The sequence below is a fragment of the Diospyros lotus genome, chromosome 4, assembly GCF_014633365.1.
Source record: "Diospyros lotus cultivar Yz01 chromosome 4, ASM1463336v1, whole genome shotgun sequence".
Lineage (NCBI taxonomy): Eukaryota > Viridiplantae > Streptophyta > Magnoliopsida > Ericales > Ebenaceae > Diospyros > Diospyros lotus.
Genome location: NC_068341.1, coordinates 2,089,957 through 2,213,167, shown reverse-complemented (window position 1 = coordinate 2,213,167; position 123,211 = coordinate 2,089,957). Strand labels below are relative to the sequence as shown.

The following is a 123,211-nucleotide window of genomic DNA, read 5'->3' as shown; positions in this document are numbered from 1 at the left end:
TAAACTCAAATTTTTTGGCTTAATAATTTAAAGTAAAACTTCTGAAACAATTAAAACATCATCAAATTTTTCCTCATTTTTAACCACATTAATTAATAACTTTAGCTGATTAATTTAATTGATAACTCTTAGGGCCTGTTTGATTAGCCAGATTTTCTATGAAAAATTATCATTTTCCATGTAAATTTTAATTTTAGTGGTGTTTGATTAGCTATATTTTGTAGGTAAAATTAATTCTCACTTTGGTCATATGATGCCCATTTTCTCACTTTTGATGAAAAACAAATTCTTAGGGGGGATGAGAAAACATTTTCCAGACAAGATGGTAGATCATTCTTGACCATTCCTTTCTCGAGTTTCTTTTCTATTCGATGCCTAATCCTCAAGTTCCTCTTGTTCGTCGCCATTTTTGCCGAATACAAGCTTTGAGGGTTCATCATCTTCATTCAAGGTAAGATTTCCCCTTCCCCTAAAAACAAATCTATAGCAAGAAAGGGATAGAGGCAGTGATGAAATGAGTGAGTGAGAGAGAGGGTGAATGAGCGAGCGAGAGAGAGTGACAGTGGCAGCGATGGGGGGAGGCATGGAGAAGGAGCTGGTTTGGGAGGGAGAGAAAGAGAGAAAGATGGGCAGCGGGAGCTATGAGGGAGGCTAGGAGGAGAAATGGGTTTGGGAGAGAGGAAGAAGAAAGAGACAGATAGCTGCGGCGATGGCCGTTGCAACCTACGATGGCGGTGGGGATGGTCGTTGTAACCTACGATAGCAGTGGCAATAGTCACTGCCACCGGTGATGAGGGGATACAGGGAGGAGAAGTGAGTTTGGAAGGGAGAGAGAGATAGGCAACGAAGATGGCAGCGGTGATGAGCGCTGTAACCGGCGATGGTTGTTGCAATCGGCGATGGCGGCGATGGGCCCTGCAACTTGTTGGGTGTGTGTATGTGTGGCAGTGATGAGATCCGCAACCAACTGGATGCATGTATGTATATTTATGTATATATATTTGGTTTTTTGAATATTTTATATAATATATTTGATTTATTTTTAGATAATTTTTAGATAAAAAATTAAATCAATCAAACACATTCAATTAATATTTTTTTAAAAATTTAATTATTTAAAATTTATTTTTTCACTCAAATTTCAACCTTACAATCAAAGAAATCATTAGTATTTGTAGATTCCTTTACAGAAATAAAAATATCATCATCATTATTATTATAATAATGGATATATAATATATTTCCTTTTTACCAGCGAAGTGTCCTCAATTTGACGAAAAGTCTTCTGCTTTCGACAGCGCCGCCGCAAGAAAGTGTGCCGTTACCGTAATTAGCGCAGCAAACCTCTGACCCATTTTTTATTTTTTAAATTTTCATTGAAAGTGTATTTTTTAATCATCTATTCAAATTTAGTAATCATTAATTCGCAACTTAAGATATCAAGTTTATTAGTCTTATTATCTATCACTAAGTTATTACTTTGATAATAATAAATAATATCTAAAATATTAATTAAGACTTAGAAAGTTACGATTTAAGTTTACAAATAAGTTGAGTTGATTTAGAATTTAAATATTTTAATTAAATATTTAATAAATTAAAAAAAGAGAGTTAAAGTGAATTAAGTTATGCGAGTTGTGTTAGATTAAACATGCTTTTACCGCTTTTACTAAATTTTTATGGTTGAGAAAAATTTTTAAAGTGTAATTTTGTTCTTATAAAATAGTCTATGCAAATTTTTAAAGTTAGATGTCGAAATAACTAAAATTTATAAATTTTAAAATCGAATCAAACAGAACCTTATCTGAAATAAATTATTTTAACTAAATCAAAATTTTACCATTCCTATCTTACAAGCAGATGGGGCTGAGCCATATCGTTTGCTTTTGATAATTTTTTTTTTTTTATGTTTTGGGGTTAAAATGATATTAAAGTAGAGGCGAGGGGGAAAAGTGTAATTAAGCCCGAAACGAACATATTTTTCACAGCGGCCTCTCCTTCTCTGGACGGGATTCCAAGGAGTGAGAACAATCAACTCCCTCGAGCCTCACCAGCATATTTTTCACTGCGGCCTCTCTCTCTCTCTCTCGCTCTCTGGTCGGGAATCCAAGGAGCGAGAACAATCAACTCTCTCTTTCTCTCTCTCTCTCTCTCTCTCTCTTCCTCTTGCTCCGCCATTAAAGCACCTCTTGCTTTAAACCTCTCAAATGTGCAGCCAATAAAGAACATCTTTTTAGTGCTTTTTTGGTTCCATCCTAGACTCTGCAACTTTTCCGGCTGAGTTTTGGGCTTACTTTCCAGAACCAAAACCGTCTTCTCATCAATCGAATGACTCGAAGCGTTTCAACAGATTCGGTTAATATTTCTTCATTTTTGTTTGTGCTTAATATGGTCGTTTGATCTTCCTGCTAGATCCAAAAGCCCTAGTGTAGTGTTGAATGTGAAGCATACTGAAAGGCTGCTTAGCATCCGATCGTGGATTTGCTCAGCCATGAAGTTAAATACTCGCCTCGACTCTGCCTTTTTCCAGCTTACGCCTACTCGAACAAGGTAATGTCTTCTTTCTGTGAATTTGACCTTTGCAGCTACTTTCATGTTACTGGTTAATTTTGCCGTTGTTTTTCCCCCCTTTTAATTTGGCCAAGCGATCTGGGGTTCCTTCTGTTTCATTCTGAATTATGTCGCTCTTCTTTGCGGTTTCGCTTTTGGTCTTATTTAGTTGAATGTTTTTATAGATTGTGTTGACTATATTATTTAGAATGATTGGAGGCTTGTTTACTAATACGAAACACTTTGGTATTACATTAGATTTTTGCAGTTTTTTCCATATAGAGTTTTTTTTTTTTTTTTTTTCTTTTTCCGTTTCATCATTTTAGTTAGACATATTTTATCTGCAAACTTTCTGTGGATAAGGATTTTTGATCAATGGGAAATACTATATCCTCTAGATTTGACTACTTGGTTGAAATTGATGAATTTGTCGGAATATGTAGTGTGATAGCCTTGTGTGCTTGGATAGGTTTTTAAGATAACGAGGCTTTGTGTTCTTTTGCCGTGTTTTTTTACGTGAATTGTAGAATATATTTTCACGTATTTTCTTATAACTAAGACAATAGAAGGATTTTCTAACAAAAAAAGAAAAATTAAAGCTTACTGGTGAACTGTGTCATTTATTTTTAACTGGGATTCACTTGCTGTTCGGTAATTGGATATATATAGAATCATGTTCCTGGAAAGTACTTTTAACATTTAAAATTTTGAGCAGCTAAAAAGAAAGAAATCCCAATAAGTGACTACTGCATTTCAGTTGAATTCTTTTGGCTGGATTGTTTTTCTAGACGAACATTTGTTTTGTCTGTTATACATAATTTTTAATAATTTTGATTTATCTGTTTTTCAGCCTTTTCTTCTAGATATTCACCTTTTTGATATGTGATTGTAAGAACAAAAAGCTCCTCATGCTTGTGGTTTTGCATTCTCACGTCTCTCTTAATGTGCTATCAAGGTAACAGTAGCTTTTGTTAGTGAAATATTATTAGATATTAGAGTTTTGTTGCTGTTTTCTGTTTTATATTTTTGTAATTTTGTATCTTTTGTATGTTGTAGTTTTAGTTGCTGTTGTATTTCCTTTTTGGACATTGAACGGTGACGTTTTGTGTTTAGCTTATTGTATTAGTTCTAGGCATATTTAAAGATGAGCTGAGGCCCCACAGTAGGCCAAGGAGGCATTTACCAAATTTCTCTCTTCTCTGTTTTCGTTCCAATATTAGAAGACAATTACAATTTGGTTTGAGCATGAAATTTTTAAGGGAAAGGAAACTAAAATCGAGACAAACATTTGGGATGGATGATGACAAGCTAATAATTAAAAAAATTGACGAATATCCACCCAGTTCCTTAATTCCAACCACAGAATAGTAATTCTAGATTCAATTCTTCTATTTTCTCTTCCCATTTTTCTATGTTACTTTACCCTCAATGACTCCCAACTTTTAAATATAACAGTAAGGATTTTGGGTTTTACCTGGGTTATTTTAAATGCCAAGGCCTCACTGGCTTTCTATTATCAGGTGCGATTTGGTTATCACTGCAAATGGAAAAACAGAGAAAATTGCTTCAGGTTTGCTGAATCCTTTTCTTGCCCATTTGAAGACTGCTCAAGATCAGATTGCCAAGGGTGGTTATTCAATTTTGCTTGAACCTGAATCAGGCAGTGACACAAGTTGGTTCACCAAGGGCACATTGGAGAGGTTTGTATGACTATCATGCGCTTATCAGAACTTAGGGTTGGCATTTTCATCAGTTGAGATTTATAATTTAAATTGTCAGTTGTGATCAGCAAAATTAATTGACGTCTCCATTTTAATTCTGACAAAATTGAAAGTAAAAGTCTAGGCTTTCCTTCCAGCTATTGAAAGATCATTGTAGAAATTAGGCGTGCTATTCTTCTTTATGTCTTGTGTTTGTCATTGTAACACCATGGGTCCTCACACAAAACTGCTAGCTGAAGTTGATTATTGGGTTCATGGGACCGAGTAATATACTCAAGACCTCCGTAGACTACCATTGTGGGATTGAGTTGTGACAAACTCCCTTCCTTTAATTATTGACGTCCTTGCCAGACCAAAAATTCCATATCTCAATTTGATCCAAGTCAGTCTCAAAATAGTACTTTCCTGGCCCACACACCTTCAGTAGTTGTTTTGGCTTAGCTTTGGTACCACTTGTAACACCATGGGTCCTCACCCAAAAGTGCTAGGTGAAGGTGGCTATTGGGTTCTTAAGATCAACTAATATACCCAAGAGCACAGTATATGTTTTAAGTTCTGAAGGCATATGCTTTTCTGAATTGGTTGATGCTGTTGGGCGACAGAATATCATTTGACTCTGAGATAAAGATACTTGATGGGTTTTTTTGGGTAAGTGATATTGGATGGTTTTACCCCATTAGATGGACACATTCTAGAATGATAGGGTGATGTCAAAATTATTAGAGGACCCAACAAGTTTCTAATGTTGCAAATTTGTCATTGTTTGGAAGCTGCAGTTAGCATTAAACAATATCTTTTATTTATTTTTTAATGCTATGTTGCCCTTAAATTTGAGACTTGAAGGGAAGTAGGATATGGATTATGGCTTGATGTGTTTCTGCCAAACAGAAATTGAAAATAAGAACTTAATATGTTTTTGGCAGGTTTGTTCGTTTTGTGAGTACTCCAGAGATCTTGGAACGAGTGTACACCATAGAATCTGAGATCTTACAGATTGAGGAAGCAATTGCCATTCAAGGCAATAATGATACGGGTTTGAGCATTGTAAGCATTGCGCATTTTTCATGTCCTATGTTTCTTGAAAGTGCATTTCAGTTTTAATACTCCCCTTTCGTTTGGCAGGTAGAAGCCCATCAAGCAAAACCCATGGGAAGCAGTGAAGGTATGCCTACAATGAAAATAAAAGTAAATATGTCGCTAAAATTTGCAGAGATTCTTTGGCATATTTCTTAATTTAATAATCTTCTACAATTTTTGATGTCATTTTCTTTCTCCATTCACTTTGGTCCACGGAAATGTGATGGCAGCATGGTTTGGTTTAATTTCTTTTATAGTTTTCTTCTCTTTTCTGAACTGGGATCCCAGGAATGATTAAAAAAAGATTTCCTACTTGTGACAGTAAAATGTTTTATTGGCTAACCTTACTTGATTCCACTCACAATTTTGGACAGGCAGCAAACATGTGACTAGTGGTAATGAGGAAAAGGCAATTGTTCTTTACAAGGTAACTGGACATCATGTATCTCCTTCATATAATGGCTATCTTATTCTTATGACAATATAATTTCTTTTATTGCCAGCCGGAAGTGAATCCAACTGAGGCAGATGGTTCCATCCTACAAGAAGGAAACTCAAAGTACGTTCTATTTCCATCATGAGCCATGAACCATGTGTGCAATTTCTTTTCTTGACAGTTTGATTTTAAGGGTGACTGTAATTTTTCTCCATGGATGACCTAATCTAATTTGCATTGGTAGAGTAGGTCAGCTTTGATGAGTGCTCTGGCAAGTAAGAACTAAAATGGATGTAAACAAGATTAAACAAAATTATTGCAACTTGCCACTTTTGTTGCAGTGGTGGGAAACCTGTAATACATTGATATGCTTGTCTTGATGTGTGGGTTTTTTGAAAACTCACTGGGCAATACAAACATATTCCTGTGGCCAGGTTCAAAAGTATTGCTATCCCTGTCTGTTTCCATGTGCAATAACTGTGTATGGCTTCTAAGCTATTTTCTTGAACTACACTGTAAATAGAGCAAGAACATCCTATGGATGCATCTATTCCACGGCACTTATTAGTGCTAACCTAAAGGATGTCTTTGATGGTTGGTTATTATCTTACTCCTATTGATGTTATAGTGGGCCAGCCTAATTATGTCAGGAGTAAACATGTAGATTTGTTGTAAACGCATTGCACAGTCCATGTTTCTGTTGTACAGGAAACCCACATAATTCATTCCCCTTGTTTGTACATTAACTGCTTTTACAGTTTCTTGTCTATTATATAAATTTATGAAATAGCCAAATTTTCTGAAAGAACAGAGTATGTCATCTTTTAATCTTTTGTGAATCACGACACATGTCATTAAGCTTTTGTGAATTGCAGAATATTTTCTCATTGTATTTGATGTACTTATGTGACCAGAGTCCAGCTTCTAAAAGTTCTTGAAACACGGAAAAGTGTGCTGCAAAAAGAACAAGGCATGGCCTTTGCACGTGCTGTAGCTGCAGGTTTTGATATTGATCACGTGGCACCATTGGTGTCCTTTGCTGAATGCTTCGGAGCCTCACGGTTAATGTGAGCAGTATATTTACTTGCAGATGTTTCTTGCCCCTCCCCATTGGTTTCCTTGATTCATTTTGTTCCCCCCACCCCCCCCACCCCCCCCTTTTTGGGAAAACATTTTCCTATAATGTTAGTGTCATCCATGCAACAGGGATGCTTGCTTAAGGTTCCTAGATCTGTGGAAGAGGAAGCATGAAATGGGACAGTGGGTTGAAATTGAAGCAGCAGAAGCAATGTCCAATCGATCAGACTTCTCTGCCATGAATTCATCAGGCATTATGCTATCTAGTGTGGCCAACAAACAGAATCAATTGCATGGTGACTTACCTTCAGAAAATAATGGGAAAGAAGGCCTTGATGCACGAACAGGTACACTCCTAGTTATAATGAATGACTGTACCAACAGAAGATGTCATCTAATTCACTTATTCCAATGTTGTCAAGGAACTCATTGATTCCCACCATTGTCATCGTGTCTTTTAATTTGATTGTTCCATTGTTTCACCCACTGTTCATATATACACATGCAAAAGAAGTCCATTTGTTCGAGTTGACTTCCACTCTGGTTCAGTAAATTTTCAGGCTTCGAGGGAGTGAAAGATCTAATATTCTTCACACTTAATCATGAAAAGGGGGCTCAAAACCATATTAAGTAGTCTGTTACCTTGTAGACAGAGTGGTCAATACTAGTGCATAGAATCAATGGTGTTAGGATCTTTTATGTCCACATGTACAAAGAACTACACTTCTTATTGATCTTATTTTAACAAAAGGATGCCAGACCATCAGTTTTGTTTCTGGATTTCTTGGCCATACCACATTTGTAAACTGAGTTGACAACTGTAGTGGCCCACTACCGGATAGTCCCGCTAACATAGGATATCCGAAAGGAGGTCATCACAAGTGTGATATAGAACAATAACATACAACACCATAATACTATCCTTAGATAAATTCAGCGGAAGCTAACATAAAAGTTTACAACATCTTAGACCATAGTCTAAACCAAAATGAAATACAAGGGCACTAACAAATTTTACAACATAAAATTTCCTCACACTTGCCCTCATCACAAATGCTAACATAGACCATCTAGTTTGGAAGGTCTCTGTACACCTCTAACCTGGGCTTTAGCCCTACTGGGCTCGCCCTCAACCACTGCCCTACTTGTACCTGGAATGACATGAGAGTAAACAAGGTGAGCCACAAGGCTCAGCAAGTGTATTTATAAAGCATGGAGATATAGAATCAAAGGCAGGGGTAATCAAGATAGAATAAACAACTCTATGAGAAGATATTAGTATAACGCGACTCATAAGTTTTTCATTTACATTAATTTCCCATGCCGTGATTATTACATATATTATGTACTCGTTCCCATGCTCATGCATATGCACCAATAGTAAGGAATTTTTTCGCATAATTCTCAAGGCTCTCACGGCCAATATATATATATATCCATACATGAATATATATATGCATCATGAAAATACATCAACAAATAATATCAATTTGAGCCACGCCTATTGGGTTGATGGCCACCTCACCCACGTCAAGCGCTCATAGGATATCCTTTCTCACCCACGGACTTAGCCGTCGCACAAAATAATAGGTGCGCAAATCAGTATAATCATGCATCACATATGCATATCCCAATTTCATGTCAATCCTCAATGATTAAGAAAAATCTCAAATCATGCTTAACATGCACAATTACATAAATTAAAGTGTACACTATCTTATGATCACATGGTAAATTTTAATACATTTATTTACTCATGCTTATAGAAATGCCCAACCAATATTTACGGTATATTTTTACCCCAATAATAATCGCAAGGAATCAAAATTTATACATGCAAGAAACATTAAATCTTGCATGACACTAGACCCTAATGAATAAATGTCATTCCTTAAGAAATGTAGGGTGACACAAAACCCTATTTAGATTTTAGCAATGTTCATCAAGAAAACGAATTAATATTGCAAGATTTATCGAAATAAGAAAAATAAAACCCTTTTATCCAAAAATGAGGGTTATCAAGAATAATTCAAAAAATGGAAGAACTATACAAAAATCATAATTTTAAACGTAGGAATGATAGACTACATAGGAAGAGTTGAATAACAACATATTTCAGAAATTTTCAGATTTAAAGCATATTTTCAAAAATCCATTCCAGGCTCAATATTTGGTCAAATACCACAAACGATATACCAAATCAAAGCCTAATGAGTCTAGTTTCTAGAACATCAACTGAATTTGAAATCGGAAATAACCACAAGGAGATATTTCACAAAAATCGAAACAAGGCAGAATTTGTAACAGTAATTTACAGAATTCTACATAGAATTCAACAAGGTTGTTATGGGTACAAATCATAACAAAAAATTTCAAATCTTATACCGAATCGAAGCCCATGATGTCTATTTTATAGAAAAATAAATGGATCACAATTTGGATATAACCACAGAGCATTATACCCCAAAAACCGAAGCAAGAACAGATTATTCAAAAACAGAGCAGAAAATTTCCAGATTCTGGGCAAGAATTTACAAGGATACTGTAGGCTCAAAACGCAGCCAAAAATTGTAAAAAATTTACCAAATGAATATTATCAAGTCTAGTTTACACAGAAACAAACGGATCTTGAATCGGATATAACCACAGAGAGTTATACCCTAAAGAGTACAACAAGGTCAGTTTACTCGAAAGCAGTAAAATTTCCAGATCTTAGCAGGGATTTACAAGGCTATAACATGATCAAATCTTAGTCAAAAAATTCGATTCTTGTGTCTAAAAAGAAGCTTAAGATGTCTAGTTTATAACCCAACAAACGGATCTCAATTTGGATATAAACACAAGGAGTTATAGACCAAAGAACATAACATGGTCAATGAATCCGAGAATAAGAATTTAAGAGCAACAACTTAAAAATGAAGGAAACAAGCCTTCTAAGATGGAAACAAGGTTGAAGAACTTGCATTAAAAGATAAATAAGAGAAAAAGAACTTACACAATCATAAGGAGAAGAAGAAGAAGAAGAAGATCTTGCGTATGAAACAAGAAGGAAGGGAACTTGCCTTAGATGGTTGCAAAATCCAAAGAGATGAAGACACCCTTCAAATTGGAAATTCTCCACTTGAAGCTCTAATGAAGAAGAACAATGGAGGAAGAAGAGACAATCGGGAGAGGAAGAAGAAGAAGGGAACAAGAAAGTAAGAAGAAGAAAAGGAGGGAAAAAATGTGGGAGACTTGTCTCCCAACTCCTTTCAATCCATCTCCCTTTTAATTTTCTCTAATTTGCCCCTCATACTAACACACACAATTCACATATCTCTTACCCATTTTGGTCATTTTACCATTCTCTTAATTTTTTTTTTTTTAATTAAGATACCATTCTCTATGCCCATAGCCCAAGCCTAAGTCAAAATATATAGCCCAAGCCCAAGTCAAAATATATATATAGCCCAATCCAACTAAGGCCCAATGGACTTTTCTTGAGATTTGGGTTCAACCCAATTCATTTACACTTAAGATTTAATTATTTATCAATGGTCTAATTCAAATAAGGCCCAAACCCATTTATCCCACAACTTTGAGACTTTTTCACACCAAATATTATTTTCATTAATTTACCCCCATTACCAACTCATATAATATTTTTAACAATTAATTAATAAAGGCAACAACTCTAATGTGCAAACTAAAATACCCATAACACCTAGACCCACTAACGGGTCGTTACAGTTTCTCCCCCCCTTAAGGGAATTTGGTCCCCCAAATTCATACCTAGTCAGTCAAATAGCCGGGAAAAGAGACGTATCATCTCATTCTCGAGCTCCTAAGTAGCCTCATCTGGAGAATGACGTTGCCACTAGACTTTAACAAACGGAATTGACCGATTTCGCAACACTTTTTCTTTTCGCTCCAAAATGCTAACAGGCATTTCTTCATATGAAGCATCCTCTCTAACCTCTAAAGCTCGATAATCTATCACGTGTTGGGGGTTTGACACATATTTCCTCAATATAGATACATGAAAAACATTGTGCACCCCCAACAACTGAGGAAGTAACGTTAACTTGTAAATCAAGGATCCACTCTCTCCAAAATCTCAAACGGCCCGATATAGTGAGGATTGAGTTTCCCCAAGACTCCAAATCAGCACACACCTATCATGGCATTACCCTAGTCCATACCTCGAGCTTAACGAAGTATTCACCACACCACTCTCCTAACTAGGAATTATTTCATGTTCAACAAAGATAATGAGACTTTTCTTACTACCCGATGTCACTTGCCAACTGGGGTCATTTCCCCTACCTAAGAATTTTCATTAGGCAACCCCTCTGGAATAGGTTGCACCTGGTCCTCAATTCTACCTTGCTTGGCTTTCTCTTGGTTGCCAAACCCTATAATGAGTGAGTGGTCCTACCATTTCACCTTCTGGTTGTGGAACCTTTAACCACAATCCTCACCACGCCTACCATGCTTACCATAGGTCTTCGTTCCCTGCCCATTTGCACAGTCACTTTGTTGTCCTTATGCACCCGGTGGGTCGACATCTAGTCTCACAATTGGGCTGCTCCCACAAGGACACACTCGGTCCCAACACGAGTTCTCAACAGCATAGCTCGGGTCCGTCACTGCTTACATCACATCCACAACATGACTTCTAGCCTTTGGTCCCACATCCACCACCTCAAGCTATCATGGTTACACCAACATCCTTGTAACGACTTTTTAGCCAAGATTACCAACCTAGCCTCAATCATCTTCGCTTAAGCTACAATCTCCATATTCTCCCATTTATCGGGATTACCGCGATATTCGCGTTTTATCTTGAAATAAGTGCATCGTCTCAATTTGCGTGCCAACTTCAAAATTTGTACAAGTCACTTCATCTCAACCCTCAAAGCACCATTGACTTAGTCTCTCAGACTTTCTTGATATGCGTGCTCTAAGCATCGAAATGTGTACAAATCCTTGATTCTCGGGCATTACCTCAATCCTTGCGCACCATCTCGATTTTCGTGCACTACCTCAAAACATGTGCCAATATATATATATATTTTGCCAAAATCTCCAGAATATTAGAAAATCTCCATTTCCTATATATATATATATTTAAGGTTCTCCCACATTTTTCGGGATTTTTTTGGGTTTTTTTTTTTTTACATAAATATAATTATAATTTTAAATATATATATTTAATAATTATTATTTTTTTTTCCTTTCCCATTTCTTCCTTCCTTCTCTTCTTCTCTCGAACCTTATTCTTCCTCTTCTTTCCTTTTCGTTCCTTCTCTGCAACGTGCGGATCGGGCAATAGCCACCGGCCACAAGCATCGCCATCGCCTCCGACGGTCGCCACCGCCCTCACGACAACCGCCTCCAGCGTTTGCGTCGCTATTGGCTGCAAGCCACCGCGTGGCTTCCTCGCGCCCTAGCCGCCGATCACTATCTCCTTCCAGCCATCACTGCCGGTGTAATCGGCCGACGCCTCGGCCAAATCCGGTCACGCAGTCACCGGTGCTTGCTCCCTCGCATAGCTGCCGGCCCTCGCTCGGCTTCCTTCGGCCGCCACAGCGACCTCCGTCGCCTCTGCAACTGCTGCAAGATCCGGCCCGACCCGACTCGATCGGTCTGACTCGACCCTACTCGGTCCAGCCCGACCCGACCCGATCCGTCTAACCCGACCCTACTCGTCCCGGCCCGACCGGACTTGATCCGCTTCAGGTTTGACCCATTAGATCTGACCCCTATCTAATTTGACTTATCTGATTAGATCTAACCCAAATCTGATTTGTCTAGATCTAAGCCAGATCCAGATCCATCATGCGAAGGCGCAACATACCCAGACCCCGACCTCGGTGTGGTGCCTACATAGTCTTACATGCCCAATGCCCTCCACGGTGCTTCTTTGCCCCGTACTTCAGTCATGAGGAAGGAGCTATTGACTTTTCTGCTATCCACAGAATTTTTGGCGTCGGTAATGCTTCATTTCTTCTGTACCAGGTTCCGACAAGGGATCGGTCAAAGGCAGCCATTTCACTTACCATTAAAGCTTTAGCTCGGCTTCAAGATCCCGTCTATGGCTGTGTATCTCACATTCTAGCCCTTCAACAGCAGGTTAGTGAGTTGCAAACTTATCGAGCTTATTTGCAAGATTCACTATTCGCATATTATTCTTCACATCCCCAACTTGTTCCTCCATTTGATCCAAGGGTACTGGACCAGTGACCATGTATTAGCCACAGGCTGGGGGTACTGGACCGGGGACACTGGACGGGGGATTATTGGTAGGTTATAAGAGCAAAAGTTGGGATGAGAGGAGTCTTTGTACACATAGGAATGACAAGTAGAGTTAAGGGTGTGTTTAGTGGTTTGAATGAAGTTAAGCTAAGATAACGTTCAAAAGGTAATTTGATTGTGTTTGAAAATGAGGGGTTAAGTCCTTTATAGCAATGAAGAGGTGATGAAATGGTTCGCCGAATATTGAGACCATGTATTGTCTCAAGATGTCCATAGAGAGTGAAACCCACGGAATGAGGAATGGCTCTAGCATGGAATAATACTACAGGTGATGCCTATCAGTGACGGGTTTAATGCTAGGGACCACTGAATGCAGGTGGGAGGTGGCCACTAGGTTAGCTCATGTTGAGGGACCGTGACCCTCTATATGGGGTAACCAGTCTGTTGTAGAGACGATTAAACGCCGAAGACCTAGAGTGAACTGTAGGTTATGTCTGGACTAAGCCTAATTTTCGTGGGGATTGTAGTGTCATGGTAGTGCCACTAGCATGGCGCAGCGGTTCAGAAGTTTGTGTAGCCTGACTTAGGATGTAAATTTTCAATGTTCGAATGAGATGACAATTAAGATTCGATATCATTTACCTCGATGTGATTAATTATTAAAAATTGCAAGAGGTTGAGATAATTTGTTTGTAATTGATATGCTATCGAGGGAAGGACAAGGAAATGAAATGTTAAAGTACTCAAAACATAACATTCATTCCATATGTTCAAATATAATACAAGAGATCAAGCCGTACAGTCAAAAAAAAAAAAAGAGGGGGCAAACCATAAAAAACTGATAATGTGCCAATGCTCAAGGACGTCGGCGGTGGCCAAAGATGACTGGACCTAGCTCATCAAGGTCATCCGAGAGTGGCATCTGGCTGCTGCTCGTTTCGCCAGGGTGAGGTAGAGTAGCCTCTGGGATGGTGGGAGGACTAGAGCTCCAGTTAGGATTTGGATCAAATGGAGGAACAAGTTAGGGATGCGAAGAATAATATGCGAATAGTGAATCTTGCAAATAAGCTCGATAAGCTTGCAACTCACTAACCTGCTGTTGAAGGGCTAGAATGTGAGATACACAGCCATAGACGAGATCTTGAAGCCGAGCTAAAGCTTCAATGGTAAGTGAAATGGCTGCCTCTGACCGATCCCTTGTCGGAACTTGGTACAGAAGAAATGAAGCATTACCGACGCCAAAAATTCTGTGGATAGTAGAAAAGTCAATAGCTCATTCCTCATGACTGAAGTACGGGGCAAAGAAGCACCGTGGAGGGCATTGGGCATGTAAGACTATGCAGGCACCACACCGAGGTCGGGGTCTGGGTATGTTGCGCCTTCGCATGATGGATCTGGCTTAGATCTGGACAAATCAAATTTGGGTTAGATCTAATCAGATAAGTCAAATTAGATAGGGGTCAGATCTAATGGGTCAAACCTGAAGCGGATCAAGTTCGGTCGGGCCGGGCCGAGTAGGGTCGGGTCGGGCCGGATCTTGCAGCAGTTGCAGAGGCGACGGGGGTCGCTATGGCGGCCGAAGGAAGCCGAGCGAGGGCCGGCAACTGTGCGAGGGAGTAAGCACCGGTGACTGCGTGACCGGATCTGGCCGAGGCGTCGGCCGATTGCACCGGCAGTGATGGCTGGAAGGAGATAGTGATCGGCGGCTAGGGCGCGAGGAAGCCACGCGGTGGCTTGCAGCCGATAGCGACGCAAACGTTGGAGGCGGTTGTCGTGAGGGCGGTGGCGACCGTCGGAGGCGATGGCGATGCTTGTGGCTGTTGCCCGATCCGCACGTTGCAGAGAAGGAAAGAAGAGGAAGAAGAAGGTTCGGGAGAAGAAGAGAAGGAAGGAAGAAATGGGAAAGGAAAAAAAATAAATAAATAATTATTAAATATATATATTTAAAATTATAATTATATATATATTTATGTAAAAAAAAAAAAACCCAAAAAAATCCCGAAAAATGTGGAAGAACCTTAAATATATATATATATAGGAAATGGAGATTTTCTAATATTTTGGCAAAATATATATATATATATATATATTGGCACGTGTTTTGAGGTAGTGCACGAAAATCGAGATGGTGCGCAGGGATTGAGGTAATGCCCGAGAATCAAGGATTTGTACACATTTCGATGCTTAGAGCACGCATATCAAGAAAGTCTGAGAGGCTAAGTCAATGGTGCTTTGAGGGTTGAGATGAAGTGACTTGTACAAATTTTGAAGTTGGCACGCAAATTGAGACGATGCACTTATTTCAAGATAAGACGCGAATATCGCGGTAATCCCGATAAATGGGAGAATATGGAGATTGTAGCTTAAGCGAAGATGATTGAGGCTAGGTTGGTAATCTTGGCTAAAAAGTCGTTACAAGGATGTTGGTGTAACCATGATAGCTTGAGGTGGTGGATGTGGGACCAAAGGCTAGAAGTCATGTTGTGGATGTGATGTAAGCAGTGACGGACCCGAGCTATGCTGTTGAGAACTCGTGTTGGGATCGAGTGTGTCCTTGTGGGAGCAGCCCAATTGTGAGACTAGATGTCGACCCACCGGGTGCATAAGGACAACAAAGTGACTGTGCAAATGGGCAGGGAACGAAGACCTATGGTAAGCATGGTAGGCGTGGTGAGGATTGTGGTTAAAGGTTCCACAACTAGAAGGTGAAATGGTAGGACCACTCACTCATTATAGGGTTTGGCAACCAAGAGAAAGCCAAGCAAGGTAGAATTGAGGACCAGGTGCAACCTATTCCAGAGGGGTTGCCTAATGAAAATTCTTAGGTAGGGGAAATGACCCCAGTTGGCAAGTGACATCGGGTAGTAAGAAAAGTCTCATTATCTTTGTTGAACATGAAATAATTCCTAGTTAGGAGAGTGGTGTGGTGAATACTTCGTTAAGCTCGAGGTATGGACTAGGGTAATGCCATGATAGGTGTGTGCTGATTTGGAGTCTTGGGGAAACTCAATCCTCACTATATCGGGCCGTTTGAGATTTTGGAGAGAGTGGATCCTTGGTTTACAAGTTAACGTTACTTCCTCAGTTGTTAGGGGTGCACAATGTTTTTCATGTATCTATATTGAGGAAATATGTGTCAAACCCCCAACACCTGATAGATTATCGAGCTTTAGAGGTTAGAGAGGATGCTTCATATGAAGAAATGCCTGTTAGCATTTTGGAGCGAAAAGAAAAAGTGTTGCGAAATCGGTCAATTCCGTTTGTTAAAGTCTAGTGGCAACGTCATTCTCCAGATGAGGCTACTTAGGGGCTCGAGAATGAGATGATACGTCTCTTTCCCCGGCTATTTGACTGACTAGGTATGAATTTGGGGGACCAAATTCCCTTAAGGGGGGGAGAAACTGTAACGACCCGTTAGTAGGTGTAGGTGTTATGGGTATTTTAGTTTGCACATTAGAGTTGTTGCCTTTATTAATTAATTGTTAAAAATATTATATGAGTTGGTAATGGGGGTAAATTAATGAAAATAATATTTGGTGTGAAAAAGTCTCAAAGTTGTGGGGTAAATGGGTTTGGGCCTTATTTGAATTAGACCATTGATAAATAATTAAATCTTAAGTGTAAATGAATTGGGTTGAACCCAAATTTCAAGAAAAGTCCATTGGGCCTTAGTTGGATTGGGCTATATATATATTTTGAGTTGGGCTTGGGCTATATATTTTGACTTGGGCTATGGGCATAGAGAATGGTATCTTAATTAAAAAAAAAAAAATTAAGAGAATGGTAAAATGACCAAAATGGGTAAAAGATATGTGAATTGTGTGTGTTAGTATGAGGGGCAAATTAGAGAAAATTAAAAGGGAGATGGATTGAAAGGAGTTGGGAGACAAGTCTCCCACATTTTTTCTCTCCTTTTCTTCTTCTTACTTTCTTGTTCCCTTCTTCTTCTCCCTCTCCCGATTGTCTCTTCTTCCTCTATTGTTCTTTTTCATTAGAGTTTCAAGTGGAGAATTTCCAATTTGAAGGGTGTCTTCATCTCTTTGGATTTTGCAACCATCTAAGGCAAGTTCCATTCCTTCTTGTTTCATACGCAAGATCTTCTTCTTCTTCTTCTCCTTATGATTGTGTAAGTTCTTTTTCTCTTATTTATCTTTTAATGCAAGTTCTTCAACCTTGTTTCCTTCATTTTTAAGTTGTTGCTCTTAAATTCTTATTCTCAGATTCACTGACCATGTTATGTTCTTTGGTCTATAACTCCTTGTGTTTATATCCAAATTGAGATCCGTTTGTTGGGTTGTAAACTAGACATCTTAAGCTTCATTTTAGACACAAGAATCGAATTTTTTGACTAAGATTTGATCATGTTATAGCCTTGTAAATCCCTGCTAAGATCTGGAAATTTTACTGCTTTCGAGTAAACTGACCTTGTTGTACTCTTTAGGGTATAACTCTCTGTGGTTATATCTGATTCAAGATCCGTTTGTTTCTGTGTAAACTAGACTTGATAATATTCATTTGGTAAATTTTTTATAATTTTTGACTGCATTTTGAGCCTACAGTATCCTTGTAAATTCTTGCCCAGAATCTGGAAATTTTCTGCTCTGTTTTTGAATAATCTGTCCTTGCTTCGGTTTTTGGAGTATAATGCTCTGTGGTTATATCCAAATTGTGATCCATTTATTTTTCTATAAAATAGACATCATGGGCTTCGATTCGGTATAAGATTTGAAATTTTTGGTTATGATTTGTACCCATAACAACCTTGTTGAATTCTATGTAGAATTCTGTAAATTACTGTTACAAATTCTGCCTTGTTTCGGTTTTTGTGGAATATCTCCTTGTGGTTATTTCCGATTTCAAATCCAGTTGATGTTCTAGAAACTAGACTCATTAGGCTTTGATTTGGTATATCGTTTGTGGTATTTGACCAAATATTGAGCCTGGAATGGATTTTTGAAAATATGCTTGAAATCTGGAAATTTCTGAAATATGTTGTTATTCAACTCTTCCTATGTAGTCTATCATTCCTACGTTTAAAATTATGATTTTTGTATAGTTCTTCCATTTTTTGAATTATTCTTGATAACCCTCATTTTTGGATAAAAGGGTTTTATTTTCCTTATTTCGATAAATCTTGCAATATTAATTCGTTTTCTTGATGAACATTGCTAAAATCTAAATAGAGTTTTGTGTCACCCTACATTTCTTAAGGAATGACATTTATTCATTAGGGTCTAGTGTCATGCAAGATTTAGTGTTTCTTGCATGTATAAATTTTGATTCCTTGCGATTATTATTGGGGTAAAAATATACCGTAAATATTGGTTGGCCATTTCTATAAGTATGAGTAAATAAATGTATTAAAATTTAACATGTGATCATAAGATAGTGCACACTTTAATTTATGTAATTGTGTATGTTAAGCATGATTTGAGATTTTTTTTAATCATTGAGGATTGACATGAAATTAGGATATGCATATGTGATGCATGATTATACTGATTTGCGCACCTATTATTTTGCGCGACGGCTAAGTCCGTGGGTGAGAAAGGATATCCTATGAGCGCTTGACGTGGGTGAGGTGGCCATCAACCCAGTAGGCATGGCTCAAATTGATATTATTTGTTGATGTATATTCATGATGCATATATATATTCATGTATGGATATATATATATATATATATATTGGCCGTGAGAGCCTTGAGAATTATGCGAAAAAATTCCTTACTATTGGTGCATATGCATGAGCATGGGAACGAGTACATAATATATGTAATAATCACGGCATGGGAAATTAATGTAAATGGAAAACTTATGAGTCGCGTTATACTAATATCTTCTCATAGAGTTGTTTATTCTATCTTGATTACCCCTGCCTTTGATTCTATATCTCCATGTTTTATAAATACACTTGCTGAGCCTTGTGGCTCACCTTGTTTACTCTCATGTCATTCCAGGTACAAGTAGAGCAGTGGTTGAGGGCGAGCCCAGTGGGGCTAAAGCCCAGGGTTAGAGGTGTACAGAGACCTTCCAAACTAGATGGTCTATGTTAGCATTTGTGATGAGGGCAAGTGTGAGGAAATTTTATGTTGTAAAATTTGTTAGTGCCCTTGTATTTCATTTTGTTTAGACTATGGTCTAAGATGTTGTAAACCTTTATGTTAGCTTCTGCTGAATTTATCTAAGGATAGTATTATGGTGTTGTATGTTATTGTTCTATATCACACTTGTGATGACCTCCTTTCGGATATCCTATGCTAGCGGGACTATCCGGTAGTGGGCCACTACAGTTTTGGTATAAGTTGGTTTTTCTTGCTTTGCATTCTAATTTTGATATTTTAGAAGCTACTCATTTATCTTATGGGCAAAGCATAGCTTAGGTCAATTCCTTCAAATTTGTCCCCATGTGATTATGTTTAGGATCGTAATACATTGCTTCAAACTTGAATTAAATTTTCAAGAGCAAGTCAGACTAGACCAAGGTCAAATTCCTTATGGATCAAAGACTTGATCCCCTTACATTTGATACCTTATACAATTGTCTTGAAAGACTATGGCATAATTTGAAGTGATCAATACGGCAGATTATATCTGTCATATTCATATTTGGTATTATTTGTAAGTAATCCTCTTGCATATAATGGAGACAAACAGTTTGAAAGATTCTTAGATTTGTCATGCTGTTATTGTTCCTCTTTAAATGCCACACCATGTCTCTAATATGAACTAATATTATGTCCATTTGGCTCATGGAAGTGTTCTGCCGCCAACCCCCCCCCCCCCCCCCCCCCCCCCCTTTTTTTCCTTTTAAAGTGGTCCTTTTGAACTTTGAAAATTATGTCCACGTTGATTTTCGGTTGACCAGATCCACTTGTTCCCCAGATGAAAGGCTTCCCATTGATCAACAAGAATATTTTCAAGGCCAGTTTTCACATCCAATGTATGCTCCCTGGTCTGCACATACAGGTGCTCTACCAGTCTTTCAACCATATCCTATGCAAGGAGTGCCCTATTATCAGAACTACCCAGGGAATGTCCCATTTTATCAGCCACCTTATCCACCTGTAGAGGATTCTCGGTACAATGCTGTTCACAGAACAGGACACAAAAGGCATTCTGTGGATAGTAGAGATAGCAATACTGAATCGGAAGCATGGGAAATGGACGCCACCAAAACAAGGTCACATGGTGATATGGAGTTGGAGAAAGAAGTGTCACGAAATCAGGATCCACAAAAGAAGCCTGGAAGATCAGGTAAAAAACAATCAAGTGTGGTTGTAATTCGTAACATCAACTATATTTCTTCAAAAGGACAGAAAGCTTCTGGCAGTGAATCCGAATCAGCTTCTGACTCTGAAATTGATGAGGGAGCTGTAGATTTTCAAACCAGTTCTCCAAAAAGAAAAGGAAGACATGAGAATTCTAAGGATGAACCGAATTCATATGGCAAGAAAGAAACCATACACGAAAAGGAGACAGATGGAGGGCACTGGCAAGCATTTCAAAGTTTTTTACTGAGAGACACTGATGAACATAACCGCAGTGCTGATCGAGATATGTTTACATCAGAAGAAAATGTTCGTATCAAGAGACAACAAGATATAGTTGGTAATGATCCTTTAGCCGTTGTTGGTCATGATCCAGATGAAATGCAAGATAGGAGGATGACAGAATTGCAAGTTACTGGGAAAGTGGCTCCATTGTTGAGGGAATCAAATGACGAAGATCTGATGTCTAGAGGCAAGGGTCATTATAGGAATAATGTTAGAGGATCCAAAGATAACCAAATGGACACACAATTTGCAGAAATACATGGAAGGAAGGTTGTATATAGGAGGAATGGTAGTGATGATTTTATTATTTCTGGACAAGAAAATCAATCGCATTTTGTGAGCTCATCAGATCCACTGGTTATAACTGGATACATGCATGCGACAAATAATATTGGTCAGAGTTCTCCACCAGATGCAACTGATGAATCTTTCATGGTTCCATTCCGTTCAATGTCACTGGATCAAGTTGGAATTAATCACAGGGCTGCTGTTGACATGGATTCTGAGCTCCCTTCGACAGTTCAGAAGCCAGAAAATAGTTATAATAAAACTGGGAACCAAGTTAACTATGAACCTAATGATTTGAGTGTGATCCCTGAACATGGAACTGAAAAACGCACTATTGGCTATGATCCTACCGTAGAGTATGAAACACAGGTTCATATTGGAGATTCTTCTTCGGTGAAAGACATAAATAAGAAGGCTGTGGCAGATAGCAAGCAAGGTTCGAAGAGATCAGACAGGGATCAAAGGTCAAAAGTTACTCCAGGTGCTCTGGATAAGAAGAAGACTGTGGGACCAATAAGGAAAGGAAAGCCATCAAAAATGAGTCCTTTAGAGGATGCACGGGCTCGTGCTGAACGACTCAGATCATTCAAAGCTGATCTCCAGAAAATGAAGAAAGAGAAGGTACTTCTGCTTACCTCAAAACTCTATGGCACAGTGATATGGTTAGGATACTTGCAGCAAAATAGCCTGTGATCCTTGCAAGATAGTATCTTGGACTGCTTCCTTTTGCTGCATGGTTTTACAGAAATTTAATGCTTCTTTTACCAGTTAACATATTTGGCATTTGCAGTGGACTATATCTAGTTATTTCTTTTACAGGAAGAGGAAGAACAAAAACGGCTTGAAGCTTTGAAGTTAGAGAGGCAAAAAAGAATTGCAGCAAGAGGCAGTTCCACTGCTGGTCAATCACTATCCTCGCAGCAAACCAGAAAACAATTGCCGACAAAAGTCTCACTAACCTCTCACAAAGGATCAAAGTTCAGTGACTCTGAGCCCGGATCATCATCTCCTCTGCAGAGATCTAAGTTAAGAACGGCTTCCCTTGGATCCAACGAATCCCAGAAAACCTCTAAAACAAGCAAGTCAAGTAATGGTAGCCACTTTCCTGGAAATAGGTTGACCAAATCAGTTTCATCATTGCCAGAGCCAAGGAAAGAAAGCAGCGGTGTTACTCCTGATTCAAAGGCCTCCATGGCACATATCAGAAGATTATCAGAACCTAAAATAAGCAGCAGTCCTGGTGTAGTTCCTGTGAAAACGCGAAATGCTCAGTTGGTATCAAAGTCAAAGGGGTCTAATGAGCCTGATAGCAAAAAAATATCTGCTATTATGAGCCTTGATAAAAGCAAGGCTGCAACTCTTCCTGAACTGAGGATCAGAACATCAAAAGGGCCTTCTGATGTAGGCCGGAATAAATCAGCAGCCAAAGAGATAACAAACAAAACAAATGGGAACAAGTTTTCTGTAACAGGAAGTAACAGTGACAAAAACACACATCAAAATGAAGAGGACGAAAACCCAGTAATTGAAAAGACTGTTGTGATGCTTGAGTGTGAGAAACCATCTATTCCTGTTGTACATGAATCAGAAGAAAGTAAGGGGGTGCAACAAGAACATTATGAGAGTAATGACAAGGTGGAGAAAACTGAAATGATTTCAGGGTATGCAGCTATTCGTGCACCACCTTCTCCTGTGGATGTAGTTGATACAAAACCAATCCAAGGCCAATTACAAGAACAACCTTCTGAGGTATGATTTACTATTTTTTCGTTTTAAATGGTTTAGAAATACTACAAGGATTGTGGTCTGGATCTATTATTCACTGTCACCTGAAACTTACTGGTAATACTTTTTATGTTTTTGGTAGGAGTGTTTATAAATGAAATACCAAAACATATGCAAATATTGAAAATGTACCAATAACCTTAATATTAAGATGTCATTCATTTTATAATACATAAACAATTAAGGAAAAACTATTAATCCCATCAATCCATCGTAAAGATGTCACCAAATTCAAAATAGTGATAATATAAAGACTGTTCAATGCACAAGAAAAAAAGTAGTTATATTTGTCAGAGTTGTGATTAGGCTCAAATATATGCGTTATTCTTTACTCAAAAACTTATAATAGTTAATTAGCAATAATATATATGTATATAATAATGGTATATTTATTCAAAAAAAAATTCATAAAACTCTATTAAAAATTGCATCATGTGCCCAACCCATGGACATCTTTGTGGCATGGCCTAGATGCTTCTAAAAACAATAGTAAAAAAAAGGGCAGTAGGACATGCCTTTTGGTATGTTCAACATCTATCCTGGAGAGTTTTTGTGTCTGACATGTAATGGACACGGGCATGGCTCCCAATACAAAGCATCCATACTTCTAGATGATACAAGGAGACATAAATGTAAAATAATTAAAAATTAATAATTCATGAGGAAAACTTGAGGCTATTTTAGCTACAACTCCCATGAATAATTAAACTGAATATATAAGTGAAACTAGAGTATGCATGATAGAATACCCGGAGGTCTGCTATGGTGGGTTCTGAAAAATAAAGATGTAGTGAGAAGATATATTGAACTGATGCAAGACATTTGCTAGGGAGTGATAACCATATTAAGGGCAATAGTTTGAGATACTAGTGGTGTTCCTATTATTCTTATTATAGATCAAGGCATAGTTGTCAAAGGGTTCAAGGCTCGCTGAGGCGCGCATTAGTGCTTGGGGCCTAGGTGTGAGGTGCAAGATGAAGCGCTAGCCTCAAGCACATGAGGCACACATTTATTAAATATACTTATACACTATTCTTTTGAATACACTATTCTTTTCAATACGTGCTTATAAGGAAATAGATGCAAACTCATAAAATAATAAACAACAAATAACCAATCCTATAATAACAACTAATATTATTGTAGGAAAACAGTAGTTTCTTTTGCAATTAGTTTCTTCTAACTGCAAAAGAGATTAGATGAAAGAAAGAATTATAGTAGAACGCACTGCAAAAAATAATTAGTTTCTTCTAATTTCTTTTGCAGTTAGAAGAAAGAAAAAAAAAATGCAGTAGAACACAGTGAAAACAGTTGGGAAAAAAAAATTAGTTTCTTTAAATTACAAAAAGAAATTAGAGAAGAGAGAAAAAAAATCACTAGAGCACATAATGAAAACATTTGTTTCTTAGCAATTAGTTTCTTCTAAATTGCAACAGAAATTGGAAGAAAGAAAAAATAACTAGAGTAGAATACACAGCGAAAAACAATTACAGCAAAGATTAGTTTCTTTTGAATTGCAAAAGAAATTAGAAGAAAGAAAGAAAAATGAAGCAAAATGCATACAAGAGTAGTTCTCTAGCGACTGAACATTATTGCCAAAGGATCTTGGCGAGTGAGAGATTCGACAGACTTTCGACTTACACTGCTATGATCGCAACTCACTGATATACAACAATATGCAATCAAATCAATAAGAAATAAGATCTAAGATAACAAATAGACAAAAAATAGGGTTTTAATACACATATATACAAGGCATGCACCTTGTTCCTTGCATGAGGTGCGCGCCTTGGTGCTGCCTCTGGTGATGAGTCACACAAAGTTGTGCCTTGCACGTAGGCATGCCTGTGACAACCATGGATCAAGGATATGCTTTAAGTCTAATTCTTGTGTGTTAGTTATGGATGAACTATTGAGACATTTTCAATATTAGCTGCTTATATCTTTAGATTTGATTTCTTTTTCTCCATCTGCATTAATAGCCCTATTTAAGAGCTTGCTCTATTGTGTTCTGAGCAACTTAGCTTGATAATGGTGAATACCTACAAATAGATGCAGTATTTAAAATCCTAATGATTGTGCCCTTGGCATTCCCAAAAATCAGTTTTAATATCTTCTGGACTTGTTCCCTTCAACAAATTAACATTGTCTGAACCCGACTTTAACTGGAAAGTCATATTCAATTACTGTTTAGCTGCCTATTTTCAGCTGCAGATTGATGTGACCCTTTTTTCAAAAAAAAAGGAAAAAAGAAGGAAAACTTCATTGTTTGTTGACTAAAAGAGAACTTGGATTTTATGCTTGATCAGTTCTGTGATACGATTCCATTCATTGATTAGGTATTGACATGTCAGGCAGAGAAGGAACTGGCGGAATCTTCAAGCCTGAGTGTAGCCAGAAAACCATACCAAGCGCCTTATGCCCGGGTCTCTTCTTTGGAAGACCCTTGTACTGAAAACACAGATTATGTGAAAGCACCTTCAACTAGCATAGAGGCAGTCACAAAGGGTGTTGAAATGGCTAGAGCACAAGTATCTGGTTTTCAAAACCTGAATTTGGAAAGTATTCCAGAAGCTCTGGAGAAGCCTCAGGTGAAGGACTCAACAAAAGGGTTCAGGCGGCTTTTGAAGTTTGGAAGGAAGAACCATAATTCATCTGGAGAGCAGAGCATCGAATCAGATAATGCTGTTGGTAATGGTTCTGAGGTAGATGATCCTGCAACAAATGTAGCTTCTTCAAATGAAGGTAATATGCATTTCATTGCCTCTCATTAACATACATGATGTGTGATTTTGTGCTAAAATTTTGGGCCTTGTATACAAGATAAAAGAAAGAAATGTCTAGTATATCATAAATTACTAAGATATGTTTTTTCCCCCCGTAAATTTGAACTCTTACAAGGATGAGTATTGGTAACAATAGAAGGGTTGCTCATTTGGGAGGGGAAAAATGTCTGTAGTATATCACTTCTACTATTTTTAATGCTTCAAAAGCTTAACAAAAATATAGTCATCCTTACAAGTTTGCCGTATAGATGACTAGTTACTCATCTTTGCATAGGCCAAGTTTTCAAGATATTTATCGTGCTTTGTGACAAGTTTCAATGCTACATATTTTCCCATTCTTTCATGTTTTTTATTTGCTTAGATATATTTTTTCCCATTCAATTGTACTTAATGGCAAGCTGACCTTTATATTGATGGTTCTCATTGTCAGTCCACACACTAAAGAACCTAATCTCACAAGATGAGACCCCAACTACTGGAAAGACTTCCAAGAAGTGTAAGTCACTGTTGTGCTCATGCTACCTATATTCTTGCAGACTTTCTCTCTTGTCCTTGAATGAAATAATGAAGCACCAACCTAATGTATGTGCTGATTTTATGCAGCTTCCCGCCACTTCTCTCTTTTGTCACCTTTCCGCAGCAAGACAAGCGAAAAGAAGTTGACGACATGACGACATGTTCTGGAAGGATTCAGTTTCAGATTGGTTTTGTTCCTTGGGCCTTTGTGGCTGTTGAAGAGTAAGAAACATATCGTCCACTTGGTGTTTCTATTATTGCTATACTGTTGTAAAAATTGGTTACTGTACATTCAGATCCATTTCCGAATGCCAAAACGCTCAAATAGTTTTAGCAATAGACTCTTGAAGCTTGTTCTAGCACACCATACTCATTATTAATAGAGGTTTATCCAGCACTTCACAAAGAGTGGACATTGTGATGGAAATAAAGCCATTTTAACTGAAAAAGTGCTTCATTTCCTTAGAAATAAGCCATTTGTTGGATGGCATTTAAGCTGTTTCAAAACCTACTCTTTTGGGTCATTTTTCAATACCCAACTAGTGAAAGCAACCAAACAGTTTTCAGTCAAAACGAATGACCAAGCAGGCAATGCTGCTTTTGCTCATCCTATTCGCAGCCTCCATAGCCAAGCACTCTGCAGCATCTTGGGGATCCTCCTTGTGCTTGATGAGATTCACAGCCTCTTGATTCTCCATCACCTGCATGCATCACCGGAAAATTAATTGGAGTGACAAAAGAAAGCTGAATCAAACACTACGGAAACTGCAAGTTGGTAAGATGAAGCTGATTGATCGTAAGTTGCCTTCCAGATGCCAGCGCTTGCCAAGATGACAAACTCTGTATCAGAATCTATTCTTTCATCTCCAACAACAATTTCCAAGCTCTTCCATGGCTTCTTGGCCGCTGCACTTCCCGGCTCCGATGCCAGCCTACACACTTTAGGAATGCGCACGAGTCCTAAAGTTGCGTTATAATAAAAAAATGTGAATTAGTAGTATAACACTATACGTCTTTATTCAAAAACACTAATTGAAGGTGATCTTTAGTAAATTATTGATGTAGAATCAGATTTTATAATAAAAAAACGTGAATCAGTAATATAATTGCATATGTTTTTACTCAAAAATGTTAATTAAATATGACCTTTAGTAGATTATTGAAGTGAAATTGGATTGTGACATATAATAGGTGAAGAGAGATTGCTGATAAAGAGTTTGCTTGCCTGGAAAGAGTTTCCTGGACCAGTGCCTCTTGGTGCCTTGCCAGTTCCTTCTACTGATGGGATAAGCCTCACCATCCCTACACACAACAGCTCTGTAATCACCAATATAAGCCATTACAAGCCTTTCACCATTGATGACGAGGGCAGATGCTGAGCCCCCTGGCTTCCATTTCTCCTCTACTTTCGCTGCCTCTCTCATCCTCCCTCTTGCACCTGCGTATGCCTTTCTCATTGTCTCCATGCTCTTCCTCCTTAGCTCATACTGTAAAAACAATAGAATATCAAAGATAATGACTTTTGGCCCTCTCAAGTGGTCTGAAGGGATAAAATCCCCCATTACCCCCTGATTTATAACTATTACAACACGAGGGGTGAAAGGGAGATTTCATACCCTTGAACCACCAAGTCGGACCATTTGGGAGGATAAAATATATATATATATGCCATTGTCTGACCCCAAATCATTATTCTTTTCTTGTACCTGTTTGGGCTTCTTGTCGAACAAATTTGATTGCATGTACTTGGCAACTCCATCTCCAATTTGGGGATCAAAAACACCAAAATACCAGAGCTCAAGCCCTTCAATCTCCTCTCTCTGCACCACAACCCCCGAGTCGGAGTCTCGCCGATCATCATCATCATCTAACTCATCTCGGAATGGTCGATAATCTGCAACGTAGTAGCCATGTGATACCGGCGCCATCCATGAAGGCTTGCTCCCAAGCTCGGACCCTCTCTTCTTCTTGCTCTCTCCGTCTCCTATCAGAAACCTTCTCAGCCTTGATGCCTGGTCCAATTCAACATCAAAATCACCCATCATGCAGGCACGGCACTTAACGAACAATCAACATTCATGAAAATAACTTCTTTGATGAATGATCATGAATAACACAACAGTATTGCCCCCTTTGTTTACCATCTGCAAAGAGTATTCTTTTCGTGTTATGATCCTAAATATCTACTGATCAGATCTTTTCCTTTTCCAATAACCCATGAAGACGACATGGTTACACAGATATATACATGTATATGCACAAATATATGTTATATTTAGAGAGAGAGCTTGAACGATCCAACGGCGACACAATTGTCTCCTAAACCATCTCATAGTCCAAGAACCCATGTAGATGATGAATGTGTATGCACAGAGAGAGAGAGAGAGAGAGAGAGACCTTGAGCTTGAGATGAAGATCCTTGAATCCCATGTTGTTGTTGAAGTATGAGATCGATGTTTCTTCTCAGAATTGTGGTTTATGAGGACGACAATGGGATAAAACTGTTACATTTTCAAAAATGAAATCTTGAGGGGAGCGCGAGAGAATTATCCGGGCAAGAAGAGAGGGAGAGATAGTTTTTTTTTTTTTTAATCTTTCCCGTTGCTTCAAAGCTTTGGAGTTTCAGAGAGATGTTTAAACTTCAAAGTCAATGAGGAGTCTAACGCCGGTAGGACTGTTCGAGGAGTCAACGCTGGTAGGATTGTTCAACCGTCCCCCCATTAACGGTCCCATTAATCTGCTAATTATTGACTCATTGCCATGAATTTTGGGCGGTTTTTGATTTTTGATTGATAACGAAAGCTGTTTATATTTTGAAATACCATTCAAATAATTAATATTACACATAATATTAATATAAAATATTTTGTGCTACGAGATTGTGCATCGTGTCTGTTTGAAGGATTAGGTCTTGAGTTTCGACTCACAGCTAATCTATCCATTCACCCAAGTCAAGTAGCAGACAAACAGCTAATCTATCCGTTCACCTAGTTCAAGTAACAAGCAAACTATGAGTTTATAGAGAAGGTGAAATGCTCATAACCGAATGCTAATTGTGATATGGACCCTATGATTGATATTACCTACAGTGCCATATTGGATTTTTATTTTTTATTTTTTTGCATTTGAACTAATCATTTACAATTTTATCTAATATGTAAAATCAATTTAGAATGAATGTATTCATAATAAACATATCATTTTAAGTGTTATATAATAATAATATTTATTTAACTTCCAGGTAAACATTTTTTTTTACTTATCTATATACGTAAATTACATAAATATTATTATTATATGACCTTTGACATATCAAGTCAGCATAAACACATGCCCCTCTAGAATGGATAAACAAAATTATTTTCAATTGAGTCAATTTGAATCTATTTAACAAAATTAAAAAGATTGAATAAAATTACAGGTTCAAAAAAATGATTGAATTATTTTGATGATTAGCGGTTTAAATTTTGTTCTTTCGATTCTTCAACAAAGGGGAGATGTAAACAATGGAATGTTCCGTATCGCGGCGGAACGCAAAACCCGCGGAATTCAGTACTTCATAAACCGTTAATTCAGTTTCTCCCATTATATATTTAATTCTAATCTCATTTTAGTTTACTTCCTTCCTGTCTGCAGAGCCATAAATGAAATTTATATTTTTGTAATCATTTAGAAATCCAATTCTCTCTCTCTTTCTCTCCACAAATCTCTCAGGTTCTGATCTCATTTTCTGTGATTAATATTCGATTTCTTGTTATTATATCAGTATTTGTTGATTAATGGAAGCAGTTTTAATGATCTGATCTACGTTAGTTTGCATGCATAAGTACAATTCACTTGTTGTTCGTTTCTCTTATCAGCTACGCGTATGCTTGAATTTGTGTTTGTTCTGCTGTTGGAAGTATATCTGTATTTGTCAATGCTCCAGACTGCTTCCTCCTTGCATTCTATCGATTCTAGAACGAATTTGTATCGTCATGCATATGTAAATCTTCATTTCGTGTGTAAACTATTGTGATCTTTCTGAATTTGGGCTTTAATTTACAACGACAGGGATCCCTTTTAATTTGTTCGCCAAACCCTAGTTTTCTGTTCTTTCTTTGAATTATGTGTTGTTCTATGTATTAATCCTATGTTGGATTGTGTTTACGGGTACGAGAGGTTTTCCCCCCCTCCCTTCGGTGGCAGAAATATTCAATTCTTACTGTGCATTTATTTTTTTAGGGTTCTACAGAGAATGTAATTATTCTTTATCAGTTCATAGCTTTTCATCTAATTTTAAAGCACCCCATTAATAAAAGAAATCAAGGGTTCATGATCTAATTATGTGCTGTGATCTTCAAGACTTGATAAAACATTGATGATGTCTGAAATGTCTCTGGATTGTGCAGTAAGTAAACCTTGAAAATGGAGGGCACTGCGTTTGCTCCTTCTCTGGAGGGAATGAAGCATATCAAAACTGGCCAAGGAGAACTGTTGACGAAGCCTTTCTTGGATGTTTGTAAACACATACTGCCTATTCTAGGTGGATTTTCTTCTTAATTTTAGCCAGACATAAACAGTCTCAAGAGGAAGAGTTACCTGTGTTTGATTAGAATTGTTTTTCATGGAAAATATCACATCAATAGAAATTTTTTTATGTTTGCATGTTTTATTGCTTAACATTTTTCATGGAAAATTTTTATGGTATAATACATTAAAGTATGTTTTGACCCATTTTTCATAAAAAAATTGCAACTAGGGGAGGTGGGAATTGTTTTTCATGGAATTAGAAAATGTTTGATTGGAAAAGGATGGAATTGGAAAATGCTTGATTGGAAAAAAAATGGAAAAAGATGGAATTGGAAAATGCTTGATTGGAAAAAGATGGAAAAGGATGGAATTGGAAAATGCTTGATTGGAAAAAGATGGAAAAGGATGGAAAATTCCCACCTCCCTTAGTTGTAATTTTCTACGAAAAATGGGCCAAAATATACTTTAATGTATTATATCATGAAAAATTTTCATGTAAAATGTTAAGCAATAAAAAAACACGCAAGTATGAAAAATTTTCTGTTGATATGACACTTTTCATGGAAAATAATTTCAATCAAAAACACTCTAAGGAAAATGGTTTCCGGTATTTTATATCTAATTTTTTCAAATGGAGGGAAAGAGAGGCTTTTCTTTTGAGTAAGTGTAACTTGTGTTATAGAGAAGAAGATAGAGATGGTTTTTAGAAAAGAAAAAAATTGCAGAAAACCCCATTTTTCAAATTTCCAAATTAGTGAAGAAAATTTTTTAATTTTGGAAAACCACGTTTTCCAAATCTTTATTTTTTGTTTATAAAATTTTTATAATTTAAACAAGTTCTCTAATTTTTTACTATGTGTGAAGTAATTTCAATTAAACATTCCTACTTCTTTTTGAGTATTTAGAAGTTATTTTCATATATTGTAGGAGCATCTTATTCTTATGACCTTTTTTCGCCCTCGTTTCATGGTTCAATCAGCTAGCCATTTTCTAGATGCAACTTTCCTAGTGTATGTTTTGCCTATCGTTCATGCCACCAACCTAGGACCCTTGTCCCAGCACAAGCTAAAATGTGGCCATTTAGTGTTTAGCTGCTTAATGAGGCATGCTATATAATTCATTAGCTGCTTGGGCTTGAAAATGCACTGTAACTCTTGAAATTTCTGATGCCAGATAAATTTGGGGCTGCTATGACTGTGGTGAAATCTGATATAGGTGGTAATATATCGGTAAGATACTGTTTCCATAACTTGAGATTAACTATTCTCACTTGAATATTTAACATGACAGTCAAATCAACAAGTTTCTGAGGTGCTCGTGTTATAGGTCTGATATAGACTTTTTGATGACCATCCAAAATGTTTTATTTGTAGAGGTTGGAATCTAGATATTCATCCAATACATCCAGATTCAACTATTTGTTCGGTTTTGTACAAGCAGAAGTTGAAACAAAATCAGCAAAATCATCATCGAGTTGTACGAATGGTCTTCTTTGGTTGACAAGGTACACATGATAATTTGATAACATGAACATACATGTTACATTTTTCTTTAGAGTTCAGTATTGCTCCTTATCAGATCTCCTTGTAGACAAGTTCTCACTGTCATGTTCCTTAATCGATCAGAATTAGAGTGCCATCACGTACATTGATCTTTGACGAATTCTTCTTCTCATAGTAAGGGGCCAATATGAATGTATTTTACAGAGCAATGGATTTTTTGGTGGAGCTATTCCAAAACCTGCATGACCATCAAGACTGGACATTGGCGCAAGCTTGTACTGATTCCTACGGCAAGACTTTGAAGAAATGGCATGGCTGGCTTGCTAACTCAAGTTTCTCTGTAATGTTCTTGTTGCCTGCTCGATCATATTTCATATGCTCTTAGATGATTAGTAGTAGTACAATTACAATATGTGCTTCTACTTTGTAAAGCTTCTGGCTTACATTGAAATGGAATCACAGGTTGCTATTAAGCTTGCTCCAGACAGGAAGAAGTTCATGGAGGTGATTGGTGGTGGCAAAGGGGATATCCAGGCTGACATGGAACAATTCTGCTCGACCTTTTCGCCAATTCTTCAAGAGATCCACAAGTTTCTGGTGAGATCCAAAACTTCAGTTCTAACCAAGTTTGGGTGGATTACAAAACCTAGTTCTTGTTGGTTAACACAGTGTATTATTGGTATTGATGCAGGCTAGAATGGGCTTGGATAACATGAAAGCTTCATGAAGCCAGACATTCCCAAAGAGTAGCTCTTGCTTTTGTTAAGCCTTCAGATCCCCAGTTAACTTTATCATTCTTTCTTGTTACTAATTAAATACAGCTCTGTGGAAATCATTCATTCATTGTCCATCCTTTTGATGGGTACTGTTGTGAAGTCTCTCTTATAAAGTGTTTTTTATTTTATTTTATTTTATATATTTGGTTTAAAAAATAAAAATTAATTATATTAATAAAATTTGATCTCATGATCTCTAAATAATAACTAATTTCTTAAACAACTTTATTACTACATCAAGACTCATTTTGTCTAAAAATTTGCTTAAAGAAATGTTCATGGTAAATTGTAATTATTAAATATCACTTATTGAACTTTAATTTACTTTTTTTTATTTTTTGTATACGTACATAACATGAGTTACCTTTCTATACATATATATGAAAATTATAATTCTGTCCCATTTAAGAAAATCACAAATTATAAATCAAATTAGAATCTAGAATTAAGAGAGCAAGAACAAGAATAATTAATGGGCAAAAATGTGTTCACATTTGTATTTTGAGAACTATCCCGTTTATATAGTTCGATTTCTCAATAGATAAGATATCGACATTTGGAATTGGTTGATCGTGATTCGTAGGCCCGCAATGAGAAACATGAGCACAAATGCAAAGAGGAGAAACAAATGAAAACAAATAATAAGTCACACACATGGAAGTTTTTACGTGGGTTCGGCCAGAATAATGCCTAATCCACGACTATTCTTTGGTTATTCTGGCAGAGTAACAGTATATTATTATTGTCAATCCCCTTACAATGGTGTTTTTAACCTCTATTTATAGTGTGAGGTGTTTATAATTTTCACAACATCCATAAATGGAAGGATAATGTCACGGAGGACAAAGTGTCCTTATCAATTCTATAAAATTGGGAGTGGATTCCGTATTATCAAGGATTTGGTTTGTCTCGGGTAAAGTAGATTGGTCTCGCCTCCATTTATTCAACGACTTTGTTGTTATGAGAGCTATACAATTAGACTAGCGAGTTGGAAGCATCGCTGAGAGCTCGCTTGGTTCTGCGATCTGAGTTCGGGTCTTAACGACGTGTAACCTTATTTTGATAAACTCGACCTTGAGCCTATTGGGATTCTGGAGATTGAGCCAACTTGCTGGGTTAAGTCCAACCCATAAGAAGTGGTTCGAGAAATACTGATAACACAAACAAAATTATTGACGAAGTTATATTTCATGAATCCTAAGCTTGATTTCTGACAGTGATTGCCTCAAGAATCTCGAATCGAGTTGAAAAGTATTCACAATATGAGTAACTTTTCTAATAAAAAAAAAAGGAGTGTGAAACATATATTTATCGATTAAAAAACATATGTCAAGTCACAATTAACTCATACTAAAAAATATATAATATTATCTTCATAAATATCGACCACTCATAAAAAGCAAAGAGAGGATTTGAATATCAACCACTCATAAATAGATAAGAATGGAAGCATACTCTTGTTTTTTATTTCTTTCAAAAGGTCATGTGCAATGAGTCACTTGAAGATTTTAGAGAATCGTATGGATCAGTTTTAACATTCTTGTTTTTCTTCAAATTTTAGTCTTTTATATAGTGTTCATGTCTTTAATGCATATTTTGGAATATCCTAAATAAAAAAAGGGCAAATAACAAAAAAACCCAAATATTTTCATGAATTTACAACTTTATTCAATTATTTTAATTTTGACAATTATATTTTAATTAGGTATAATTTTATCTAACACTTGAAATCAATTTGTGAGGCATATGTCATTACTAATGTGGCACTCCACGTGTCATAAAAACAAAAATATGAATAAGTTTTACATGTATACATAAGAAAAAAATAAAATTGCTAACTTGAGTTAATGTTAGAAAAGATCCAAATAGCCCATTAACTCGAGTTAACCATTTTATTTTTCATATTTTTTTTATTTTTTTATGTATATATTTGGGTCCTACTCATTTTGATTTTTATAACACATGATATGCTATGTTAGTAATGACACACGTCTTGCAAATCGATTTTAAATGTTAGATAAATTTGCACCCAATTAAACCAATTATGATATAGTTACTTAAATTGAAATGATTAAATAAAGTTGCAAATTTGTGAAAATATTTGATTTTTTTTTTTGTGATTTGCCCTTCTTTTATGCCAGATATTCGAAAAGATACATTAAAAGCAAGAACACTATATAAATGGCTAGAGTTTGAAGAAAAATGAGGATGCTAAAACTGATCCATGTGATTCTTTAAAGCCTTCAAATACCTCATTGCATGTGATCTTTTGAAAGAAAAAGAAAATGAGAGTGTTTACATTCTTATTTATTTATCTCTTGGACACCCAAGAAAAATGTTCAACTTTCTTATATATTCTAAAACTTTCTCTTGTATCTTTTACCATCACTTTATTGTGAAGTTGTAAAGATTAAGTCTTAACCTTTTTCAAAATGTATTGGTTGTGGCTTATTCAATCATAAAAGTCGTTTGTTGTAAATGTTAGTAATTGAACATGTTGTAAAAGCTATCCAAAAGTGAGTTTGTATTGACTAAATCTTTGATTGAGAGCCAAGGTAGTAGAGTAAGCAAGCAGTCCAACCATTCTAAAATTCTAGTGTGTTGCAATCTTTTATTTTTTGTTCATTTTTAGCTTTAACTTGTTTGAAATTTTTATAATGGTGAAAGCTTAATTCACTATTCTTAAAAGTGACAGATTTAGAAATTTTAAGCAGGGTGGGCAAAAATTAAATCCTAAACTCTGAACTCTGTCTAAAATTAAAATAATATAAAATAAAAAAATATATATCAATAAATTATATAATCGACGTATTTTTATATTTTAATAACATTACATAATAACATCATTATTAATTTTATTAAATAACTATTTTTCAATATACATAATTAAATTGTCATTCAATCATTAGTTTTCAATTCGATTGCGCAGTCAAGTCTTGATAAGTTTAATGACAAACTATCGTTTAATCATTAATCTCCAATTCAATTACGTAGCCAAGTCTTGACAAATTTCATGACATAAAATATATTTTCTGTCATAGTTTCAAATATGTAATTGATAAATTTATGACAAAAAATGAAAAAAATTAATCCATTTAATTAAAACATAGTTAAAGAACAGTCAAGAAAAGTTAACAATACACAAAAGAAAAAGTGAGACAAATTTTTATATATGTTATTTTTAATTTTCTACTAATACAGAAAAATCATTAGTAATCGCCACCAACCACCATGGCTGGTGGTTTTTGCCGATCAGAAGCAACCACTCAATACCCTTATTTCCATCGACTAACATATCAAAAGATCAGTAAAATCTAATGCCAAATTTCGTAGATCTAAACTTAAACTTCTTTCCAAACCCAATGTGGCCAGTGATTTTCTGCAATCAAAGACGATCACTCGACACCCTTATTCTCGTTGACTAATATACTCAAAATCCATAATTTTTTAAATATTTATGGTGGGTATTTAGAAAAAAAAAATTAAAAACTTAACAAAAATTCAATTATTATATAAAATAATTTTTTTTTAAATCCAAGGTGGGCAATTGCCCACCCTTGGCTGTACGTGGCTCCGCTACTGCTTCTTAAGTTAATTGTGTTTTACAATAAATGGGTGTTTGTTAAAATGAGCAAGATAAGAGGCATCAAAATAAGTTTGGAATACTTTTCGAATCAAAATATAGAATGATCAAGATAAGATTGGAAAGTATTCTAAGATTTCTATCAGACTATTTGTTAAATTTTTTGGAATCCACTGATAATTGTACTTTTCCTTTATATGTGTTTATTAATACATATGATAAGCATCAATATAAGAGTTTTTTTAAGTAAAATATCTCTATTATCAAATTCATTCAAAATTATTTGTTAATATCAATAACAAATTTACGATTAAAATAGTATTTTATGATTAATATGAATTGTCAAAAATAAAAAAAATAATATTTTATTTTCTAAATTCATATTCAAAAATAGATTTAAAAAGAGTTGAAAAGTATAAATAATTATTGTTGGAATTACAATAATTCCACCTAGATAATTAAAAATAGCCAAAACATATTTTAGATAATAAAATATAAAATTTAATAAAATAATTTAAAAATTGGTGAAAAGAATTATATTAGTTAATAAAATATAGAGAGAGGGAGAAATTTAAAATTTAAAAATTGGTGAAATGAATAATGTCATTTAAATTTTAAAAATTGTCAAAATATATGATAACTTAAAAATATATTAAATAACATTAATTATAAAACTTAAATAAATAATTTTTTTTAATAAATTTAAAATTTTAAAATGTATTAAATGACATTAACTATCCTACAAGGGGTTAGGTAATTGAGATTTATTTGTATAATGTCAAATAAATTTATCTGAGGGATGAGGTAAAATAAATTTATCTTGAAAGAGGGAGATAAGAGGTCACGTGAAGGGTTTTTTAAAAATGATCAAATACGTTGAAAATGTCAAATATCTAGAATGTTTTCCATATGTAACTTTTTCTCCCTTTTATCTTGGTTAACAAATACCCCTTAAGCAAATAAATAAACAAATATATCAACCATTGTATGTGAAGAGGGTCGATTGTTCCTTAAGTTAAATGATAAAAAAGAGAAACCTCAATAACTGAATTACCACTTGAATGGTCTAAGAAAAATAAAACTAAGATTGCAATTGAATCGAACTAAGACAAGTCAAATTTTACTAAACTCAAGCTTGGCGAGCCAATTTCTAGGCTAGAGCTCTACAAGAGTTCAAGCGCCTGTTAACAAATCTAAACTTGAGCCCGAACTCGACAAGTTTCTAGCAAGCCAAGTCTGAATTTGTTAAAATTATTTTTTAAAAACTCGATAATCTAATTAAATTAATATATATATAATAGTTTTAAATATATTATATTATTATTCTTATAATTTAAGTTTGATAATTTTATATTAAATAATATTTATAAAATTATAAATAAATATATTAATATATTTATAAACGAATTTATTTACGAATTATTCATAAATTTCTAATTAAATATTTTTACGAACCTCTAGTCAAACCTATTAGTATTTACGAAGTTTTAATCATAGATACTTACAATATCAAAACATTATGATAACAATCTTTACATGTAGATCGAATCATCTATATGTATACATATGCACAAAACTAACTAATGTTGTGTAATTGTCTTTAATTTTCTTGAAAAATGGCCTATCCAAGCAAGAGATACACATCGAACATTATGATTATTAAGAAGATGAAATCAAAAAATATATTTTAGGAGTTACACTTTGACATAAAAAGAAAAAGAAAAAAAGAAAGAAAGAATAATTTACAAAGCCTGAATGAAAGAATAACACTCATTCCCTTCTTCATATGTATGCTTTCAGAACCAGAACTGCATTTGGGCGCACTTCTCATTGTTCGGGTCCCGGATCCGAATAAGGAAAACTTTCGGACAACGGATCGACGGCCTTGGGCCTAGATGATTTGCCCGACCCGCCACCAGTAGATGTGTCTTTGGACTTCTTTCTCCGGGACTTTGGGATGCCGGATGGGTCTTGAGATGCCGAGTCCGAGGAGAGAGTTGAACCGCTGGCATGTCTTGCCGACCGGGTCGACGGGTCTCGGGCTGGTGAATCCAATTCGCCTGAATTCTTAGCCCGCCTAGGCTTGCTAGATTGCTTTGTTTTGGGCGGAGAATCCAGTGGGTCTCGGGTCGGGGAACCAATTGACCCACTTGAAGAGTGGCGCCTTCTGGATGGCCTTGTTTTGTTGGACACACGCCGGGTCGGAGAGTCCGCTGGAGCATCCGATAAATTATGCGCTTGGGTCCGGTCTCGAGGCATTGGGGCTTGAATTCCCCAAAAAATTGTCATTATAATTACATTTAAATTAAAAATAATAATTTCATAGACTATTATCCAAATTAAATTAATTCCCAAATTACTAATCTCACTCCCTATAAATAAGAATTTCATTGAAAACAATAAAAAAAAACATATACACTTTCAAGTTAAGACATAACCTAAAGTTTCAAGACAAAATTATTATAAAATATAAACAACTAATAAAAATATTTAATCATTTTAACATTAAAATAAACTATAATTTCTTTAAAGATCACCTTATCTTTCATCATCCAAAGTTAATAATTGTCCTATCAATCTCAAAATACTCATTAAAATAATCACTTAATAGACTTATAGCTCGCAACTCAAGTCACTCTTCTACGTGATGTAAACCCCTAACTAATAAGTAACTCAAATTAGGAGAGTAGACAACAAACACTAGAATCATTAATTCATGAATTTTTTAAGGATTATGACTTTGGTCAATTAAAAGCCGCCAAAAATAATACAGAACCTAGCTTTATAAAGTAGAAGGGAATTACTAATCTAACTTAATATTTCTACATACATATATATCCAACATTTAATTAACTTGAGTTTTTCTAAACTAATAACATATTATTTATTTTTTAATTTATAATATATATTATATCTCTAATCACTCAATTTTTTTTATTTTTACTTAAATTCTTAAGAAAATATATGAAACAAAAAAGCAAATAGAAATTAAGGCAATGGTACCTTGGGCAGAGGAGGAGTTGGGTGTAGGCTTATCCTTGGCTTCATTATTTGATGGCATGGGTGAGCCATCTGGGTTACCTTTAAACTGGGTCATCTGAACATGTTTTGAAATGTTAAATATTCATGAAATAAGCAAGAGAAAATCAATTATTGGATATGTATTGTCACAAAATCTTATATGGGTTTTTCAGATAAAAGCTTTGTTCAAATACCAATTTTCTTTCCTTGCTCATCAGGAGTGTTGATCTATCATATATATATCGAGTAAGAATATTAAGACCCGACAAAGAAAATAACATGAACAACGTACCCAACTAGGTGTATTTGCGGAAGGGCCATCCATTCCAATGTGTGCGACATGCTTTACATCTGTAGGGAACCCAATCTCCATTTCTTCTTTTTCATTCTCTGCAATTAATGGTTTCACATATTATGTTCTTCATTTCTTCAATTCAATGGGAGAGCATGGCATTTGAAGAAAGCTGGCAATCCAAACAAGAGGAGTGGGGAAATGGAAAGACCACGCCATATTGCATGCCCATTCAATCTTATGTTTCATTACTTCTTCTCTAGTGGAATGGACCCGAAACAAACTTTTAACAAAAACTTACGGTGAATTTTCACAGTCGAAGCATAATGAGAGAGAGAGAGAGAGAGAGAGAATAGTGATATTTACCAAATATTTGAGATATGTATCGCAATCCTTTCAACAGGCCTTTCATACTGGACATTTTGCCAGAAAGAGTCAACTATACAAGCAAGAAACCGTCTTCCAACTCGAAGTAGATCTTGGTCAATTTTGTTTTGCTCTTGATCTTCAAATAATATACAAGAAAACGTGAATTTGGGTATTCGAATACATACATAAACCTAATGCTTAATTATAGGCCTTCAAAAGAATTAAAGCACATACATACCTTCAAAAGAAAACTTGAAAGCAAGCCATGGAGAAACTGAGTTTGGCAACGGGAAAATCAGGTCAAAGTCTCCCACTAGCCCCATGTAATTGGGTGGAACCAACATGGTATCATCTCTTCGGATTATGGCAAATGACGACAAAATTCTGAGGCCCAGAAAGAACAAAACTGGAAACTAAAGATTTTCTCTCTCTCTCTCTTTTTTTTCTCTGGAAAATTCTTGGTTGTAGGATGGGACTGGGGAGAGAACAATTTGTGGGTCTCAAATTTTATTTGAACAAAGAGGTTTAGGATCGATGCTTAGGGTTTGTGGATCAATTAGGACCAGTAAATGGGCATATTTTTAGGGGAGGACCCAAAAGTGGTAGGGCTAGTAAAACCCCACATACTGAATTGCTAATTTTGGGTTGAATTCATTGTAGGTCCATATTCCTTATAGCTACCACCACCAAGGTTCTCATCCTATCTTATCCTCTGGACTGTAAGATTAATTGTTCAGTTAACGATTTCTTTATTTAGAATGTAAATTGTATTATAACATCTTCTAGCTGGTATCTGTAGCACTTCTTTATATATTTTTTTTAATACCTTATCTTTAGTAACCCAATTTCACTTGGCTAGCATATAAAAGCCCAAGGTCATGAAGATGGACAATATGAAAGGTTGTTACAAGTGTTGACATTGAGCTACCAAGAATTGCCATATCAATTGAAAACATGTTTTCTGTATTTAGGTCAGTATCCAAAGGATTTTGACATAGAAGTAGAGCAGTTATATCAGTTGTGGATAGCTGAAGGTATTATATCTGTGTCGAGAGAGGACCAAAGAAGTAGAGAAGAAACTGTGATGGGCGTGGCAGATCGTCATTCAGCTGAACTTGCACAAAGATACATGGTTCAAGTGAAGCTAGCGAAGGATCATCCAATGAACATAAAAGGTAGAAGGTTTAATTCTTGTCAACTCCATGACCTTGTGCGAGAGTGGTGTTGGACAAAGGCAGAACTAGCAGTTGTAGTACAATACGTAGACCCTCCATCCATTTGAATGATATTGATGATTTTATAAGGATCCAGCTTCTTAGGCAAGAAAAGAGGACTCGGGACATAAGAACAGTTCTGATAGAAAAATAAATCATGTTCGAGTAGCCGAGTAGCACAAAACGAGATAGTTGAATAACACAAGTGAATAGTCGAATAATAAAAATAGAGCAGTCGAGTAAGAGGGAAAATAAGAAATGAGCAATTCGTCACTAAATGATAATGCAAGACAACCACACTTAGATAAGAGTTAAAAATTTCATCATATTTAAACAAGAAGTGATAAAAAAAAAGATTGATATAGATTAATAATTTGGATTCTTCAAAAATTCAAAAGCTGTAAATGAGTGTCTTCCTTGTATAGAAGAGAAGCTCACGATTACATTGATAACTGACACCTAAGGACATTAGGTAGCTTAAATACCTACTGTTCCGGTGAGTTTATGGGAAATATAGGTCAATAACTCCTTAGTAGCATGGGAAGATGAGAGATGGATTAATGAGAGAGGTTGGAAAATTGGATTCCTGACTTCCTGCTCTTTACTGAAAATGAGCTGGCACCCATTGGAGGAGAACTTTGGCAGCTGCTGGAGGAGTGTTTATAGGTCTTGGGCCAGCAGCAGTTGGGTCGAAAGGCCTACCTTTATCCAAGACCAAATTTGGGCAGACTGTTTTGGAGATAGCCCAAGTTATTGGGCCTTGATATGTATCAAGTTCAATTCTTCTAGGAAGCAGGGGTTGACTTGGAATTGATTTATTTCTGTAAAGATTTCAAATTGTTGAGAGTTCTAAATTTTCAGAGAACACTGGGTTCTGTAAGACTTAGCAACATTTGTCAAAAGAAATAGGGAATCTAATATTTTTGAGATATGTGAGTTTAAAAAATACTAAGGTCAGAGAATTGCCATCAATAATAGGCAACCTAAGATGTTTGCATACCCTTGACTTGTTTCTGTAAGGATTTCAAGCTGTTGAGAGTTCTAAATTTTCAAAGAACACTAGGTTCGTGTAAGATTTGACAACATCTGCCAAAAAAATAAAAAATAGGGAATCTAATCCTTTTGAGATATGTGAGTTTAAAAAATACTAAGTTCAGAGAGTTTCCATCAACAATAGACAACCTAAGTAAGATGTTTGCAGACCCTCACTTGACTTGCGAACAGATGCTGGGATTAGCGTGCCAAACGTGCTATGGAAAATGGAAGAATTGACGCATCTTTATCTCCCTTTGCCTTGTAATTTGCATACGAAAGGTAAGTTACGAATAGATACTTGAGCAAATTGCAGACACTAGAAAACTTTAGTTCATATAACATTGTGTTGTACTTTGATGAAGCTTCAATATCGCTGCGTTTGGCATAGGGGCTGGAGGGTCTTTTCAGCAACCCTCAGAGTCGCCCAAAACGGTAGCGTTTTGGGCCTCTGAGTGGATGGCTGAAACGGAAATCAGCTGTGCCGTTTTGCTTGACGTACTTCATTGTCGCATTGCCTGCTGTGTGCCCGATCGTTGATGCTCTGTTGTGCCTTTATTCATCCCGATCGCCACCGTTGCATCCTTCTATATATCTTCTACAGTGGCCTCGAGATCAGCAGCGCGCACAGCCTCCGATTACCTTCCTCTTGCTTGGTTTGATCTGTTTATTCTCTGTATTTTCTTCTCTCTCTCTGTATAGTTTATGTATGTTTTCTCTCTAGGGTTTGGCCTCTGACCTTTAATTTCTGTGTTTATGGGGCCGATTTAAAAGGTGATAATCGTTTTTGTACAGTGAGGGTGAGAGTTAATCTGTGTAAATCGAGGTTGTAATCGTTTTGATTTGATAGTGGAGTGAGCTTTCTTTGCCGGAGCTCAACGTGGATGTAGCCCTCATTAACGGGTGAACCACGGTAAATCTTTGATATTTGTGTGTTTAATTTATTCTTGATTATCTGCATGCTTTCAGTATTGAATATTATGTGTCTTTCGCTTTGAGTGTTTGGTCGAGGGTTATCCTTTTGTAACAGTGGTATCAGAGCCATTTCTCTGGTATTCGCCGTTAGGGTTTTCGGAGCCTGTGCTATTTCATCTTCCGAGTCATATTTCTCTTTTACTTGTTTTGGTCTAAGGCTCTAGGGTTTGCTGTGAGTCTCTGTCAGTCAAGGGTTTGCTGTGTGAGTCTCTGTCAGCGTCTAGGGTTTTAGGGTTCCTTCGTGCAAAGCGAAGATGACATCAACCCGATATGATATCAGTACATTTGACGGAAAAAATGACTTCGGTAGTTGGAAAAAGAAGATGAGAGTCCTGCTCTCTCATCACAAAGTGCTTATTGCACTTGAGCCTGACGACAGAAAGTGGTCAGCAGATCAGTTGGCTAGAACTAATGAGGTAAGAGAAGAAGCTTTTAATCTTATTTTCTTACACCTTGGTGATAGTGTTATTCGTAAAGTTGATGGCATAAATTCCCCTATTGAACTGTGGAACAAATTGGAATCATTATATTCTGTTTTATCTGCTCCTAATTTAGTTTATTTAAAAGGAATGTTATTCAATTTTAAAATGAATTTTTCTAAATCTATGGATGAAAACATAGATGAGTTCACCAAGCTTACTCTATTACTAAGAGGAACAGATCAAGCCCTGGGTGATACCAGTGAGGCTATGATTCTTTTAAACTCATTGTCAGAAGAATATAATGTAGTCAAGCATGCTCTTCAATATACTGGAATTGTACCTAGTCTAGATTTAGTCATATCTGGAATTAAAGTTAGGGAACTTGAATTGAATACATCCAAGAAGCTTGCTAATAACTTATTTGTAAAAGGCAAATTAGAAAAGAAAATCAACTCGAGTAATGGAGATCAATCTGGGGGTTCTGGGAATAGGGGTAAAAATAAAGAAAAGAAGGGCAAACAAAAACCTAAGTGGAAATGCTATCATTGTGGGAAAGAGGGACATATTAAAAAATATTGCTATGACCTTTTACGAAAACAGAAACAAGGAGGTAATGCAACCATAGCTGCAAGTAATTTAAATACCTTAGCTGAAGTTTTGACTGTCTCTGATGAAACTGTAGCTAATGAATGGATTATGGACTCTGGGTGTTCTTTCCACATGTGTCCTAATATTACATGGTTTCAAAACTTTAGTGACAAAGAATCTAGCACTGTTTATATGGGCAATGACCAATCTTGTAGTATAAAAGGAATAGGAGACATAACCCTTAAAATGCATGATAACAAAGTCAGAATGCTCACTAAGGTCAGATATGTGCCTGGTCTAAAACGAAATTTAATTTCTCTTGGTACTCTGGATGAATTAGGCTATTCTTATACTGCTAAAAATGGTTTCATGCATGTGTTTAAAAATAATAACCTAATCTTAACTGGTACCAAAAGGCATGGCTTGTATGTGTTAAATGGTTGTTCTTTTTATCGTGTTTCATCTGCATGTACTGTTCAAACTGATAAAACAGATCTCTGGCATTTGAGACTTAGTCACATGAGTCAGAAAAGTCTGCAGGCACTGTCTTCTCAAGGTTATCTTGATTTAGTGTCTGCAGAGTCCCTAAACTTTTGCGAGCCTTGTACCCTTGGCAAGCAACACAGGCAGAGTTTCCATAAAGGAACTCACCTGGCGAAGGTATGCCTAGAGTACTTGCATGCAGACCTGTGGGGTCCCTCTCAAACACCAACTCTTGGTGGCAACAGGTATTTCTTATCCATTGTTGATGATTATGCTAGAAAAGTTTGGGTATTTCCTCTTAGGACTAAAGACCAAACCTTAGAAAAATTTAAGGTATGGAAGACCTTAGTAGAAAATCAGATAGATAAGAGGGTTAAATTTTTAAGAACAGACAATGGATTAGAATTCTGTAATAGAGATTTCGATGAATTCTGTAATTCTCAAGGCATCACCAGACACAAGACTGTTAGGAACACACCCCAGCAAAATGGGGTAGCTGAAAGGATGAATAGGACTCTCCTAGAGAAGGTCAGGTGTCTAATGTTTACTGTTGGTATGCCTAAAACCCTTTAGGGAGAAGCCCTGTCCATTGCCGCCTATCTGATCAATAGGAGCCCTTCAACTGTTTTAAATTTCATATGCCCTGAAGAAAAATGGCTAGGCAGAAAATTGAATTTGAATCATTTAAAGGTCTTTGGGTGTCAAGCTTACGTCCATCAATCAATAGGAAAGCTAGATCCTCGGTCCTCAAAGTATGTCTTTGTAGGATATCAAGAAGGAACTAAAGGCTATAGGCTATGGGACAAGAGTTCTGGAGGAATTAAAATAATCATAAGCAGGGATGTTATATTTAATGAAAATGTTTTCCCTTGCAAATTAGAGAATACAGAAACTGAACCTAAACTCAGTATCACAGAAGACTTTGTGATAGGATCTAATACCCACTTTCAGGTGGAGCTGCCATCAGAAATGCCTGAGGTGCCAGCTGTCTCAACCCCTGTTAATCCCAACCCCAGTAGTGACTCATCATCTGATCATGAAAGTGATCAGGAGGAACCCACTGAAGTCCCTGAGGCTGAGGTGGAGCATCATGACTCCCCCCAGCAAAACTTGAGGGACTATCAGTTGGCTCGAGATAGGAGTAGGAGGTCAGTCAGACCCCCTTCTAGGTATGCCTATTCAGACTTTGTTTATTGTGCCTTGGTGGCAGGCATGGATTTGAGAGGCAATGAGCCTACCTCTGATGAGGAGGCTATCAGCTCTCAAGATAGCTTTAAGTGGCAGTGTGCTATGGATGAAGAAATGGCATCCTTAATAACCAACAACACTTGGGAACTGGTCCCAAGACCTCAGAAACAAAAGCTAGTGAAGTGTAAGTGGCTGTTCAAAATCAAAGAAGGGATGTTACCCTCTGATCCCCTTAGATTTAAAGCTAGATTAGTTGCGAAAGGTTTTACTCAGAGGGAAGGCATTGATTATACTGAAATTTTTTCACATGTTGTCAAGTTTAAAACCATTCGTTTAATGCTTGCTATAGTAGTTCAATATGATCTAGAATTAGAACAGCTTGATGTTAAAACTGCCTTCTTACATGGAGATTTAGAAGAGATCATCTATATGGAATAGCCAGTTGGTTATGTTAATAAAAACCATCCAGATTTTGTTTGTTTGCTAAAAAAGTCTTTGTATGGTTTAAAACAATCCCCACGCCAATGGTATAAGAAATTTGATAATTTCGTAATTGGGATTGGTTTTGTGAGAAGTGAATATGATAATTGCCTTTACTACATTCACTCTGATATACCCGTATATTTGCTACTGTATGTTGATGACATTTTATTGATTAGCAAATCTAAATCTAAGATTAATGAACTTAAATCAATGTTGAACACAAACTTTGATATGAAAAATTTAGGACCTGTCAGGAAAGTTTTATGGATGGTAATTGAGAGAAATAGAAGTAAAAGTTGTCTAAAGATTCACCAACATGATTATTTATTAAAGGCTGTACAGAAATTTGGAATGTCAAATTGCAAACCAGTTAATACACCCTTAGGACATCACTTCATTTTGTCTAAAGCCCAGTGTCCAACATCAGATTCTGAAAGGTTAAAAATGGAATCCATTCCTTATGCAAATGTAATTGGAACCATCATGTATTCCATGATCAGTACTAGGCCAGACCTTGCTTTTTCAATCTCTTTACTTAGTAGATATATGTCTAACCCTGGGAAGCCTCATTGGGAAGCCCTAAAATTTTTACTGAGGTATATTAATGGTTCCTTAAATGTTGGCTTGAATTACATGAAAAGAACTGATACTCTTGATTTGGTAGGTTTTGTAGACTCTGATTTTGCAGGTGACCGAGACTCTAGGAAGTCTACTACAGCCCATTACTTTACCCTAAGTGGTAACTGTATAAGTTGGAAGTCTCAATTACAGCCGCTGGTGGCCCTGTCCTTTACTGAGGCTGAGTATGTTGTTGTAACTGACGCCTTCAAGGAAGCCATTTGGCTTCAAGGTATCCTTACAAAAATCCAGATGTTACAAGGTAAGGTGACCGTTTTTTCAGATAGCCAAAGTGCTATACATTTATGTAAGAATCCTGTTTACCATGAAAGGACAAAACATGTAGATGTAAAATACCATTATGTAAGGGACCAAGTCGCCAAGAGAAAGGTATTTATCCAAAAGGTCCCTACAGAAAATAACCCAGCTAATATGGGTACAAAAATTGTAACTGCAGCCAAGTTCAGACACTGTCTAAGTTTGCTGCATGTCACGGTTGGTTGAAGGAATAACCAACAAGAGCTATGATGGCAAAGGTTCTAGCATGCTCCATTGTTGTATCCCTTACATACTGAAGCTTCAAGGTGGAGATTGTTGTACTTTGATGAAGCTTCAATATCGCTGCGTTTGGCATAGGGGCTGGAGGGTCTTTTCAGCAACCCTCAGAGCCGCCCAAAACGGTAGCGTTTTGGGCCTCTGAGTGGATGGCTGAAACGGCAACCAGCTGTGCCATTTTGCTTGACGTACTTCATTGTCGCATTGCCTGCTGTGTGCCCGATCGTTGATGCTCTGCTGTGCTTTTATTCATCCCGATCGCCACCGTTGCATCCTTCTATATATCTTCTACAGTGGTCTCGAGATCAGCAGCGCGCACAGCCTTCGATTACCTTCCTCTTACTTGGTTTGATCTGTTTATTCTCTGTATTTTCTTCTCTCTCTCTGTATAGTTTATGTATGTTTTCTCTCTAGGGTTTGGCCTCTGACCTTTAGTTTCTGTGGTTATGGGGCCGATTTAAAAGGTGAGAATCGTTTTTGTACAGTGAGGGTTGAGAGTTAATCTGTGTAAACCGAGGTTGTAATCGTTTTGATCCGATAGTGGAGTGAGCTTTTTTTGCCGGAGCTCAACGTGGATGTAGCCTTCATTAACGGGTGAACCATGGTAAATCTTTAGTGTTTGTGTGTTTGATTTATTCTTGATTATCTGCATGCTTTCAGTATTGAATATTATGTGTCTTTCGCTTTCAGTGTTTGGTCGAGAGTTATCCTTCTGTAACACATTGATATTGAGGGTAAGATGAAATTATAAGCTACCTGAAAAAGCTGGTCACATGTGGTCGCCATGACAACACTAAAGATACTGCCCAACTTGAGTTCTCTTACTCGGTCTCGTGGTTTTGTGGGACAAAATAAAATTGTTTGCTCTGTTGGTGGGTTTCCTCAGCTTAAAGAACTTTCCCACTTGAGTATCTACAATTAAGAGGAATGCAAGGTGGCCGAGGGAGCCATGCCTAAACTTGCTGTTTTGGATATTACTCATTGTGTGAGGTTGAAGATGATTCCAGATGGATTAGAATTCATTTGGTGATTGTGAAAATGCCTAAAGTATTCACAGAGAGGATTCAAGGGCCACATGGCAATGTCACTCAAGGAGAAGATTGAAATCAGAGTCCGTCACATTCCAACCATAGCCTGTATGTAATGATTGAAAAATGGTCGAGTAATCTTTATTTGTCTTCAAACATCAGACTTCACATCATTTGAAATTCCTTACTCCAATCTGCAAACGAAAGAATATACACTTTCCCAGAAAACTCAACCAGCAGTTTATACAACAGCTCTCCCTTCCCCTTCTTCTCTAATGCAGCAGGCCACTCTGTACAAGACTACACAGAGTAACAAAAATGAAGAAGAAAGGACAAGACAAGAAGGCGGCTGAGTTATGGCTGTGTCCAATGCTTACCAGATCACAAAAACTCTAAGCTCGCCCCTATCGCCCCTAGTGATGCGGGTATCAGAGTCCATATAAGTGACTTCAAAATCGCCGCTTCTTGTATTTGATGGCGGCCGCAGTGCGTCTGGAAGCCGAGGTATCTCCAGTGGAGGTAGTTGTGATAAGTTTCCGAGTGTCTTCACAGTTGTCTTCTCGAATACTATTTTGACCTTGGAAGACCCTGGTTGATTTCAGGACAGTTATCGTGCTTTTAAAATGATGTGCCGGGTAAAGTTTAGAAATTTATAGAAGATAAAAGAGAATAAATTTTCGGTGCAAAAGTAAGAATGAAAATAACCAACCTATGAGCTCAAATTTGTGGGCTAACGTGGCGGTCACCTCCACGGGAGGAAAAGGCCATGGAACACCTAATTCAAGCTCCACTATGTTATCGAAATCTTTGCTTAAAATGTCAATCCTTTGAAATACCTGATCCAAACAAAACTAACTATTAGGTTATAGTACAAACAAAGGATCTAATGGCCAACAAGCAGGTTAAAATCAGTAGCCGTTCATTTTGTGTATGGAAAGAAATGATTGGCGTGCTAGAATCTGTGTACTTGGCCCCACCTAGTGGGATTAAGGCCTGATGTAGAAGCTTAAAAACTGACATATTTAATGATCCTAGGCATTGAACAAAGTTATTGTTGGACAACTTATTGATTCTAAGTAAAAGATGGGAAGAGTTCCCATAGCAATTTTTAAACCAACGATAAAACATCTGAAAATTTCAACTGTAGGCACATCCTAGGAGGAATCCATCTTTTGTGGTTCTCCGTCAATAAGAAAGTTCACACTATGATGCTGAAAAGTCCATGTATGATTTGTCCAGGGGTCAATATACAACTCAGTGTTCCATTTCATTGCCTTAAGGCAAAAGGTCAGAGTAGCATATGATGATAATAATAGCAAACCAGGAAGTAACAGAATGCAGAGTTTGTGAGCACCTGGCCGAGGGTTATGGGGAGTAGCCTTCCAGTCGGGGGCCCAGGTCGGCTCCCACCTAGAGTTTTAGATGAGAATGCGCTACTATATATCAATTTCCATCTTCCCTGAAGTTTATCAAGATCAACTGAGAGATCTACAGGTCCTCCAATAGCTTCAAGCTCCTTAGCAGCTGCATCTGCCTTTTGTAGATCATCTCCACTTGCAGCAAGACCTCTATTTAGCCCAGAAACAACACTCTGCAATTGACCGACACATGAGTCCCTTAGAACCAGTCAAATTGGCATAATAGACACAAATATTAAGATCCCTCATGCCCTTGTATTACAGCAAATATCATGTAGATATATGTACACCTTGAGAACTCAGCATTGTTTAGACTTCAAAAATCAATCCAAGTAAAAGAAAGATGACTGCTGAAGAAATCACTGTTAATCTGAGGTCCAGTAGTCAGGAATGGAACCTATATCCATTTCGTCATCCTAACTCAGGGTATGTGTTGATTATCATTATCAAAATACTTCTAGACCTCACAACAGTTGAAGAAAGAGAAGGGGAACAGCCCCCACAGGCATAGCACGGATGGTTCATAGGGTAGAAGATTGCACGCAAGAGAAAGGGAACAGTATGAAAGGACAGGTGAAAAAGGGAAATAGTTGTACTAGAATAACATAACTACTTGTATAGTAGCATTTTCCACAATATTTGGCTATTTAGAGTGCCAATGATTGGTTACAATAAGGGATGTGGTATAGATATAGATTCAGATTAGGCATAGCTTGGAAATGCCCATTCATCATAAGTAGAAAACTGCAAGATCGAAAGATAGAATAATAACCTTCAACTCTTCTACAATATATCCTATTAACCTGTTGGACATGAATTGATATGAATATATGGTGCTGTTGCTTTGGTCCACAAATTGTTGAGACAGTGATCAGTGCAATCTTGCAACCCAGGGAGCCATTGGCGCCTCCAAAGGTTGTAAAAGGATGATCAAATGCCATCCAGTTAGGGTAAAATTATGGGGAAAACGAGTCTTCTGATTTTGGGTGCCTCTCAATCTTTATTAATGACTAGCTAAGGTGAAAACCCTGCCCTAAACCCTACTGTCAAAGCAGGGGGCTAAGTGTCTTAGCTAAACAGCCTAAACTCTTGATTCCAACCTCCCATCGACAGGTTCCTGCTGGGTGTCCCCAAGAAAATTTTGGGTTTCATCGACAAAATTCAACGATCAACTTCAACAGGTGAAAACAAATAACTCAAAAGAAATTTAACACAGACGACAACCAAATCACCAGTAATAAGTCATCCAACGAATCACTAACCTAACCGTGAGAACATGAGAGCTGAAAGGAAAAAGCGAACAATTCCGGGAAAATCTATGTAAGAACCAATCAAAATCAACAGAACCCATCTCCGTAATCTGAACTTGTACCAGTAATTTGAGTTTGAGCGACGCAGTCTGCTCGGCCTTCGATTCTCCCCCGAACCCAAAAGCTGGGGGCGGCGGGGGGCCGACGGTGGAGACTTCACCGACGACCGATAGTCGGCGAACGACTCGCTGGGTTTTTGGTACACGAAATTGGAGAGCTTGCAAATTGTGAGTTATTGTGAGGGTGCGATTGTTTCTGGGTTGAAAACAGGTGATGGGCAAAGTAGATGAAGCCATGGCAAATAGATGTTCTCTGCAATTGCTGGTTCACAGTTGTTTGGTAGGTGAAGGACGAAGATAACAGATTTTCTTTCTTTCTTCTTCTTCTTCCTTTTCTGTCTCATCAGTTGGGATGGTAATTTGGATGGTTAGGATTTCCTCTGGAAGCGTTTCTTCCTGATTCTGTAATTTTGCTGCGAAAATGGGCCCGCGGTAGGACATTAGTCAACCGATTGAAATATGAAAGTCTTATATTGATTGGGTTGTCAATTTGGTCTTCGTAACATCAAAGACTTAAAGGTACGATTTGCTTCTCTTAACATAAACGTCAAAAGCATAAATATCGAGAGCAGCCATCCTTCCAAGATTGCAATGGATTCAGCCCATAACTGCAATATAAATATACTTATATTTTGCTCATTGTCACCCCCCTAAGTTAACTGGTCATGATAAAAGATTCCCTTATAATATAAGAAATTATATTATTCTCTACTAGCAGTTAGGTTATGGTTTTATTCTGGCCCACGACAAAAGAATTAACTTTTGGTGGGGGGGGGGGGGGGGGGGGGGGGGTTGGATCCATTTTTTCTTTTAATAATACTGTATTAATGGGCAGATCCAACATTCAACATGACTTGGAAAACTAACTAGGTAAACACCCGTCATTTACATAATATAGATTAAGTGATTGAATCATAATAAATTAGAATTCATATTAATAGGTAATGAGTTCGATCCTTTACTCTGTGTAGTGAGACAAAATCTCTACCTATAATTTACTTATTCTATCGAAATTGAGAACACGAGCGACGAGAGATTACGTAAGGATAATAATTCCAAATAAGTAAACCCTTATGAATCCTTAATTAGTTGGAGCATATCAAAACAAATATCTATGAGATGATATTATAATATGGATCAACCAAAATAGGTATACAAAATAGTCTTGTATCTGGGCATCAATCATGTTGCCATCTAGTTTGGCAATCCAAACGAACAACCCTCTCGAGTTTTTTACTGTCTTCTTAAATTGAAATACTCTTTTGTTGTTTTTTTAGTTTTCAAACAACTCATCCTACCAAAATATCAAACATTAATGCTTTTTGTTTTTTCTTTTTAAGTGAGATATAAGAAGTTTTTGTTTGAGTGTGATTTTATTTTTGCTTATATTTTATCTTTTTAAGTTGGATATTAAGATAAATAATAATTTATGAAATTCACAAACTTATTGTATATAAAGTCGAGGGGTATAAAATTCTTTTTATTTTACACTTAATATCTTTCTACCGATAATACTGACATTCACTCATATGGCTGCATTCTATTTTTATTTGGAAGAATAAAATAAAAATTATTTTTTAAAGAGATAACTAAGTGGTTAATAACCACAGTTTTAAAAATTGGTATAATTTTAAACAAAGAACTTATGGAGGGTTCGAATCCCTCTCTCTCATTTTGTTTGCTGAATCAAGTTTATTCATCATTTTGAATTAATATAAATATATTAAATTTAAACTAAAAATAAGTACATAAATATTAAATTTAAACAACTGCCTACATTATTGTCAAAAGAAAACAAGAAAGTGACTGGGCTACGCACTCTAATGACGAAATTACCCTCGGGATGAGAGGCGGCCACTCCAAAATTTCAAAACCGAAATCCGAATTTATTTCCCGCCCAAGCTGCCTTCTTCTTCTACTCCTCTCCTCTCCTCTCCTCTCTTTCTGTCACATTCTCAGTCTCAATCTCCAAACGAAACCCCAAAATCCTGCAAATCCCAAACTCCAATCTTCATCAAGACCCTAACCTTGTTCACTTGTCATACACAGTACAGATGTCCGCTTCATCAGCTCGCCGGATAAAGGAACGCGGCGGCGGCGGAGGGAGGGTGGCTGCATCGATGGCGGCGAAGCCCTCCAAAACCCTTACCCCGGTCTCCGCAAAACTCGCCGCCCAAAAGTCCGCTGGTAAGGAAAACCATAACTCTAGAGCCATCTCCACGGGCCGGGCGGCGGTGGCAGCGCAGAAGCCTGCGATTCGGCCGATACCGCGGACCGACAGGCTCTCGGTTTGTTCGGGCGACGTCGGGGAGTCCCGTGTTCGGCAGTCGACCTCGTCGGTGACGAAAGGTAGGAGTTCTAGCCCGTTTGAATTCAATCGGATTTTGTCTGATATGCGTAAGGGTACTGGAGGTGCAGTGGAGCGGTCTTTGTCGCGTGGAAGGAAATCTACGAGTGGGGTTAGGGTTCTTGAGAGGTCTCAGCAAAATAAGGATGCGGAATCTAGTGAAAATAACACAAGGTTTCTGAAGGACACCAAGGTTTCAGTGTATGCCAAGGTCAGTTTGGAGAAAAGTAGTCAAATTTCTAAGATATGTAAATTAACAGAAGAGAGTAAAAAATCTAGGCCTAATTTGTGCCCAGTGGTGACAAACTCGTGCTTAGATGGTCGTACCTTGGAGCCCGATTCAGATTTCAAGGTGAAAGTGTCGGATAATTTTAAAGTTCACGAGGAATCAAAGGGGATATCTTCCACTGATTTGAGATCGGTTAGAGATGAGAAGCGTGTGAATTGTATTGACACGGGTGTGAAAGAATTGGGCCAACAAACTCAGAATGGTTCAAGAGGTTTAGAGAGCTTGAAACAGAACGATTTAGAGGAAGGTATGGGTGATCGGAGCATCAACAAGTACCCAAGCAAACTTCACGAGAAGCTTGCCTTTCTGGAAGGCAGGGTTAAGAGGATTGCATCTGATATTAAGAGAACAAAAGAGATGTTAGATATGAATAACCCAGATACATCAAAAGCAATACTTTCAGACATTCAGGAAAAGATTTCAGGAATTGAGAAGGCAATTGGAAATGTTGTTAATGGTCCTAGTGAGAAGATAGATGCACCTTGTTCTGCTGAAAAGGGCGATATACAACATAAAACTTTGGAAAACAGTCAAATCAAGGCAGTGGGTTGTTTGAAAAGTTCTTATAAGGGCTTGAATGCTGAGGAGCTGGAGGCAAGACATTTTCCTCATCATAAGTTGCTCAGAAGTCGGACATCATTAAAGGCGTCTTCAGAAAGCTCTCAAAATCATCAGTCTAATATAGAGTCTTGCACTGAATTAAAACCTCAAGAGAAGTTATTGAGCCCCATTCATGAGAATCTCATTGCATTGGAGTTCTTGGCCTCCCTTAACAAGGATCAGTCTAAGGTGACAAGGAGGGGTGAGAATGTTGGTCTTGATGTCTCTGAAGTTCAAGAAACTGATGGTTATGTGACGTCAACAGCACAAGGTTCTGTCAGTATGGCCAACAGAATATGTGATCTTGAGCTCATGCTAAGGACAAATGAAACACTTGATGAGTTTGATGATCAGGAGAATAGACCAGGAATAATCATTGAAGAGGAGGCTGAAGATAGTGGCATTTATCAGTTAAATGAGATTGGCCGTAAGAGCTCAACTGGAGGATGGTTTGTACTAGAAGGAGAAGCTGTTCTTCTTGCTCATGATGACGGCTCCTGTTCCTTCTATGATATTGCTAATTGTGAGGTAGGCCACTTTGTTTCCTATTAAACCTCAATTTCTAATATTCTAATCTGCAGTTCTGCCTTGACTTTTACCAAAAACTGCCTTTCTGGCAATTAGAACAGAAAATTATGTATTGAAATGTTTTCAGATGAAGTCTATATGAGCTAGTTCTGCTGTATGTGTCATTCTTGTAACAATGATTAATTTTCCCTGAAAATCCATAAAGATCACTGAGTATATTGTTCTCTTTCTTTGATGTTTAGTTTGGCTGCGTACTTCTTTGATCTATTCTGCTTGCTTCGATAATATTTTTTGAAATGGAGAAATGTATGGCTTAAATGCCTTTAAGGAGAGTAGCATGCAAGTACGTTGTATTGAAAGAATGGTTCTTTACTCTTGGTAAATTATCATTTCAGGAGAAAGCTGAATACAGGCCCCCTGTTGGGACATCACCAAATGTGTGGAGAGATTGTTGGATAATTCGTGCCCCTGGTGTTGATGGTTGGTCTGGAAGATATGTTGTTGCTGCATCTGCTGGAAATACATTGGATTCAGGATTTTGTTCATGGGATTTCTACACTAAAGATGTGCGAGCTTTCCACATGGAGGATGAGACTACTAGTTCAAGAACAGCGCTTGCTCCCATATCCAACACCACCTTATATAGAAGAAATACGCTATCCGCATGTATGGCTCCACAGAACCAACAATGGTGGTATAAACCTTGTGGACCACTGATCGTCTCAACAGCCAGCTCTCAAAAGGCTGTTAGAATATATGATATCCGTGATGGGGAGCAGGTCATGAAATGGGAAGTGCAGAAGCCCGTCCTAGAAATGGATTATTCAAGTCCTTTGCAATGGAGGAACAGAGGAAAAGTCGTTGTGGCAGAGACAGAAAGTATTTCTTTATGGGATGTGAGCTCTCTCAATTCTCAAGCTCTGTTGTCTGTCTCTTCTTTTGGTAGAAAGGTGTCAGCTCTTCACGTGAATAACACTGATGCTGAACTGGGTGGAGGAGTAAGGCAAAGGTGATCTTTGCATTTCTTGGTGTTCCTGTAGTATTATTCTTCTCTTCTATGCATCACTTGCTTTTTCATCCAATAGAGCATATTTTTGTTCAATTTTTTTCTTCAAATGGGAAATTATTAAAGTACTTTTTTTTGTGTGACCATTGAAAATTCTTTTGAGACAGGATCAGTTTGTCTGGTCAATTTTTAGTGCTGGTAATTGGTCCTTTGCCGGTCCTTCTTGTACATAAATATTAGTTTCACATAACAAACACCAAGTATCCAAGCTTAATTATTATGCTGATTGTCACAAGGCATTATGTTTGAGGTAGGTCAGTAAAATGCTCTCCTGCCAATTCTTATCTTTTTTTTTTTTTTTTTTTTGAAATGCAGAGTAAGTTCTGTTGAAGTAGAAGGAAATGATGGTGTATTCTGCACTGCTGATTCCATTAATGTATTAGATTTCCGCCAGCCATCTGGTGTAGGTCTCAAGATACCCATACTTGGTGTGAATGTGCAGTCTGTTTTTTCTCATGGAGATTCCATTTTTATTGGTTGTACAAATGCAAGGTTAGCTGGAATAAAGCAGCCTTGCTCACAGGTGCAGCAGTTTTCATTGCGGAAACAACGGCTTTTCAGCACTTATTCATTCCCAGAAGCAAACGCTCATGCTCATTGCATGGACATAACACAAGTTTGGGGGAACTCAGATTTTGTCATGGGAGCTTGTGGACTGGGGCTATTTGTTTTTGATGCCTTGAAGGATGATGGATTGCAGTCTTCAACCATTGAGTTCGATAACTTGCAGAAGGTTAGAGAAACAATTGGACCAGATGACCTGTATTCCCCTTCGTTTGATTACTTGTCATCCCGGGTTCTCCTTATATCAAGGGATCGCCCGGCTCTCTGGAGGTACTTGACATGACCTTGCTGAATCTTGAAGGCTTGATTTAATCTTCCTGTTAAAAATACAGAAGGTTCAGCATGGTAGACTTTTGTCTTAGGTTTGCTATATATTTCATGCTCTATGAAATATTAAAACAATTTTTTATATTTATTCTATTTGAGCATTTTCATATGTACAATGAGGGTGTGCATTATGTTTACAGTAATGTTTAAGTTGCATTTTTTTTTTATCACCTGGGTGTTCGGACTTTGCCCGAGACATGATTTTATAAAATGGAATTTGCTTGAGAACACGTCTTGTTGACACTTGATTTTCCTGAGTGCCAGTTGTTTTTACTACCACTTGATGTTATGTACACTGTTAGCTCTGAATTATGCTTAAGCAAGTAAAACCTATTATTGCAAATTTGTCATTGTATGAATCCAAATGGCCTTTCTTATGCTTAATACCAGTTCAAGTTTTATTCACCACTCACTGTATGAAGATTTTTATTTTGTTGCGTTTCTGCCTGCTTCTCCCCCAGTAAAGAACTTAAAGAAACAATTGTTGGCTGACTTGGTTCATAGAGCATCGGTGACTGGAAAAGGTGTGGATAAACTAGAAAAAAATTATTTAATTATATAATTTTTTTAAATACTCATCGAATACTGGTAAGATGGTAAGGACAAAGTCTTCTATTCATACTTTAATTCTTACATAATTATTTATTATAATTCGTATATTAAAAAAACTAAATTAGACATGAGTTCAAATTCAAAATTTAACTTAGGTATGAATCATGATCTTTCTTATCTTTCACCTTTAATATTAACAAGTTAAAGTGATATTTTTTCCCTTAATGTATTGGAACAATTTAAAATATTGTAATTGTTACTTTTTAGCTTTTTAATTGTACTAACATCAGATTTCTTTTTGCTATTAAATTATTGTAAATTTATATTAATTATGAATATGAATTTGTTGACATATGGGCATTCATTATATGGGAATGGGATGAGAGTTCAACAAAATATTCTAAACGTATGAGTACAAATACAAGAGCAAAAATAGAAATTTGATTACAAAAGCAAATAAAGAGATTACCTATCCATACCCTTTCATTGGTATCCTTATATATACAATGATACTCATTAATCAATTACTAAACCTACCATTCTTTTAAGCACAAAATCCAAATAACTCAGTAGTTGACCCACTAAGTTAACGAGTATTGTTATTTACATATTTAAATTGACATTTATTAATCAATTATCAACACATCTCTTATTAAATCATTGAAGTGAGGGATATTTTGGTATTTGATTAGGGAACATTTGTTAAAATGAGTAAGATAAGAAGCAGCAAGATAAAGTTGAAATGCTTTACGAACCAAGGTTGGAATGATCAAAATAAGGCTGAAAAGTATTTTAAGATTTCTATTAGATTGTTTATTAAATTTTTTAAAATTCACTATAATTATATATTTTTTTTCTATATGTTTGTTAATATATATAATAAGTACTAAGGTAAGAGTTTTCTTATCAAAATATCCCTATTATCAAATTTATTTAAAATTATTTGTTAACATTGATTACAAATTTATAATTAAAATAGTATTTTATGATTAAAATAATATTTTATTTTCTAAATCCATATTCAAAAATAAATTTAAAAAGAGTTGAAAAGTAAAAATAATTATTATTAAAATTACAATAATTTTACCTAGATAATTAAAAATGGCCAAAATATATTTTCATAATAGATAATAAAATATAAAATTAAATAAAATAATTGAAAAATTGGTGAAATGAATTGTATTAGTTAATAAAATATATATATATATAGAGAGAGAGAAATTTAAATTTTAAAAATCAATAAAAGAAATAATGTCATTTAAATTTTAAAAATTATCAAAATATATGGCAATTTAAAAATGTATTAAATAATATTAATTATATGACTTAAATGAATAATTTCTTTTAATAAATTTAAATTTGAATCATGCTACATGTACACTATTTTTGTACATCTTGGGCTACACAAGAGGTATTATGACCAAAATACCCTGCACATCTCCATGCGCCTCACATGTCTCTATGCGGCTCATAAGGGATATTTTTGTCATTGGTATATTTTTGTGTAGGCCAAGGTGTACACAAAGGTATACCAATAGCATTATTCTTTAAATTTTTTAAAATACATTAAATAACATTAGCTATCCTATAAAAGCATATATGTAATTGAGACTTATTTATAAAATATTAGATAAATTTATCTGAGGGGGAGATCAGATAAATTTATCTTAAAAAAGAAAAATAAGAGGTCACGTGAAAATTCTTTTGAAAATAATAAGATAAATTTAACAAATATGCTAAAAAAATCAAACATCTAATATATTTTTTATATTTAATATTTTCTTCCTTTTATCTTAATTAACAAACACATCTTTAATGGGAGTGTCAACGTAGATGTGCTAACATTACTCTTAACTTTAGAGCAGAACTAATATGCAGTGATAGCTGGCAACCACACTTCTGATGATTACTTTACAAATATAGATATTCCGATCTGAATACATTTTGTTTCTCTTTTATAGAAAACTGGTTTTTTTTTAGCAGTTGTTGTAATTTATGTTAGTTGGAAGTTAGGCCACACAATAAAAATGGGGCCTGTGCACAGCTGCAATCATCAATATTTTCATTTTTCTGCGAAGCTTACAGTAAGGATAATGACTTGTGTATGACATGCACATCTTGTGAATACTTTTTGGGTATATAATTTTGGTCCAAGTCACGTCAAGATCATTTACAAATTGCCCTAATGCTTCTAACTGCTCCTACAATGACAGCCGCGCGAGCCGTGCCGTGCTTGCACCTTATTAATGCAGAAAGTTGACATTTATCTACTGAGCAACTGTCTTGACATATTATTCATATATCTCAATTAAGTGTGCATAATTGATTGACAATCCATGCACATGATGCACTGGCCGGCTTGTCTCTTTTTATCTTAATTTGTTTTTCATGAGCTTTTACTGGCTCTATGTTTTTGCCTACTATTAATTATATATATATAGTCGACAGTGACCTATGCAGTGGCCAAAACCTAATCCAATTGCAATATTTTCAACATGCATACATCATTCTCCTGCTGATTATGGATAGAATGAAAGATTGATCTGAACTAACAACATGTTGGGTTAATTTACTCCATATTCCTTGTCAATGGGTATAATAAATAATTAAGTAACACAGCATATAATGCAGAGGTATCTCCGCTCCGCTGTCCTTTGCTTTCATCACTTATTATTGCCTTTATGGGAGTTGAAAGGCAAATAGAGATGCTGTATATATATGCTAGATTTTTGTAGCAATGAGGGCCAATTTGCTTCAACTGTCATACATTATTAATTAAGATGTATGTTCATCAGCTTTGCTTTGGTTGACCTTGAAAGTGACTTGTAATATATTTCAAGTAGAATCATAGTCTAATGACATATTATTTTTTTAATTAATGGATTGGGTACATGCACAGACGGATCCAATGATGGATTTGGAGGAGGACTGACCCCTAGATTCGAAAGCCATTTCAGCCTCCAATAGTCTAAATTCCATGACAAATTTGAGGGAGGGCTGGAGCGGGCACGGACTGCAGCCCATGCCTACCCCTAGATTTGCCCTGGGTATATCAACAATTTGCATAAACCTTTTCATAATAATCTGAATTAGAATAAGAATTTATACAATCCCAATTAATGTGGATTATCAGACCCAATTACTAAAACAAAGTCAAAATGCGACAAATTGCAAGAGCCACCAGCTGTGGCTGATGGAAGCAACTCAAACTCAGTCATATGATTTGGATCAAAGGTTTCAGAGTTTGATTGGCATAAAATAATTTTGGTAATATTATTATTTCTACATTAGTTTTTAGTATTTATAAAGTTACAAATATTTTTTAACTAATTACAAAAGCCTAAGTGGGTCATCCTGAAAGCTTCAGAGGAGGAATATGGAAGAACTTGAAGAAGCCCTTCAATGGAGGGAATTCAAAAGCCTAACCAAACCCCACTCCAAGGTGGTAACAACCAAAGAGAGAAGAAGCTCAGAGGTCATCACAATCCCACCTAAACCTTAACCCACCTAGAAAATGAGATGGAATTGCCTCCATGTTAGCTGATCATGTGTACAAGAAGGAACTTTCCAGAATTTCAAGGAAATGTTATTCCAACAATTACGATATCTTCTATATTAATGTATTGTCACGTTAATATAGATATATAATATATTAATATAAAAATATTATTAAAATTATGAGAAAAGAAAGTAAGGTGTTGAAATCCAGAAAATAGGGGAATCTTCCTTGTCAAATCAAATGGGGCAATCCAGAGCTTGGTTTCGTGATGGAAATGGATGCATGCAATATTAAAATGGGGCCTTTGTGCAAAAACATAAATAATAATTGGAACCTATATTTTTGTCTTTGTATTTTTATAATTTTTTTGTGTGATTAATTAATTTTTTCATTTTTTAATTATATCACTAGATCTACATTTTCAAATGAATTTAATTTTTTTATGTGATAATTTAAACATTTTATTATTTTAATTACATTTATGTACTTGTATTTTTTAGTTAATTTAATCTTTATACTTTGATGAGTACAGAGTATGACACGTATATTTTTATTTCATTTTATTTTTTTTACACATAAAAGTACATGGATTAAATTGACTCAAAAATATAATTTAAATAATGAAAATTTTGAATTATCACATAAAAAATATCAAAATATATGGATTAAAGTAATCGAAATAACAAAAAATTTAAGTGATTATACAAAAAAACACATCAAAGGATAATAACAAATATATGAATTTTGCTTAAATAATATAATAGTACTATTTTAATAATAATTTAATAAGCATGTTTTTGTCTAACTAGTTGCATGTTTATTATATATATAAATTCTTAGGTAAATTTCAACCATCTCCCTATAGTTCAAGATCATTTATGTTTGTTGGGACTAAGTGGCGGGCCATAAGGAAGGGCATCCCAAGATCATTTATAGTTATTCTCTTGGCATAGCTTGATGATAAAGGATAAATCATGATATGTCAATGTCATCATGATAGATTATGAGTTTAAATTCTACTCTTTTTAAGGCACATCTCATAATTTATCTTCATCAACGAAAAGATGAGTCATCCCAAGATCATTTATAGTTAATGTTTAAAATGATTGGAGACAGACAGACCTTCAAGCCTATAAATATCCCCTATTGGTTGTTTCCGTTGCCAAAGAGTATACAGGCAAGAGAGAGAAATGGAGAGAAAGTGCCATCCTTTGTTGAGAGGTGGGAGGAGAGAAACCAGGTACAGCCATGGCTTCTCTGCAGCCGAGATGGAGTCATTGGCCAGTGTCTGTGAAGCCATCTTGCCACCCATGGAAGGCCAAGCCAACAACAAAGCAGTCCCTGAAGAGGTGACATTTCTCCCTGTCTGTCTGTCTCACTCTCTCTCTCTCTGTTTTGCTTCTATGGGTATGAACAGCTGCTGTTCGGAATGGGGATATTACAGGTTGCTGAGATCATAACGGAGAGGGGATTCTTTGAGTCTGTGATCTTGCTCAGAGTGGTTTTAGCAATTCTCTCAACGAGGCTCGGAACACTGATTCTTTGTGGGACTCCCTGTTTTGCTGACAAATGGCCATTCATCAACAAGTTCTCTGAGATGTCTCTAGAGAGCAGAGAGAAGGTCATCCAGAAATGGCTAAGGCACTGCTTCTTCACGCCCATTAGACTTGCTTTCGTCTTCGTCAAATTCTTGGCTCTCTACGTCTTCTTCTCCCAGGTAAGACACACACACACGCACATATATATATTCAATTTGCATATTTCTTTTCTCTTTCCTGAGAATTTCTAAATTTTGGCAGCAATTATTAGCCATTTTCTGGGTGCTATCTATGATTCATTGAACAATAAATTACATATAATTCTGTATAAAATACCCGCTAAAATGTCTATCTGTATGTCATTACTCTTCCCAATATAGATAACCATCCTCTCGTGTAGAACTCTGGAAAAAGATCTGAAACAAAATGCCAAAACAGAGCCAATTTCTTGTGAAGTGGGTGAAACGAACCCATTTTTCATCAGATTTTTTGAGGAACTGACAGAAATTCAGTTGTTTTCTAGCTCTAGTCTGCGACTGCGAGCTAAAATGATTAGCAGTTGAGATGGAATCCTCTAGAAACGGATGCATAGGCGAAATTACTATAATTGTTGGTCATTTCCTCTTGAGAAATAATATATAGATGAATTTGTATTCAAGCCAGTAAGATCAGTCATCTTGAACAATGAAAATGAAACTTCTCAAGCTCAGAAACTGGTTCTTATTACTGATTACTGCTACATCATGATCCCTAAATTTACGGTACAGGTTGGTGAAAATTTGGATAATCCAACATGGGAAGCAATGGGGTATCAAGTAGACAGTGCAGAGAACTTGCCCAAGGACCAAAAGGAGAGGCCTCTTCAGAAAGGACTGGTGGAAACTATACATGAGAATGAATCGACCCTAGTCCATTTCCTGAAGCAGAAGGGCCTCGTCGTTACGGAAAATCCTGAAGAGAACATCTACAAAATCAAGTGTGATGTGGTCATAGTTGGCTCGGGCAGTGGTGGAGCTGTTGCAGCAGGAGTTCTTGCCAAGTCCGGGAAGAAAGTGGTCGTTCTTGAGAAGGGAAACTACTTCCACAGCACGGATTATTCTTCGTTGGAAGGCCCCTCCATGAATCAGCTCTATGAACAAGGAGGGATTCTCACTACCCTTGATGGGAAGATAATGATGCTGGCAGGCTCAACCGTGGGAGGTGGCTCTGCTGTAAACTGGTCAGCCTGCATCAAAACACCCAAATTGGTGCTGCAGGAGTGGGCAGAGGATCACAAAATCCCACTCTTCTCGAGCCCTCAGTACCTGTCCGCGATGGATGTGGTGTGCCAGAGAATCGGAGTGACTGACAAATGCGTAAAAGAGGGGTTTCAGAATCAGATTCTCCGTAAAGGGTGTGAAAAGCTTGGTCTAAATGTGGAGGTGGTGGGGCGAAATTCGTCTGAGGATCACTTCTGTGGTTCCTGCTGTTTTGGCTGTAGAACAGGGAACAAACAAGGGGCCGATTCCACTTGGCTGGTCGATGCTGTGAATAGCGGTGCAGTGATCATAACAGGATGCAGAGCCGAGAGGTTCATACTGGAAAAGGACATATATGGAGGAAGAAGAGGAAGGAAATGCTTGGGAGTGATGGCAAAGAGCCTAAACAGAAGCATCAGAAAGGCATTGCATATTGAAGCCGAAGTAACAATCTCAGCTTGTGGCTCCTTATTGACACCTCCCCTAATGATTGCGAGCGGGCTAAAGAACCAACACATCGGTAAAAACCTTCATCTCCACCCGGTTCTAATGGCTTGGGGGCACTTCCCCGAGTCTGATTCAGAGCTCAAGGGCAGAATCTATGAAGGTGGAATCATCACCTCCATAAATAAGGTGGTGTCAGAAGACTTCAACGTGAGAGCCATCATAGAAACTCCTGCAATAGGGCCAGGACAATTTGCTGCGCTTTGTCCTTGGCAGTCTAGGCTTGACATCAAGAACAGGACTCTCAAATATGCTAGGACTGCTCATTTGTTTGCCATGATCAGGGACCGTGGCTCGGGAGAGGTTAAGCGCGAGGGCAGAATAAGCTACAAGTTTGATGAACTGGACAAAGAGAATATGAAGGCGGGGCTGAGGCAAGCACTGAAGATCTTGGTGGCAGCAGGGGCCGTGGAGGTGGGAACTCATCGGAGCGATGGGCAGAGGATTAAGTGCGGAGGGAATAGTGATGAGGCATTGGATGAGTTTCTGGGGACGCTTTCTGTAGCCGATGGGCCGAAATCGATGGTGGAGAAGTGGACAACCTACTGCTCTGCCCATCAAATGGGGAGTTGCAGGATGGGGAGGACTGAGAAGGAAGGAGCAGTGGATGAGAATGGGGAGAGTTGGGAAGCTGAGGGGCTGTTTGTTTGTGATGCCAGTCTTCTTCCCGGCGCAGTCGGCGTCAATCCCATGATCACCATCCAGTCCACTGCTTATTGCATCTCGAAGAAGATTGCAGAATCTATGGCAAAGGGACTCGAGCTTCAGAGATAAAGTCATGAAAAGTGACCAGCCAAGCCCTGAATGGCAAAGGGACTCCAGCTCGAGACCTCCTGGGCGTGTCAGCACAGCTTTCTTCGTAAATCTATATATGATAATGCTATTGCTGGATTATACTTGCAATTAACATATAATTGTTGCAGAGTAGAACTTGTTATTCACGAGGAAAGAAAGAGTTGAGAAGAACAACATTAATCCGAACTTCACATCAAACAAAACAAATACATATTTCTTCGGTGTGCGTGCTCTGAATCTTTGAGATCCATGAAAATGGAGCCTTACGGCTTGGCTTTACTTTCTCCTCTCCTTCTCAACTTGATCTTCTTCATCAGTTGGCTTCTCGTTGCTGCAGCAAACATTGGGATGATCCGTCATCCCCCTCAGTTGTTGGCATGGAAATCAAGCCTGCTGGGCTATAATCTAATAATGATCTGTACAAAGAGGTAACCAGCTGAGCGAAGAAATTGATTTCATCAGTCTGAATCAGTCTCGCGGAATGGCAAAGGCACGGCCTTCACTGCCCGGAATTTGCCGGCGTTGTTCAGATGCTCGTTCTCCAACCTGTTTGCAATTTTCATGATGCATCTGTGAGCAAGAAATCTGTACTTTCTTGGAAACAAAATAACAATTTTCCACAGTTCAAGAGATCAAATTCTATGAAACGATAGTTGTGGTGGAGGAGTGTGTGTGTGTGTGTGTATATACACACATATACCTGTAGAAATTCCAGTGGCCACGGCGTATGACCTCGAGGGAGGCGAGAAGAAACTCGAGCAATCTGGATTCAAACATGCCCACATTCAATCGCAGCACTGTCTCCACCCATGCAACTCTTAGCACAAAGTTCAGGGCCTACAATTAATCATCTATGTTAGTAAGTTCCTCAGAGGATTAATTAATTACATTCCTAATTATCACAAGACAACACACTCTAATTAATTAAAATAATTAAGTGAGAGATTATAAGAATAAAGATAAGTGGAGAACCCACTATGGAGACGTAGTAGATGCCTTTGTTCTTGAGGATGAGATCGTCTCTGAGCCAGGGGTTCTTGGATTTAGGGTTGAAGAATCCCCAGTCCTGGACGAAATCCCAGTACAACTGGTAAACCGTCGCCACCAGAGACGTGATCAGCACGATCACCAGCCACAAGTCCGTGCTCTGCCTGGCGTACGTTAGCCTGGCCCCCGCCGCCACCATGGCCGACACGTACTTCCCCAGGTTCGCCAGGTTTTTCACGTCGCATTCGTCGAACCATCTTCTTGCACACTGCATGCCCGTTAATTGCACAGAAAAACCATTTATTTGAAACCCCAAAAGAAAGCATCTCAAGATGATCATCAGTCTAAATGGAATTCCACGGCAATAATATATATATTATACACACCTGCATGGCACGCCAATAGTAAGGGGCGAAGGAGATAACATAAGCAAGTTCTCTGTAGAACTTGCCGGACTTGCAGGTCTCGTACCGGTGAGTCTTGAAACTTCCGGCCATAAAATAGCAGGCTGTGGATTCCATGTGCCTCAACAATGGAATCTAGTTACACACACACACAATTGATGATGAGAAGGAAGTGACCGATGATAACCTAAAAGCACTAGCTAGAAGATTTTAATATTATCAAGACTTGAGCTTTGACAATTCACCTGGCTAGTAAGCTGGTCAGCCATGAAAAAATCTACCATCAAAACCTGCAGTTTTTTCAGTCCAAATCAAAGTTATATGTATATATATATATATATATATCCCAGGGAGCCTATGCTCATGGACGGTCCTTCATTCATACTCGGCAATTATAAATCAAGAAAAGTGAGCTAACCTTGTAAAATGGAGAGCAGACAATGTTGCGAATCACCCGGAGGAAACAGTAACGTGTGGGTCGGTAGAAGATGTTCAATGGGCAGATAAGTAGTGCAATGAAGAGCTACAAAATCGCAAGAAAATTCGGACAAATTAAGTCAAGAAAACAAATTAGAAAACCAAGCTCTTGAACTAATTAAGTGGAGTAAGCAAGTAACCAGGAGGAGGATTCCAGGAATGGCGTCGACTTGGCGCGGGGAGAAGCCATTGGAGAGCAAGATGAGGTGAACAACCATCGCGGCCACGACGGCTGTCATCAAGGAGGTGCAGATGAGGAAGGCATCCCTGAACTTGAGAGCGGTGCTGGGCTGAAACTCGAAGATGAAGCGGTAGTTGATCCTGGTGCTCTTCCACATGAACAGATTGCATCCGTACATGAACAGGTGCAAGTTTAGCAAAGCGAACATGCTGTACTTAAACATTAATGGAGGATTTAACATAATTAATACAACTAAACCAAAATCTTGAGAAAGAAGACAAAAGGCAGCTTAATAGAGACCTGAAGACAGGGTAGACAGTTTCCATATAAGCAGCATCCGTTGGTTGTGATGGGGAGAACATGCCACAGAGATGGGCTAAGATTGCATACACAGTGAACAGTGTTACAAAACAACCCGTAAACAAACCTGCAACCACAATGGGCCAATGGCCCCACATAAGAACCAAATTTTGATGGCGATTGCATGAGATATTGGTGACAATTTCACGTCACCACCTCAACTGAAATGCTATGTAGAAACTCAATTTTGATTCTTTTGTTATATTTATATTAATATGAGTTAACTATCGGTGTTGAGCAATGTGTCCTTATTTGGTGAGAAAGCAAGTGAATAATAAGTAAACACATTGTTAGCGACGAGGAAATATGCTATTGGGAGGGAAGTTATCTTATTGGCTCTACAAGTCTATTAATTATCATGTGTTATGTGTATTATTATAAATACTAGTTTGTATCCAGTAAATCTCCAAGATTGGCCTCCAAAGAGACCTGTCGATTCCACTCAACCCAGATCCATCCCAATCATGAAAAACTTGTTCTACTCCTATAAATTTAATCAATCGAGAATCTCTCTAACATCTAAAAAGTCTCTCAACCACTTGAGAATTCTGGTCGAACGGCTAAATTACACCTTTGAGGATAACAGAAGTTTACTTTATATTAGTCCATGTTCTCTTTATTAACTCTAGAGTCTTTCTAAAAGACGAAAACCTTGTCTTTACATATACTCAATTTGAGATAAATTTCAATTATTAGTTTAACGTCATGAGTTAGTGTTTTTGGTTAAGTGGCATCGATAGTGATTTTGTTTTATATATATTAATATATAATATAATATACATGATGTACGTGGCACAATGAATGGATCGTGGTTCCAGCTAGAAAGATAATTTAATTCATATTAGTGTGATCTTAGAGCCAATTAACCACTAATTAGAAATCCAGAGAGAGAGAGAGAGTTACCGACGAAAAAGGTGACCATGTGAGAATCTTTAAGCTGCTGTGGCCTTAAGAATTTCATGGCCTTCTTCCTGTCATTGTTGGCAAATTGCTTTGTGAACAGGCACTCCACTTCGTCCATTAGTCTCACCACCTTTTATCACATCAAAATAGCATTAATATATAGAATTAATGCTTAATGAGCCTAATTAATTAATTAATTAAAAACTATACATATACATAGACCCCATTAATTAATATGTCAAATATTTATGAATTAGATGACATATAACCAACCACATTATTAATTATATAAACCTTCAACTCTCTAAGCTATCTTCATTAATGTGTTTAATGTAACAATGATCCATATAAATGGTGAGGGTATTGATATAATTAGAGATTAAAAATCTAAATTTTTCATAATTTGAAGTGTTACTAAACTATATATAATACTGTGCAATGAATTCATTATAATATATTAATCACTAGATTATATCAATATTAAAATTATTACGTGTTTCTAATATATACATTTAGGGGTGATCAAACCAACTAAAATGTTAAAACCGAACAGACCGAAGTTGTGTAAAAAATCAAATCGAAAAAACCAAATAAATATGAAAAAATCGAACCGAACAAATAAAAAAAACCAAAAAAAATTAAAACTTTCATACGCTTTGGTTATTTCGATTTTTTTTTATACAAAAATCGAATCAAAATTGTCAAATTTAATAATTGAACCGAACTGAACTGAACTTTTACACACCCTATACACATTTATAAAAACATAAACTTTAATTCACATGCAACGTTATAAGGTCCTTCTTGTGAGGAGAGTTTTTTTTTTTTAAAAAAAAAAAGAAGCATACCAGAGAAATAATTTAATTAATAGAGCTCAAGAGGGCCTTCACGTCAAGTAAACAGAGATTAGTTGTTTGGTAACTCGGAAAAGATTTATCCATGACTTGCAAGGGATCACACTTCTCCTTATGAACATGGAATTTCTACACGTGACGATATTATTATTATTATTTTAGAGTGACAAATGACATAGACAAATTTATTTGTGTAATTAAATTAAATGGCTAAATTTAATCATTTGAGTACTTTGTCTTCTCAATATAAACCCTCGTATTGTATTGTATAAAAGGAGAAAAATATACATTAAAATTATATATATATGATGTCGAAACTTACCTTATCGGAGCTAATAAAATGGGATCTTTTTACTATTTTGAGGTAATTATTAGATGCTTGTTGGCTCGATACCTGCAAATGTTTAATGAAAACAGAAGATGAAAAAGTTTAGCTCGATGCATAATTATTTAAAATCATTAATCATCATAAAATTTATTCGTTTGTTTCAACTTTATAGCCCGTACTTATAACCTTTTCAATTAGAATAATGATAAGAGTTCATCAACAAAGAACCGAATCAGTTGGCCGAGAGTGCAAAATTACCTTCCCATTAAAAAACAAATCATTCTATAAACGATAGCAATGTGTTTGATTAGGGCTAAAGAATACAAATGGCGTGTACTCTTTGTAACACCATTTTGGGTTGGTGAAGGCTCAGACAGTGACCTTATGAAGGGCCAAATGGTGAAAAGGGCCTTCGTTTTTAACCAAATAGGGATTAGATAGACTTGATTAATGTGCCCAAAAAAGTGCAGCTCAATTGGAGCTCTGCTTTAACTTTCTTATTTCTGGTGAGATATCATTCTCTGATGAATTAATTAATTACCTTGTCGAATTTCTTAAGTATCTTGGTAAAAGCAACCATGTTGAGTGAGCTGCCAAAGAGAAAAATAAGCAATGATTAGAACATTAATGACGCTGGCTTGCATATATTCAGCACCAGAAATAGCTAGCTAGGGGGGTCTATATATACAAACGTATATACATAGGCTACTGCTTAATTATTATATATATATATAATTTAAGCAAAAAATTAATCAATGTAACACTCGTACGCAGTAGCTGCCTGCAATATCTTTTCTGTACAAAATTGATAGCCCGAGGACATAATGGTCATTTCAAAAGTCAAATGACAAATTAACCCATGTACTGAATTCATGCTAGTAATCTCAGACGTGAATTGCCATGCAGCAGCATGGGTTGACTCTTTTGCCCTTCTTGTTCACTACACTAGCTACCTAGCCCCGATATTAGCTTCCCTTCATCTAGTCTAGGGCTAACAGTAGTCGTAAGACAAAATAATTCACTGAATAATTCTTAGGAATTTCCATACCCTGTACGTAATTTTTTAAGACACGCGTGGTCAATATGTGCTACTCATCATCATGTATATATATATATGTGTGTGTGTGTAACCGAAAAGTCATGAAATTGAATTATTACGAGAACAATCTCGTCGTGCTCTTTCGTAAATGTAATGTCGACGCCGGCCCCGTATCCAAGGAGGATGGAGCACAAATCGACTCTGTTTCGATCCTTGTAAGATAAAGAGCTCGTTACTAACTAATATATATAAAAGCAAAAGGAGAATGAAAATTGCACCTGTATGTCTTGAGGAGACCAAGGCCTCTGTAAAGCTCCACAAAGGCGCCTCTGATCATCTTCTCGGCGCACTGGATCTTCTTCCTGTTTATGGAATCTCCCGGAGAATGGCTGCCGTCTTTCTTGGGGGTGTTCACTACATCTTCCCACAGCATCGACGTGACCGCCGATATCGTCCTAGTCGGCGTGGTAGCCGGGATGTCTATCCGCATCGCCATCTTCGGCTTTCCATTCTTCGTCTTCGATCGTGTTGCTGAACCAATGAAGTTTACGCCATTTTTCTCCAAAGCGGCAATTACTTCGTCTTCCTGTGACGTTTCTGTGGGGCTTTCACTGTACTCCGTTGCTGGTTCTGCATATTTCATCAACACAAAAGACTGCATATAACAAACGCAAAGAAGGCTGTACTTCGTCTGCTTGCGAAGTTGGTTAATCCATCTTCCTAGCTAGTCATGGATGTGACAGAGAAAATTAGTGGATTTAATTATGCAAAACTGCCTCATTACCAGCCATTAGAAGCTACAAAAAAAGTGCACGCGTGATTCGCCCATATATATACTTGTCAAATTAAATCATGGTATTAACAAGGAAATATTATATTGTATATAATAGTAGTACTGTACGTTTCAAGTTTCAGCCATTTCGGGAAACATAGAACTTTAATATATGGTGTCTGTGCTGGACCACACTATCACATTCTGGGATACGTTTGACAGCCACCAAGTCTATTTTCAAACCCCCTACAAGAAATCTGTTGCAAAAATTACAGTTTTGTTCGCCATGACGATGATGTTTTTAAACAAAAGACATCACTGAACATAAATATATGTACATGTCTAGTAATGGACATGATGATCGGGTACTATATATATGTGCTCACCGGAAAAATCAGAGTTCCGGGCGGACGGGGGGTAGGACCGGGGAAGAAATCCGGGGGTTGAGAGGGTTTTCCGGCGGCGGTCGCTCAGGACTTTCTTGAGGTCCAGCAGGATCTGCAGCTGCTTATTCAGTTTCTCTCCCCTCTCAAGAAACTCACTCTCCTTTGTTGTGTAGAACTGGTTCACCTTATTAAGCTCCTCATCCAATTTCTCAAAGAATGCCTTAACCTGGATTTAAAAAGAAATTTGCTAAGATAACCCTGTTTTTTAATTAATTTATAGAATTACCCCTAAAGAAATATAATTAACAGTTGTTGTTATTCAATTAGAGCTAGCTAATAGCTACGCTATACATGTATGGCACCTCATCTTCTTCGGAGAAGAGCTGAACGTGCTCAGTTTCATATAATTCTTCCTCTTCTTCTTCAACGTTGTCGTTGTGGTCGTCATCTCCACCTCCGATTTTGCTCCTTACCTGCAACAAAAAGCCGTAATTCATCAATAAAAAAATTTCCAGCTTTTTAGTGTCTCTTTCGCTGATTGAATTCCTTTCTGTTTCTCACGATGGTTGCGTGATATCATTGACACTAAACCACCTTATATTGCTTTCGTGCAAAAGCCGAAGACGTGTAACAGCGAAACTGTGTAAAGATCGGAACTCGCCGGAATATGACGGCATTCTGACATTCCGGCGGCAATAAATAAAGTTTGCCAAAAGCATTAAGTTCGTATTTCCTGTTATTTTGACACGTAAAGTGAAGTTGAAAAAGAAAAAAAGGGGAAAATTTGAAACGGACAAGAAGAAGTAATGGAGAAGACGATAACAAGAAGCTGCAAGGGAAATCCCTTAATTTAGACAAAATTTTGCCTGAAAAAGAAGTCAGTTTCGTTTTCAAAGGACCGATTTGTATGGAAAACGACGAAGCGGCCGGAAAAGAAATATCAACCGATCGATCGTCCAATTGGTGGAATATTTAAAATCGGAAACTGACCGGAAACTGCCTGAAACTTAAACAGATAGAAAATTATATATATATACATATATATATTAACCTGAATGATCTCTGCTTCTTTATCTCCGGCATTATTCTGAAAGCGGCCGGAGATTTTACCGGCGAGGAGCCGAATGGGATCGAAAATGGAGAGCCCAAAATCGCGGTTGGCCTCTGAGATTTGCTTAGGCTTTCTGGAGAGCTTGATCTTCTTGACGTGTTTCTTCAGCTGCCAGTAGTTGACAAACGCGTCCTTCCATTCGGGGATGAGCTGAGCTTCCAGCTCTTTAGAGAACTTCACCATTTTTGATATTAAAATGAACAAAAATGGTGAGGAGAGAAGAGAGGGGAGGAAGAAGAGCTGAGAGGCAGGAGAGAGTGCTGGATGTGGTTCATATATATATATATATGGATGTACAGAGAGGGTGGGGGGTTGGGTTTTTTTGTAGCTATAGAGAGAAAGAACATAGAATTGCGCATGTGGCTTGGCGGTTTGATTGCTTGTAAGTTGTTTCTTCGGCTTAAAAGCCATATAGTTTATGTAAAGTTATATATTTGTTAAAATTAAAGAATTTAAATATTATTTTAACAGTATTTTAAAAAAACTCTCTTCCAAACTTTTTTTAAAATGTTATTACCAACTTATTTCATTGATCAAATATTTTACAATTTTTCCCTTCAAACACTTTAGGTGCCTTTGATTGCTTATATTTTTCATGAAAAATGATAATTTTTCACTCAAATTCTAATTTTTATAGTGTTTAATTAGTCAATTTTTCTAGACAACTTGATTTTTAGTTTTCGGGTCACATGATGCCAATTTCTAGCTTTTGATGGAAATAATTTTCCCAATGAGGGGTAGGAATCCATTTTCCATAGAAATGGAAATCAACCCGTCTAGCAACGAAGAAGAAAAGCAGACAATGATCGCGAGGAAGAGGAAAAGTACGACTGGCGATTGCAAGGAAAAGAAGAAGCCAGGCCAACGATCGCAAGGATGAGAAGTAGTGCTGCGACCGGCGATAGAAGAAGACAAGGAGAAAAAGTGGGTTTGGGAGAGAGAAAAATGGACAGCAAAGATGGCAGCGGCAGTTATAGCGATAACAGCAAAGATGGGCAGTGGCACAAAGCTTCATCACTATGAAGGTAAACAAAATCCCAAGCATGAAGCTTATCGCGAAGGCTCTGAAAATGAGTTGGTCTTTCCATGGCGGCACCTCTTTGGAGTCGAAAATCCGCTCAATAGACGCCTCATCGACCTCCTTTCCTTCCTCTGGCACCTTATTCTTCTTCAAGTCCCGATCCGAGGGAATAACGACGTTGCTCTCGTCGGCACTTTGCGCTTGCCTGGCAGTGCTGTCGAATTTCTCCATTCTTCGACGATGGGGGGAGACAGAGAGGAGACGGGGTAGGTTTGGGGAGGAAATTCCATAAAAAAATAAAATTGTAATCAAACACCCTTAATTAATAATTTTCATGCAAATAATTTCTAGGCAATTGAATTGCCTAGAACTTAGGATGCGTTTGATTACAAGGATCATCAGTTGCAATGTGGCCATCACCGGCCGCATTGCTTCTCATCCTCACGACCACTGTCCTGGCTTTTCCTCTTCCTCGCGATTGCCGACTGCTCTTCTCTCCTTTACGTACCAAATTGTGGGCTGATTTCCATTTCCATGGAAATTGGATTCCTACCCCCCTTCCCAAGAAAAACATTTCCATCAAAAGCTAGAAATTGACATCAAGTGATCGAAAACTAGAAATCAAGTTGCCTAGAAAAATTGGCTAATCAAACACTATAAAAATTAGAATTTGAGTGAAAAAATACCATTTTTCATAAAAAAAATATAAGCAATCACATGCGCCTTTCTTTCCATACAAGTTCTATTCTTGCAATCAAACAAACCTTAATATTTTCAATCTCTGCCCTTAAACATTCTTCAGCCTATTGTCGTCATCTCCATCTCATTTTTCGTCGTCTCCATTGCCAATCCCAACCCATCGTCATCACCTTAGCCCGTCACCTCCATTTCCTCTGTCTGTCACCTTCTCATTATATATACATATATAATTAACATATATATTTTAATGTTTATTATATTAATATATTTAATATATATTGTATATAATTTATCAACATTTAATAGTAAAAATTTTATTAGTTGGATATCAATTTATAATTTATTTTTATTAAAAATAATATTTTTATAAATTTTATTTGTATTATTCAACAACTATTTTAGTTTTTTTGTTAAGTTTTTATAACTTATCAACTTTTTTAAACCAAATATATAACTATATAAATAATAGCTTAAAGTACATTTATACAAACACATTATCAACTTAAATGCTAGACAATTTTAAAACTTTACACAATTTTAAAGTAAAAAAGCTTAAAAGTCATCTTAAAAAACAGTAAGCCGTGACACCCACTTATACCTTTTTTTTTTTTTTTTTTGTGTTCTTTAAATTTTTTGTTATTTCAATTACACTTTTGAATGTTTATTTTTAAATCAATTTAACTCCTGCACTTTAATATATTTTTTATATGACAACTCTAATATTTTGTTATTTCAATTATATCCATGTTTCTATATTTTTGAGTTAATTTAATATTTGTAACTTAATATGTAACAAAAAATAAAATAAAATAAGTCAATTTAATATTTTTTTATATATTAAAATATAAAAATTAAATTGACTCAAAAGTACAAAGGTGAAACCATAACAGTAAAAAAATTTAAGTGATTATACGAAAAAAAAAATATAATGATAAAAATATAAATTTAGCCAAAAAAAGAAAATAGCAGTTGAATTTCCATGAGTCGAAAATTCAACTTCTAACAAATGTAGCTTTTGCCATTAGATTTATTTACAACGTACCCAGACTGGCCTGTTCACTCGTTTAATAAAGGTTTATTAATAAGTTATTATTATTATAAATTTTAATGTTGAAAATTAATGAAAATTTTTAATCAAAAATACTATTTAAACACTTAAGAGTCATACTTTACATTAATATATTATATATTTGCATTAAGATAACACACGAGGGAATATATTAAATGTACAAGTTTCACATCAAGTGTCAAGATTAAGTGCACAAGTTATATTTTTTTACGTATTTATTATATTTTATTTTAGCATCTAAAATTAATTTTTTTAAGAAAAATATAAGTGAGACAAGTTATATATATATATTTATATTATTATATAAGCAAATTGGGTATTTTGATGTTATAAAGTTATGCTAATAAAACAAATTTTTAAAATATTTGTATATTCTTGTTTAAAAATAAAAATAAAATAAAACTTAATTATTAAAATTTGATCTTGTGACATTATAAGTATAAAATATTTAATTTTATCATTATATATATATATATGTATAAAATATGAATGGGAATCTTAATTAGTTGCAATATGGGATCACTGCTGCTGAGCCCTGGGCTGGGACCCGAGTGTGTACCACTTTGGGTGAAGGCTGCACCAAGTGGGATCCCTATCCCAAATCCTGTTGCCCTAATTAATTTCTTTTTCAATTGGACTCTTTTGACTTCATGATTGTTCTCAAAATGGGAACTCCATCCCACACCGTTACCAGTCCAATTGCCTCCATGCTAGTGGAGTCAATGAGCCATTTGGTACCGTTCAATATGGTCAATGACGTATTCTATACATACATACATAAATTTAACAAATAATTCAATTAATTCTTCTTATTAGTTTGTTTCTTAGAGAACCTATTTATCTGTTCTCCGAAAAGCATATATATCATTTAATTAATTAAATAAATTATAAATTATATGTGACATAAACAAGTTAAGCAGTGTCAGGTTTTAGTTTTGTTCAACCTCAACTTGTTTACTTATCAAAGTATTCAAGTTCGAATCGTTACTTATTAAGATATTTAAATTCAATTTATTTATGAGTCAAGTTCTATAAAAGTGTTCAAACTCGATTCATGAATAAGTTTTTATATTTGGACATAACTTGTTTAAGTTAAATAAACTAAATTTAAATTTATAAATAAACTTGTTCATGAATAAAAAGTATCGAATTCATTCATGAATAAACAAACTTAAACCGAACTCGTTAACAAACTATACATCTCTATTAGTTTATTTAGTGCATATGTGCCACATGCTACTAGTAATTTGTAAGTATCTAATTAATATAAGGTTTAAATAAAGGATAAGGTTGGGAAAGTACGCCCCCCCAACACACAGACAGACAGACAGAGAGATACATCCCCACTAAGATAATGTTTATATTCATCGATCTATTGTTCAAATTAAAATGTCTTTCACATGATGATCAAATATGCTGAAAAAGAAAAAAATATAATCAAATGTACTATATGTATTTATGTATATATATCCACCAAGTCCACTATATATAACAACAATAGACTATCAGTTTACGCATGGAAATGCCCATTTAAGTATGATACAAGTGAGTTTCAAACAGATTGAAATAGTGGGATTATAGACCCTTCAATCCTGGCGTTTCAAGTTGGTCACAAAGTTACTGATCTTCCATGATTTAACGAAACATCTCTAAGCATCAATCAGCAATCAACATTAAGTTAATGTCAAAGTTATTAGAGATTGCAACATGGCAAAGTGCTATCCATGATCCATCCCAGTATATATCTATTATATATATATATATATATAACACATCAGATTTGTTCTCTGCCCGACCCATGCGGGCATGCAAGGGGGGAGGGAGTGGGGCCCACGCCCCCCGCCCCTCTCATTTTGCCCGGACAACATAACATTCCAGCATAACACATATGGTGAAAGCAGAAGATTTGGATTATGATTATGCAGTAGCCATGATCCATGATCTGTCTGGCTTAGTTTTGGTACAAGAAAAGATCTAAGGCAGGCACCATACTACCATGATATATGCAATTGTGTTAAGAACTAGAATCTACATGATTTAGCAACCAAAAAAAATAAGAGAAAAAAAGAAAAGGGCACTAGAATCTACATGAATATACATTTTTGTCTTGTCAGTGCTGCAGCAGATCCCACTGAGATGATGCATGCAGGAGGGATCACTGATTCGTGTTTTTTTTTTTTTTCAAAAAGAAAATCTGCTAAGCATCTTTTCAGAGAATATTCTTAATTTAAAAATTAAATTTATTCATCATGGGACAGAAATTTGGTGGGTAACCACTCTTAAGGAAAACAACCAGGACCATATGTTCAATCTGCTAATTTAACTCCATGGGGGCATATATGCCTTCCTATTAATTACCTCTGCATTTCCAGTCATCCTCCACACAGCAATCCCATGCTCAGCTCCAACCAATAAGGAGGCGCCAGAAGAATTTAATATTTAATACAAATGTGATATTATATCAAGTGTTAACGTGACACTAAGTCTAATTAAATCTTACCAGAAAAATTTAAAATAAAAAATAGAATTTATCCCTACTCACTATCATGCATTACAAGATATAATTGACATATGATAGATAAAAAAAAAAAAAAAAAGCAAGCTTAATATACCATACTACAATTAAATTGAATGTTTTCTTTAAAAAAAAAAATTATATTCTTTTGTAAGTTTATAGGACCATCATGCGACGGTATATTATTTCAAGTATGAGGCATTATTATAGGTTTTTTTCTACCTATTAATATTTGTAAACCATATTATTTTGTATAAATTGTTTGTACGAATAATAGAAAAATATATAGAAGTGACTTATGCTATACCCATTGTTGATAAATTTTTTATATAAAAATTCCACAAAAGCATCACTTTAGTTCTTAAAATGTTAGGAAGGTCCAAAGTAGATTTTGTATGGCAATAATGTGCCATGAAACAATTGGCCCATGCCATACGAGTGGCACGCACCATTGAATCTCCAACAAAATTTTGTCACTAATGGCAGCCACAAACAGCAACTTAGCATAAAGGCAGTAACTAATTAATTAGAACTATATGAATTTTTATTGTTGGGTAAGTCACCGCGTGACATGGCATTGAATCATTATCTGTGCTCTCTACCGTCCGCGGGGACACGTGTCTGAACTCTTTGCCAGCCAGAATATTCAGCCTCTTGCTCACCAGGTAAGTACACTCTAGAGAACATTGGCGCGCGCGCACACACATATGTATATAATAGTCGACGTATTACGCACATCAAATAAGCATGTAAAAATTTGCATATAAACCTGTAAAAATTTGCATAGAAACTCTCTTCCATAAAGATTTGAAACCGTAAAGATATATTTCAAAACTGTAGGGAAGTAGTTGTGCACAGTGGTGATGATAAAAGGCAGATGGTTGTGGTGGGGTTTGTTATGAATTTGGGAGAAGGACAGCCAACACTTCAAAATTTAGTGTTGGATGACGTCGAAACAATGAACCCTGTTTTTTGTTTTGTGTTAGTATCCCACTAAAACAATGGGATGGGGCAGGGGACCCTTTCTTTTTGGGGTACAAATTTTTAGGGCTTTTTGAGCCTTTTGGGGCTCCTAAAAGGTCTGCAGACTGCAGATGAGAAATAACCAAATGGAATGGTGGGTGACCTTTCGGTTCAAGTACAGTTTGTGGCACCAGGCTGTCCTAGGATTTGGTTGACAAGTTGGATAATGTCCTGAGGATCAAAACAATATTCTTAAATTGGTGCACGAGTTTACCTGTTACATATTCAAAAAAATGAATGTTATATGTTCTCGTGAATAGCAAAAATTAAAATTTTATAAAATTTAGCATTGTGCACAAGGTTAATTTTCAGAGAGCATCCTACAACACTCCAAAGACTCTGAGACACTCATCTTAGAAGTATTTAGATATAGCTTGATAGTGTTTATTTTTGTTATTGTATAAAAAAAAAAAACCCTTCTATTTTGGCCGTATTTTTATGTAAAACAGAATTTTATTGTATTAGAGAGGCTGCCCTTCACATAAGATGGAGCAATTATACATTATGTTTAGGGTGTTGACAGGATTAAGGACAAATCAGAGTTTGAAAAATGCCCTGAACCTTGGGAATGGATAAGTCCCCATGCCCTTCAGGAACAGACCCACAAAGAGAACTTAGTTGTAAACAGTTGGCCTTAATCTTGGGTGAATCTTTCTTTGTAAAAGACACTATCTTACAACAAGGGTCAGAGACCAATAGTTAAGAACTTCCCCCACATCATTAATTCTTGAGAATAACCAACAAAAAGATGGGCATATTTATGGGTTCTTAGCTGTGGTACGAAGGCCCTTTCTAGGTCATCTTTCCATTGAAATGCGCCTTTTGGCAACCAAAAATGTTAATGCACCACCCACTAATGCACTCTTATCTTATTCTTTTACCTTATTTGGGCCATATTCTACTAGCTTTCTTCCCCTAAAATGTGAACTGTTGGGGCTTATTTTATTCCTTGAGAGAGGAGAGAGAGGATTGTTTAGCAAAATTAAACCACATAATGGGGTGTAATCCATTATGAAAGGCTGGATATTGGACATTGGGCGGTAGTCATCAAATTGCTTCTCTCTTCAAAAAAGTTCTTGCGGGGAGACACAGAGGTAAGTCTTCAGGAATTTTACAGGATTACTGCTTTTTCTTCAGGAAGTGGGTTAGACAGAGCTCATACTTGTGTAATTTATACCTAAGACGCAAATTTGAATGCATGCTATCACCTCAAATGTAAATTTTTTCTATAGTTTACGTTAATCCCACCGTCTAATCTGACTCAGCAACACATTAAGCACAAGAAATTAGATAAACTTACCGATCAATTTTCAATTAGAAGGTCCTCATATCAAAAAGTTCGTAGTGACCTTGCACCTAAAAAGAGAAAAACAGCAAAAGATTAGTCGCCACAGATTTCTACTAATGAACTTGATCTAAGATTTGCATACCAGTTCACTGATGCATACAAGCTAGACTGAATAGAGATATCTTGACATGCTTGTTAATTGGACTTTTTAACTAGATTAGATAACATGCTCGGTTAGACTTCTAAACAAGAATACAAGAGGATTGAAGCAAGATTCAACTAATTAATTTTCTAAGAGCGTATTTGTTAAAATGAGCAATATAAGAGATATCAAGATAAACTTAGAATGCATTTCGGATCAAGATATGGAATGATCAAAATAAATCTAGAAAGCATTCCAAAATTTCTATCAGAGTGTTTGTCAAATTTTTTAGAATCCATTGATAATTGTATTTTTTCTTTTTATGTGTTTGTTAATGCATATAATAAGTACCAAGATAAGAATTCTTTTACCAAAATATCCCTATTATTAAATTTATGATTAAAATATTATTTTATGATTAATATGAATTGTCAAAAAAAATAAAAATAAAAATTAAAAATAATATTTTATTTTTTAAATTCATGTTCAAAAATAAATTTAAAAGAAGTTGAAAAGTAGAAATAATTATTATTAAAATTACAATAATTCCACCTAGATAATTAAAAATGGCAAAAACATATTTTCATAATACATAATAAAATATAAAATTAAATAAAATAATTTAAAAATTGGTGAAATGAATTATATTAGTTAATAAAATATATATATATAAAGAGAGAAATTTAAATTTTAAAAATCAATGAAATGAATAATGTCATTTAAATTTTCAAAAATTGTCAAAACATATAACAATTTAAAAATGCATTAAACAATATTAATTATAAGACTTAAATAAATAAATTTTTTTAATAAATTTAAATATTTAAAATGCATTAAATGGCATTAACTATTCTACTGGACATATAAATAATTGAGCCTTATCTTGAAATAGCCAGATAAATTTATTCAATGGGAGAGGTCGAATAAATTTATTTTGAAAAGGGGAGATAAGAGGTCACGTGATATTTTTCCAAAAATGGTCAAATAAATTTAACAAACAATTTGGAAAGACCAAACATCCGGAATGCTTCCTATATCTGACATTTTTTTCCTCTTATCTTGATTAACAAACACCCCCTAAAAATGTAAAGCTGATCAGATAAGTGTGTTCATTAGCATAATATTTGACTCAACTCTTCCATTCTGCAAGTGGAAACCAATTTATCATTTAGAGCCCAAGCCACATACATCTAACCCCTCCCTGATCCATATTAGCTAAAGCCTCGTGACTAAGGCTGCGTGCATTTAACCCTTCTCAGATCCATATTAGGGAGGGCCTCAGCAAATTGTTTCTCTAGACTCATTCTACTGCAGTCAAAGGATGAAATCGATCTTCTAAATGTGGAACAAAATAAACGGTTATCTTCATGTAAATCTGACTCTTATAAGATAAGAATCTGCTGCAGCTGGCATAAGAACTCAATTACAACACAAAACTAATCTCGTTAGCCAACTATTACTAGGTAACTTTCCATTTTCTCAGCTCTCTAATTCTAATTAATCATTTCTATATTAGGCCCTGCAGATGAATGCAGCTTAGCGCATGTATATTTACCAACCAACCATGACAGGTAAAATCAAATGTGATAAAATGACATGGCGCATTATGTGACATCTTCATCGAGACACCATATCTGCATGTGTACACACGTGGTATACAGAAAATATACCTGCAAAAATATATTTTATAGCTTTATACATAAAAATATTGGCAAGCTAAAATTCATGTAGTCTACTCTACATAGTGGGATTAAGGCTTGATATGTCATTATTGTTATTTACACATAAAAAGAGAGAAAGATAAGAGTCTCAGTGGTTGCATAACATACACGTAGTATGTTTTTGGAGTAACAAGATATTCATCGATGAGTTGCATTTCTGACCAATATGTAGCACTAGTTGTGAAACAATCAAGGTGATGAAAGTGATGTTAATGGCTGCAGCATGTTGATTATGCAAATATTCAAGCAACTGGATACATTTACTAGAAATAATATGCAAATGACCCCACCATTATCTGATTCCACTATCTGTTTTTCTTTCTATAATAATCCAATAATAAGGTGTTGATCTAGGGAAATAATGGATCTTTCTTTCTCAGTGGCAACATCTTTGGCCACAACTGAATCACAGAATAAATGGTGAATATCATATCATAATGGAAGTGAGAAGAATAAGTGTGTGTATAAATCGTGATGCAAGCAAGAAAAGCATTGTAGTTGACCAAACGATTGTCTGCCGAAGTTTCTACTTCTATATCTAATTTGATTTAAATTACTCCCGGAAAAATAAGGAGACAAAATAGACAAATGGACTTATTCCATTTACTTTTGGCTTCAGATAATATCGTGCTGTATGTCATGCCTGCAATCTTTCATCACTGGTCAAAATAGAAAGAGCAGTAAAATTGAATCTAACTGGGACAGGGAACCTGTGAAAAGCGTAGAACAACTTTGTGTTTGTTTGGTTAGTCAACCAATCACTCTAGTCAGTTTCGCAGCTATACAGAACATTGTGGATGGTATACTTGTGTTTTTCATTTGTGTGTACAGCAGAAGATTCAAGAATTTCAATCAGCCATTATGCCGTTGAGCCTCCAGAAACATGGAAAATATGCTAGAAAATAGTCATCCTCATTATCTCAGTCATTCTCACCCTCATCTTCATCTTATTCTTCTTCTCTTCTGAAACTCCACTGGTTTTGGGAAAGCAATGCCACATGCATTATTTCTTTAGTAATATCTCTTTCCCCCTCCTTTTACTGCTATAAATACCACTTTTGCTGCTACATTACCATTAGTGTACTAGTTTTCATCTTATCATCTTGACAAGTCATTATCCACCTTTCTAGCTTTATAAATTATAAAATACCATATCCCGGTACTCCTTTTCCTCATTGAAGTTTGTGGGAGAACAAGAAAAGGTTTTCTGAATATTCTAGATGCTGGTCCTATTTGCTATAGGATTACCTATTTTAATTTATTTTCTCTCGAGTACTAGCAATGCTGCTATAATGCTAGTTGCTTTGAGCTAACCCTTTGTGTCACTGAAGTTCTAGCATGACTCTTGGTGCTAGTGCAAGGACAAGTTTTCAAGGCTCCTACTTCTCTGAGCAGGTTGTCGCCGGTGTTTCAATTAATATGGAGTGGTAATGTTAGGGTGGACAGCCAATGCAAAAAGAATCATGTTACATGTACACTATTTTTGTACATCTTGGGCTACACAAGGGGTATTATGACCAAAATACCCTGCGCCTCTCCATGCGCCTCATGAGGGGTTTTTTGTCATAATACCCTATTTTGTAGCCCAAGATGTACAAAATGGGTGTACCAATAGCATTTTCCATGCAAAAACTACTGTTTAACCTTATTTTCATAAAGCAGCAACTTTGACTTACAATTATATTCTAATACCAAGTAGGTTCTACCTTTACATTGCACCAACCAATCACCAATTTTTAATTTCACTATGTGGTGAAAAATGAACCACAACAGTTTTAAGTAGACTTAAGGCAGGCTCATTCAAAGTCTAAATTGAGACTATCATGAGATGAATAAACTAAATTACTCTAGGTTAGGACCCTTGTTAAGTTCAAAAATTAGCTCAAATTCATTTCAATTAAGCACATGAGCACTAGTACAAGATCAACCAGATTACATGGGCAGGACTGAGATTGGCTTAATCAAATGGTCATTCAAGATTGTTGGCAAGAAGCAATTCAGCAAAGCCCAACTACAATCTGAACAAAAATTATTTTCAACCCAAGATGCCAAGCCTGTAAGAACACTTTACAAAAATGTACCAAGGAGAAAAAAAGAAACTGACATGCATGGGTTTCAATAGAGCTCCAGTGGTAATGGTAAAAGTCCTCGAAAATAAGGACAATGGAATTTGAAAAGAAATTTTTTTCTATATCCACTCTATTATTTCAAAAAGAATTTATTGACAAAGGAAAAGCTCCCTCCCTCTCCATGTGGTATGTAACTCAACACTTGAACAGCCAATAGATGCACTGAATATTCCTATGCAATTATAATTTGAAGAATTCCCTACAAGAAAAGTAGTATAATATACTAGTTTGAAATTTACTGGATGACAAAATTGAACATTTTCTTGCACTATGCAACACTAACTGCATGCAGTTCTAAATAGTACAGCACAACTTTCATTTCAGTAGCAGAGATAAAGATGGAATATAATGAATCCAACATTTGGGACTTTCTCAACTTGAACTTGATTAGAGGAGTTTTAGCACTGGGAATGGAGATACCTCTATGACCAAATGTCCCTAAATTCCTTCCTCTAATACGCTGTGCCGTTCTCACCATGAGGTCAAGAAGCACCAAAGCCCATTCATCTCCCCTGCATCATATGGTAAAAGCTAAAGCATCTTCTTGCCAAAACTGTTACCAGAGTCTTTTATCTATCATCATCAACTGCACCTCCAAGTTAGGGTTGGTGGCATTGTATTCATAATGTCAATTGAATTTTATAGTGTAAAAGTCACATTAACAACACAAATCCATGCAAAAGAACAATGTGGCAAAAATTTAGGCTAGATGCCCTTCATGAAACAACCCTCTAGTGAGGGAATGATGATATAAAGTTCCAACACCATCACCATATTGAAATATTACATGAGATGGTGGTGAAATAAAGATAATTAATAAGGTGGTGTTCTATCACATAGTTGATATTGTGAAACCAACATGTACAAAAGGGAAAAACAACTCATTCTTTTATCTAGCAAGAGTAAATAAATTAGAACCAGCAGCAGATTCTCTTCCCAAAAGCGTGTGTGGCTGCTTGCCAAATGCAATTGATATTGGCCACCATTTTCAGCATGGTTTGAAAAGTAACTGCCCATACTGTTAAAGTAGAATAAAACAAACAAGGAAAAACAAGTAGAGACATAAACATTCCCTTTTCAGATGCTTAACTCTATTGAGAAATCCATACACTGATAAAGACTCTTAAATTCCACCATAGAAGTCCCAGTCAAAATTTCAAGCATGCTTGGACAACTAGAGAGCAAATATAATCCTCCTTTAGCCAAATTGTCCTAGTGCTATGTAGATCTCATCCTATCTAATTCTAATGAAGGCTCTGTCAGCCAAGTAATCACAGAATTCTGGGAACTTTTTATGAAATTCACTCAAGCACTGCAGCAAACATGTCAAATGCTTGCTAGAGATACTGCCGTGTAAACCAATTTAACCAATAGTTACCATTGATGGCATGCCACGTAAAGAGGTCTGAATCACAAGAAATTATTCCATATGACCGTTAAACCATGTGATAGCCACCATGAGTGGATACACATGCAGGCCCCACTTAATTTTGCAAATACTTACGTCAGAGTAGCTGTCATATGGGTTTTAAGTTCATAGGGTGGGATACATTTTCCTGTATCACCTTTCAAGGGAAAAGTCATTTAAAGTAGCTGAAATATAGTAAGTTGTACAGGATGAGAGCAAGCTAGGTAGACCACAAGATTGGAAAGACAATCCATTATCTATTGGAGCTATTCTAGGTTCCTAGAAGGAGGGGTGGGGGGAGAAAAAGAAAAAAGAAAAATTAAAGGAAGAGTGAGAGGGAGTCATATGGACTTCACCTTTGAGTGGGGAACATTAAAATGTGCTAATGCATTAATGTTAATGAGGAAAACCCAATGAATTGGTATATTTCTTGTGAAGCCTTTACATATTGACAGGGACAACCATCAGTACAAATCAAGCAAAAGAAGAAAGAAAAATAGTGGGTGTAACAAAGAGTTAATGGAACTCTGTTTGGTGGGTTGATCAATAACACTTGCTTCTCAAGACCAAAGCCCCACTTAACAGATAATGCTCCCTTCAAGTAATAGATGAATTACACAAGCAAAAACTGGCATGGGAAGATACCTTGAAACAATCAACCAATAACTCGAAGCAGATTCATGAGGTCCATATATGGTTTAATAATGAGTCATTATTTCATAACACCATTATTACGCTCTGTATGGTATAGAAACCCCATTAAACATATTACAGTGCAAGCACTGAGATAATGAGTCATTCATGGGTTAACAAGTGCAAATCATTGTCCCAACTCCCAACTGAAAGATGATGTCACCATAGGTCAACAGAGTGCATATTTAAGCCATAGTTTCAAATACATGGTGCAAATAATACAATTACGGGTTTTCTACTAAAATAATGGAAGAAGCTGAGATAGTTCACAAGATGAAACAGTGGCATGAATTGTAGCTTCATTTACATAAATTGGATGCCAGCAATGCATAACAATTACATGATCAAGATGCGATCATCGTCAAGGACACAGAGACATCAACATCCAGCAGGGTCCATTAAACCACATTGTTAGGAATTTTTTTGGTCTACTATGGGAAGGGAGAAGAGGTCAAAGAAATAAGGACCCAACTAAATCTACAGCAGCTCAAAACCACATGGTTCAGCTATGTGTCACTATCAATGGGAAAACAATGCAACATGTATCACTTGCTATCAAAAAATGTTTTCCCGAAAAGGTTAATTTAAAAGCCCAAGTAACAATAAGAATGAACATGGATATTAATGCTGCAGCTGAAATTCATTTTATAAAGAGGTTTCAACAGAAGGATCATGAACTGAAAGACAAAAATACAGCAATCATTTTCCTTTCCAAAAAGCTTAAGAAATTTCACGACCTGCACATGTTCACAATTTAATAGCTTCATGTAAAATTCATAACCCATTTCCAGTAGAAAAAATTATAGATCATTCAACTCTCATCTAGACACTCTCTTTGATGTCAACCAAAAATCCATCTAGGCCATAATAACATCTATAATTAAGCAGCATGTGGATCCAAAGCTCCCACTAAGAAAGATGTGTCCTTAGCCAAAATGTGGTATCTATAACAAAAATGAAACACACTATCATATACCAACAGCATTTCCAACACACAAAATGGTAACAGAACTTGCAATGGCAGAACACATAATTGCCCAAAAAATAAAAAATAAAGGTCTTTTGTCCCTGCCTTAAAAGGACTGGCAAGGACAATAAATAGGCAATCAAAGACTATTGAGTACATATTGTAACTAAAATCAGCACCATGAAGAACAACCCATATATTTGTCCTTGATATGTCAATTTCTCAGGTAAAGTTCAAACAGAACAAATCAAATAAAATAATCATTAGGAATCACCAACTGATAACAAGAAGGTAACCATCACAATCTAATATGCAAGACAGAACACAAACTTACTAAAGAACCACCCCTTAAGGAATCTGAATAGACTGGTACAAAGGAAATATCTAGTTGACAATCTGGCAAGCTTACAGATTGAGATTCCTGGAACCAAACTACTGGCAGCCTATGCAAGAGTTCAAATGTACAAGAAATCAAACAAAGATATTACAGTAACTTTTGCTTAAACTCATTTAGAATTCTTCAATAGCTTTTAAGAAATTTTTAAAGGAACTACATTCAATGTTGATCCACTCATTTTCAAACAATTGAGCTTTTAAATTGAGCCTATCAAAAATGTAGCCTCAATCATAAGTCATAAGCACGCCTTTAGACAAGCCCACCACCCTAAGCCAAAGAAAATCCAGGAACTTAAACTACAGAATTAACCATTCCATAAAATAACTTAAATAGTTATTTTTTTATTGATAATATCTGTGTTTTGATCTAACAAGTTTTGCGTTGCTTTCTGGCTACCTAACACAACCCTCCTCCTTTATCCATACTTGAGACCGACTCTAAATAAGAGGGACACCTTCAACACTAGAAGTGTCAAGGGAACTACTCAATCATCAGGCAGAGTTGTTGTATTGATAAATATCTGTGAGGTTTTCTGGGATGAACAGTCCTTTCACAATGGAGGCCTTTGGCTTGTCTCCCAAGAAGAAATGACACATCTATGCATTATGAATCTGCAAGGTGACCAAAGTAGTGTCAAATGCATATAAATATCAAGGCGAACTGAAAGACCTTTGAATTTCATATGCTTCCTGAGCATCAGGCACAAACACTTACCTTGGTTTTGAAGCCAATTGATATTAAACTTGATTCTTTCTAGGAAATATTTTATTATGTACTAAAAAGAAAAGTATATTTAGCCCTTTAATTTGAAAAGCAAAAATAGATGCTTGAAGTGATCAATATTTGATCTTGTCTTCAATAAGGTGGATGGCAAGTACAAAGCCCAACAAATTGAGGGTATTTGATAAAGCTTTAAATTTTTTCTTTTTAATTTTCAATTTCGGCTTTCATTTTCAATTGAAAAAATTAGAACTTAAAACATTGTTTCAGTTTTACATTTTATTTTATTTTATTTTATTTTATTTTATTTTATTTTTCTTCTTCTTCTTCTTTCCCCTCCTTTGCAGTACCTGGGGGAGTTGTCGCCATCCTGAGACTCTTATATGGAGTTGCCAGAGTCCAGAAACTCCCTCCAGCGATAAACGTTGTCAGTTGATTCCCAGCCGGGGGAAGAAAATGAAAATGAAAATGAAATGGAAATAGCAGAAACACCTTTTTGATGTTTCTATTTTTCCATATGCCTTAAAAAAATTTGAAAATTAAAACAAGAATCATTTTTTTTTTAAAATGAAAACAAGAAGCCAAACTCCAGTTTCTGTTTTTATTTCCAAAATAACAAAAATGAAAACTGAAAACAAAAATTCTACTAAACAGCGTCTTAGCTTCCAAGGCCATGTATGATGTACTTTACGACATTTTAAAATAACAAGAGGCTTGTGACTCTTCTTCTTCTTCTCCTTGTTATTGTTGTTGTTGTAGTACTTAGGAAGAACACTCCCTTCATAAGCCCAGACATCAACTGGAATGAAATCAAGATGGCTTGAAGACAGATTGTGGAAGTAGAAACAATTTTTTGCTGTAATTTCACACTTTGTCCGTTGCCTTCAACCATTAAACTTTCAGCCACTATCATTACCAACAAGAACGCTCCCTTCTAGTGGGATTAATGCTTGCGATTCTTGTTGTTGTTGTAGTTAGGAAGAAGACTCGCTTTGTAAGCCCAAACATCATGTGGAATGAAATCAAGATGGTCTAGAAGCCAGATAGTGGCTGGAGGAAAGCAATTTCATGCTTTGTCCAGTATCAACAAGAATGCGGATTAGACTGGTGTCTAGAACAGAAAGCACGAAGTTACAACATACATCAGATTGTGATCTGGAGTTTCTTACCTGAGGTTAGATTTTGCAGTGGATTCCTTTCTGTTTCTCTAGAAGTTCTCCATTTAAGTAACTGAAAGAAGAGAGAAAAAAAAGTCAAATATATAATGCTCCAAAACCCAGAAAAATGAGGATTGGGAAGCATAAAATGTTACCAAAAAAATGAATCACACACGCACAAACACACAAGGCTATAATGATCACGGAATTTTGTTCTTGGATGACTACTATGCAGAAAAATATGTGTACGTTGGATGTCTACTAGTGAAAATTGTTTATTGTTTATAATTCCAATATATATCTTTAGATGTTTAACTAAAGGCATGATTAGTGCTCGAGGCTCCCCACATTTTGAAATTGAAGACTAGTCATTCTTGTACGCAACTTTAGCAAAGAGGTTGTTTGCACAACATAATCCGCTCCAATTTTATTACATATAATCTCATTCTTATTTTGTCTTTTCTTGTATGATTGCATCCGCCATAAGATTCTTATCTTAGCTACACTAATATCTTGCATATGTTGGTGATTAATTGCCCAACACTTTGAGCCATACAATAAAAAGACAGTTAAACAACTACTTATAAAACTTCACTTTTAACTCCATGACCTTCCTCTTGTCCTTTAGATATCTTTGGTCCAGATCAAGTCATTCCACCTTGCCCATACAATATTTCAGTTGCACATAATTCCTGTCTTTACTTTTTGCTCCACTTCTTGCTTTCCAATAATACATTCATCTAACATTTTATCTTTCATCTGGTTTTTTAAACTTTTTTTTTTATAACTACTCAACATTAACACCATTCAAAATAGCTAGAATTAAGCCATTTTTATAGAACTCTCCCCTCAATTTATCTGGAATTTGTTATCAAATGACACACTGAAGCACTTCTCTACTTCACTTGTTTTACTTCTAGTCTATCAGCCACATCCCATATATCACCTAGCTGTAATAATCAAACAAACATATTCAAAGAGATTGTCTTTAGGCCATCTCCTCCGTGAAGTTTCCCTATATCCTTATTCATAGTTATAGTCCAGCTAAAATTACTTCCATATATTCGTCTATGGCACTGCTGGATTTAAAAATTGGAGATTCTTAATTACATCATCATTCAAATTCAAGCCCATGCCATTCAGAATCCCATAAATTCATTTCAATTGCTATCGATCTCAAGATTACCAAGATTTATCCAGCAAACAAACGTGGCCGAGGTAAAGAGACGGCGTATAAGCTTTTCAAATGCGTTGTAATATTCAATTCTTTCGCATATCCTAAACGAAGCAAAACTACAACTATTCACCAAATAATTAATGCAACAATCATATGAAGAACAGAACAGAACAGGAATCTACTAACGAATCATGCCTGCGTAAATGCAGAAATTAATTGACCGTATACACACCACAGGCATCGGTAACAAGAGGAAATACCTCAGATGAACTGCTCGCAGATCTTTCTTACCGTCGGCGTCGGAGGGGTATGCCAGAGCTCCGAACCATGAGAAATTATTTTCTACCAGCGACGCAGTACAACTACAGAAGACATTTGTGTCTAATCGACAACCACAAGAGTATTAAAAAAATTGGGTAAATTTAATATAAACTTCTTAAGTTTTAAAAATATAATTATTTACTCACTAAAATTTAAATTATTACTATCTGTTAACTGAATTTTACTCAAGATCAACAATCTATCACCCGTTACATATTGCAAAGAAAAAATGTCCACATGACTAATGAAATCTAAAAAAAATTAATAAATACTCACTGAACTTTAAAGATATAATTATTTGCTTACTAAACTTTGAATTGTTACTACTTACTCGCTGAATTTTATTTAACTTTAATCATCCACCACTCGTTATATCACCATTTGATCTTGTAAATGAAAAATGTCCATGTGGGTAATGGAATTTGAAATGGCCTAATCAAATCTTTATTTTCAACCAACTCAATAGCACTCTTTATTTCTCTATTTCCTCGCTCCAACAGCAATGGTTCATGTGCGAGCAATAGGGCACCAGGTAACAAGGTGATGGTAGTGAGAGGGTCTTGTTTCTCTATCTCTTTCTCTATCCCATTTCCCCTTGCTCCAACAAATGTGGTTGGCACACAAGAAATGAAGCGATAAGGCACTAAACAGCAAGGCAACTAGGTGAAGCAGTGGCGACGAAAGGGTCAGTGGCAATTGCCCCTGCTGAAGCTAAGTTGGCTGAAAATAAGAAATTGATTAGGCCACTCTGGATTTCATTAGCCACATTAGCATGTTTCGTTTGTAAGATCAAACGATAATGTAACGAGTGATAAATGGTTAACGTTGAGAAATGTTCAGTGAGTAGGTAGCAATAATCCAAAATTCAATGAACAAGTAGTTATATTTTTAAAGTTTAATGAGTGTTTGTTAAATTTTTCTGAATTTTGTTGGCCACGAGAATATTTTCCATTTACAAAATGTAATGGGTGATTGATGATTTACATTGAGTAAAGTTCATTGAGCAGATAGTAACAATTTAAAACTTAGTGAATAAATAATTACATTTTTAAAATTCAGTGAGTTTATATTAAATTTACCCATTAAAATTTTGGTATACGCCAATTTTATTCAATTTAAATGCAAAAAAAATTGAATTGATCGAAAAAATAAAAAACAAGTGTTTTCGATAAAAAATAAGTGTTATTTAAATAAAAATAATATTTTTAATTAAAAATAATAATTATTTAATTAATTTGTGTAATTAAATTTTAATTTATATATTTTATTTAATTAACACAAAATATTACTCAAATAAGAATAAGTGTTATTTAAATAAAAAAAATATGATTCAATTAACTTTTATAGTAAATTTTAGACAAAAAAATATTACTCGATTAAAAATATTTTTTATTTAAGTAAAAATGATACAATTCGATTAATTTTTGTTATTAGAACAAAAAAAATATTTAATTAAATAAATTCTCTTACTATAGTAGAAATGACATTTTAGTAAATTCAATTATTTTAATTTTTCTTAATAAAGAGATTAAATAGAACCTAAATTACTGAATTAAATTTAAAAACCAAACCAAAAAGTGTACAAATTGAATTAATTCAAAATGTCAATTTTGACATGCTTAATTCAATTATTTTGATTTAACCGAAATTTTACACACTCCTAAAGAATATTTTTAAAAAAATGACCAACTTCCAAAACATCAAAATTTAATGTTTAATTATATAATATTATAAATATAGGTAGATAATTTTTATGAAATAAAAATTTATTTTTCTTGTTAAATAAAGTTTTTCAAAATTGCACCTCCAACGTAAGCTTCTTTCCATCCATTCGGATTCGGGTCCCTGGAACCTCGTGGCCTTTAATCGGGTCTTAACTTCATAATTCATTTACTAACTTTGACTGTTGACTTTAACTTTGATGTCGCACATTTAGTCCTGACACACCAAACCACGCGTTCCCTAAGGTACATATTTGTATTTTCCTTTATATTATAACACCATAATAAAATAAAGGCAAATAGCAACAAACAAAAAAAATTATTTTTTTTGTGAATTTATAAATTTATTTAATTATTTTAATTTTATCAATTATATTTTAATTAACTCAATTAAGTATAATTTTATATAATATTTGAAATTAATTTATAAAACATATGTCATTATTAACGTGACATATTATATGTAAAATTATTTTATCTAATAGAATTATAAATTTGTAAAAATAATAAATAATTTTTTTTACTATCTACATTAAAGTAAAATTAAAAATAGCGGCGCTTTCCCTTTTAATGTCGAAATATTATTTTAAATTTTTACTATATTTTTAAATTTAAACTCATTTATTAATTTTTTTCAATAGCGATGTGCAACTTTTAATGTTGTTTGATTTTGTTAACGTCGTTTGTTGTTAGTTGTTGACTAATTGCTGCATAAGGTTACAATAAGAGAGCCACAGCCACCTACTAACCATCTAATTGTAAATAATCATAAGAGTCTTTGTCTGATAATGATGACGAGGTTTTTATTCTATAAATCAGATTTCATTGAAAATAACTAAAAAAACTTTAAATTATGACGTGTCTCGATATTCATAATAAAAGATCACACTAAAAGCTATAAATAATTAATAAAAATATACAATTCCCATAATATTAAGAGAAAAATATGTATAATTGTTAAAATAAATTTTTATTAGCACGGCCTTCTAAAAGTATTCAAATAAAATAGTTTTTATAAGGATCGTGTTAGGTTTAGTTTGTCAAAGTTAATAATCGTGCTACTAATTTCAGTATGTTAATCAAAATAATTATTTAGAGTGCACAAGTATAGCTTAAGTCACCATTTTACGTGAGTGTTGGCATTTGTGATGTCAACCCTCAATTACTAAGCGATAGAGTTGAAAAATAGGTAGGTCGGCCCGCCTCTCGCTTGGCCCACCCATTTCATGGGCTGGGCCAGGACAGGCAATGGGAAATAGGGGCCGACATGGCTTTATGGCTCTTAATAAACAGGCCAAGATGGACAGGATGTGGCCATTTTGGTGGGTTGGGCCGCTGGCCACAAAACATTGGCACTCTAACTCGTTTGCTTTAGTATCGGCTCGATCTGATCCGTTTGCTATAGTATTGTCTACTCTGTTAGTTTAATCCGTTTAGTAGAGTTGGCAAATAAGTTGGGTAGTCCATGGGCCCGATCAACCAGCCCAGATTGTGTTGACAACTCCAACATATTCATCACAATAATTATGTAGGGTGGATAAACATATTTATAACTCAAACCACCATAAGTGATTTAAATCAACAGTATAAAGAAGATTGGTTAGCCGAAAATTGTTAAAAATGTCGCAAAGCTTGACTCTATAAAGTAGAAAAGAAATAAATATTAGGTAAATTTATCAACGACGCACTAAATTTGATGCACTAACTATAATATAAATTGCTCTTATTTTCTAAAACATTTGTTTTTATTCTTTTAGGAGAGTTTTGGTAAAAGGAAAGAAAATTTCAAAAGTAGAATGCACTAATAAAAATAATGAGCCATAGGGCACATGAGTAACTGAATTTTCATAAATTAAATGTTATTTGAATATATAATTTTAATATTTTTAAAATATTTATATATAAATATATCACTAAAAATATCAATTAAAGTACCAAAACAGTTGTGACTTGGGACTTCTAAATATTGGGACAGGTAAGGGTGAAACATTCTATTGGTGTGATCAAATTGTTTAAATTGAATAAATTATTTTTTAAAATCAAACAAAACCTGTTAAATAGATATTCAAATTGAAGAAATTGAAAAATAAAAATAAAAATGAAGAAATTGAAAAAAAATTAAAAATAAAAAATTGAAAAAGACAGGAAAACTGAAAAAGACAGAAAACTGAAAAATTGAAAAAATAATATTATTTTTGATATTTCAATTAGTTTAATTATTTTATTTTTTAATATAAAGATCAAATTAAACTAAAATAATGAGAACGCTCGGATTTAAAAACCCAACAAAACTGAAATGTTTGCTCAACCCTTGGTATCGGAAAGAGCAAACCAAAGTGTCTCATGAGCGTAGCACGATTGGTACTTGGGTAGTAAATTATAACTAAGATGCAGGTTCAAGTCATGACAGTTGTAATATGGGAGTTTTACTCTCGTATGAAATAACTTTTTGTGAGTATTATACACTATGTCTCCTATCTAGGAGACTGCGTGTATAGTGATTTATCTCTTTTATGTGCATAAGATAGTGTATCGGCATCTTAAGGCGAGTGAATTCACGTTTTGCAGCCCAGAGCAAACCAAAGCCCACAATGGAAATTTCAACAAAACAGCGACGCAGGAAGTAGGAGGACCGATACGATAACAAATATATTCCTTCAAGACTTTGACGAACGTGAAAGAGAGAGATGGTTCATTGACTCTTACCGTTGAATCGATCTCCGTTTCCTCGCTCTTTCTACCCACTTACCCGCCCAGTGTTCGCATTATATACTTCTGACGCCGTCAACCTCGCCGTCTCGCTCTCTCTCTCACTCTCTCAACTGAAGCATTTGCAGGCTTAGAGAGGGAGGTAACTGAGTTTGATCACCGGTGCCCAATCATGTCTGAGATCGTCAAAGCGGGCTGGGACAAGTATCTGCTGGAGCTGCAAGCCCACCCTCTCAGAACCAAGGTAATAAGGGAAAGGAATTTTCTATTTAAGTTTCATCTAATTGATGCCTTGTTTTTCTGATGCAATTATCTGCTAATTTTTCCAACTGGGTAGGCGATTACTTCTGGAGTTTTGATCGGGACCAGTGATATCATTGCTCAAAAGATCTCTGGAGCCAGAAAGCTTCAGTTCAGGAGGGTGCTTCTTCTAATGGTACCGTTTGACTTCGCTGATCGCTTGCGATTTTCTTCTGTTTTTTTTTTTTAGCCGGTTGGATCGCCGCTGTTTGATGAAAAATTTAGTATTTTTGGTTTCTGGGTTTTGGGTTGCGTGTTTTCATTGTTGAACTTGGAATTTGGGGATTAATTTGCAGCTCTATGGCCTTCTGTACTCGGGACCATTCGGGCACTTATTTCACAAATTGATGGACATGATCTTCCGAGGAAAGAAGGGCAATAAAACTGTTGCCAAGAAGGTAAAGCTGTTTGGCTATGGTTTTTGTTCTTCTGTTTTCCCCTTTTATTTATTTACACTGTTTCCCAAATTCAAAATTACATAAAACTTTCAAATCACGATTGTTGTCGTATTTATTTTCACACAGTAACAACTAACAAGTCAAAATATATATTTGCTTCTTAAAATGAGGTTGTGTTGTCGTTTACATAAATTTTGTTCCGGATGATCAAATTACAATTCTTCGAACCTAACCACATGGCCCCGAAAGACATTTCCATGACTTAGATGCTCTGTTAAGTGTTAACTATGATGTATATGTAAACTCTTGTATGCATGCATACACTACACGCCAATTTGGATGATTTTGCTTTTCTAACAGGCTTGTAGTGTTCTGTTGAACTATGGTTGCCTCTGTTACTCTGTGGAGGATTAATGAATGGCATGCTTTTTCTTTGTTAGGTCTTGTTGGAACAATTGACTTCTTCTCCTTGGAACAATATGCTTTTCATGGTGTTCTATGGCTTGGTAGTTGAAGGTATGAATTTCTTTTAAGGATTGATATGGATGTGACATTGACTAGTTCATTTCTTCTATATTTGTTATTTATTTTCTCTGACAGGTTTAACATAGATAATGCCTTAATTTATCATCTGAAACACGGCAGTTTAGGAGTCAAAACTTTATTTTATTAGAGATAAAAGAAGTAATTCCATGTGCATCATTTCTTGATGTTAGAGCCATAAAACTTTTTTTTTTTTTCCCGAGGCTTCTTTCTTCCTCCTCCTTTCTGTGTTTTCTCTTTGGGAAAATCTGCAGGGATTGGATTGAAATTCTAATTTTGATTTTGAAGCAATAAAGACTAGTATTGTGCTCGAAAGCAATTGATTGCCTCAAGTTTGTTGAAGGATTACAAATTTTCAAATGTATCCAGGGCTGCATGTTGCTTTCAATGGATTCATCTATTGAATAGCTAGCAAAGTTCTACAACGTGACTCGAGGACCATGACAAAACAGTAGTTCTCTAGAAATTAACATTTAATTGCTAAGAGTAGGACCCCTCATATTTTCTTGAAACAGGACAGAAAGCACCAAAAGTGAAACTGCCATTTGAGTTTTTAATAACAAAATCTGCAAAGATATCTGGTGTTACGTCAGAAATTTCCCACTTTGCATGTTCCCTAATCTTTTCATAGGTGTTTGCTCTGGTATTCAAAGAGCAAGTTTTGGAAGCAATTGCAAGATTGCTCCATTGTAACTAGAAGGTCATGGGTTTGAGTTATGGAAACAGCCTCTTTATAAAAAAAAAATAAAAAATAAAAGGTTGTGTACAAATACAACCCTCCCCCTACTCTTGCAAAGCCAGGAGTCTCTTGCACTTGGGAGGAGATGCCCATTTTATGTTTTTTCTTTTCCTTACCCTGTTTATTGTGGTTAAGACTTGTGATTATTATTGCTTATATTTATGTTTTCTTGGAAAACTTTGCAAAAATCTACCTTTATTTCATTATGGTAGGCAATGACCTCCCAGTATATCCTTTATGCTAATAAATTTTATTTAAGAACTTTTATAAGGAATTAAAAAATAAGACTAATAAAATGCTTCTATAAGGTGAGTGGTTGGAATGAAAAAAGTTTGTAGCAAAAGAGGTAGAGGAATGCCTAGAAAAACTTGGTAAGAATCTTTTAGGCATGACATAGGTTTTATTGGTTTATAAATATAGTTATATATATAGACAACCGGAAAGCTAGAATCCATATAGTTCACTCCACCCAGTGGGATCAAGGATTGGTGTGTTGTTTGTTCATCATTGCTATTTTACAAGGAATCAAAATAGTATTAAGGAATACCTCATTGATCGCATTATTTCATGAGAAATGCTAGATTTGATAACATAGGAGGGTGTACAATAACAACTATGGTTTTTATTTGAATGATAGACATCGTCAGATGAAACTAAAACATGATGTGGCTTCGCAGGGAGACCCTGGGGCACAGTCAAGAATAAAGTTAAGAGGGACTACCCCTCGGTACAGTTGACTGCATGGAAGGTATCAGACCATGGTCCACGCCACCCTTTGTTATGTGATACACACACTTATCGTCTTTCCCCTATGGTTTAGCAGTAACAATGCCATGGTGTTAATTGATTTGCAGTTTTGGCCTCTGGTTGGGTGGATCAACTACCAGTACATGCCTGTCCAGTTTCGTGTCCTGTTTCACAGTTTGGTCGCCTCATGCTGGTGGGTACCTTTCGTTTTTCTTATTTTCATCTCCTCTCTCCAACCCTTTATTTCGGCCTCCCCTTCATGCTAAATTTTTACATAGACAGGACTCTGGTTTTAGTCTTTCCAAAACGGGAAACTCAAAACTTGGCAACAGTACGTAAATATTTGTAAATCTATCGCAAGCATCAGTATGAACTGCAAATGTCAGGAGAACATAATTTACGTTACTGTATTGATTTATCGATCATTCTCCATCTGTGGGTATGCTATATTCTCTACGGCTGTGGCATCAGTCCTTAAGCATCGCCTTCATCTTCCTTCTGCTCATTCAGTGGCAGAGGCGCGTCCCCTGGATATTACTAATTCATTCTGCTCTGGCTGATTTCAGGGCTATTTTCTTGAATCTGAGGGCAAGATCCAATGTCATCAAGGCGTCCTAGAATGGAGGCAGACCTCTTGTCTGTAGTAGTTGCTGCCGTTCCTCCTCCATATTTTCTTTTCCCTTTCCCTCTCTTCTTCTACTTAGTTGGATTTTAGTTGGGTGTTTTGCCATCAATAGCGGTTCCTCATTGTTGAGTACTCTGATGTCTCCATACTTATTAATATTATTATCCCAAGGCTGTTCGTGTAATCCATAAACCATAATGATAGTGGCTAAATATTTACACACCATTTTTGCAGCATGCTTGATTTGGTTTCATTCATTTGGCATCAGATTGTTCTTGTGATCTTTTGTTCTAGAAAATATAAAAATGTTTGGTTCTTTGATTGTCCTTGTTTGTTTAGAAAGGCCAAATTCATATTTTTACCTTGTATTTTCATATTTTTTGCATGTGACTCTATTCAAATTTTTCGTTATTTTAATTACTCTCTTAAGCTTAATTTTCAAATCAATTTAACTCTTATACCTTAATATTTTTTTACGTGATGACTTAAACTTTTTGTTATTTTTATTACATATCTAGACTTGCAATTTTTAGTCAATTATACTTTTATGTATAAAAAAATAAAGTGATATTAAAATACATGTTATATTTTATTCACGTAAAAAAAAATAAAGTAAGATAATAAAATGTACGTTATATTCCATTCATAATGAAGTATAAGGGTTAAAAATGTAAATTCAATAATTCGATAGAAATAATAAAAAAATTAGATTGTCACATGAAAAAATATTAAAGTACAAGTATTAAATTAATTTGAAAATGTAAATTCAGATATGTAATTAAAATAATGAAAAATTTGAATGATCAATTAAAAAAAAAAGGTAAAAGTATGAAGATAAGAATATAAATTTAAATATTTAAAAATATAAATTAAAAAGTATATAAGAAGAGTTTATTTTTGTCCCTCAAAAAGAAATATAATTCATATTTTCATAAAATTAACAATACTCTTTCAAGGAATTAACAATACATCTCCACAAAATATAAATTATTTTTTAAAAATTATAAATGGTTTAAAAATTAAAAATGTATACTTTTTACACATAGTAAAAAATATTTATAATTTTTAAGTGTTAACAATTTTTAAAAAATAATTAATAATTTAAGAATAAGTATTATTAATTTATTCAAAAAAGTATTATTAATTATGTGACTATTAAAATTAAGTATTATAATTGAGTCTCAAATTAACATTAAAGGAAAAATTAACACAATTAACTCCAAACAAAACAAGTGCATGCATTGTAACTTATGATATACAGAAACAGTTTAGGAGTGCATTTCGGTGTTTTTGAAATATTTGTTTGTATTAAATTATTAAAAAATATCAAAAAAATATTTTTAGACTATTTTTATAATTTTAAAAAATATTTTCTTAAAGGTTAGGAAAATATTGCCCCGAAGAGGTTAATATTAATTCTGATTCAGGGCTGCCCTCTCTGGAACCCTTCCATCTCTTAGGTTTACCTTCGTCATAGCTTACAGCTATCATCGTTCCCCCCTTGCCGCCCGGTTGCTCAGTGCCGCGGTCGATTCACAAACACGAATCAACGCTTCCGTGCTCGCCTTGCAGCTGTTGATTCACAAAGACAAACTCCGATTGCTCGGTGCCGCCGTCGATTTAGCTTAAAGGGTATGACTTCTTTTGTTTTTCTTCTTTTGTCTGTTTCTTGGTTTTATTTCTGGTGATTCTCGTATTGCTTCGTTTTGACTTGAAAGGGTCTGATTCCTGGCCGTAAGCTAATGATTTTGCTTTCATTGTGATAATTTGATTGTGTTGTTATAATCTTTCAGAGTGATGGGAAGTTCGGAACCTTTTCTTGCTAGGGTTGTTGATTCGTGTCACCCTAATTTTGAGGCTTCCCCTGTTTGATCAAATAAACTCATCGAACTAATATATGGTATCCCCTAACCGAAGCTAGCTGCATCAGCACTCCTTAGCGTTTCATACTTTAATATTTTTTAACCAAGTGTGGATTGAACCAACAAAACTGCCTGTTTGCAAAAAAGGTGTCTAGTTGCCATGTATACCTTGAATTGCATGCAACTGAAGCTAAACAGTCTAAATGGATGCTTTGATGTAGTGTAAGGTGAACTGGCTTTCTCATGGGATTTGATGAAATTTATTTATTTTTTGGTACATAGGAAATTACAGAAAATGCCCACACAAAGGGTATGGGAAGGTTCAAACCCACGACCTCATGCTTACTGTAAGGGGTGAGTTTACCACTTGAGCCACCGTTGGAGATGATGCAATTTATTTATTTGAAGAGGAATTGAGGATGATCAAGGGTCTTGTACACATCTACCATGTGTAGTTGACCACTTCCTAGTAAATGGGGTGATCTGCAAACTGGTTGAGGTGGGTTGTGCCCCCGCTGGGCTCGGCCCATAAACTACCTATTGCCAACCCTGGTCAAAATTGTGAAGTATAGAGCAACTCATTTTAAAGGGAGAAACCTCAAGGACAAATTCTTATGACCACATAGAAAAAGTGTCTCAAAAATGCTGAACGATCACAATAAAAATGATTTTATTTTTAGTTTACCCTTTGTGGTATGAGGGAGCAATCAATTTTGTTTACCTTTTTTCCCATCAAATAGAGTCATTTGTGATGCCTGAGCAGGCACTCATTGATTTAAAAGGCCTTCCGAACTTGTAGTTTAGTGGTATGCTGATCTGCTGGAAATGCAAGTGCACTAAAAAGTTGTAGTTTTCCAGCTAAGTTGGAAATATTATCACTTCTCTGCAATACACTAAATGATAACATATATGTGCTTATTCAAATTATTTATCTGCATTTACTTTGACACTCTTGTGTAGTTACTTGGCTCTGTCTATAAGGGCACAATTTCAACTTTTATTCTATTTGGAAATGATGTGAATTTTTAGGTTTTATCAGAAGAAGACAGTGGATTCCTCAATTCTGGAAATGAGATTAGTGGAGCATGGTAATGATGCTGATATGGTGGATTTCAGGCATAGCGTAGATCAAATGTCCACAAGGGTTCATAAGGTAAGTTGGTGTAGAAACTAGTAGCAGTTTTACTGGTTGGACATTTTGATCTTTAAAGTTCGAACTGCAATTAGTTTGGTTCCATGTACTATTTATCTTTGCCAATCTTGACTGAAAACCAGCTTTCATCCAACTAGGATATATATTTGTGTGCAACTAGCTTTTTTCCTGCACTAATCTAAACTTCTGTTCTTGGCATATTTGGTCTTGACTGATAAGTCACTTTCTTCCCCAACTTGGAGTGTGAGCTAATGCAAGTTGTCTTTTTGCAAACTTTCTTGATGAACATTTCTGAAGGTTTTTGCCAAAAGATATTAGCTTCTGAATGTGTGTCTAGAATGTTGAACAACTGCTACTTTAGTGGAATTACCTCATGTGAGTGAGCACATTTTTTTCCCCACATGTGGCTTGCTATATGTTGCTGCTCTATTTTGTTCCAAATAGTACTTCTCACAGTTCAAACCACTTTAATTACAAGGTCTTATGGAGGTTAAACGTTTTTATCTTCAAGTTGCATTTCAATCCTAAGAGCTTGGTGAATTCCATGAATAAACAGTCTTCTATTTGTTATATTGGTTTGTCTAGGTTGGCTAATATTGTTGGCATCTGGATATGCCCTTGTCTAAATATCTTTTGAATGGTCCATATCTTTCTGCAGCTTGAGCAAAGACTGAGTGAGGTAGAGCAATTCTACTCAACTGTAAGTAAGAAGCAATTGAATACTTCTAAAGGCAGCTCAATTGTGAGGGACAAAGATAAGGAGAAACATATTTCTAACTTTAAGAAGCGACAGCAAGATGCACCACGTAGAGAAGCAGCTGCAGCAAAAAGAATGCAAGAATTGATGCGCCAATTTGGCACCATATTACGTCAGGCAATAACCGATTCTTTGTTTGTCCCTTTAAATATTCCTAATATTGGTTTGTTGGAGGAAGAAACGTATAGCTTTTTATGTAGATCTTGAAATATATCCTCTGTATTCTGCTTTATTTCTTTGACTTTAGATGTCTTTTATTTTGAACCCATCAAGGTGTTCAAAATTCTTTTTAAGTCTCTCTTTCTTGAATAACATGTAATTACACCACTAAGGTAAATACATTCTTTAAAGGCTAGGATTGGTAGTTATTTCAGAAAAAGAAAATATGCCCTCCCTTTTCTCACCTGGAGGCACTTTAGGCACACATTGAGTCATGATGTTTTCCTTTGCGAAGAATGAGCAATTCAGTTGGGGTATGCAGACAGCCAGTGTAGACATGATGATAATCATGGGGCTAATAAACCTTTTTTTATGCTTTTAAGAGTCTGTTCAGACGACAAAAATGCAATGTAAAGCTCCATAATTTGAGGATTATGATGTATGATGTTTATTGCCAGTTAAGTATGAATATTTTGCTCTGTTACCAGATGAAATTGACAATATTTGTCCTCATGCACAAAATTCACTTGATGGCTCAGACATGTACTGGTAGTATTCAGTCACTCCTGAGTTGAGTGGGTATTTCTTATAGAACTGTAGGTTTCCGAATATAAATTTTTCTTCTGGAGAAAGGGGTATCTGGTCTTGTTTGCAGAATTGCTAACTTTTGACATTAAGTATATCCTTCAAGAAAGAAGTGTTTTCTTTGTTCTCTTATCAGCTGTTCCTTTAAACTTTGTTCTTCAGGCCTTTTGCTGAATATCTATGCATCCATAAGACTTAGGTGCTTGAAGATTTGAAAAGAAACACAGACAAGTTCTAATGGTAAATTGTTTGTAAATTTCTTTTCTAGATCACCCAGCACAAGTGGGCGGGACCTTTTATGCAACCTGTAGATGTTGAATTCCTTGGTTTGCATGATTACTTTCAGGTTTGGCTTCTTACTTTGAATTGAATGTCCATATGGTCAATAATCATGTGCCAGTTCTATACCTTCTCTCCTCTCTATCTGTCTCGTATCTTTTTCTGCACGATGTAAATGTTGTATATGCCCTTGAAAATAATGTTGAACTATCTATGAGTAAAGGGTCGGTTCTTATCAGTTGGTTTGTTTTACTATTTTGGAGAAAGAAAAAGTTAAATATACCTAGAATATTCATAGTTCTTCTGGTATTATAAAATCTGTTTAGCATGATTTCTACTGCCAAAACTGTTATGGCCTTCTTACTTTTCCGTATTATTTTTTATTTTGGAAAATTTTCTGCATATTTCAAATTAATTTGTTGATATGCATAGGTCATTGAAAAACCCATGGACTTCAGTACCATAAAGACCAAAATGGAGGCCAAGGATGGCACTGGTTATGAGAATGTCCGGGAGATATGTGCAGATGTAAGGTTAATATTTAAGAATGCAATGAAATATAACAATGAAAGAGATGATGTTCATGTGATGGCGAAATCTCTGTTAGTAAAATTTGAGGAGAAGTGGTTGCAACTCTTGCCAAAGGTTGATGAAGAGGTAAGTTTTAATCTAACAGCAGATTGGTTCTCTTTTCTGAGGTTCTCAGGTTAAGTGGTGTGGTTACTAGAACAAGACGTCTCAAATGATCTTCCTTTTGTGATAAGGTTTTTGTTTAATTCTTGGTTACTTTTAGGAGAAAAGGCGAAAAGAGGAGGAAGCAGAAGCACAGTTAGATATGCAGCTTGCTCAAGAGGCTGCTCATGCTAGAATGGCTAGGGATTTGAGCAATGAGGTAGTCAAAGTCTCAAAGCCATTTTGCAAACAAAGATCTTGTGGAAGATTATATTTTTCAGTTTTTACACTATCGGCATGATACTTAATTCTTGTTGACATAAATGATTCTGTTGAATGGTACATGATTTGACACAGATTATCTTGCACTTTTTCAGCTTGATGAGGTTGATCTTTATCTGGAAGAACTAAGAGAAATGGTGCTTCAGAAGTTTAGGTTTGTCCTAATATTAATACTTCTACATTTCAAATCTAGTAAGTCTGCATTAGTCAAATTTTATATGTAATGTATCTTCCCTCCTTCCCAGCTCCTTTCCCTGGGAAAAAAAAAAAAGGAGGTTGGAACAAATACATTTAAGGTATTTTTTGTTTCTTTGCCTGTTGTTTTATCAGTTAGTTAGGGCACTAGATAGTAGTCTAGGTTGCCCCTAATGTATCCAATGAATGTGCGAATTCTAGGCATGATTTTGGATATTATTTACAAACTAAACATTGAGATGGATTATGACCATTTGTGTTGGGACTGCTTAATGTATTTTCTGGAGTGGATGAACTTTGGGATAGATGGCATGGGTGGATAAAACCATTGTATTTCAACCGCAAAGTTCTCCTAGCTTGTTAACGGAATAGCAAAGGGCTTTGCCAAGCTCCCGAGTTCTCTGTGAGGGCAATCTGCCATTGCATCTTCCTTTGGTTATGGTTATTGAGCTTGTAAGCTGTGCGTTGCCCACATTTATTGTCAAGAACTGCGTTAAATGTGAGGGGTATGGTGTTTTTAAGGCCCCAGAAGTTATTTGCTTAATTTACCCTAAAATGATTTGTCGGTAGCATGCCTCTGCAAGGAATACTAACTCTAGTACCATTATATCAGAAGGATGACTACTACTGAAAAACGGAGACTCGGGACAGCTCTTACCCAATTGTCTCCTGATAATCTCAGCAAAGCGCTGCTGATCATTGCTCAGAGTAACCCAAGTTTTCAAGCAACAGCAGAAGAGGTGGACGTTGATATTGATGCACAGGTTACTCCTCTCTCTCTCTCTCTTCCAAAGTTCTTTTTGTTCACGTGTTAAAAACTAAAGTTCCAGTTTTTGATTGGGTCATTTTACGTTTTTTTTTTTTTTTTGACAGAGCGAGTCCACCTTATGGAGGTTAAAGTTTTTCGTGAAGGAAAGCTTACAGGCTCAGGGCAAGAATGCGGTGGTGGCGAGTACGAACAACAGCAACCACAATGAGAACAACAAGCGGAAGAGAGAGATCTGCGATGCTCTTGCTAAAACTTCCCAGAAAAGGAGTAAAAAACTTGGCTAGTATCAGTTATGGCTACCCGCAAAACCATATGGTAAAGTGGATCTCTTTATCCATCCGCTAAAAACCTAGTAGTACTCGAGAAGATTTTATTGGCCTGTTAGAGAAAGTAGACGAAAACATGTTTCTTGGGAATAGATGTTTTGGTTTTGGGATAATTGTGATCTTTTTCTCTTACTTAATAAATTGCAATATGTGTACATAAACAGATATCTTTGGATGCACCAAACAAACATTTTAGGTTATAGTCATTGTGCTGCCTCTGTTCTTGTAAGCCAAATGTCACATGGTCACATGATATTCGACCCCACAAATTAATTGTTTGATCTTCTATTATATATAGTTGAAGGTGTCACTCGGTACAGAATTAATTTGATGTACACTCCTGGTTGGGAACATTTTCCATTTAAACTCACTCCCCTATAGTTTGGATTATTTTTTCATACCTCCTCTGATCTATGTTTAGTATTCAATTCATAGGAATCTAAATCACTTGAATGTCTGTAGAAATAACCTAAAAGTGCAATGAATTTAGGTGGGATTTACATTAAAATTGTCGAGTGACTTGGGTTAAAAAAAAACCCGATTGCTATTAGGTAATGGAGCAAGGGTAAGGGTGTCTGTCTACGCCCGTGTTGTGTAGGTTACATTCGCTGGTGATTAATTCGTCAAGTCATGTCAAATTGTAGCCTGTGGTACTTGCACTTAATTTTTTGTTAAATTCTGCACTTAGCCTCCATTTGTTTGGATACATAAGTGTAATTAAATAATAAAAATTTTGAATAGTTAAGAAAACAAAATGTAAAAATATATAAATAAAAATATGAGTTTGGTCTATGTATGTATGTATGTATATGACTGTGTACATGTGCATGAGCATGTGTGATGTGTATATAAGTATCTATTTGTGCATGTATGTATGTATGTGTGTATTTCTATATATGTATATATGGGCCATGTTTTGATACAATAAAAGTATAATTTATTAATTTTGGTATAATTAAAAAAATGATTTAGTAGTAATTTAAAATTAATAAGTTATTTTACGTCTTTTGAAATAAAATAGTTTTTATTCTTTTTGTCAACCAAATATTAAAAAAAAAAGAAGGAATATTTAACAAGTAGATAAACGTATTAACATAATTTTGGCTTTAAAGCAAAAGGGTGGGGGTGTTTTGTATATGTTAATTCAATGGCATCTGAGGGGCCCCACCAACACAAAAGACTGGAATTGGTTCTGGAAACCTTTTTGGGATAGAAAGGAAGAATGTATCATCAAAGTCCTGGTAACGTTATCATCCACCACCCATCGTACAGTTTGCCAGTTGGGCTGTTCTTGTTTTCAATTTGTTCTTCCAACCTTCTAAAGTATAACAATTGGGGCTTTTAACCCCCAATTGTTATACTTTCCTTTTATGTTTTTTTTATATAATTAGAATTTTAAATTGCTAAAAACATATAGATAAGTCTCCTAAAATTTACTTAGCTTTATAATATGCACAATTGTTGAGAGAAAATTTTATTAGCGTCACTTTCTGAAATTATTTAAAAATAATAATTTTCTTAAAAATCATATTAACTTTAATCATCTAAGATTAACAATTGTAATAACAATCTAGAATGTTCACCAAAGTAATCACTTAGAGTGTATAATTATACTCATAATTAAAATTATTGTGTTTTACGTAAGTGTTGGTATTTGTAATATTAATCTTTAATTACTAAATAGTCTAAATTAAAAGAATAGACAGCGAATACTACAATGATTTGTCAAACAAAATAAGAAAGACTGATCAGACAAAAGTCGCCAAAAGTATCACAGAGCTTGACCTTGCAAAATAGGAGGGAAAGAAATAATATCTTCTAAAAATATTATTTTAATGCTTAATATGAATATTTTTAATAATATTTATATATTAATATATTATATATTTATATTAATATAACATAAAATATAATATATCAATACATAATAAAATATAAAAAAATAGAATTAAATATTTAAATAATATTTTTATAATAGTCTTACATAAAAGAAGGCCTTTTTCCTTAAAAGTAAGGCCTACTTTTTTATACAAAAAATTTTAAAAGGCTTTTGCTAAGAGTGCCTTACAAGGTGATTTTTTTTTTTTTTTTTTTCTGTTGAGATACACTTATTTATTTATTTATTTTTATTACACGTTAGTTTCAGTTGGATTAGTCCCGTAAGTTTGTACACAACATCTCCCACGCAATGATCAAGTAAACCACTTTTATCTTCACAGGTATGATGCACTGGTAATGTATTTAAAGTTTTAAATAAAATATTATGATTCTAATTAGTGCGACGATTTGGAAAGTAGAATTATGACTAGAAAACAGCATTTAGCTAGAATTCAACAATAAGACTGAAATGTATGTTTCGCACGAATTACACTAAATATCTAACTTTTAAGTGTATATAAATTATATATGCATATAAAATTATCTGGAAGGTGCATAGGGAGAAAAAGGTGATCCGTCCCTTGGAAAAGAAAAGAAAAGAAAAGAAAACGACCGCCAATTAGGCAGGGGCTAAGAGCTGTGGCACTAAGCGGAGCGCACTGTAACCCTCTGGCAACTCCTTGGCTTAGTCAAACCCTAAATACCCCCCGATAGAAAAATTCCCAACTCACAATTCGATCCTGGGAATACTAATGGGGGGTCATTAAGGTGCATATTTAATGTGCTTATTTTTAATGTTTAAATATTTCTATAAATATATCATATTTTAAAATATTTTATCAATCAATAATAGAAGCAAGCTATTTGACAAATTCTAGGTTTAAAGAATCGAAAGTTGCTATACTTATTTATATATATATATAAATTTAATAAATAATGATCGCAAATTAACACCAAAATTTATAACAATTTTATTTATTTAAAATATAAACCCAATTAGTTGTCCAATGCCACTCTAATCTCATCTCATATATAATAATACTTCACGTTTCCAACCCCACCCCACCCCCCACAAATCCTCATTTCCCAACTACCCTCGCTGTCACACCATCTATGACTCTTTTTAAGTTAAAATAAGTAAATATTAATTAGTTTATGTATACATCGTAAGGACACTCTCCTTATATTTTATGTCATATCAACTTAATTACATCTTTTGGTTTGGTCGGGGATCGTCCAAAAAGCGCACAATATATGAACATACAAAACACACACATCAGTAAAACAATATATTCATATATATATATTATTATATTGTTGGCGTCAATAAACTCGGCGAGAGATGCAGGGAGTGTGTGTGTGTGTGTGTGGGTTACCCGTATTAAATAAGTAACAACATAATAATTTTTAAAATTTTATGCTACGATAAATCTATTTGGATAGAAAGATATTTAATATTTATTTTAATTATATTAAACAAAATAAAAAGATAATTTTAATCTTATAAAAATTCTAACTCTTCACTCATATGCTTCCCCATCTAAAACTCTCGTCTAAAATTACTGTCCAACACATTAAAGCTGCAGATTTTCAAAGCAAACAAAATTAGTTATGAAAATGAATAATGACAATCATGACACTTAGATGGCATTACACTATTGGTTTTAATCAATGTATTCTCTTTGCATTCTTCTTCTATTTTATTTTATTTATGAATTATTTTATTTTGTCCGAATTGATTGACGCATAAATGACTAAAGACATCAAATGATAAAAATATTCTCATCTTAAAATTGTCACATTACCTCGAATTAAATGGGCATACTTCATCTATATTATATTACAAATTTTTATTCTTCTTGTATTACAAACTTTTATTTTATTTCATTCATGAAGTTCGCTATTGTTCACACCCGCCAGCACTAGGCGGCTAACGGGCTGCATATAGGGACTGCATTGAAGATGCAGTCTGCCAGCTATGCTGGCTGGGGACTGCATCTAAGATGCAGTCCGCCAATTTATGTAATTTGTCAGAAATTGGGATTTATTTGATGTCTTTAGTGATTTCGTGCGTCAATCAATTTGAGCAAAGTAGAATAATCTGTATTTAAAGTTATTGTGACTCTTGAAATTTTAAAAATTCATTAAATGAGCTGAGAGACTAAAATTTGAATTTAACAAGGAAAATAAAGAATGAAATTTTGAATTGTGAATAGAAAGGGTATTGTTGGTAAATAAAATGTTAAATGACATAATTATTCTAACATCAATAATTAAAATGACAAAAAAAGACAATTCTATTCAAATAGCAAGGTTCTTTATACTATTTGACACAAATAATATAATAATTATATATATATATCGTCCTTTATATAGAGTACTTGCCAAGCAAATTAAGCCATGACTCCGCTTGGTTGATTACATGAACTTCAGTTTGATAATCATCTCTTTTGATAACTACGAAAACTATGTATGTACCAAAACAATACAAAAAACATGAAATCTACTATATATATATATATATATATTTATGAAGAATTCAGTGTCAATTTCAAGGATGGCTGATGCTACTACGCAAACCTGTCAACTGTATCCGTACTTCTACCTCCTTTATTGCTAAGCCGTCATTTAAGATTTCTCAAATTGTATTCTCATTCAGTCATAAATTATTTTGATAATCCTTTTATATAAAAAGCTCGCTCTATACATACATACATACATACTATCAATCCTACACATACATATAACCTACTACATGCATGCGTTTCTGCATCCGATACAAAGTAAGAGCGAGCACGCATGGGAGATTGACATACCAGATGTAGAAGAACCAAAATGAATGAAATCTATGCAAATGAACAATCAAACCCCCCCCCCCCCCCCCCCCCAAAAAAAAAAAAAAAAAAAAAAGAGACTCCAATATCTCATGATGATCATCCGCCATGCATATACATATTGGTAGATTTCTGGTACGAAATACACACAAGCTCAGACAGCTGCTTGCACTAGAAGAAAACGAAATTAACGATATCTAAGGTTTGAAAAGAGAGAGCAAAAACAAAGCATTAAGATCGAGCTATATATATATATATAAAGGAAAAACCCACAGGCCACAGTTGTCAGGAGTTGCCAACGATTCTGAAATTTCGGGCGGGGTTATATATAGAGCCTTCATGGTTTGGACGGAACTCACCACCTTTCGTCGGAGATTCTGATCCTCTAAGGCAGGGCCTTGCTTACCGCAAAAGGTGCCCAATCAGGGCTGCCGCGATTGCATTTGATTTTTGATCAATTCTGATCCATCCTGTCACATCTGAATCCACCGAGCGAGTTGGGTAGGGTTGACAATCCCCGGAAGGTGGACCCCGTCTGCCTTCAACAGGCTTGCCACCTCAGCATAGCTCTGTTTGTTGTTCGGCTTCGCTCTCCCGCTTGGCTCGGCTTCAGCGCTCAGCTTCGTTTTCTTCGGCTGTGCCAAGCCGTTCGACACAGGAACGGCCTCGGCTCGGGCCGGGTCCCATTTCTGCCCGAGAAGAGTGCCTTTCGTCAGGAACTCATAAGCCATGTACCCGGCTAGGAGCAGATTGGAAGAGGGCGGCTCAGCTGGCTTGGAAGGAATCGGGGAGGTAACCGCCGGTGACAGCGGCGCCGAGGGTTTCACGGGGTGAAGAGCTTCTATCTCTTTGCGCTTCCTGGTGGCCCCGGGCGTCAAGATTGGGCGAGGGTGGTGGCTCATCGTGGCCGTCCGTCCGTTGATCTAGTGCCGTCCACGTCAGCTTCCGAGCGTCAAAACCCACTTTGGAGGTTTCAAGAGCGTTGGGTGGGCAAAACCGTCAATTTGTACCCATCAGGAAATGATAAAATAAAAAAAAACGGAATACGTAAAATAAAAAAAGCGATAACAGGTGGCTAAATTAAAAAAGAGGGGGTTGCAAGTAAGCTCTGTACCCGAGGACAAAAAAGTAAAATCGGCGGAAACATTTTTTAAACGTTCAAATCGGAACCACCAGAAATAGGTAGTAATGAAAATTTCGCAGTAAATGAGAGGGAGACAGAGCGGTCGAACGATCGGAGTAGCCGTGGCCGGAATCTGAGAAGGCTGGCCGATCTGAGGTTTATGGACGGCGGTGCAGGTGGCGCCGCTGCCGGAAGTGGCCGGATAGGGAAGGATTTGCAGAGAGACAGAGAGAAGGGGGGGGGGGAGAAGGGGGAAGAGAGAAGAAAGAAGAGAGAGAGAGAGACAGGGACAGAGAGGAGAGGAGAGAGAAAAGGACGAAGTAGTTGCGTTATATAGAGAATGGCCATGAGGCGGGGTTTCACGAATTTATATGGCTTCTATTCGTGAGATGACCCTTGCGGTTCGGATAATTATCCAAAATGCCACCAGGCCAAAATTCCCCCCCTCGCTTTCAAATGACGATAGAATCCCCCCATTTTTGAGGCCGAATGGACGGTTGGGCCCCCGGCGGCAGACCACAGTTGCATTTCATTGGTCAACGGAATCACGTCTCTTGTCCTCGTATTGAGAATGGCAGATTTGTAGTTAAATTGAAACCTGGTGGCCGTTTGTGACGCAGATATGCGGTTTCGGAAAGGAGCAGTGCGTTTCTCCAAGTCACCCGCGGGTGAGGGTCAGAAGTCCCAACAGACGGACGGAGAGAGAATTAATTAGTATTTCTTTACTGGGAAATACGTTGGGAAAATTACATGTTGTCCTCAGAAACCTTGCTGCTTACTGGCAGGCAGAATGCCCCCATTCGTAAGGTTTTTATTCGTTTTTAATTTATGATTAAGGCATAATTATAAGTCTGACATGGCATCATCAACTGTTAACTATGATGCATGAAATTTTTTTAGAAATACCATTTTAATATTTTTAAAATAAGAATTTAAAATATTCTTATTTTGTTTCGTATTTATTTTTTATTTTTATTTCTATGTGGCATAGTTGACTGGTAATGGTATGTACCACATCACAACAATTTTTGGGTATTTAACACGGTAGTTTCATTTCCATTAATTTACCAAATTTTTACCGAAATAATCGGCCGGTACTCTACATAACTGAGACGTGGCCAGCACGCGCTCAAATCCTCACCCAAATTTCTTTGATATTTCAAAAAAAAAAATCCATTTGATATTTTTATTTAAAAATTCCAATTGTACTTATGCTATATGCAGTAGACTATCCCTTGAAAAACAAATCAATTGCCCACTTGACACGAATGTTAACCACTCCATATTCTGAAGGCCAAACACACCCTCAATCTAGTTAGTTAGGGCCATCCAAATTTAACTCAACTTTAATATTGGGAACTTATCAGGTGAATTATATGCGCTTGCCTTTTTTATTAATATAAAATATATTTAAATCAATTAATTACATCTATCAAATAATTATATGATCAAATAATTCTTAATTAAATTTCAATTGAATCGAGCACGTGGATCATATTTAGTATTCTCGTCCTGTCCTATCCGAGTGAGGTACGGAGTCAAATTTATATTTGTGTCATTGTATTTTCTTGCTTTTTGTGTGATCATTTAATTTTTTTATTATTTTAATTATATCTCTAAATTTATATTTTTGAGTAAATTTAATTTATATATTTTGATATTTTTTTCATGTCATAAATTAAACTTTTCAAGTCAATTTAATTTGTATATTTTGATGTGAGCAAAATGTAACGTATATTTTATAATTTTTTGTAAATTATATAAAAAATAAATATGATATGAAATAAAAATGAAGAAATAATATTTTTCAAAAAGATAAAAAATAGAAACCCATTAATAAAAAAACAAAGCCTTTTTGTAAATATATTTTTTAAGATAAAAAATAGTTATTTAATCTAAAAATAAATATAAATTTTATAATATATTTAAATAAATTTTAAAAAAATAAAAAATTTTGAGTTAGAGATAAAAAAAATTATGTTTTTGACTTTTTCATACACGATCCAGTATTTTTTTTAATATTATAAAAGAATCCTCAAAAATTTTTAAAATTATAAAAATAATCTAAAAATAATTTTTAAAATTATAAACATCATAAACATTTTGGTTCATCAAAGATGCGAACCCTAGAGAGGAAGTTAAGAGGACAATGGAAAGGGCAATTTGGGTAAACGACTTGTAAAGAGAATCATGGGACGGTGGTGACGCACAAGATCACGAGGTCCACTCCAACTCCTTTCTCGAACTTCGCTAATGAAAGTCTTACGTGTCATAATCCACACCCGCCGGATATTTTATAAACCCCCCCCCCCCCCCCCCCCCCAAAAAAAAAACAAGCCTTCGGTAATTTTAGATTTGAATTAATCCCCATCAAATTTAAAAAATTAATAAATAACAAAATTTCAATATTATTTGTTCCCCTAACCGGCGCGGATATGCACGGGGTTGGGGGCACGTCTCTCTCTGATCATATTGTGTTATTTGGTACGAATAATATAATAATTTTAATTATTTATATAAATTAAAAATATAATACATTTAATTTGGCCAGACATTTAGCGATGGCTGTTCCGTTAGTTTAATTATTGAATTGATTAAAATATTAAAATTAAATAAAATAAAATTATATAAAAAATTAACCAAATAAATCAAAATCCTGAACAAATACAAAAAAATTGAATCAATTGTAAAAGCTAAAAAAATTCCAAAAAACCGAATAAACTAAAGAAAATAGAAAAAAAATCAAACTCAACAAACAGAAAAAAAAACCGAAAAAATCAAAATTTTCAATTAGTTTGGTTATTTCCATTTTTTTCAATATAAAAATTAAATCAAACTAAAATAATCAAAATTACTAAATTTGATTACTGAACTGAATCAACATTTAGCTAAAACCAAACAGAACCAGCAATTTCAATCGGTTGAGTTGGGATATTTTGATTAAACCTAACTTTTGCACACCCCTACACACATCAATGTCATCCGAGTTCATAAAATATAATACAAACTAAACTAAATTGAAAAAATATATATTTAGAAGTCATCCATTATAGAGTTTTCAAGATTTCAGTGAAGGAATGAATACATTAATTAAAAAAAAAAAAGAAATACAAGTTGGATTTATTTTGTGTATAGTTATACATTAATTTATTTTCTAAGATTAATTTTGACTAAGCTACCATTGTTACTTGGTCAAATAAAGTAAACGGGAAAGCAAAATGCAGAAAGGACCACTACAGACCATGGTACAGCCATGGCCTTTGATATTGATATTTCATTTGAACATTATTCTGGTGGTCGCAGCATTTGGAATTTAACTGCCCAAATTTATAACAATATAATGGTGTACAATGGGGGGGGGGGGGGTATACTTTGATTCATCTGGTATTTTACAGTGGATGGACACATATAATTGAAATCAAATTCAAACAAACCCTAACATTTTGATTATCAATTACCAACCACAAAATTATTTGAAAATGAAAAACTAATCGCTTGCATTGCTTGCTTACATAACGGATATGGATATTCACTGTCCGGAGGACTTAAATCTTCCACTAGCGAGATGATGACTTGATGAAACATAAATAAATATAAGAAACGAGGTAAAAGAGATCGTGTGAAAATATGAAGATTTTGCATTTGACAGGATAAATAGTTTAAGATTTGAATATATTCTTATTAAATTTAAGTTCGAGCTGCATAAAGAAAGAGAGGAAGAAGAAGAATGTGATTGAGAAAGATAGAAAAAAAAATTCAGATCTAATGATTATGGAACTAATTTGATGGTGCTAATCTTCTATATAAGGTTAGATTTGTGTTAATTTGTTTTGCGATTGTTTTTAAATTTTTTATATTTACTCGAGATATGTTTTAACGTAAATTGTTAGAATTGTGGGTTGTTTGTACTTTTGTACAAGTTATAGTGAATTGAAGTCATTTAACCTGTAAGCTTGGATTTGACAAAAGAGAGGATAGTCTTGTTTTGGTTACCCGTCCCAATCAAAATTATCTATAGAACCAATGATTCAATTTATTGCCTACTTTTACATATACTGAAGTGTGAAGGCAAAGCTTATCCCATATACACGCACGAATAATAGGGGGTTGGATGGCCCTCCGTCACAATTAACCTTACAGTTAAACTTATTTTACCTTTTTAAAAACTCACGATCTACTATTTTACAGTCTTAGGTGAACAAATAGATTGAGTTAAAATTTGGGAGACCTAACTCCTCGAATATACATAGTCGATTGTACAGTCTCGCATAGAGACAGAATCGAACCCACGATCTTACAGTGTCCCAAACTCTTGAATGTATATAATAGACTATCTACACTTTTTTTAGAAATTAGAAAGAAGAATGATATAAAATAAAACTAAATGGTTTTTTATGAAATAGAAGAAAGAACACCTTTGCTCGATCTAAAGCACAATCATTAGCATCAGTAACGACTAACGATCAATATTTTTGACTTTTAGTTTGTGATATATATTTGTTGTGGTTTATTCAAGATTGGCTCTCAGATTTTGGGGTCTTAAACTTTTAAAACTTTAGATCGAATCTAATAATAACGGTTTACATGATTAACTTTCAAATTTAAAAAAATTTATCAAAAAGTTTCAAATGTCCAATGACTAAAACATTAATTTTTCTTACAAAATTTGAATACAAGAATGATATTTATTGTTTAAAATTTTGTAAGAAAAATTTGTGGAATTGGTATTTATTATTTAGCAAACATTAAAATGCAAAAAAAAAAAAAATCACTAAAAATATTAATTTTTCTTATAAAATTTGTGGGATTGGTATTTATTGTTTAAAAAATATTAAAATATAAAAAAATTCAGATGTATTGGTAGAGTGACCTAAACGAGTGATCTAAGAAACTTTTAATTTACAACCCACTATTCTACCAACTAAACTCAAATAAAATTGGTATAACTTATAAATTTTAACACGTATTTATTATTTATTTAAAATATATATTTAAAACTCAAACTTAATTTTGGGAGCCTTCTATGGTTGGGGGTCTTAAGCGACAGCCTTGATAGCCGCTCTTAGGTTGGCCTTAGATTTATTAATTAAAAAATAAAAAGTAACAAAATTGTGGAAGAATTTTCTTTTTATGTAAGAAAAAATCTGAATGTGGTTAGTCAATCGACATCAGCAGAGGGATTAGAAAAAAAGTTTGGTCCCCCAATTAGGAATGCAGGGACTTCTCATGGGGACAGCAGCGGACCCAATTGGAAAAATATTGCAAAAACGTCAAGCTTCAACCTAATTAATTGTAGCCCATCTTGGATTCCTGCTACAAAATTCAACTATAATTTCAATAGATAGATCAGATCCCCATCCTATGCAAATCAAAGTCATGGACTACAATTATATCTTGGGGGTGACCGAAATGAATCGATTGAATTTTTCTAAAATTTTGAATCGAATAAATCAAAAGATCTTACAAATAAAAAAAAAAAATCAAACCAATCGAAAAAAGTTAATTTTTTAAAAAAAAAACTAGAAAAAATTAATCGAACAAACAGAAAAAAAAATACAAAAAACTGAAAAAATCAAAATTTTCTATTGATTTTAACCATTCGGGTATTTTAGTTTTTTTCAATACAAAAATTAAATTCAATCGAAATAACTGAAATTATCAATTTTGATAATTGAACTGAACCGACCCTTAAATAAAATTGAACGGAAGTGACAATTTCAATCATTTCAATTAAGTTATTTCAATTAGATCAAACTTTTGCACAACCTTAATTATATCCCATTTTGCGTGTATTTGATAATTTTATTTTTATTAAGAATAAATAAATATCTAATTATTTTTTAACTAAGCTATTATAGATTAAAAAAATATTCTTTGGGATCGAGCGGCAAAGGTCCTGTGAGGGAAGGCATCTCAAGAAAATATTCTTAAAATGAGTACTGGTAGAGTGATAAGTGTAAAGACACGCATACACATCCTGATTGCTTAAATTTAATAAATATTGATGAAAAGTAACTAAGAAATGATAAATATTTAATAAAATAACTAATGTTATATTGTCGCCAAACAACAAAGTGATGATATGCGGCCTTTTATCTAGTCTAGATGTAAAATATAATATCACAAAATCAAATATCAACAAAGCACAGTGATAATCAAATCTAAAAATTTTAAAGATGATGTGAACCAAAGGATATATCTTCAATCCAAAGTAATAGAGTTTCAGAATTTTAAGATTAAGTCCAAGTAAGTATCCCATTTCACTTTTGAAGAATTCTATTCAATCTAATAGGTTCTCCACCAGCTTGAGACAATCGAGCTCCTAAGTTTCAAATATAATTTTAAGTATCCCAATTCATTTCACCTATACAAAAGGTGAAATTCCTAAAGTAAACTAACAGAGTCACAAGCATTTATTGTAGTAACTTAGTGTTGAAGAAGACTACACCCAAAAAACCCATATTCTTGGCAGTGTTGCCATTAAGACAGACGGCGGTGATTGCTATTGTGGAATTTTTTTTTTATTAATTGATCTGTCACTCAGCACTCTTTTGACAACTCAAATGCCAGTCTTTTGGTTCCAACAACCACTGCCCCACCCCCTTCCCTTCCCTTCTTTCATATAAAATAAAATTAAAAGAAATGCATTCAAATTTGTCCAAATTCATGATATCTGCTTTGCTATGTTGGCCAACGTCGGACAATATAGTTTTGCTTGGCAGTGAGAGAAGCGCAAACTCCATGCACTGGGACTTGCGCCTGCACATAAACCCCATGTATATGGGACCCGTACCCTTTTCACTATCGGGCAAATACTACGTTACCCGGCACTGAACAACATAGCATTATCGTCATAATATCTAGGGATTTAGATCCATCAGGATTTAGATATTTACCGGTAACTAAATTAAATTTTGAGTTAGTTAGATTCCGTTTAATTTGTAAATTGATTCTTAATTTAAATTTGATTTGATTCAATTTGTAAGTTAATTCTTAATTTGAGTTTTGATTCAATTTGTAAATTGATTCTTAATTTAAGTTTAATTTGGTTCAATTTGTTCACTGACTCTTAATTTGTAGATTGATTTTTATTGAGTAACAAATCTTTTTAATCAAGTAATATTTTTAAATTAAAATTTACTTACAAAAGTTAATCAAGTAAAGATTATTTTTAGTCTAGCAATATTCTTCTTATTTGAGTAATATTAATTCTTATTCGAGTAACACTTATTTTCTAAATTAGTCATATCTTTTTGTACTTTGTTAATTTTGATTTTTTTATTTAACTAATTATTTGGTCAATTCAATTCGATTTTTTAAAAAGATTAAGTTTATTCTAAATGAGAGATAGATAAAACTATAGGGTATAAACTAGATTATAAACTTTACACATATATATTAAAAATAAATAAATTGCAGTGTAACACTGTATATAGATCCCCACCCCTTATGATTAGCAATAATACTGATATAATAACGTGGCACGATATCTTTAATGGCTTGAATGCAAAGGCTGCCATTGTATTTGATTTAAACAATAACTCACATTTGCAAATTGCAATTAATTGATCTTACCTCTCACTATTACATTAAATTTTATTTTGTAGCTTATAAGAATCGAATAATGAATCTTAGTGTAGTGATAAAGTTGTTTAAGAAATTAGTATTGTTTCGCGATTATGAGTTTAAATTTTGCTATTATATTTAATTTTAAATTTTTTAATTAAATAATATTTTAAAATACTTTATAACATGTTTCGTGAGATCAAGATAAACAACAATCAATAACATATCCAACTTTTATCTCACTATGTGAGGTCGGCTACATGAATTCTAGACTTTTATGTATTTCTGTTTTTTGTCATATCTTCATTTAGATCCATACACTTCATATCAAACTTTAATGTCTTTCCCAAAGTCTTCTTGGGTCTGCATCTACATCTTTTTTTGACTAATTATTCCATTTCATCAACTCTCCTCACATGAGCGTCTCTTGGTCTCCTTCTCACATGACCAAACCATTTTAGTCTAGTCTCTCTCATCTTCTCCTCGATTGGCACTACTCCTACCTTATTAAGAATAACTTCATTTCTAATTTTATCTTTTCTTGTATGGCCGCACATCCATCTTAACATCCTTATTTCCACTACACTCATCTTTTGCTCATGCTGGTATTTGACTGCCCAACATTCTGAGCCATACACTAAAACTGGTCTTATAGCTGTTTTATAGAATTTTCCTTTTAGTTTTAATGAAATTTTACCATCACATAACACCCCCGATGCATTTCTCCTTTTTAACCAACCTGCCTTAATTCTATGTGCAGCATCCTCGTGAATTTTTTCATCTTTTTGAATCACTGATCCCAAATATCGAAAATGGTCTTTTCTTTGTAAGATTTGGTTTCCAATTTTATTATAACATCATCTACTCTTGCATTGTTACTAAATTTACATTCCATATATTATGTTTTCTTTCTACTTAATTTAAATCCTTTAAATTCTAAATTGTTTCTCCACAACTCAATCTTAGTGTTCATTTCTTGTTTTGTTTCATCCACCAACACTATGTCGTCTACAAATAGCATACACTATAGCACCTCTGTTTGAATATCTTTAGTGAGTTCATCCATTACTAGAACAATTAAATATGGACTTAGTGTAGAACCTTAATGCAGTCCTATTGTAGTTGTAAACGGTTCAGTATCCCCTCCGCATGTTCTGACCCTTGTCTCTACACCGTGATGCTATTCTGACTCATTTCTTCTCTAAAACCCTCCATAATACTTCTCTAGGGACTCTATCATAGTCATTTTCTAGATCTATAAACACCATATGTAGGTCTTTCTGATGATCCCGATACGTTTTCATTAGGCACCTCAGTAGGTATATAGCTTCCATTGTTGACCTACCAAGCATGAAACTAAACTGATTTTTCGAGACCTTTGTTTCTTTTCTAAGCCCATGCTCTATTACTCTCTCTCAGAGTTTCATGGTATGGCTCATTAACTTAATTCTCTGTAATTTTTACGGTTTTGAACATCTCCTTTGTTCTTATATATAGGAACCAAAATACTCTTTCTCTACTAATCTAGCATATTTTTTTATTTAAGAATCACGTTAAATAATTGCGTTAGCCAAGAGATGCCATATTCTCTCATGCATTTCCATACTTCTATTGATATATTATCTAGTCTCACCGTCTTATGATTTTTCATCTTTTTTAATGCTTGCCTTATTTCATTTAAACTTATGCGTCGATAAAATGTATAACTAACATTCTCTTCGGAGTTACTAAAATGTCCTTATCTAACTCTTGTGTCGCCACCATTACTGAATAATTTTGTGAAATACTCATTCCATCTTTCCTTAATCGCTCCTTCATTCACTAATACATTTTGATTTTTATCTTTTATGCATTTCACTTGATTTAAATCCCGTGTTTTTCTTTCTCTTGCTTTAGCTAATTTATATATATTCATTTTTCTATCTTTTGTATCAAGTCGTTTATATAGATTCTCATATGTTTTTGACCTTGCTTCATTACCAGCTCTTTTTGCTACATTTTTTGCTTCTTTATAAATTTTTTTATTTTCTTTATTGTTGCATTGATATACAGCCTTATAGCAAGTTTTCTTATTTTTAATTTTCAATTGTACCTCTTCATTCCACCACCAAGACTCTTTAAGGTTAGGGGCTCTACCATTTGTCTCTCCAAGGACTACCTTTGTCGTGCTTCTCAGGGCGTTAGCCATTTCTTTCCATATTTAATTTGTTTGTCCTTTTTCATTCTATTCCCTTCTACCCCTTAATTTTTTTTTTTAAGATTAGTTGTTTCTCCCTTTTAAATCTCACCACCTGATTATTTGATTTTATTTTATGTGATTTTTTCCCTTCCAATTTCTTATTTGGACGTCAAGTAATGAGAGGTAAATATTCGGTCGATTCAATAACATGCTAAAACTGAATAGATATAAAAAATTGAACAAATATGAAAACCAAACAAACTAAAAATTGAATAAACCAAACAAATACAAAAACAACTAAAAAACTAAAAAAAAACGAAAAAAAAACCCAAAGAAACTGAAAAACCTAAAAAACCAACAAGACAAAAAATCGAAAAAACCAACAAATTCAAAAAGTTACGCGAGTAAGGTTTTTTAGTTACTTGAATAAATAGTAAAATTACATAAATAAATCTAAATATTACTCAACTAACAAAAAGAATTAGTCAATTTTTTCAAAACAACCAAGGGCCGAAAAACTTTCTATTTATTACTCCTCTACCCCTAAGATTGCATGTGAGCAATTTAATTATTACTCGAATAATGAACAATATTAGTCAATTAATCTTTATAACAGAAAATGAATTGAATTTTGAATTATTATTTTTTAGTAACAAACAATATTATTCGATTAATCCATAAAACTACACGGATAATTAGTGCATCGTACTTGATTAATATGTAACATTAATCAAATAATCAAGATTTTACTCAAGTAATCGATCGATCATGTCATTGCAATTATTTTCAATATGAAAATCAAACTAAACCGACTCTTATCTTGAATTGAACCAACAATTTCGATCTGTTTAATTCAATTATTTCAATCATAATTTTATTCACCCTAATAGTAGTGTTAAGTGACCGTAATGAGAGTACTAATCATTATCCTTGTGAATTGTTGTTTTAAGAAAAGAAAAAAAAAAAAAAAAAAGGGTGACTAGGTGAGAGTGAGACAGAAGCTTAAGAAGGTCATGTTGGGCTTAGGTTGGAGGCATGAATGAATCATGTGACGACGACGAGCTTTCCCTCTCACGGCCCATGTGAAAGCTTCACTTCTTATATATATATATATTATCTTAAACCCTCGCTTTAGCTTAATCGTGATGATTGGATGAAGGAACCATTGAAATTATTGGCCATTAATTAATGAGTGTACATATAACAGATGCAATTTTTTTTTTAATTTTAAATGCTTTGTCATTTATAGTTCACACTTA

General features: G+C 35.2%; 11 protein-coding genes and 1 long non-coding RNA gene across 22 annotated transcripts; 6 read left to right on the top strand and 6 right to left on the bottom strand.

Moving 5' to 3' along the window:
- Positions 1-2,022: 2,022 nt before the first annotated feature.
- On the top strand, positions 2,023-26,433 carry LOC127799371 (COP1-interacting protein 7). Of its 2 annotated transcripts, none has more exons than XM_052333355.1 (13): positions 2,023-2,550; positions 4,071-4,250; positions 5,195-5,315; positions 5,394-5,433; positions 5,723-5,775; positions 5,852-5,907; positions 6,699-6,851; positions 6,991-7,208; positions 19,982-21,561; positions 21,760-22,689; positions 25,080-25,470; positions 25,942-26,007; positions 26,115-26,433. In XM_052333355.1, the coding sequence occupies exons 1-13, from the start codon at positions 2,492-2,494 to the stop codon at positions 26,180-26,182; spliced, it is 3,915 nt and encodes a 1,304-aa protein (XP_052189315.1). In that variant the 5' UTR covers positions 2,023-2,491; the 3' UTR covers positions 26,183-26,433. The 2 variants fall into 2 exon arrangements, with proteins under 2 accessions (XP_052189315.1, XP_052189314.1); XM_052333354.1 differs by having other exon boundaries at positions 2,024-2,550; positions 25,065-25,470.
- Positions 26,434-26,562: 129 nt separating this feature from the next.
- On the bottom strand, positions 26,563-28,641 carry LOC127799372 (putative protein phosphatase 2C-like protein 44). The gene is made up of 5 exons (XM_052333356.1): positions 28,425-28,641; positions 27,734-28,039; positions 27,253-27,514; positions 26,833-26,987; positions 26,563-26,728 (listed from the first exon to the last, which is right to left on the bottom strand). Exons 1-5 carry the CDS (start codon positions 28,455-28,457, stop codon positions 26,591-26,593), a joined length of 894 nt encoding a protein of 297 aa, XP_052189316.1. The 5' UTR covers positions 28,458-28,641; the 3' UTR covers positions 26,563-26,590.
- Positions 28,642-30,433: 1,792 nt separating this feature from the next.
- Positions 30,434-32,870, top strand: LOC127800609 (glycolipid transfer protein 1-like). The gene is made up of 6 exons (XM_052335319.1): positions 30,434-30,552; positions 31,713-31,768; positions 31,913-32,043; positions 32,246-32,381; positions 32,504-32,638; positions 32,733-32,870. Exons 1-6 carry the CDS (start codon positions 30,435-30,437, stop codon positions 32,766-32,768), a joined length of 612 nt encoding a protein of 203 aa, XP_052191279.1. The 5' UTR covers position 30,434; the 3' UTR covers positions 32,769-32,870.
- A 5,139-nt stretch (positions 32,871-38,009) lies between these two features.
- Positions 38,010-48,609, bottom strand: LOC127799577 (CRIB domain-containing protein RIC10). The gene is made up of 5 exons (XM_052333727.1): positions 40,321-48,609; positions 40,080-40,218; positions 39,714-39,811; positions 39,404-39,497; positions 38,010-38,664 (listed from the first exon to the last, which is right to left on the bottom strand). Exons 2-5 carry the CDS (start codon positions 40,132-40,134, stop codon positions 38,228-38,230), a joined length of 684 nt encoding a protein of 227 aa, XP_052189687.1. The 5' UTR covers positions 40,135-40,218; positions 40,321-48,609; the 3' UTR covers positions 38,010-38,227.
- A 152-nt stretch (positions 48,610-48,761) lies between these two features.
- On the bottom strand, positions 48,762-51,866 carry LOC127799576 (plastid-lipid-associated protein 6, chloroplastic). Of its 2 annotated transcripts, XM_052333726.1 has the most exons (5): positions 51,459-51,866; positions 50,023-50,259; positions 49,378-49,504; positions 49,046-49,256; positions 48,762-48,958 (listed from the first exon to the last, which is right to left on the bottom strand). In XM_052333726.1, coding segments are annotated over exons 1-5 (810 nt in total). In that variant the 5' UTR covers positions 51,693-51,866; the 3' UTR covers positions 48,762-48,957. The 2 variants fall into 2 exon arrangements, with proteins under 2 accessions (XP_052189686.1, XP_052189685.1); XM_052333725.1 differs by having other exon boundaries at positions 48,762-49,256; positions 51,459-51,864.
- A 1,517-nt stretch (positions 51,867-53,383) lies between these two features.
- On the top strand, positions 53,384-57,264 carry LOC127799575 (KIN14B-interacting protein At4g14310-like). Its single transcript, XM_052333724.1, has 3 exons — positions 53,384-55,219; positions 55,615-56,228; positions 56,601-57,264. The coding sequence occupies exons 1-3, from the start codon at positions 53,510-53,512 to the stop codon at positions 57,130-57,132; spliced, it is 2,856 nt and encodes a 951-aa protein (XP_052189684.1). The 5' UTR covers positions 53,384-53,509; the 3' UTR covers positions 57,133-57,264.
- A 5,060-nt stretch (positions 57,265-62,324) lies between these two features.
- Positions 62,325-65,592, top strand: LOC127800816 (long-chain-alcohol oxidase FAO1). Its single transcript, XM_052335644.1, has 3 exons — positions 62,325-62,576; positions 62,672-62,944; positions 63,533-65,592. The coding sequence occupies exons 1-3, from the start codon at positions 62,418-62,420 to the stop codon at positions 65,279-65,281; spliced, it is 2,181 nt and encodes a 726-aa protein (XP_052191604.1). The 5' UTR covers positions 62,325-62,417; the 3' UTR covers positions 65,282-65,592.
- LOC127800815 (phosphate transporter PHO1) lies at positions 65,411-73,368 on the bottom strand. The gene is made up of 15 exons (XM_052335643.1): positions 73,045-73,368; positions 72,356-72,466; positions 71,994-72,219; positions 71,114-71,465; positions 70,338-70,386; positions 69,791-69,862; positions 68,615-68,744; positions 67,652-67,778; positions 67,311-67,560; positions 67,112-67,216; positions 66,939-66,983; positions 66,676-66,828; positions 66,279-66,557; positions 66,003-66,139; positions 65,411-65,848 (listed from the first exon to the last, which is right to left on the bottom strand). The coding sequence occupies exons 1-15, from the start codon at positions 73,285-73,287 to the stop codon at positions 65,761-65,763; spliced, it is 2,367 nt and encodes a 788-aa protein (XP_052191603.1). The 5' UTR covers positions 73,288-73,368; the 3' UTR covers positions 65,411-65,760.
- A 3,884-nt stretch (positions 73,369-77,252) lies between these two features.
- Positions 77,253-91,616, bottom strand: LOC127800814 (uncharacterized). Of its 2 annotated transcripts, none has more exons than XR_008022857.1 (4): positions 91,491-91,616; positions 90,066-90,126; positions 85,132-85,223; positions 77,253-80,787 (listed from the first exon to the last, which is right to left on the bottom strand). It is a non-coding gene; the product is annotated as an uncharacterized LOC127800814 (long non-coding RNA). The 2 variants fall into 2 exon arrangements; XR_008022856.1 differs by having other exon boundaries at positions 77,254-80,787; positions 85,132-85,297.
- A 4,263-nt stretch (positions 91,617-95,879) lies between these two features.
- Positions 95,880-99,566, top strand: LOC127800813 (peroxisomal membrane protein PMP22). Its single transcript, XM_052335642.1, has 7 exons — positions 95,880-96,225; positions 96,319-96,417; positions 96,578-96,679; positions 97,120-97,195; positions 98,639-98,709; positions 98,816-98,901; positions 99,275-99,566. The coding sequence occupies exons 1-7, from the start codon at positions 96,154-96,156 to the stop codon at positions 99,324-99,326; spliced, it is 558 nt and encodes a 185-aa protein (XP_052191602.1). The 5' UTR covers positions 95,880-96,153; the 3' UTR covers positions 99,327-99,566.
- Positions 99,567-100,760: 1,194 nt separating this feature from the next.
- On the top strand, positions 100,761-106,665 carry LOC127800542 (transcription factor GTE1-like). 8 transcript variants are annotated; one of them, XM_052335207.1, is made up of 11 exons: positions 100,761-100,965; positions 101,127-101,233; positions 101,478-101,549; positions 102,225-102,348; positions 103,007-103,222; positions 104,118-104,195; positions 104,561-104,785; positions 104,922-105,020; positions 105,178-105,236; positions 105,894-106,041; positions 106,151-106,665. In XM_052335207.1, exons 3-11 carry the CDS (start codon positions 101,491-101,493, stop codon positions 106,328-106,330), a joined length of 1,188 nt encoding a protein of 395 aa, XP_052191167.1. In that variant the 5' UTR covers positions 100,761-100,965; positions 101,127-101,233; positions 101,478-101,490; the 3' UTR covers positions 106,331-106,665. The 8 variants fall into 8 exon arrangements, with proteins under 8 accessions (XP_052191167.1, XP_052191165.1, XP_052191166.1 ...); XM_052335205.1 differs by having other exon boundaries at positions 105,891-106,041; XM_052335206.1 differs by lacking the exon at positions 101,127-101,233 and having other exon boundaries at positions 105,891-106,041.
- A 4,512-nt stretch (positions 106,666-111,177) lies between these two features.
- Positions 111,178-112,503, bottom strand: LOC127799986 (uncharacterized). The gene is made up of 2 exons (XM_052334326.1): positions 112,199-112,503; positions 111,178-112,046 (listed from the first exon to the last, which is right to left on the bottom strand). Exon 2 carries the CDS (start codon positions 111,984-111,986, stop codon positions 111,558-111,560), a length of 429 nt encoding a protein of 142 aa, XP_052190286.1. The 5' UTR covers positions 111,987-112,046; positions 112,199-112,503; the 3' UTR covers positions 111,178-111,557.
- Between the last annotated feature and the right edge of the window lie 10,708 nt (positions 112,504-123,211).

Coding starts and splice junctions, on each gene's coding strand:
- LOC127799371 (XM_052333354.1), top strand. CDS start 2,492: ATGAAGTTAAATACTCGCCTCGACTCTGCCTTTTTCCAGCTTACGCCT. Junction 5,434..5,722: donor ACCCATGGGAAGCAGTGAAG/GTATGCCTACAA, acceptor AATTTTGGACAG/GCAGCAAACATGTGACTAGT. Junction 5,776..5,851: donor AGGCAATTGTTCTTTACAAG/GTAACTGGACAT, acceptor TTTTATTGCCAG/CCGGAAGTGAATCCAACTGA.
- LOC127800815 (XM_052335643.1), bottom strand. CDS start 73,287: ATGGTGAAGTTCTCTAAAGAGCTGGAAGCTCAGCTCATCCCCGAATGG. Junction 72,467..73,044: donor AAGAAGCAGAGATCATTCAG/GTTAATATATAT, acceptor TTTTTGTTGCAG/GTAAGGAGCAAAATCGGAGG. Junction 72,220..72,355: donor TCTTCTCCGAAGAAGATGAG/GTGCCATACATG, acceptor TTTTAAATCCAG/GTTAAGGCATTCTTTGAGAA.
- LOC127799575 (XM_052333724.1), top strand. CDS start 53,510: ATGTCCGCTTCATCAGCTCGCCGGATAAAGGAACGCGGCGGCGGCGGA. Junction 55,220..55,614: donor ATGATATTGCTAATTGTGAG/GTAGGCCACTTT, acceptor TTATCATTTCAG/GAGAAAGCTGAATACAGGCC. Junction 56,229..56,600: donor GGTGGAGGAGTAAGGCAAAG/GTGATCTTTGCA, acceptor TTTGAAATGCAG/AGTAAGTTCTGTTGAAGTAG.
- LOC127800542 (XM_052335206.1), top strand. CDS start 101,491: ATGCCCACACAAAGGGTATGGGAAGGTTCAAACCCACGACCTCATGCT. Junction 105,021..105,177: donor CTAGGGATTTGAGCAATGAG/GTAGTCAAAGTC, acceptor GCACTTTTTCAG/CTTGATGAGGTTGATCTTTA. Junction 106,042..106,150: donor ACGTTGATATTGATGCACAG/GTTACTCCTCTC, acceptor TTTTTTTGACAG/AGCGAGTCCACCTTATGGAG.
- LOC127799372 (XM_052333356.1), bottom strand. CDS start 28,457: ATGGGATTCAAGGATCTTCATCTCAAGCTCAAG. Junction 26,988..27,252: donor GTCCAGGAAACTCTTTCCAG/GCAAGCAAACTC, acceptor ACGCAACTTTAG/GACTCGTGCGCATTCCTAAA. Junction 26,729..26,832: donor CAAGCGCTGGCATCTGGAAG/GCAACTTACGAT, acceptor TGATGCATGCAG/GTGATGGAGAATCAAGAGGC.
- LOC127799986 (XM_052334326.1), bottom strand. CDS start 111,986: ATGAGCCACCACCCTCGCCCAATCTTGACGCCCGGGGCCACCAGGAAG.
- LOC127799576 (XM_052333725.1), bottom strand. CDS start 51,692: ATGGCTTCATCTACTTTGCCCATCACCTGTTTTCAACCCAGAAACAAT. Junction 49,505..50,022: donor TCCCCATAACCCTCGGCCAG/GTGCTCACAAAC, acceptor TGTTTGGATCAG/GTATTTCAAAGGATTGACAT. Junction 49,257..49,377: donor CCACAAATTTGAGCTCATAG/GTTGGTTATTTT, acceptor GAAATCAACCAG/GGTCTTCCAAGGTCAAAATA.
- LOC127799577 (XM_052333727.1), bottom strand. CDS start 40,134: ATGTCCAGTATGAAAGGCCTGTTGAAAGGATTGCGATACATATCTCAA. Junction 39,812..40,079: donor ATACATATCTCAAATATTTG/GTAAATATCACT, acceptor CATTAATTGCAG/AGAATGAAAAAGAAGAAATG. Junction 38,665..39,403: donor CAACTCCTCCTCTGCCCAAG/GTACCATTGCCT, acceptor GGGGAATTCAAG/CCCCAATGCCTCGAGACCGG.
- LOC127800609 (XM_052335319.1), top strand. CDS start 30,435: ATGGAGGGCACTGCGTTTGCTCCTTCTCTGGAGGGAATGAAGCATATC. Junction 31,769..31,912: donor ATATAGGTGGTAATATATCG/GTAAGATACTGT, acceptor TTTTATTTGTAG/AGGTTGGAATCTAGATATTC. Junction 32,639..32,732: donor AAGAGATCCACAAGTTTCTG/GTGAGATCCAAA, acceptor GTATTGATGCAG/GCTAGAATGGGCTTGGATAA.
- LOC127800813 (XM_052335642.1), top strand. CDS start 96,154: ATGTCTGAGATCGTCAAAGCGGGCTGGGACAAGTATCTGCTGGAGCTG. Junction 96,680..97,119: donor ATAAAACTGTTGCCAAGAAG/GTAAAGCTGTTT, acceptor TTTCTTTGTTAG/GTCTTGTTGGAACAATTGAC. Junction 98,710..98,815: donor TACAGTTGACTGCATGGAAG/GTATCAGACCAT, acceptor ATTGATTTGCAG/TTTTGGCCTCTGGTTGGGTG.
- LOC127800816 (XM_052335644.1), top strand. CDS start 62,418: ATGGAGAGAAAGTGCCATCCTTTGTTGAGAGGTGGGAGGAGAGAAACC. Junction 62,577..62,671: donor ACAAAGCAGTCCCTGAAGAG/GTGACATTTCTC, acceptor GGGATATTACAG/GTTGCTGAGATCATAACGGA. Junction 62,945..63,532: donor TCTACGTCTTCTTCTCCCAG/GTAAGACACACA, acceptor TTTACGGTACAG/GTTGGTGAAAATTTGGATAA.